Source organism: Tamandua tetradactyla, chromosome 5, assembly GCF_023851605.1.
Source record: "Tamandua tetradactyla isolate mTamTet1 chromosome 5, mTamTet1.pri, whole genome shotgun sequence".
NCBI lineage: Eukaryota > Metazoa > Chordata > Mammalia > Pilosa > Myrmecophagidae > Tamandua > Tamandua tetradactyla.
This window is the reverse complement of record NC_135331.1, coordinates 100385154-100525421: the sequence shown is the minus strand read 5'-3', so window position 1 is coordinate 100525421 and position 140268 is coordinate 100385154. Positions and strand designations below refer to the sequence as shown.

Below are 140268 nucleotides of genomic sequence, written 5' to 3'. Positions count from 1 at the left end.
TTATTGCCCTCTTCACTTTTATAGTCTTAGTGCTTTTGTTACCAATTTCGTTATATGCTAAAGATGCCAATCCTTTGCATGTTGCAAATGCTGTAGCCTTTTCACCAATTCATTGACTCCTTTGAATTTTACTTTTTTTAACATATAGTTTTTTGTTTTGTATGAACCAACATATCCATCTTCCCTATTGAGATTTATTCCATCCCCTTTAAGCCTAGAAAATCCTCCCTCCTCTAGAAAATTGGTACATTGTCATTGTGTGTATGTGTGTGTGTGCAGTTTAATTTTTCTGTCCACATTAATTATATGTCAGGAATTAGTGTTGGTGTATGGTAGAAGATATGCATCTGAATTATTTTTTCCCTTACTTAAGCTTTTTGTTTTGAAATAATTTCAAACTTACAGAACAGTTGTAAAAATAATACAAAACCCATACAGAGAACTTCGACATACACCCCAAACCCAGATTCATCAATTTCAGTATTTTGCAACATTTGTCTTATCATTCTATCTATCCGTTTGTCTATTTCCTAAACATTTGAGAGTAGAATGTACACATCATGCTTCTTGAAAACAATACTTCCATGTACTTCAAGGATATTCACTTACGTAACCACCTTAAGAATAGTTATCATGTTTAGGAACTTTAAATGCATATAGTTTACAGTCTGTATTCCATTTTTTTCATGTCCCAAAAACATCCCTTTGAGCTTTTTCTCTTCCACTATTAGATCTAGTCCAGTATCACTTACTGCACTTAATTGTCATTGACTCTTTAGTTGCTCTTTTATTTTTATTGTGGAAACATACATACGAAATAACTTTTCCCATCTTAACCCCTCCCAAGCACACCAGTCAATGGCACTGTTTACCTTCACGGTGCTGTGCTGCCCTCCTCGCCATCCATTGCCAAAACTGTCCAATTACCCCAAACAGAAACCCTGCACCCATTAGTATTAACTCCAGCCTTCCAGTTCTGTACTTTCTGTTTCTGAGAGTTTGCATATTCTAGCTATTTCATATAAGTGGAACCATACACCTTCTGTCCTTATTTCACCTTTTTGTTGTTGTTGTTGTTAAAATGCTAATCAATTATCCCAGGATTATTTACTGAACAATCCTTCCTGTTCCCATTATATGTGACACCGCCTTTATTACATGTTAATTTATTGTAAAGGGGCGGGTTTATTTCTTCCTGGCTCCCTGATCTCTTTACTCTCGTGCCAATCCCACCCTGATTCTGTCTGGATGGTTACTGTAATAATCACACTGTTGCGCTCTAATGACTTCCTGAGGGAACCCGCGGGGCCAGGGGCTGCGCTGCCATCCGGTTTCCCGCAGGGCCGCCTGGAGGGCTCGGGCGCCACGTGTTCCCAGGCCCAGCCGCGCCCAGGTGGGCGCAGAGTCACGGTGGGTTCCCGCCGGGAGGGGGAGGGAGGGAGGCAGGTGTCCCTAACGACTCTCCCGTCTTCCAGCCTGGGGCGGGGGTGGGGTGGGGGGGTGGGGAACGGGGGGGAGGGGTGGTGCTGGCCCGGGCTCAGTTATCACATTACTGATGGGGGCTTGGGGGGAAGCCTTCTGTCCTGCTTCTTGTTTCAAGACCTTCCCAGGACCCGAAGACAGATGTCCCAGCACCAGCTGCCTGAGCTGCCTTTCCATTTGCCCCTCCCAGCTCCGGGCCCAGGCGTCCTCCGCTACAGCTCTGCCTGGACGCTTTCCTTGCCTGCACCTCAAGTGAGTTCCCTCCTTCCAGGAGCCCTGGGAAACTCCTCTGACCTCACACTCTGAGGCCCTGCTCTTGCCTGGGGACGCAGGAGCCTTCCAACTCCTCTGACACATTGGCCTTAGGCAGGCCGAGCACATTCCTTTTTCTGAGCTCCTCACTCACCAGGGAACGTTGCCATTTGCTGACGGCTCCTGTAAGCCAGGCCCAGTTCACAGACCCCTCGTCTAATCTTCCCAACAACACCATGAAGTGTTGTCATACCTTATAAAGCTGAAGAAACTGGTGCTCAGCAAAACTAAGTGATAATGGGGTAGAGGCTCTAGCAGGCAAGTAGTGGAACTGGGAGTTCATTTCAGAGATTAAATAAATATGAGTGCCCACTTCAGTGCCTGCAGCATAGGTAGTGAGTGCTAGGTCTACATTATCCCTTTCCCTCCCTTTTTTCTTTTCATATGTACAGGGAGAACACCAGGGGCTTGGTCAAGCTGAGATGAATCACACAGACTATGCAAAAGAAAGTTAAGAAAAGGTAGCAGCCCTTACTAGAGAGGATTGCTGATACTACCCAATAACTACCAATAGAAAATCTAGCATATCCAATTAAGAGAGTTTAACTAGAGAGGCCACTGAGTATGTGTGTTGTGTGTACTGTACTAAAATATCAAGTAGAATTCTCTTCCATTAATACTAGTGGGACACCCATTCTGTTTATCAAATAAAAAATCTATAGGGGGTACAAGGGTCGTTCAGTGGTAGAATTCTTGCTTGCCATGTGGGAGACCTGGGTTCTTATTCCCAGTCCATGCACTTCCCAAAGAGCAAACAAACAAGCAAAACAAACAAACAAACAAAAACAAGCAAAAATTCAACAAATGGTGCTGCAATAATGGGATACTCACATAATGAAAATAATGAAATATGACCCTACCATACAGCATATAAAAAAAACAAAAAACAAAACAAACATCTACAACATTAGTTATCATGAAAAATTAAATCATCTAAATATTCAACGATAAAGAAATAGCTAAATAAACCATTACGTCTTTAAACGTCCATCCATCCTTTCATTCAATAACGTTTATGGGTCCCTGTATTTTATGCCAGGAACTGGGTTGGGGATAAAAAGACAAATAAGAGATGCTCCCAGCAATTTAGGAGGGAGCTCGCTTGTAAACAGATAAGGGATGCAGAGTGTGACAGACGCTCAGACTGTCAGACTGATGTGTGGGTGGGGAGGGGTACAGCAGGACTCCTGGGGGAAGAAGTCAATTCTAGAATGGGGGTGGGGTCAGGAAAAGTGCCTTAGAAGATGATGCTTGAAGCAATTCTTGATTCTTTTGGAAGGACTTGTAATAACATTGGTTATTGACGTTAACAAAACAAGATTTTAAAATGTACATGTAGTATGATCAGAGCTGTGTAAGAACCTCTTGCATAGGAAAAGAAAATGAAAGGAAACACACCAACCTTTTGTCATAAACAGTATCTTTTTAAAGTGTACAAGTAATTCTGCCAAAGCCAAAGGTTTCCAGGATTCATGAAAATGCAAGAATGAGGGATGTTATCAGTCCTGATGACTGTGCTATTCAGTGGGAAAGGAGGAGGATACCTGCAGTCCTGAGGGGAACATGAGGGAAATCTCAGGTCAGGCTGAGCAGCCTCGGCTGGCCTAGGTTGGAGGCACTGTCCCTCACCCAGACCACAGTGGCTGAGACTACTTCTTGTCCCCAAATATCCTGTCCCCCTCTTATTTAGGAATAGGAGCCCTAAGTTTTAACCAGGCAAATGGCCACTTAGAATAGAGACTACATTTACCAGTGTCTCTGGAAGCCAGGGGTGGTCGTGTGACTCAGTTCTTGCCAAAGCTTGTGGGCAGATGCGTCATGTGTGACTTCCGGGAAGTGTCTATGAAGGAAATATGTATCTCTTTGCTATCACTGCCTAACCAATTACCCCCGAACTCAGTAGTTTAAAACAAGAAACATTTATTATCTGGGGGTTGAAAGTCTGGGAGCAGCTTAGCCAGGGAGTTCTGGCTCAGGGTTTCTCATGAAAGCATAGTCAAGATGTCATGGGGACTGCCCTTATCTGAAGGTCCTGGGGAGCTGAGGAGCTGCTTCCAAGATGGTGCCTGCGCATGGCTGTGGGCAGGAGGCCTCAGTTCCTCCTCCTGTGGCAACTGGCTTCCCACAGCGTGACTAAGCCAAGAGAGAGACCAAGAAGCAGTGTGTTGTCCTTTTATGACCGAACCTTGAACTTGGCACACTGTCACTTCTATTGTATTCTATTCTTTAGAAGTGAGTCCCTAAATCACAGGCAGGGGACTTACACTCTACCTCTTGAATAAAGAAGTATCAAAGAATTGACGGACATATTTTTTTTTTAATTTTTAATTTTTTAAAAAAATATAGCAACAAACACAAACATCTTAACTTATGTTCTGTTTTACATATATAATCAATAATTCACAATATCATCACATAATTGCGTATTCATCATCATCATCATTTCTTAGAACATTTACATCAATTCAGAAAAAGAAATTTAAAAACCACAGAAAAAAATCCATACATACCATGTCCCTTACCCCTCCCTTTCATTGATCACTAGCATTTCAATCAAAATTTATTTGAACATTTGTTCCTCCATTATTTATTTTTATTCCATATGTTCTACTTGTCTGTTGATAAGGTAGATAAAAGAAGCATCAGACACAAGGTTTTCACAATCACACAGTCACATTGTGAAAGCTCTATCATTATACTATCCTCTTCAAGAAACATGGCTACTTGGATAGCAAGGTGATATCTATTTAATGTGTAAAAATAACCTCCAGGATAACCTCTCAGACTCTGTTTGGAATCTCTCAGCCATTGACACTTTGTCTCATTTCACTCTTCCCCCTTTTGGTCGAGGAGGTTTTCTTAATCCCTTTATGCTGAGTCTCAGCTCGTTCTAGGGGTATTCTCAATCCCCTGATGCTGAGTCTCAGCTCATTCTAGGGTTTTTCTCAATCCCCTGATGCTGAATCTCAGCTCATTCTAGGATTTCTGTCTCAGTTGCCAGGAAAGTCCACACTCCTGGGAGTCATGTCCCAGGTAGACAGGGGTAGGGTGGTGAGTTTGCTTGTTGTGTTTGCTGGAGAGAGAGACCACATCTGAGCAACAAAAGAGGTTTTCTTGGGAGTGACTCTTAGAACTAATTTTAAGTCGGCTTGACCTATCCTTTGTGGGGTTAAGTTTCATATGAATAAACCCCAAGATTGGAGGCTCATCCTATTGCTTTGAGTGTCCCCACTGCTTGTGAGAATATCAAGAATTGAACTTGGGGAAGTTGAATTTTCCCACTTTCTCATCATTCCTCCAAGGGGACTTTGCAAATACTTTTTTATTCACTGTGATGAACATATTTTTTAATAAACTTTTTATTTTGGAATAATATCTACATATATTATTTGAATTAAAAAATTGTTGTGGGAATGTATATACAACATACCATTTCCCATTTTAGCCGCTTTGAAGTCTACAACTCAGCGGTGATCACATTCACAGTGCTGTGCTCCCACCACCACCCTCCATTACCAACTTTCTCCTACCTGACAGAAACCCTGTACCTTTTAAGCATTCACTCCCCGTTTCCCACCCCACCCTATGCCACCCTGGCACCATGTAATCTTCTTTCTGTCTCTATGAATGTGCATGTTCTAGCTATTTCATATAAGTGAGATCATACAATATTTGTATTTTTTCTGTCTGGCTTATTCTATTCAACAAAATCTTTTTAAGGTTAATTCATGGTGTAGCATGCATCAGAATTTCATTCCTTTTTACAGCTGGATACTATTCGGTTGTATGGATATACCACTTTTTTTTAACCATTCCTCTGTCGATGAACACCTGGGTTGCTTCCATCTTTGGGCCATTGTGAATAATGCTGCTATGAATATCTGAGTTTATTTGGATAAATTTGTAAGTGAACCTAGAACTCGGTGATGTATGTGTGTATACTAAGCCATGCACACACTTATTTATACTTGTTATATGTGTGTTTCTATACACATACACACACTCAAAGCTAAACATGAGTTCATACTGATACTCTGACTTTAATCCAATAATATCAGCGTTCATTTTAGCTTTCCTTTCTTAATTATCTGTAACTTCCCTTTTCAGCAGTGAGAAACCTGCCTGTTGTGGTTTATTTTGGACATATATGAACACAAAGTATGTGGACATATTTTTAAAGTACCACAAAGGGCACTTCTGCCTCACCCCCCCTTCTGCTGGCTGGAGTTTGGGTGTGATGTCTGGAGCTGCAGCAGCCACAAAAACCATAAAGTAGAACACATATGTTGAGAATGGTGGAGCAATACAATAGAAAGATCCTGGGACTCTGATGTTCACAAATCTACCACATCAACCTTGGGCTGCTTAATACTGAATTTTATTTGTATGAAAGAGAAAAAAATTTTATCTTATCTAAGCTGCTTTTATTTTGGGTTTTCTATTGTTCACTGCCAAACTAATCCTAACTAATATCTACTATATCTTTCAGGGCCTTAGCAGGAAAATGCATGGGTAATTTGAAGAGAGTTTAATAAGCAACTGTTTATAAAGGTGTGGGCAAGATACATAGAAACCACTTATACTGCCACCCCTATGTCTTGTTTATATGTTTTTGGTGATGGTTAAAGCACACACTGTATCATGTAACTGAACACCCTCACCTTGAAAAAGGGTAGTTTCCCAGCTATGCTGTAACTGAACAGGTCAATCCACCTTTCTATCAAGCCAGCTGCTTCTGGGTGAAGAGACACATAGGAAGACCAGTGAATTCCATGGGTGTGAGCTCATTTGTACATTTCTTTGACTATAAAATGTGGACCCAGGTGGGAGGTGGTATTATGAGGAAGGTTAGGGTGATGGGTTTAAGTCCATGAATGCTGGTTCTGACAAAAGTCTTCTAGACATAGAAGGTGAATTCACACCTGGAATATATGTCTATCCTTGTGAAGATAAGTATAGCCCCCTCCATGACGGGAGGGGCCCAATCAAAAGAATCTTTAACCAGGTGAGAATGGAGCCCAGTCAGATCCTCAGCGTTCGCCTCTGTTGAAGTAGGTGTGTCAGCACTGACCACAACCAGGACAGCCTTGGGGAGCAGACGACTATGTTATTGAGCCAAAGCATAGCCCCTATCCCTGCTGTCACTGCCATTGAGCAAGCTCTGGGGTGCTGGGGAAAGAGGCTGACCATTGCCCATGGGGCTATTATCGTGTTCATCTGGTTGCCATGTGCCCCTATGACTTATTGTGGGTTGCTGCATCCACCTTTCTTGGACCTTTAAGCATCACCACTTGACCTTTATGCCACCAGGATACCATTATTCTCACGAGATCAGGGACTCCAGCTCCTCTGTAGCAACCACCCCCCCACCACCACTGTCATCGCCAATGTACAGAGGACCATCGAAGATGCTGGGGCCCCTCACCAATGCATTTCTTACACCTTTGGTAAAGGGAGTGTTCTACAGACCTCCTTCAAATATGTGATTAGGGGTAGCCAAGCAAATTACCCATAACAGTTCCAAGCCAACATTCCCATCTCCCTAAGATTTTGGATTCTTTCTTCTACAGTATGCCAGGGAAGATCTGGCATTGCAACTTCATTAACTGTAAGCTCCCATTAAGCCCAGGCTTTAATTATCCAACCTAACAGACTATTACAGCCCTTCCCAGGGGCTCGAGCCAACACATTAAATCCCCAGTCCTGGATGAGCCCCTATGGCAATGAATTTGGCTAAACCAAGCTTTACATTCCATCTTACTTGGTCTGTTTCCCTTAGAACCACTCCCACACATGCTCCCGTGGCCCCTGCCAAGGTTTGGCAAGGCCTGTAACTCTTTCGGTCTAGACATCCTCCTTTCAAGCATGGGCCTTGTACTTCTTCATCTGGGCTCTGCTAGGATTGAACTCAAGATGGGCCTGGAGCCATGGAGGGACGGGAGAAAGTTCTGAGGGTGATTTTCTGAGAGGCGGTGCAAGGGGATGTTGTCTCCATAGACAAGAGAATTTCAGGTCAATTTGGAGGCTCTTGAGTGTCTGCCCAAATGTCTCCATTGCACCTCAGGGTCTCATTCCTTCCCCATCTATGCCCTTCAGCATAAGTGATCTAGGGCAAGAGGTGGGCATTTAATTACCATTCAGTAGTGTGCCGGCTTAAAAGGATTATATACCCTCGAAAAATCATGTTTTAATTCTAATCCGTTTTGTGGAGGCAGCCATATCTTTTAAGCCCTGTTCAACACTGTAGGTTGGGAACTTGATTAGATTATCTCCACATATATGATCTGTGACTCACCCAATTGTGGGAAGTAACCTTTGATTAAAGGGAGATGTGACTCTATCCATTCCAGGTGGGTCTTGATTTGTTTACTGTAATCCTTTAAATGAGGAAACATTTCAGAAAAAGCTTAAGAGCCATGAGAACCATGAGAGCCCATGCAGCCAGAGACCTTTGGAGATGAAGAAGGAAAATGCCCTGGGGGAACTTCATGAAACAAGAAGCCTATAGAGAAAGCTAGCAGATGTCACCATGTGCCTTTCCAGTTGATAGAGAAACCCTGAACATCATCGGTTTTCTTGAGTGAAGGTAACCTCTTGTTGGTGCCTTGATTTGGACATTTTTATAAACTTACTTTAATTGGAACATTTTCACCGCCTTAGAACTGTAAACTTGCAACTTAATAAATTCCCCCTGTTAAAAGCCATTCTGTTTCTGGTATGTCACAATCCGGCAGCTAGCAAAATAGGACAGGGAGCAACTCAGCAACCCTTACAATGAGACCCAGGAGTCAGTCCTTAGCCACACCTGCCCTGTGACTACACAAGATGGGGAACTCCTTGGAGTGCCATTAAAGCGTCCTGATATTTTACTTGCATTCTCCTTTAGACATTTATAAACTTCAATTCTCCTTTCACCTGTGTGTGTCCTCGTGGCCACCGGAAGAAGCCAAAGGTCTTCATAATCTTTATAATCACTCTTGTCACCATAGCAACGAAGAGCCACAGCCATTCCATCTTCCTGTCCTACCCCACCACTTCATCCTATTCACCCACAGCGATAATTTGAGTAATGGCAGTAGCTTTGCATGTCTCAGATTACCTGGATGCATTTCCTCCTGGCAAGGAAGCTTGCCTTGTGCTCCTTGGATTTATGACCAATCCAATCCCAGAGACCTGTTTTTATGGTCAGTTTCCTGGGACAAATCCTGTATTGGTGAGTCTGGGCCGGAAACAGATGACACACTTATGTTGGGTAATTTGAGAAGAGTTTAATTAAAAAGTATTTACATAAGTGTGGGCAGTGTGAAGGGGAACCCCAGAGGACTGTATAGTACTTGGGGCTAGTAAGAGTCCTGAAGAGAAGAGGTGGAGGGAAGTGACAGGACCTTAGAGCCAGAAACTTATTGTGGAGAGCACCCTACCAGCCAGCCAGTGTTGATCCCGCAGGGAGGGAGCCAGAGGAATAAATACCCTGTCCTCTTTCCTCCCCTTCCATCTGCTGGGCCTCCCCAATGGCAAAACACAAAAGTCAGAGAGCAAGGGCGCCCACTGTACTCCTCCTTAGAGGTCTGTGTCCCGGAGGCTGAGTGGACAGGGAGGAGAGAAGACGTGGAGGGCTGAGCAGAAAAGATCCAGAATATACATCCATCTGATAAGAACACAAATAACCAGCTTTGTTGAGCATCATTCATTATCCCATTAATCTGGGGGACACTCCTGTGAAGCAGGCACCATCATCACCCTTTTAACAGATGGAAATCTGAAGCACAGATAAGTCACACAGCTTGTAAGGACCAGAGGTGGGATGAGGTCCCAGGCACAATTTGGTTTTGGGTCAGTACAGGAGGCTGACAGGTGACCATGAGAGCAGCTCGCATGCTTGTGTGTGAACGTGTGTATACCTGTAAGATCAAACATGTCTACAAACCAGTATAATGCGTGGGCTCCTTGTTTCAGTTGGCACCTAACACTGTTATCATGCCAACTACCAATTATTTATAGAATGAATGATATGATATATGTATATAACATCTGAGGTAGTAATTCACTTCTGTGACTGTTTGCCTGCATAGGTCGTACATCCCTTATGGACAGGCATCTGCATGCTAAGCATTTAGCATTGTTCAAGGCATATGGTGGGCTGTCAATCAAGGCTTGAATTGAGTTGAATCCATCTTTTCTCCTTGAGTTTATAACGATTCCATCCATCAGTCATTTAACTAATTTCTGAGCACCACTGCTAGGTCTCTACAAGTGCTGGTCTAGGCACATTGAGGTACTAGATGAGTAAGATTCACAGTCTAATGAAGAAACATGGATACGGATTGTGGGATCTCAGAAGAAAAACAAATTCATTCTTATGGCAATGATGGAAGGAGTGGGCTCACTGAGAAGTCTTTGAGGGATGAATTGGGTTTCAATAAATGAGGGAGAGGGAAGGGCATTTCCGCTTGAGAAGGAATTTTTAAAAAGAATAAAATTGTGGATGAAAGATGTCTAATGAGTTGTAAATGCGCTTAGGGGCATTTGGAGCCTATCTGTAAACTCTGAGGTTGACAGAGCTTTACCGCTCCCATCACCAGAGCTTCACCACTCTCTTCCATTTCCTGCCATCTGACCCTATTCCTGTTTCTTTTTCTTTTTCTTTGCCTCCCACCTTTCTTCATGCAGGTCAACACTGTAGACAGGGCTCAAAAAGGCTGTCCACAGGGTATGGGCCTCTGGGCCCCCTCAAGAGGGAGACAGCCTGGTACAGGGAGAGAGCACTGGATTAGGAGCGAGGAGGTCGAGATTCAAACCCCAGGTCTGTCACTTCCTTTTCTGGGCTCGGGTTGTCACTCTGTTTACCACTCAGTATACGAGGGGATTGGACTCACTGGTGCTTGAGGTCCCTTCTGACAATCCCCAATTTCTAGGCTCACCCTGCCCATCTTATGGATTGTGCTGAGGAGAAAATCAAAGAATGTAAGAGAAGAAAAACGATGATGCTGGGAAGGCTCCCCATTTGCCAAACACACACACATACCTCATTCCCTAATTCTGAGCAAACCTGATCTGATCCTTATCGTGCCTGGCAGGACACCCAAGGTTGCCTTTGAGCCCCCAGAGATGCTTTCATCTTACAATGGGCTGATAAAGTGCAGAGAATCAGAGACCCCATATAGGACATTGGGAGGGGAACTGAGGACAAGAACAACTGAGAAAGAAAGTGAATATAATGGGTTAGGAAGAAATCCTTAGCAGAAGAACTGCAGGAGATTTCCCAGGAAACTGACCAAGGCCACAGAGGAAGAGATGAGTTCTTTCTTCATTCAGTGTGGTCAGTTTCCTCCACCATGGCTTCTCCAGCCTGCCTCCCTCAAACTCAGATTTTAATTTTGACCAGTTTCAAACCTTCATCTAGATTAATTTTTTTTAAAGATTTATTAATTCTTAACAATGTTGCCAATCTATTTTTTCCTCTCTTATCTTGTCACTTCACCCCTAAAAACTTCAGCCTATATCTTCTAAGAACAAGTCATTCTCCCACATAACCACAACACAATTACCACATAATGTTAAGGAAATCAACATTTGCTATATATTGTCATTTAATATACCGATCATATTCAAATTTTCCCAAGGGTAAAATATCCTTCATAGCTGATGTTTTCCCCATCCTAGTTTCAATCCAAGACCACTCATGGCATTTACTTGCCATCTCTCCTTTCCTCAGGTGTTAGGTGCCAATTGAAATAAGGAGCACCTCTTTTTTCTTTCTTTGTCTTCTATGATATTGACATCTGATAAGAGTTCAGGCCATTTTGCAAAATGTCCCTCACTTTTGTTTGTCTATTTCCTCAAGATTAGATTCAGGGTAAACATTTTTGGCAGGAATACTATGGAAAAGATGTGTCCTTCTCTGTGCATTACATCACAGGGCACATGATGTCACTTTGTCCCATTAATAGTAACTAACCTGATTACTTGATTAAGGTGGTGTTCACCAGATCAGCTAGCTTTTGATAATTTAGAAATCTGAGAATTATTGGCACATAGTAAGTTCTGGAGGTTCGAGGCCCTTTGCAGCTCGGGATCTGGAGGGCAGGACTGTTTCCTGCATGAACTTGGGATCCTGGATTCTGGCCACTCTGTTATTGATCTTTTGTGCACTTGCCCTGGCCTGTCTGAGCTGGACTAAAGCCTTCTGAGAGCATCATCCAGGTTGTTTTGTTTCTCTATTTCTGGCCCATGATCTTCAGCTGTCCCACACCTTATTTATATGCCTTCACCTTCTCCCGTCCTCCTTGGCAACACAATGAATAGGGTCAGGGTCAGATGGCAGGAAATGGGAGAAGATTGTCGAGGCTCTGAAGTGGTGTCACTCACTCATACCCAGTTCTCCTGAGACCCTGGGAAGAGCACCATGGTTATTTTCTGTAAGGTGCTGCGGAGCCAGGAATGGGGATTGTTCCCTTACTACGTGTCTATGCACACATATGTTCTTGTATACACTTATTTCTAAGTGTGCCTGAAAGTAGGCACTGTGCACGGTGCATACGCATGCGTGCAAACTTGGGTCTTTTTGCCTGCATCAGCTTGTCTGCTTGTATGTTCCATTCTGTTCAAGCCTTTAATTTTTGGCGCGTCTGCCTCATTTTCTTTTTTTTTTTTTTTTTTTTTTTTTGCATGGGCAGGCACCGGGAATAGAACTTAGGTCTTCGGTATGGCAGGCGAGAACTCTGCCTGCTGAGCCACCGTGGCCCGCCCTGCCTCATTTTCTTTTGAAGCACATTCCACGTCGGGGACTCGGGTAGGCTAAATTGTTTTCTACGTGGATACTGGTGTCGGTTCCCAAGAGCTTCCCCCTCTCTGGCTGGTATGGTCTATGACCTCCCCTTCATTTCCTCCAATCGTGGTTGCACCCATCCTACCCGGAAGTGTTTGCTTTCCTGTATTCCCGTCAGGCTTTGCGGCAGGACATGGAGCGGCTGGGTTGCGCGACTCCGTCGGGCTCGGTACCCAAAACCTCAGAGACTGGCCCTGCCACAGTGACCCTGGCGCAGCTTCTGCAGCTGGTCCAGCAGGGCCGTGAGCTCCCAGGCCTAGAGAAGCGTCTCATCACAGCGACCCATGGCGAGCCCACGGAGTCCCAGCTGCCGCGGAGACCTAAGCCCTGGGAGGCCGCGGGCTCAGTCGAGTCCCCCTCGCCGCAGCCCTAGACCCGTTGCCACAGACTTTAAGGGATCCTGGCCTGGCGGAGGCATCTACTGCACCTTTTAAGTGGCACAGAGTGGGTTCCTGAGGTTCGAGGTACCTTGCAGCTGGAGGGCGTGACCGTTTCCTGCATGAACCCGGGATCCTGGATGTTGGCAATTTGTTACTCATTTTTTGTACATTCGCCCAGGCCTGTGTCAGCTGGACTTGAGCCTTTTGAGAGCATCATCGAGATTGTTTTGCTTCTGTATTTCTGGACCATACTCCTTAGTAAAAAAGCTTTTTTAAAAAAATCCGGTTTCAGTGCTTATCTTATATGTAATTACAAAAAGTCTCAAAATTAATCCCCGATGCATCAATTTTTTTTTTGGTATTGTTCTGTTTTTCTCCCATTTAAAAAATGCTAGTTAACGACTAATAGGGGTCAGGGTTTGACCCACGGTGTAAAGTACTGCCCTAGGTCTAGCAATCCTTGCAGGAATGTCGGAGAATATCAGAATTTATCTCCTGGGTCAGTTTATTTTGGTGCTAGTGGAAAAATTAATTTTAGACTCAAGTAGTGTTTTGATTTTAGGCAACCATTCTCCAGATGGGCAGTTAGTAAGTTAGGTTTGATAAAACGACTCAAGAATGACTTCAAAGATATGTTAAGTGAAAAAGATGTAGAAGCGTGCACAGCCTATGCTTTAAATGTTCATATATGCATAGATTTTATCTGGAAAATTCCACAAGAAACTAAGACATGGGGAGAATAGACTATTTAAACCTAAGTATTTTCCCACATTAAGTACTATTTAAATTTACTGAAGTTCATAGATCATTCTAATATCCTTATTTTTAAAATAATATTTATTAGAGAAGTTGTAGTTTACAGAAAAATAATGCAGAAAATAAAGAGTTGACATATTAATACTTTGCATTAGGGTGGTACCTTTGCAAAAACAGATGAGAGAATATTATAATTGCACTATTAATTGTAGCCCATAATTTAATTAGGGTTCCCTGTTTGTGCTGTACTATCCTGTTTTTTTTATTGACATATATATCACCTAAAATTTCCCCTTTTAATCACACTCACCACCACATAATCATTAAGAAAAATAAAACAATATCATTAACAAAAAATTTACTTTTAAATACCCAAGCATTTAAAAAAGTCAACGAACAAAACCCCTAGAACCTGGGAACCAGGCAAGTTCGGCAGGGAACTACGGGCTTAGAGAAAAAGTTTCCATAACCTCCTTCCAGTCAGTCTCCTTAGTTAATAGGTAATGCGGCTCACCCTACCTGCTCTTGCTCCCTAAAACTAGGTTTTATGCTTTTGTTTTCCTTAACACCTAGAACATACCAGGTATAGACACTGAATGTCATGAACAACCTGTATTAGCACACATTAACATGCAAGTTTTATAATAGATGTAGCTTTTCTCAAAAAATGATAGTCCTGTAACTTGTTTAGGGATTGATCTATTATAGAATACTAAACTGCAGTACACAATTTTTTTAACTTCTTATCAATTCTAAGTTAAAAAATGTATTTTGCTTGATACTAACAACATGTGAGGTTGTTAGGCTAGATGTTATTAGCATTTTACAGGCAAGATAAAAACACTATTCCCATATTTAGTACAGGACAGATCTAGGACATAAACTTTTGGCTTCCATCCTTATAAGTGCTTCTTTTCATGGCTTTGTATACATCATTTTAAGGTAATCTGATTTTGTAATGCTTTACAGTATAAGTAACATCTACAACAAATCTATTCCTGGCATGTTAACTCTTGAGCCAATAAACCTAATTAACTACCTCACAACCTGGCACACCTGAAGGCACTGTTATACCTCTAACTCAATTTCACAGCTATGTTTGAGGGCCCCATGAGCCAAAGTTGCAGCAAAGCTCATCTTAAAGTACCAGGGAATACAATGGTCTTAATCTGGGCCTGGTGGGCCCTCAACAACAGTTTAGATGGAAAGTTAAGGAAACTGTGTGACCGGAGCACAGGGAAGGTCCATTTAGGGGTAAACGAACACAAGATGGATTAAACCTTATTTTCAGTTGTAATATCCCTAGGATCCCTGTAGCTGGTTTACATTATAATTACCAGCACGGCAGAGGGCATACTTCTGGAGTCCAGAATATGCAAGGAAAAGGCAAAAGCACAAAAAGGGTTCAACTAAATTAGCACCTAGGGCTTAAAAGGCAAAACAGTGCTAATTTCATTCATACCAAACCAAGAAAATGATTCTTTCCTTCATGATGCAAGTTTTATACAGATGGATGACCATGAAGGAAACAAGAAAATTCTACCCTGAAACCAGGGGAAACAAGTGGTGGGCATTTCCCATAACAATCCACCACGGTGTACTTACTATCAAACACCAGTGAGCTTAAAGTGAAAGAGCTATCTTTACAGCAGGACATGGAACCAGAGACTAGCAAGGGCAGGGCCTAGGGGACCAATCATGATACAACAGGAATTCCTCACATTAGGTGCACAGATCCCTAAGGATAAGGGTCTACAAACACCCTAAAATTCCAAGCAAAATTTTGAGTGGATTTGTTTTACTGGGGAAGGGGTCCTTACCCTCTCATAGATCAACAGGGTCTGTAATGCAATGGGTTAAAATCCTCAAGGAAAAAAACAATCCTCAAAGAAAAGACTAAGGCAGTGGGAGGCTAAGGGAAGGAAGTCACTAGACAACAACACTCTTGGAGCTAGCCCACTTAGAGCTCTCAAAGATGTTAGAGAGACTGGAACAGGCTTGCAGCAGAGACAACTAAGCATTTATTTTCATGTTCTTCTTAACTATATTTTAAGTTCTTCCAAAAAAGCTCCAAGGAATGAACGTCCGGATTCATGTATGCCCTGGCCTTGGTTCACTGTTGCAGGGTGTCAGGAGCCTGGTATACATGCTTGAGTATTCACCTACATTAAACCCCAGGACAATGTGACAGCGTAACTCCCTTCTCCATGGCAACTATGTGTCCTTTGTTCATTTCAGAAGAGGTAGTGGCCATGTGTAAAAATATGCAGGAACTTGCTCTCAGAACCAGGCTGTGATATGAGAGGTGCTTGCCATGCATATCACCCACTGTCTTTTGCCTGATCCTTCACCTTCAGTTTTTGAAAACAGAGCAGAAAACAATCTTCTATGAAGATACTTCACTACTCAGGAGATAGACAGAGGCCTCCAATGCAATGTGCTTTCAGAGATTCTGAGGAAGAAAAACACAACTACTTTAATAATATTCACTGCAATTTGCCACCTAAGAATAACAGCAACAGTATTGATAAAGAGTAATTTCAAAAGGCTTAAACTTTAAACTGCTGTCTACAAAATAGAGGATTGAGATCATCAAATCCTTTTTGAAATTAGTTTTTTTAATCACTCCTCCATTTCCGGTAAATGACCACCACAATACAGACTACTTATTTTGTTACTTGATATTTTCCAGTCTGTAACTCGTGGGATATACATAGCCCCATGTCCTAATCAGGAATTCACTGGTCCAAGCTCCTCTTCATCTATCAGACTTGCAAATACCCACTTTCTTTCTCTTCTCCCAGTACAAAGATTACTCTCAAATACTGGTGAATACAAAAAGAATTTTGAAGCAGCAAGGTACGGCTCCATCAGAAGCCAGTTCCAAAGGCAATTTTCAGCACAGCCTCACCTGGGTCTAGTTCAGCTGTCGGATGAGTTGATTAATGCTTTTGCCCCGATAACCAGGTGAGCCCATCTCCTTGAAAAAGCCCACTTTATTCTTGGTAGCATGTCGGGCCACTGAGAGGTGGAACGGGCACAAGAACTGAGAGATCCTCTGGAAATAGTTGCCCGGGAAGGCAATTTCATGAATGAGATCTTCCAAGCAAATGACACCAAACCTCCCTAGGAAACGTAAGTGCAGATTCCTTTATTCAACATTTATCCAACATATATTGAAGGCTGAACACTCTGGCATATACCTCAAGAAGAATATGACCTGGATCTCAGGGGTGTAAACCTTTCTGGCAACGGGAGTGTGCTGGTTTGAAAGGATGTATGTCCCCTAGAAAAGCCATGTTTTAATCTAAATCCCATTTTGTAAAGGCAGAATAATCCCTAATTCAATACTGTATGTTTGAAACTGTAATCAGATCATCTCCCTGGAGATGTGATTTAATCAAGAGTGGTTGTTAAACTGGATTAGGTGACGACATGTCTCCACCCATTTGGGTGGGTCTTGATAAGTTTCTGGAGTCCTATAAAAGAGGAAACATTTTGGAGAATGGAGGAGATTCGGAGAGAGCAGAGAATGCTGCAGCACCACAAGCACTTTGGAGATGAAGAAGGAAAACACCTCCCGGGGAGCTTCATCAAACAGGAAGCCAGGAGAAGAAGCTAGCGGATGACTGTGTTTGCCATGTGCCCTTCCACTTGAGAAACTATGAACTTTATTGGCCTTCTTGAACCAAGGTATCTTTCCCTGGATGCCTTAGATTGGACAATTCTATAGACTTGTTTCAATTGGGACATTTTCTCGGCCTTAGAACTGTAAACTAGCAACTTATTAAATTCCCCCTTTTAAAAGCCATTCTGTTTGTGGTATATTGCATTCCGGCAGCTAGCAAACTAGAACAGTGGGACAGAAATTCTAGAATAAGCTGGGACTCGGCATCAAGGGATTGGGAAAACCTTCTTGACCAAAAGGGGGAAGAGAGAAATGAGACAAAATAAAGTGTCAATGGCTGGGAGATTCAAGAGTTGAGAGGTTATCCTGGAAATTATTCTTACGCATTATATTGATATCACCTTTATAGATACCTTTACATAGATACTATTGGAGAGGCTGGAGGGAACTGCCTGAAAATGTAGAGCTGTGCTCCAGTAGCCATGTTTCTTGAGGATGACTGTATAATGATATAACTTTTGCAGTGTGACTGTGTGAATGCGAAACCTTGTGTCTGATGCTCCTTTTATCTACAGTATAGACAGATGAATAAAACATGGATTAAAAATAAATAATAGGGGGAACAAATGTTAAAATAAATTTAGTAGACTGAAATGCTAATGATCAACGAAAGGGAGTGGTAAGGGGTATAGAAAAAAAAATAGGGGAAACAAAGGCTAAAATATATTGGGTAGATGGAAATATTAGCAGTCAGTGAGAGGGAGGGGTAAGGTATGTATAAGTTTTTCCCTTTTTTCTTTTTCATTTTCTGAATTGATGACTGTTGTACTCACCCAGGTGCTCCTCAATTACTGTGTTGTCTGTCAATGGGATTTTCTTATTCTTGACCTTGGCTTGTCCACGTTTCAGGATAAGTTCCCGGACAGACTTTAGATTTGGAAATCTATGTGAGGCATAATAAAGTGCATCTTTAGCCAGCACACACACACATTACATTACACTGTCCACTCCATTTTGCATCCCAGTGGAGGAGGAAAGGCCACCTATTTCCTTACCAGGAAGGATGCTGCAATCACATTCCAGCTGGAATGCTTGGGAATATAAGACTGCAGGAGAATAAAGAACCAGAGGCCCTGGCTATGTGGTTGGGAGAAATTTTAAAAGCAGTTCAAGTTAACTGGTATCTTTTACTTTGCTTCCCAATAATTTATAGATATAAAAGTTCACAAGCAATAAAAGAAAAAATAAAATTTCCAGGCAAAAATAAAACATCCTTTGGCTTATACTTTAGGACTTTGGCCTTTCCTTAAGTGACCCTCTACTTGAGAAGGTGTAAGAATTGGAATTAAACCTAAATTTTGTTGGGTTTTAATGTCTGAGGAATACCACCACGCAGATGTATTTAGGCTTATCTGCTCGTCTGGAACTGTGCTTCTTATACAAGCACTGCTCCTAGCTCTGCCTCAAAGCTCTAAGAATTTCTCTCTGCTCTACCCATCTTACTCAGCCTTAGCCTACAATTAGACAAGCCCTGCCATCGTGCCATTCAGATAATTCTCATCTGCCCTGGCTCCACCTCTCCTTCTGTCTACCTAATGTTCAAAGGTTCACATGTCTACCAATTGATTTCTTGCAACTCTGGTTACAGCAAAACATTCCTTCTATAGTAACATGAAACTTGGAGAACAGCATCCTATACACCTTAATGTTCTCATTACCCTCATTTACAATCTAATGTGAATTCACACAGAGAACCTTACTCACCCCCAGGTCACATAAGGTTCCACTGTACGCAGCATTTTCAGGGTTGTGGGGGTCACTTTCACAAATACACCACTGAAAATCTTTCTCAAGCGAAGTCTTTCGATGGTCCTCCGCACCAGTAAACTTATCCCATTGATTCTGAAATGAGCGGCATCAGAGAAGTCAGGCTTTATCAAGTTTAGGTCAATCCAATAAGCATTTATGAAATGTGTGCCACGACAACAGGTATCCAGAGAGTAAGACACAGCCTGTGCCACCATTTCCATGTGATGTGGGGCAATGTTTTGGATGCTATAGGAATAGAGATGGTCCCTGAATTATGGGGGCAGGGGTATGCATGCTGAATCAAGGAAGCTGGACTGCTTCTATTGGCAGCAAAAGCTATAAAGATTTTAAGCAAAGGAGAAAGGATCAGATTTCTTTCTGATAATAACTGAGGGAAATGTATGAGACAGATCTGAGCGTGACACTGGAGGCAGGGAAATTTAGTTAGAAAATTAATTCAATGGTCTAGGAAAGAGATCATGAGCAGTGGTAGGAGGGCAAAAAGGACAGAGCTCATAAACATTTAAAACCCACAGGTGGCTGGTTAGGGTGACTGCAGAGGGGAAATAAGAGAAGGCACAGAGTTGTATTTGTGGAGAAAGGAGCACTAAATATGGAGCATAGCCAGGGCTGAGGAAAATGTATAGAGCATTAACCCATATTTAGTGTTACTTGTTTCAGTTCCTTGAAAGGTGCCTTGATTCTACCTCCTTGCCCTCCAGGATTTTTACATCTCTACTTGGAAAGTCTTCCCCCAACACTGTCCTGGCAAACTCCTTTCATGTCTTTCAGGCCTCAGTTTCAAGTTCCTGCTTTAGAGAGGATGTCTAATCATTGACTTCTCTGTACTCCCATTCAAAGAATCTTGCACTTACCCTCAAAGCACTTAGTTTATATGCATGCTTATTTGCATAATCAAACTGAAAGGCTCTTGAAGATACAAACTACGTGCCTTTTGCTCACACTTTAATCTTAGCACAATTCATCTTAGTGGCTTAGGGCCTCCCACCTCTTCCTCTCCTTAGAAAGGGGTCTAAATATAAACTGACTGTTTGCTCCAGCCCCACAGAATCAACACGACACCATTTCCCTACCTTTGGATGCGTATTACAAAGGCCAAGGAATGTTCATCTGGCATTTCCAAGCCATGAGGTTTCACTTCTAGACGTTTGAGGCGTATCTTGTCACGCTGCTGCCGCTGAGAATCAATTAAGAACGATTCCAATCGCTTAAACCTGAACTGTTTCCCTTTCCTCTGCTACAGAGAAGACAGACAGACAATCATCATTATTTGTACCTCCTTTTGTCAATAAATTCTAAACAAGGAATAATTACTGAGTTTACTCCCCCACTGTGTTCTGAAAAGAGGAGCAAACAAGCATCCTTTATTTCTACATAAAGAAAATGTGAGAAACCCAAGTAGAGGCGTTGTTGAGGAAACTCAAAAATTCCTGGGGAATTTCCTGAAAAATATATATTTTTCTCCAAAAACATTCTACAAATACAGGAAAATGCTTGGTACATTTAAAAAACAAACAAGTTTCCCGCTATGTATGCAAGCATATTTGGTCTCTCCTTTCACTTATTACAACTCAGCAAGAGCAGTCTTCACTCCACTTTTTCTGAAACAAACTCTACTCCAGCATTTTGCCCATAAGTGTTTGATAAACATTTGCTAAAAGAGGACAGGAACCATAAACCTGGCATAATCAAACTGATGAGGAAGGGGCTGAGTAGTGAATACCAAATCTCAGTTCAATGCATGCTGGATAAAACTTAATAAATACAAATTCTAATCCCTTTCTTCTGTTTTCCCATCATTACCTTCTTTTCCAAAAGTGCCTGCTTTGCCTGGGTGGCTTTGAGGGCCTGATAAGCCTTCCTCTTTTTCAGGAGATTTTCTGGAACCAAAGGGATTTTTTTTCTTGGCCTAATACAGAAAACTGACATCAGCATTACTTAGGAAAAGACTCTTCAATGGATTTCCCAATATTAAAGGCTAAACCTTCCCAGAAACCGGTTTCTGATTCTCTTCAAACTGGACCCTAACCCTCACTTGTGCTTGGGCAAGAGCCCACTGGCCACTGGGCCTCGGATACGTCAATGACACTTTTGCTGCCCCAGCCTTTATAATCGCTGGGCAAGCAAATCAGAGTCTAGTAAAATTTTGTGGAATTGGGGTAAGTGCAGACCCATCTGCAGGGTAAATACAGATCTGAAGTCAAGCCAGATGAACCTAAACGGTACTCTCCAGCCTAATGCCAGAAAGGAAATCCTCGCTTCTCAAAGTAACCTGAAATTGACCAGGGCTCCCTCTGCCCGCCTAATCCAGCTCTATGGCTCCACACTCCGGCCTCCCCGCCCTCTAGAAACTGGAGCCTCTTCTTCCCTTTACCTACAACCTACAAGTATCCTTATTTTTCACTACCGAGACCAAAACATTGCAGATGGCACCGGATACTTAACGCCCCACTCCAGATATTCAAAGTCTCAAACACCTACTCTTCCTCCGCCATCTTTCCGACGCTGCAGTTCCTCCTCGTGCGCACGCTCACTAAGTGAGACGAGAGGAAACGCTCTATATCTACTTAACCATAGAGACGTTTATTGTAGCTCAAGTGGAGGGCTCTCGCGGCTGGCGCCACTGAGCAACGGTGAACGACTGGAGACGCGGTCTTGGCATCATTGATCTTTCCTTCGCACCACTTTGCACCCCATCCCAGTTTTTTAGAGCCTACCTCATCTTCAAGATCCAGGCCTTTTCATTTAAACTATTTTCTCAAAATGCTGGCTGCTTGGCCGTAAACAATGAAATGCTTCCCATAATGCATCTGCGGCTTCCCCTGTAGAGTCGGCGCTGCTCGGCGGATTCCTGCTCTACTGCTCCACTCTAAATTGGAAGACCCGCGATCAGAGGAAAGCTTCGGTTCCAGCGGTAGAGAGCTCGACCTGTGACTTTTGCTCCCACGTGTAGCTGGAGGTGTTTGTGGACCGCTTAGAGTGGTAAAGAATGTAGCTGCGGATCTGTCTGCCCGCCTCGATCAGAAAGAGGTCCTTGAACAAGTTATGTACCTGGGTTTCCTTCCCCTCAAAATGGATATGGACAATGAACCTACGCCGGGGTTACCAGGATTACCTGAGATATTCTCCATAAAGCGCTTAGCACAGTGCCTGTCAGATAGCAAGCAGTAAACATGTTAATTACCGCTGGACCGAAAACTAGAAATGCTTCCTTGCCAGGGCAGAACCTTTCCTAATACTTCTCATTGCCTGGTATATGCTCTCCCAGTCTTCACAAAATCCTGAAAAACAACTCATGTCCAGTCTTTTCTGCAAACCTCCAGAGCAATGCTTCTCAAGCATTCTTGTGCTTAGGAGTCACGGAAAAATCTTATTAAAATGAAGATTCATTGTGGCGGGGTGGGGGCTAGGGCGGTTCTAAGGCACTGGAGACAGGGAGTATGGAGAGTTTTTCTTCATTTTAACATGCCTTGAAGTGATGCTGTAACTGAGAGATCAGGATTTAAGGGATGATTTTGATTGCTGAATTATTATATATTCCTTTTTACTTTCTGCTATTTTGGAGAAGAGGGAAGGAAATACCTGAAATCTCTAAATAGTAATCCAGCTACCTTGGTCTCTAATAATGATTGTGTAGCCCTTATCTTCTGCCTCTATGATTGTAAAAGCTTTGTGATTAACCTTCATTTGTACTCAGTTATCCAGTTTTTCAACTTTTGAGTCTTGTAATCATTAAAGACAGCCCCTAATGTTGATTAATGACCCAAGACCTTGGGTCAGCCCTGAAGTAACCAACCCCAAGTCCAAAGTTATCTTGATAACCAAGACTGGATCTTATCAAAGTGGGCCTGCCTGACATGTGCAGTAGCTTAGACTTCAACCTATAAGTCATCTATACCTCATTCCGCCATTTTCTTAATACGTTCTCTAAGCATGTAATTGATCTATGTATGCTCAATAATTAGATCACCTCATTTGGGGCCACTGTGCTCGTTAGCCTAAACCCTGCCCATCTTTTTCTCTAATAAAAGTATCAGAATTATTGCAGTTTGGGGAAACAGATTTTGGGCTGATAGGCCATCTGCTCTTCTAGTGGTAAATGCTTTCTCTCTTTGAAACCTGGTGTCTCAGGAATTGGTTGTTGAGTGCGTTGGGCAAAAGAATTCATGGCCTTTGTCTGGTAACAATGCAGAAGCTGCTGTTCTAGTCAATAAACTGCGTTTTGACTCAAACAAGGTTGTAGTCTCTTTCCTTTATCTGATTTCTCTTAACATATTTTTTGGGGGGGTGGTGGGGGTGGTGCATGGGCCGGGAATTGAACGCCCCCTCCATGTTAGGTAAGCATTCTACCACTAAACTGTCCCTGCACCCAGTAACATTATCTTGTCACAGCTTCCTCACCTTATTAGGAGAGAGCAGGAACTTTGTCTCCTTACTCATCACTGATCCTGATAGTCTAGCATGGGGCTTCTGAGTCTCTGCCCTGTTGACATTTTGGGCAGGTTAATTCTTTGTTGTAGAGGACTGTCCTGTGCATTGTATGACACTTAGCAGCATCTGTGGCACTCCCTTCCCTGCCTCCCTGTTGTAACAATCAAAAATGTCTCCAGACACTGCCAAATGTCGAGTATATATATATATATATATATATATATATATATATTTGCGTGTGTGTGTGTGTGTGTGTGTGTGTGTGTGTGTGTGTGGTGTGTGTGGGGCGGGGTGCTGGTGGTGCATAGCTTGGGAACTGAACCTGGGTCTCCCACATGGAAGGCGAACATTCTACCACTGACCCATAGCGTATTTTTTTATCCTAAGGGACTGGGGTGATGCCATTATATTTGCTGGTCAACATTATAGGCTTTATCCTGTACTGTTTGGTATATTGTTTCTCTGACCAGATTGGATACTCTCTGAGGGCAGGGAAGTTGTCTTATATGTATGTATCTTCTGCAGCACCTTTCACAGTAATGGACTTATTAATTATCTGAGTGGTGGGTTTGGCAGCTCAAGGCACCATATTGCTATGTAGTACATAATTAGTCCAAGCAGAAAGATAGCACGACACACCGAGCTTAAATAAATGTCAAAAGGCAAGACAATCTTCAGGGTCAAGGCGTGAATGAGGCTCATTATCACACTCTTTCAGCACCTCACCACTCACCACACACGTTTCTTTGTTAAGAGGCAAAAACAGAAGGTTCACAAAGTCTGAGACATCCGTTAAATGGTAAACAAGGAACAAGAATAAGTACTTTATAGCTTCCTCTGTCAATTGATAAAAGCTATGTTCTGTGGTAGTGATGGTATTCAAGGGGAGTAAAAATTTCCGAGGGTATTAGCAATGAACAAGGTTTTGGAGACCGGGATTCAGGAAATTGGTTGCTGTTTTCTGATGCCAGCAGATGGTGCTAGGGGAGTACTTATTCTCAGGATCAGCGCCATTGCTCCACAGACTAATCCAGAGATGAAAAGATAAGGTATTTTTCAACCAATAAATTGTTCACTGAATATGTGTCTACTGAATATTGACCATGTGCTGTAGCACTGAGCAAGAAACTGAATGAGATGGCCGTTTAAGGAATTTATGGTTTCAAAAATCTTAGTTTTTTCAGTCCGTCCTCATTGGCCTCTCTGTTCTCTTACTTCTTGGCCGCTTTAGTTGTCCATCATTAGGCAATGTTTAAATAAATTATGGAAGACTCTACAATTGTTAAAAAGTGAGATAGGTCTTCAAGTCCTGAAATCTCAGTGATAGGTCTTTTTCACTTTTTTTTGTCTGCTGATAGAATTCCATTGCCCTTGTGGTCTCCGTCTTATTGTGTACAATCTTGGATGGAGGGATTTCAAATCTAAACCTTGCCCTCCCGATAACGTAGGCTGTAGGGGTGGATTTCTGCATGATCTCAACTCCTCTTCCCTCCTTAGTGGAAGGGGGCATGAGACCCTAAACTTTTTTGTTTTTTAAATGTTGACCAAAGTGATGGTGGAAGAAATGCAGGTTTTGAGCAGGATTTTAAAAAACTTCCACCTACTAAGACCTCCTGGAGTTTCCTTGTTCCTTTCTCAAGCTTAGTTGGTTCTTCAATCTTCCCTTCAATCCTCATTCTCCCTAAAATTCCCATTTACATTGGCTAAAGAGAGTTGGTTTCTGTTGCTTGCAACCAAAGAATCCCAACTAATATTCCCAGACATTTAGTTCAGTTTGAAAAAGCAGGATACAGAGGAGGGTGTAAGAATAGTCCCAGGTTTCTTTGTTTGATTGCTTTTTTGTTTGTTTGTTTCTCCTATTGATGTATTTGTGTGTAAAAAATTTGGAAGAATGTACAAGAAAGTATTCATTGGGGTTATTTTTGGGAAAAGGAATAGGGCCTGGAATGGAATATTTTGTGGTATGCCCTTTATCACGTTAGTCTAAGAAAAAGCTCTCTAGGTAATTTGATTCTTGTGATTTACCTGTTAGAAACCACTTGATGTTTTTTAAGACCCCATTCTGGACTGATTTTGAAGTTCCTTGATTGACTCTGGGGTCCCTTTCCTAAGATATCTCAATAAGTTATTTCAGGATTGAGTGCACTTCTAGGCTTGGGATCCTACTCTTTTTAAGATAATTGAGCAGTATCTTCTTGTAAGGCAAAACTAACACAGAATTCTAATGGGGGCTTTGTCTGCAATTTCCCATTTGCCCCAAACCTCTTTCTCAGATTATAACCCTTCTTGCTGGTAACTTTGTTTTGTTTCATGCTTTCCTTGTTGCTTCCTCAGAGAGTGACAAAGGGTTATCTGGAAGAAAGTGGGAAAGAGATTAATCAGAGAGCAGTCAAATGAGCCTGGAATTGGGACGGACAGCATGGGCACCAGCTTTTGATTCTGACGAAAAATAAGGATAAGGGGGGCAAAAAGTGGGAAGAAAAATGGAAATAGGTAATGCGGAACATCCTTTTGAGGATCAAAGTAGACACAGGGAGGCTGGGGTAGAAGTACACAGTACACAGTAGATAAAATAAAAAGCAAAACAGAAAAATCCTGACTTCTGAATTATTTCAGGGATAATGGACCATTAGCTTCCTCTCCTCCCCCCCACCCCCATAACAACTTTCCTTTACAATTTAAGAAGTGGAAAGCCAGGACAATCTTCCTAATCTATAGGCAAGGAAGTCAGTTGAGATTGACAGTAATTTGCACAAAAATAATTGATTGTGTTAGAGAGGTGCTGGAACTAATTTACAGCCTTGAGTCAAAGGCATGTTCTCCTCACCCAATCACCCGGTTTTCCTTGACCTTCATATAAATGACTTTTTCTAAGATCTCGCTTTTGTGTTTTCAAATGCCAGATTCCAACACATGCCCAAGAAGAATACAGAGTGGACAGAGGTTCTTATAAAGACCTCTAGCCTGCAGCAACGTAGACACAGGCTGTTGATAATCTGGAATTCACTTTGAACTACCAATGCGCTCAGACCACTTGGTCATATACTGAACCAGATTTCTGCACATATTTAACTCCATGATCACAAAAATCCTTTTTCTTTATGCCTGCAGAAAGTGCAATACATTTTTCTTTCTCACCTTCAGTATCCCTCAAACATAACTCACAAAACTATATTAAGAACCAGGGAATGAAGTGAGGGGTAAGGGGTATGGTTATGTATAATCTTTTTTTTCTGTTATTGTTTTATTTCTTTTTCTAATTCGATGCAAATGTTCTAAGAAATGATAAATATGCAACTATGTGATATTAAGAATTACTGATTATATATGTAGAATGGAATGATATGTTAATATTTTTGTTTGTTGCTAATTTTTTAATAAATAAAAAGAAAACAATGATAACCTATCTCTAAAAAAAAAAAAAAAAAGACCCAGGGAATGGAAATATATATTGCTGCTTTCTACCAAGTGACAGTCTGAAAGAATTTTAGCATCCCAGCTTTGAAATGTAATGTAGTTATTTGTGTGCCTGTTTCCCTCTCTAGATTGTGATCTCACTGAGTAGAAATCATGCCTTAAGTGCCCGTATATGCCAAGTGTCTAGCACAAGTGCTTGTCAAACAGTAAGCTGCTCAGTGTTTGGGGGTCAATGCTCTGCACCTCCAGCTGGATACGCAAGTGATGCTACCTCTGCCATGGGGTGCCCTCGCAGGGCTGAAGCAGAGCTGGAGCGGAGCTGTTTGAGGACAGCACAGCTAGAGTCCTGCCTGAGCAACACTGTTTTAGTGTTCTTAAACTGAGGACTTGTGAAGGCTTCTTTCTCTTTCCTTCTCTTCCTCCCCAACAATTCCTTGGCTACTTTTTCCACATCAGGGAGTAGTAGGGCCCTTTTCCTGGACTATGGTGTCCCACACACAGGGCTGAGGTCCTATAAACCATCTGAAGAGAAGATGCCTGGTCTTTCCTCTGGGCGTGCCCCAGGGGAATACAAACACCCTGATCCTAACCAAGCCACCAAATGATCCTTCCTTCTTAACTCTTTATTCCTGGAGCACTTCCATTGTAAATGGCCTGAAGTGGGGGCACATTCAAGACACACATTTACCCTTAGCAAGAAAAGCTTGACATCAGGGTAATGCTGCAAATGATATTAAGGGGTACACCCACTGATAGAGTTACTCTAGCAGTAATTATTCTAACCTCTGGAAAGTTAATGCTAAAACAATTCCCTATTTATATATTGATTACTGTAGAATCTTGATTTCCTGACTGCTACTGCTTTAAGCGCAGAGGGAAGCAATTAAACCCTAAAGTAAGGAGTATAATGATCAATTGTAGGTCCAAAGAAACATTTTTAAGGGAGTTCTAAACTCTCACCCTCCGGAAACTTCTAGCAGTTTCCCTAAAAATCTAGGTAGAGTTATACTTGTGAAGGCAGCAACCCAGAGGGGTGTATGGGGCTGATTTTACAGATACGATTACAGAACTATGTCTCAGTAAAAGTAAGTCAAGTACATGAATCCAAACAGACACTTAGTTCCTGAATAATTCTTAAACATTTTCTTCTCTTTTCCCTTATCTTTTCCTTGTCCTTGCAGAAACAAACAAACAAACAAAACATAATGATTGATGAATATTTCCTGGAGATTGAGGCTCACTTACCTAGCTTTATAAATCACCTCTAGTTTCCTTCTTTTGCTAAGGACCTATGTGACAGGAGCAGGGATGGAGGCCAGAGATACACATAACTAAACTGTCTCATTCACCAACTCTGTTTAGTTTGTAATGGTCTGGAAAGGCAGATCAAATTCAAATCCTACCCCTTTATTGGTTAAGCTGATTTTTGGTAATGGCAAAATATATTTAAATAGAACTCCCACTGAATACTTACCCTTTCCCTCTGGGAAAAGTAGCCATTCCTATTTGCAAAATCAAGACAATCACAGTTGCACTTTTTCCCAAATCTTTGGCTGTATTGCAATGGTTGTTTCATTTTGTATTCTCCAACTAAACATTTCCTAACCATGGATTAACAATATAGTTACTGACTGGTTTCTTTTAACAGTATTTATCCAACATAACAAAATAAACTGCAATTTGTTATACTTTTTTTTACAAAACATTTTATAAATATTTTTACAAAATGTATACAAAGCAATTTCAAGTGAGACATACTATACAAATGAAGGTATTTAAGCAAATAAAGCCCACACCACACTGACAGTGAGTGACGCATCCTCTTTAAGTCAAGTCAGTCTGTAAGGCCTCCCTAATCTAACAAAGTCTACTAAATTCTTCAGAGCTAAAATATTTCTTTTTCGTAATTGCCAGTTTAAAATTTGCTTTATCTTTAGGCGGTACTTAAGGACACAGAAAATCAAATGCTTAATAACAAATCCACACTTTTCCACAACAACAGAAAAGAAAAAAAAGAAAGAAAAAAGAAAGTGATTTTTGTTACTGAGTACAAGTAGTCCTAAAGCTTAACTTTGACTAATGAACCTGAACAACTGAATGCTGGCCGTGCGAGGCTGAGCTCTCCTCCCCTTCACCTGAGGGGCTCGGCATGCGAGTTTTGACCCATGTGCACATAACCTAATCACAGGAGTAAAATACATTTCGTAATCTTCATTTGTCATTATCTAGAATCTTTCCTCCATAAAAAGTAAACTTACATACAAGGACACAAAAATTTACAAGTTTCATTTTGGTAAATTAGGCTCTCCATTTGCTAGACAAGTGCTAGGGCTTAAAAACCCTTTTAAGATGGTACATAGAAAAGCTAGGATCGGGGTAGCAGGGCAGAATAGGGAAGAATGAGGGGACAAATGTACATGAAGTTTATCTTGTCTCTTAAGAATTCCACTGATTTGTAGTAATTAATATAACTCATCAGCTGCCTAAATGAAGGCTTCCAGGTATAAAGTTCCACAATGAGAAGAATTTGATCAGTAGGGACCATCTTTAAGTCTCGCTAGAATTAGGGGAGCATGAGCCCAAAGAGGAGAAGAGCCTATGAAATCATGGTGGGAGATGGGGTCAGAGGTCAGGGCAGTTACCCCAGGGCTTCCCAAACAGAAAGTTCCAACTGGCGATACCAACTTATCCTTCTAGTCTGTTACAATACAAGAAAAGGGGGAAATCTGCAACTTGGACATTGGCACAAATAAGGAAAAAATGGATACCCTAAAATGGTCCAGATTTTCCAATTTCTATTGGCTGGAGGGAGGGAGAGAAGGTACTTTGCTTTTATAAAGACTGACTGTCTAAAAGGGTTTCTCTGTTTGGTGGGGCAGGGTGGCAGGGAGAGTATAGGACTTCTGTTGCTGTGTTTTTTTAAAAACCAGAAGCCTTCCTTTCCATTGTAGGGCAATCTGGAAAAGAAATGCCCAACATGACAATGGAGTCACCCCTATTCTGGAGACTGCTGGGAACAGATCCTGGCAACCCATTAGTGGAGGCCAGTGGGTGCACCTTTAAAGCCAGAAACATAAACAGAGAGAAAGAGAGAACATGTGTTGCACAGGAGGCTGAGTGTACACACACTGTAACCAAATGACCTCTGGATCTGAACAGCTAAGAGTCGTGCACACCCACGCATGCAAAATACCATTAGGCCACTGTCCCAATGATGGGTGATAACTGATGGTAGCAGTGACACTGAGAATAAAATAACAACAGAAATGGAATGACCTGGGCAGGTATGCAAGAAAGGAAAAGGGGGAAAGCTCCCTGAAAAGAAATATAAACAATAAAGTGATAACTCATTTTCACTAATGTGAACAGGAACCAAACATGAACCTTGGCAGGACATGTCCTTTGCCTCTCAAGTGGGAATCCCATGACGTAGATCTTTCCTTTCAGTGGTGGGTTGGCTGGTTAACTTTGGTTTTGTCAATATTTTGGTCATGAATGCTGCCAGGGGTGACTACTGTTCTTGAACAACAAGAAGCATAAACAAGGCCAAAGTCCCCTTAAGGTTTAACCTAAAAAAATTACAGCATAGTTTTCAAATGAAAGTGCTTTTGACTCTTGGCTATTTGTTGTGGGAGAGGGTGGGAAGAGAGGTTAAACGAAACAAAACCCAGCAACAAACAAAAACATATCACATCGTATGTTGACTATATCCAATTATAAAATGCAAAACTCTTGTTTTCTTCTTAAGAGTTAACATATATATGCGTTTACATATATACATATTATAATCCTCATGGTTCTAGCCCGGCTGGCCTCCCCTGTACACTGTGCCACTTACTAGTTTCCGTTTTCCTTTATTTAGCCTGGCAGAATTATGTCAAGTCATGCTGTTGCACTAAGAACAGAGCATTCCCTAGATCAAATTCACCACAGTTATGCTGAAAAGCATGAGGTTTTTTTTTCCTGGAACATCAGAAAAGCACTTGAATAATGAACAAGGAAGCCCTGCAAATGCCCTGCGTGTTCACTAGTGGCTTTTGACACCAGGAAGCAAGTCCAGCAGAGCAGCCAGCAACGTACTGCTCGGGGCTGGCTGAGGGGAGAGAACCACGTGGTCTCCCCCCCAAAAACACAAAAGCAAAACAAAACAAAACCCTAAATTTGGAGATGCAGTGGGATAGTCTTTAAAAAGTAGCTTCTATCAGTCCGGTTTGATTTTCTTTAGTAGGTCTATTTTCAAATGATTTATGATTGTCAGAATTTTGCCCAGGGCCAAATGTACTATGAGCTCATTGAGTTACAGTTTTCTGAAAAATAAAAGCAGATAAACAAACAAAAAAATGACCGTAAGCACTTTCATAGCACTTGAAATGTGTAGGGCCTATCAGACTGCTTTCTAACTAGGATTAATTTTATGAAGGATTTCCCTGTAACCACGACAAGTATTGCTCTTAAACAAAGAACAGGGTTGAGATTAGAAAGAATAACCTGTGATGAAAGACCAAGCAGGCTGGAGACAGGAGACCGTATCCACTTGCTTTTGCCAGGAGAAGATGTAACTTGTCCAGGGTGGGGGTCTGAGGGGGCGGGGGCGGGGGCTAGGACTGCTGCTATTAACACTCTAAGATACTATTTACAGCTGCTTCTAGGATGGAGTCTGTTTCTACAACGCCTTCGCTGTGGTCCGGGATGAACTTTTCCAGGCAGTTTTCCTGCGAAGCCATCGGAGAAAAGTTGGGGAAATCTAACTCAACAGGGCCGCTAACCGCAGGGTCACTCTGGGGCTGCCTCCCAGCCTTCTTGAGTTCCAAGATGTTTTTAAATGTTGTTTCTAAACTCTTACTGAGCTGGAGATCTGGCTGGGGCTCGCCGGACCCTTTCATGATGTCTGTGTGTAAAACTTCATTCTTTGGAGAATTCCTCAGAGTCTTGTCTTGGAAGGAATTGTTCCGCATCATCTCCAAGTGAGAATCTGCTAGGGTACTTGAGAGTTGGCTCTCAGGACCATAATCTGGTCTGCACGAGGTTTTCTGGTGACCGTCAGGGCCGGGGGCACACTCACTGGACTTCAGGGAATCTCTCCGGCTGCTTTTCCCTTCAGATGCGCTCTGGTATTGGACTAAGCCCACTTTGTCAAATTTCAGTGCTCTGCTGAGGCATTCAGTTTTTTTAGAAATGTTTCCTTCTGCAGAGACCACAATGTGATTAGGCACTAGATGAAGTTGGTCGTGATTCGTGGGTTCGGCCATCCCTGGCTTGGATCGGTCTCGGCTTTGCGCCTTGGCCGTGTGATGGAAAGAGCTGGTTGTTTTACTGCCGTGCTGGTCACTCCTGCCAAAGTGCGTCTCGTGAGTGGCTTTATCAAGTTTGAAGGAACAGCAGAAATCAGCCTGAAAACCATCTGGAATGGGAATTAAAAGGACATTAATGAATAAACACAAGAGCAAGGCCTATAAAATGCTAGTGGTAAATGAAAGCGAGGGGTAAGGGGTATGTATAATTTTTTTTTCTCTGTTATCGTTTTATTTCTTTTCAATTGTCTTTTTATTTCTTTTTCTAAATCAATGCAAATGCTCTAAGAAATGATGAATATGCAACTATGTGATGATATTAAGAATTACTGATTGTATGTGTAGAATGGAATGATATCTTAATATTTTGTTTGTTAATTTTTTTTAATTAATAAAAAAAGTTAAAAAAAAAAAAAAAAAGAGCAAGGCCTATACACTAGACCCCTCCAGTGGGTCAGGTGGGGAGGGAAAACCCACCACAGCCCCCCAACCAAGTCAGTCTGTTACACACAGGAGGCTGCAGAAACGCAGCACCGAGAGGCCATCCTACAAAAGAACCAAGGCTATCTCTCTCCAGCCAACACAACAAGCAAACTCACCACCCTCCCCCTGTCTACGTGGGACATGACTCCCACTGGTGTGAACCTTCCTGTCCCCTGTCTGAGGATTTGGGACAGAAATCCTAGAATGAGCTGAGACTCAGCATCAGCGGATTGAGAAAACCTTCTCGACCAAAAGGGGGAAGAGTGAAATGAGACAAAGTGTCAATGGCCGAGAGATTCCAAACAGAGTTGAGAGGTTATCCTGGAGGTTATTTTTACGCATTAAATAGATATCACTTTGTTATTCAAGATGTAATGGAGAGGCTGGAGGGAACTGCCTGAAAATGTAGAGCTGTATTCCAGTAGCCATGTTTCTTGAGGATGACTGAATAATGATACAGCTTTCACAATGTGACTGTGTGATTGTGAAAACCTTGTGTCTGATGCTCCTTTTATCTACCCTGTCAACAGACGAGTAGAACACATGGAATAAAAATAAATAATAAGGGGAACAAATGTTAAAATAAATTTAGTTTGAAATGCTAATGAAAGCAAGGGGTAAGGGGTATGGTATGTATAATCTTTTTTTTTTCTGTTTTTGTTTTATCTTTTTCTGTTGTCTTTTTATTTCTTTTTCTGAATTGATGCAAATGTTCTAAGATATGATGAATATGCAACTATGTGATGATATTGTGAATTACTGATTATATATGTGAATGTTATAGTTCATTTGTTAAATTTTTTTAAATTAATAAACAAATTAAAAAAAAAAGAACCAAGGCTAAGGAGCCATGGCTTCCAGAGGGTAACTTAAACCTCTTTGAAAAGGTTGCTACTCGATGACAAATGGGAAAACCAAAGGCGTGAAATGCTCCATTTAATCCTGATCGCTTGGTTTTATTTTGTTTTGTTTTTCAGAATTTTTTCCCTTAAATTATTATTTTTTTGTATGCTGTATGGTAGGAGTCACATTTCATTCTTTTTTCATGTGAATATCCCATTATTGTAGCACCATTTGTTGATTTTTTTTTTTAGTGCATGGGCCAGGAATCAAACCCGGGTCTCTCACTCTTGGTTTTATTTTTAATTAGTTTTTTATTTTTTTATTATTACTATCTGCTTTGAAACAGATAGTAATAATAGTCTGAAAGAGAAAGTATGTACTGGTATCAGTCTGGTTTCTTCCTTAGAGTGGAGAGCCCTGAAATGAAGCTACTTCTGTGTGGGTGACGGTACACCAGCCCCTTTAGACACAGGTGAGGGACCCTGGATTAACTAACTGCACTCTGCTGGGAGCACAAAATGAATTACCAACCCAAACCCAAGATGCTACCTGCTTTAAAGGACAGTGGGATAGGGAGGAACTGAGTCTGTGAACGTGAGGCCTTGAAGAAGAGCCAGAGGATGGCAGGAGACATATTTGTGAGGATTTAGGGGCTGAGGGTATAGGTGGAGGTAGGCAGACTACTGCTATCTGTTATGCAAGTTCAGAAAAAGTGTTAATTCTGGAAGTAATGAAAGTGAAATAGGGCTTTGACAACCTCTATAAAACAACAAAAAATACATTTAGAGTGAACACTGAATTTGTTCACCATGTCCCAAAACATGAGATCCAGTAGATGTATCTTTGCAATCTAAAAAGATTATTTCATCCTTCAAACACTGTGCAGGCCTTAGATAGAGGCGAATGAAGCACCATCCCTGCCCCTGTGGTGCTTATATCTAAGGAGGTTGGGACAAAGCAGGGGGTTTATCCTCAAGCCCAATTCACCAAAATGCAATAGGATGATCCGATTTGACATTCTAAGAAAAATGAACAGAAATATATTCTACATTATTCTCTCCCTTTTGGGAGAGACTTGAGGATCCTCCCATATACAGAGCATTTCCTTGAGACTCTACTTAGACTCACACAGCCTCTGTAAGGCTCATACGTTCTCCCTGGGGGCTTCCTGTGCTGTATCTAGCACAAGCAGAACCTTAATATGTAAGTAGAAGAAGATACATTAAAAGAATGACAGTAAAGCCACAAGAAAATATAGTACAAAAACAGAGGAATTAATTAGCTAAACTATCAAGTTAATGCATTAAAATCTTATCCTGTAAACTATAGCTACATTGTAAAAACTTTAGATGTATTAAATAAAAGAAAAAATAAGAATACAAAATCATTATCTTGCACATGATATATATATGATTATAAATATGTATAAATGATGTATGCAAGTGGGAACCAGGACTTGGGGGTAAAAAGCATTTCTTTTGTAGGATGGTGAAAGTACAAGTAAAATTCATTTTCAGTGAATTGTTATAATGTTAATTGGTTAAGAAAATTTTAGAAGCCAGAAAAAAATAAAGAGAACTCACTTTTTAAAAAAGAGGCAGAATGTGGCAAGAAATTGATAGGGTGAGAAAATGTACTTAAATGGGGCATTACAGTTTATTAGTTTGTGGACAGAGAATGTGTTTTACTGATTTTTCCCCCTAACATTCAATAATTTGCTGAAGTTTAACCCAGGAAGGCTTCTGACTTAAGTTAGTTCTCAAAAACTGGAGAATGGTTGAGAATTTTAGGTTTGCAATAGGGAACATAATCTCTTAACTGAATGTAAAATTTCTCAGAAAGAATAGACTTTCTGAGAGTATGTATACACTGATCTTAACCCTGGGTTTTTTTCCCCAGAGATGATGCTCTCCCTTCAGGTTTTGCACCCATAGGTCAGTCCGGACAGATCTCCTGAAAGTCCCGTGGATCTGGAACACAGCAGCTACACTCTCCAGCTTGTACTCTGAGGTTTCTTACCAGGGTCGACAAGTGCCAGGCGCTTGTCCCGGGAGAGAGAAGCTCTTTCTTCCTGGTTGAACATTCTATCAATCATCACCATCTCGGCAGAGGGATTGATCCGCTGAAAATGAGAGAGACCGGTTATTCCAAACGCCTTTTACCAAGTGAAGACATCTCAATATGTCTTTGGAACATATGAAGCAGTAAGAAGTGAGAGTTTGGTATCTTGGTTCTAGTCATTTCCCCTTTAGTCACATTTATCCTAGTCACGATGGTAATTTTTTTAATTGTACTTTTTTGAATGGGTAATTTACTCATTCAAAATTTAAAAGTAACTAAAGAATATGTGATAATAAGCCTCCCTGCTTTACCCAGCCCATACCTCCCCAGAGCCATTTGCATGTCTAGCAGTTTCTTAATATACTCTTCCAGAGATACTTCATGAATATGCAAGCATATACATACTTCCTTCTTTGTCTATTTTTGTACACAGATGGTAGCTATGTACAAACTGTTTTGTATCTTCCTTTTCCCTCTTCTATTTAACAATATATACTGGAAATCCTTTATTGGATGATCTTTTATTTATTTTTATTTTTTTATTTTTTCCTTTTGTGTCTGGTTTATTTCACTCAACATGATGGATGATCTTTTATTTTATAGTCTGCTATACTTTGTTCTTGTTTTTAATTAAGCATTTCCTTAAAAATAGTTTTACTGTACAGAATCAACCCTTAGATTGTATTTCGGAATTTTATTTAACACAAAAATTCATGGCAGGTAGCCCAAACACCCTAAAGAGTGGGATAGAAAGATCAAAGGTGATGGTGGAATTATACATAGAAGATAGGATTTAAAAAATGAATATGAATGCTGAATCATTAAATTTATATCTCTTTTAGTCTCCAGTTTTTAGAGCAGCTAGAAGTAAAAACCTAAAATTGCGGAACTGTAACCCATGTCAAACTCTGAAATATGTTCTACAATTAATTGTGGTGCTGTGCTTTGAAATCTATAGTTTTGTATATATGTTATTTTTCACAAAAAAAGAAGGAAAAAAGTCAATTGTGATGTTAGAAAAATACTTAAGCCTTCTAGCCTCCTGTATTCTGGAGCAGCTAGAAGGAAAATTATGAGAGGATCATATGGTAGCCCATGACAAACTCTGAGATCTGTCCTGTTACTACTTGTTGAAGAGTGCTTTGAAAACTATTGCTTTTTTATTTCATTGCTTTGTATGTATATTATACTATACAATAAAAAAGTTAAAAACAAAATTCATGGCAGGTATAAAAAAATCTGACCAGTAGTCCTTTCCTCACGAATGATAGAGATGGTCTTTTTTGATGTCTCAGAATTCTGTTTTAGAAATGGTTATTAATATTAGAACAACTATTACTTATAATTCTAAGGGAATATATATAAGTAAATACAAATACACATTTTTAGACTCTTATATATATGAAAAACTTAGTTCAACTAATCACTCAAAGATAGATTTTCAAAATTGATCTCAAATTGAAAATGACTTGTAAGGGACCACTTTACAGGTTAAAGCCTGTAATATTTTAGAACTTCTGAAATTTCACGAAAGATTTGGTCTTTCCATGATTTCCTAAGAGATCATACTCTTTTCTCCTTTTCTCTCTGGTGTTTCTTTTCTTTTTTGGCACACAGGCTGGGAGTTGAACATGGATCTCCTGTGTGACAGGCGGGTGTTATGCTGCTGAACCACCCATGCATCTTTTCTGAGCTTTTTTTTTTAAAATTTGTTTTGTATTATCAAACCAAAACAACATACAAACATGAACATTCTTAACATATAAACATTCCGAGTATGGTGTTCTGCTTAGCTTTTAATAGACCCTCAAGAAGAACTGCACCCTCTACATGAGACCTAAACCTTGATTTGGTGGGGAATTACTGACAAATCAAGTATAAAAGGTGTCATTCAACACAAACCCAAGTAAATAAAGAAATTTAGACAAGTGAAGGAAACCAACTTGTAAAATAACCTTATTTAGATAATCGAATGTCCTGGATGGAGCAGAAAATCACCAAGCATGTGAAGATCCAGGCAGAAATGGCCCAGCTAAATGACCAAATCAAAACACTGGAGGGGATACAGAATATGGATATTTATATTCAGAAAAAAAATAAAGAGTATCAAGAAGACACTAGAAGATCATAAAGAAGAATTCAAAAGATTAAATAGAAAAACAGCAGATTTCACAGAGATGGAAGATGCTGTAGACCAAATTAAAAATATACGAGAGACACACAACAGCACATATGAAGAGGCAGAAGAAAGAATAAGTGAAACTAGAACAGAGAACAATTGAACCCAAGTGTACAAAAGAACAAATGGCAAGAAAGATGGGAAAAATGGAACTGGATCTCAGGGAAATGATGGACAACAAAAGGTGCACAAATAAAAGAAGAATGATTCTTTTATTTGTTGTCCCAGAAGAGTAAAAGGCTGGAAATGTTATTTTTAGTTGAAGAGATAATCGAAGAAAACTTCTCAAACCTTATAAAATACATAAATATGCAAATCAAAGATGCCCAATGAACCTCAAATAGAATAATCCAAACAGACCCATTCCAAGACAATACTAATAAGACTGTCAAATATTGAAGAGAAGCAGAAAGTACTGAAAGCTGCAAGAGAAAAGCGATCTACTACATACAAGGGAAACCACGTAAGACTGAGTTTGGACTACTCAGCAGGCACCACAGAGGCAAGAGGGCAGTGGTATGATATATGTAAGATCCTGAATGAGAAAGATTTCCAGCAATGAATTCTTTATTCAGTCAAGTTATCCTTTAAGGTTGAGGGAAAGATTAAAATCTTCAAAGACAAACACAATCTGAGAGAACTAGTCAACAAGAAACCTGCCCTACAAGAAATATTAAAGGGAGTTTTGTTGGTTGAAAAAAAAAAGACAGGAGAGGGAGGTCTGGAGGCAGGCATAGAATTAAACAGTACCATAAGGGTAATTCACAGGATAAAAAGAGGGAGAGGGAAAAGAATATACAGATTTGACAAACAAAAAATAAAGGATAAGACAGTAGACTCAAGACCTGCTTTTTTCACAGTAATAACTTGAGAGTTTAATAGACTAAATGTACCAATTAAAAGATACACATTGGCAGAATGGATTAAAAAAATATGATCTATCTATATATGTTTACAAGAAATGCATCATAGACCCAAGGACAGAAACAGACTGAAAGTGAAAGGATGGAAAAAAGATGTTATATGCAGGTTATAATCAAAAGAAAGAAGGAGTAGCTATACTAATATAAGATAAAATAGACTTTAAATGTGAAGATGTCATAAGAGGCAAATAAGGACACTATATATTAATAAAAGGGACAATTCATTAAGAAGAAATAACAATCATAAATGCTTATGTTCCAAATCAAGGATCTCCAAATTACACGAGGCAAACATCAGCAAAACTGAAAGCAGTTACAGATGTTTCAATACTAATTTTGGGAGGCTTCAAAATATAACGTTCTTCCATAAACAACAACAGAGGATCACCAAGGAAACAGAGAACTTAAACAATGTGATAAATAAATTAGTTCTAATAGACACATATAGACTGTTACACCCCAAAACACCAGGATATACACTTTTCTCTAGTGCTCATGGAATGTTCTTCAGGTTAGATTGTATGCTGGGTCATAAAACAGGTCTTTATAAATTTAAAAAGATTGAAATTATCCAAAGTACTTTCTCTGACCACAAGGAATGAAGCTGTAAATTAATAATCACCAAAGAACTAGTACCTTTACAAATATATGAAGATTGAACAACACACTCTTACAAAGTCAGTGCGTCAAAGAAGAAATTGCTAGAGAAATTGGTAAATATCTGGAGATAAATGAAAATGAGAATACAACATATCAGAACTTATAGGATGTGGCAAAGGCAGTGCTGAGGGGAAACTGACTGCACTAAATGCCTATATTAAAAAAGAAGAGCGACTTCCGGAGCAGATGGCAGCTTAGTAGGACACGCAGGTCTTAGTTCCTCCTCCAAAACAGCTACCAAAGAAATAGAAACGGTACAGAACAGCTCCTAGAGCCACGACAGAGAGCAAAAAGACAGTGTACCCCATTCTGGAACGGCTGAACCAGCAGGGAGAATCCGCTGCGGTGAGATCACTGAGGGGCGCGCGATTCCCCGGGCTGGGGCGGCTGGCGGCCGGAGTCCCTCCCTCTCTCCTTCCCAGGCCAGCTGGAGCCCCCCACCACGTGCGGCCCCCCGGACTGGCTGGGAGAATTGGATTGGAAGTCCCCCAAGCCGCGGAGACCGGCGACCGGGGTCCCTTCCACACACATGGCTTCCCGGTCCGGCTGGGAACGTTGGATAGGCAATCCCCCAAGCCGTGGTGGTCGGCACCCTCCCGCCACGCTTGGCGTCCCGGGCCGGCTGGGAGATTTGGACCGGCACTCCCCCAAGCCGCGGAGGCCGGCGACCCTCCCCACGCATGGATTCCCGGGCCGGCTGGGAGATTCGGATCGGCACTCCCCCAAGCCGCTTCGGATGGCGACCCGCCCCCACAGCAAGAGTTTTCCAAAGTTAAAGGAGCCACAGCATCTTTTACTGGTGGGACCCACAGACAGACGAGCGCCACAAGCGCCACCTACTGGGCAGGATAAGAAAAACAGAACCCAGAGATTTAACAGAAAAATCTTTCAACCTGTTGGGTCCAACACCCAGGGAAATCTGACTAAATGCCCAGACGCCAGCAGAAGATAATGGATCATGCTCAGAAAATTGAGAATATGGCCCAGTCAAAGGAACAAACCAATAGTTCAAATGAGATACAGGAGCTGAGACAACTAATGCTGAATATACAAACAGAAATGGAAAACCTCTTCAAAAACCAAATCAATAAATTGAGGGAGGACATGAAGAAGACATGGGCTGAACAAAAAGAAGAAATAGAAAATCTGAAAAAACAAATCACAGAACTTATGGGAGTGAAGGACAAAGTAGAAAAGATGGAAAAAACAATGGAAACCTACAATGGTAGATTTAAAGAGACAGAAGCTAGAATTAGTGAACTGGAGGATGGAACATCTGAATTCCAAAAAGAAACAGAAACTATAGGGAAAAGAATGGAAAAATTTGGACAGGGGATCAGGGAACTGAATGACAATATGAAGCGCACAAATATAAGTGTTATGGGTGTCCCAGAAGGAGAAGAGAAGGGAAAAGGAGGAGAAAAACTAATGGAAGAAATTATCACTGAAAATTTCCCAACTCTTATGAAAGACCTAAAATTACAGATCCAAGAAGTGCAGCGCACCCCAAAGAGAATAGACCCAAATAGGCGTTCTCCAAGACACTTACTAGTTAGAATGTCAGAGGTCAAAGAGAAAGAGAGGATCTTGAAAGCAGCAAGAGAAAAACAATCCATCACATACAAGGGAAACCCAATAAGACTATGTGTAGATTTCCCAGCTGAAACCATGGAAGCTAGAAGACAGTGGGATAATATATTTAAATTACTAAAAGAGAAAAACTGCCAATCAAGACTTCTATATCCAGCAAAATTGTCCTTCAAAAATGAGGGAGAAATTAAAACATTTTCAGACAAAAAGTCACTGAGAGAATTTGTGACCAAGAGACCAGCTCTGCAAGAAATACTAAAGGGAGCACTAGAGTCAGATACGAAAAGACAGAAGAGAGAGGTATGGAGAAGAGTGTAGAAAGAAGGAAAATCAGATATGATATATATAATACAAAAGCCAAAATGGTAGAGGAAAATATAATCCGAACAGTAATAACACTAAATGTTAATGGATTGAATTCCCCAATCAAAAGATACACCCACAACAGCAGGATACACCTTTTTCTCAAGTGCTCATGGATCATTCTCAAAGATAGATCATATGCTGGGTCACAAAGCAAGTCTTAACAAATTTAAAAAGATTGAAATCATACACAACACTTTCTCAGATCATAAAGGAATGAAGTTGGAAATCAATAATAGGTGGAGTGCCAGAAAATTCACAAATACGTGGAGGCTCAACAACACACTCTTAAACAACGAATGGGTCAAGGAAGAAATTGCAAGAGAAATTAGTAAATATCTCCAGGCGAATGAAAACGAAAACACAACATATCAAAACTTATGGGATGCAGCAAAGGCAGTGCTAAGAGGGAAATTTATTGCCATAAATGCCTATATCAGAAAAGAAGAAAAGGCAAAAATTCAGGAATTAACTGTCCACTTGGAAGAACTGGAGAAAGAACAGCAAACTAATCCCAAAGCAAGCAAAAGGAAAGAAATAACAAAGATTAGAGCAGAAATAAATGAAATTGAGAACATGAAAACAACAGAGAAAATCAATAAGACCAGAAGTTGGTTCTATGAGAAAATCAATAAGATTGATGGGCCCTTAGCAAGATTGACAAAAAGAAGAAGAGAGAGGACGCAAATAAATAAGATCAGAAATGGAAGAGGAGACATAACCACTGACCTCACAGAAATAAAGGAGGTTATAACAGGATACTATGAACAACTTTACGCTAATAAATACAACAATTTAGATGAAATGGACGGGTTCCTGGAAAGGCATGAATAACCAACTTTGACTCAAGAAGAAATAGATGACCTCAACAAACCAATCACAAGTAAAGAAATTGAATCAGTCATTCAAAAGCTTCCTAAAAAGAAAAGTCCAGGACCAGACGGCTTCACATGTGAATTCTATCAAACATTCCAGAAAGAATTAGTACCAACTCTCCTCAAACTCTTCAAAAAAATCAAAGTGGAGGTAAAGCTACCTAATTCATTCTATGAAGCCAACATCACCCTCATACCAAAACCAGACAAAGATATTACAAAAAAAGAAAACTACAGACCAATCTCTCTAATGAATATAGATGCAAAAATCCTCAATAAAATTCTAGCAAATCGAATCCAACAACACATTAAAAGAATTATACACCATGACCAAGTAGGATTCATCCCAGGTATGCAAGGATGGTTCAGCATAAGAAAATCAATTAATGTAATACACCATATCAACAAATCAAAGCAGAAAAATCACATGATCATCTCAATTGATGCAGAGAAGGCATTTGACAAGATTCAACATCCTTTCCTGTTGAAAACACTTCAAAAGATAGGAATACAAGGGAACTTCCTTAAAATGACAGAGGGAATATATGAAAAACCCACAGCTAATATCATCCTCAATGGGGAAAAATTGAAAACTTTCCCCCTAAGATCAGGAACAAGACAAGGATGTCCATTATCACCACTATTATTCAACATTGTGTTGGAGGTTCTAGCCAGAGCAATTAGACAAGAAAAAGAAATACAAGGCATCAACATTGGAAAGGAAGAAGTAAAACTATCACTGTTTGGAGACGATATGATACTATACGTCGAAAACCTGGAAAAATCCACAACAAAACTACTAGAGCTAATAAATGAGTACAGCAAAGTAGCAGGTTACAAGATCAACATTCAAAAATCTGTAGCATTTCTATACACGAGCAATGAACAAGCTGAGGGGGAAATCAAGAAACGAATCCCATTTACAATTGCAACTAAAAGAATAAAATACCTAGGAATAAATTTAACTAAAGAGACAAAAAACCTGTATAAAGAAAACTACAAAAAACTGTTAAAAGAAATCACAGAAGACCTAAATAGATGGAAGGGCATACCGTGTTCATGGATTGGAAGACTAAATATAGTTAAGATGTCAATCCTACCTAAATTGATTTACAGATTCAATGCAATACCAATCAAAATCCCAACAACTTATTTTTCAGAAATAGAAAAACCAATAAGCAAATTTATCTGGAAGGGCAGGGTGTCCCGAATTGCTAAAAACATCTTGAGGAAAAAAAACGAAGCTGGAGGTCTCACGCTGCCGGACTTTAAGGCATATTATGAAGCCACAGTGGTCAAAACAGCATGGTATTGGCATAAAGATAGATATATCGACCAATGGAATCGAATAGAGTGCTCAGATATAGACCCTCTCATCTATGGACATTTGATCTTTGATAAGGCAGTCAAGCCAATTCACCTGGGACAGAACAGTCTCTTCAATAAATGGTGCCTAGAGAACTGGATATCCATATGCAAAAGAATGAAAGAGGATCCGTATCTCACACCCTATAACTCAAAAAGTTAACTCAAAATGGATCAAACATCTAAACATTAGGTCTAAGACCATAAAACAGTTAGAGGAAAATGTAGGGAGATATCTTATGAAACCTACAATTGGAGGCGGTTTTATGGACCTTAAACCTAAAGCAAGAGCACTGAAGAAGGAAATAAATAAATGGGAACTCCTCAAAATTAAACATTTTGTGCATCAAAGAACTTCATCAAGAAAGTAGAAAGACAGCCTACACAATGGGAATCAATATTTGGAAACGACATATCAGATAAAGGTCTAGTATCCAGAATTTATAAAGAGATTGTTCAACTCAACAACAAAAAGACAGCCAACCCAATTACAAAATGGGAAAAAGACTTGAACAGACACCTACCAGAAGAGGAAATACGGATGGCCAAGAGGCACATGAAGAGATGCTCAATGTCCCTGGCCATTAGAGAAATGCAAATCAAAACCACAATGAGATATCATCTCACACCCACCAGAATGGCCATTATCAACAAAACAGAAAATGACAAGTGCTGGAGAGGATGCGGAGAAAGAGGCACACTTATCCACTGTTGGTGGGAATGTCAAAGGGTGCAACCACTGTGGAAGGCAGTTTGGCGGTTCCTCAAAAAACTGAATACAGAATTGCCATACGACCCAGCAATACCATTGCTAGGTATCTACTCAAAGGACTTAGAGGCAGGGACACAAACGGACATTTGCACACCAATGTTTATAGCAGCGTTATTTACAATTGCAAAGAGATGGAAACAGCCAAAATGTCCATCAACAGACGAGTGGCTAAACAAACTGTGGTATATACATACGATGGAATATTATGCAGCTTTAAGACAGAATAAACTTATGAAGCATGTAATAACATGGATGGACCTAGAGAACATTATGCTGAGTGAGTCTAGCCAAAAACTAAAGGACAAATACTGTATGGTCCCACTGATGTGAACCGACATTCGAGAATAAACTTGGAATATGTCATTGGTAACAGAGACCAGCAGGAGTTAGAAACAGGGTAAGATAATGCGTAATTGGAGCTGAAGGGATACAGACTGTGCAACAGGACTTGATACAAAAACTCAAAAATGGACAGCACAATAATACCTAACAGTAATGTAATTATGTTAAAACACTGAATGAAGCTGCATCTGAGCTATAGTTTTTTGTTGTTGTTTGCTTGTTTGTTTGTGTCTTTTGTTTTTTTTTCTTTTTCCTTTTTTTAATATATATATTTTTATTTTTTATTATTATTATTATTTTTATTTTTTTCTCTATATTAACATTCTATATCTTTTTCTGTTGTTTTGCTAGTTCTTTTCCTAAATCGATGCAAATGTACTAAGAAATGATGATCATACATCTATGTGATGATATTAAGAATTACTGATTGCATATGTAGAATGGAATGATTTATAAATGTTGTGTTAATTTCTTTTTTTTTTAATTAATAAAAAAAAAAAGAAGAGTCAACAGAAATTGAGAACTGAACTGCTCATCTGAAGAAATTAGAGAAAAAACAGAAAACTAACTCCAAAGCAAATAAAAGAAGAGAAATAACAAAGATTAAAGCAGAAATAAATAAACTTGAGAACAACAAAAGCAATATAAAGAGTCAGTAAAACCAAAAGTTGGTTCTTTGAGAAAATCAATAAAATCAATGGACCCCTAGCTAGGCTGAGAAAGAAAAAAAGAGAGAGGATGCAAATAAACACAATCAGAAATGAGAGGGGGTTCATTACCATGGATCCTAAAGAAATGAAAAAACTCATAAGAGAATACTATAAATAACTATATGGCAACAAACTAGACAACTTAGATGAAATGGACTAATTTCTAGAAACATATGAACTATCTATATTGACTCAAGAAGAAATATAATTTCTCAACAAACCAAATACAAGTAAAGAGATTTAATCAATCTTCCTACAAAGAAAAGCCTAGGATCAGACAGCTTCACCGGGGAATTTAATTAAACATTTCAAAAACAACTAACACTAATCCTGCACAAACTCTTCTAAAAAATTGCAGTAAAAGGAATGCCACCTAACTCATTTTATGGAGCTAACATCACTCTAATAACCAAAACCGGATAAACATGCTACAAGGTAGGAGAACTACAGACCATCTATGAACACAGATGCAAAAATTCTGAATAAAATACTAGCAAATTGAATCTAATGACACATTAAAAGAATTATACAGCATGACTAATGGGGTTTATACCAGTGTGGTTCACCACAAGAAAAAGAAGAAAAAAATAATAAACGTAATACAGTACATTAACAAATCAAAAGGGAAAAAAATCACATGATCATATCAATTAAAAGTATTTGACAAAATTCAGCATCCTTTTCTGATAAAAATACTTCAAAAGTGAAGAATAGAAGGAAACTTCCTCAATATCATAAACGACATACATGAAAAACCCATAGCCAGCATCATACTTAATGGTGACAGATTCAAAGCATTCCCCCTAAGACTGGTGACAGGACAAGGATGCCCATTGTCACCATTTATTATTCAAAATTGTACTAGAAATCCTAGCTACAGCAATCAGGCAGGAGAAAGAAATAAAAGTCATCCAAATAGGAAGGAAGAAATAAAATTTTACAGATGACATGATTCTATACTTGGAAAACCCTGAGAGATCTAACGCAAAGCTACTGGAGCTAATAAATTCAGCAAAGTAGAGGAATACAGGATTAATGTACAATAATCAGTAATGTTTCTATACACAAGCAATGACCAATCTGAGGAGACAAGGGAAAAATTCCATTTGACAACAATGACCAAAAGAATCAGGTATCTAGGAATAAGCCTAACCAGGGACGTCAAGGACTTGTACACAGAAAACAATGAAACATTGCTAAGAGAAATTTAAAAATGACCTAAACAGGGCGGGCCACGGTGGCTCAGCAGGCAGGAATGCTTGCCTTCGATGCCAGAGGACCCAGGTTTGATTCCCGGTGCCTGCCCATGTAAAAAAAAAAAAGACCTAAACAGATTAAGGGCATTTCATGTTCAGGGATAGGAAGGTTAAATGTCATTAAGATGCCAATTCTACCCAAGGTGATTTATGATTCAGTGCAATACCAATCAAAATTACAATAACCTACTCTGAAGATTAGGAAAGGCTAATTATCAAATTTATACGGAAGGAAAAAAAGACCCTGAAGAGCTAAAGATATCCTAAAAAAGAAGAACAAAGTGGGAGGACTATCACTTCCTGAATTTAAAGCTTACTATAAAGCCATAGTAGTCAAAACGGCATGGCGCTCTCACGCCTCTGGTCAGAGGGCTGGAACGAGAAGATGGGGAAGACGTGTGGTTATCTGTTCAAGCTGCTGCTGATTGGTGACTTAGAGGTGCGCAGGACCCGCCTCCTGTCTGCTTCTCTGAGCATACCCTCAGCACCACCTTCATCTCCACTATAGGAACTTATTTTAAAATCAAAACAATAGTGTAAGATGGAAAGAAAATTAAGGTTCAGATATGGGACACAGCGGGTCAGGAAAGACTCTGAACAATTATGACAGTGAACTATAGAAGAACCATAGGAATTATGCTGGCCTATGACATCACATATGAAAAATCCTTTGACAATATTAAAAATTGGGTGATCCTGGGTGACAGTGTAATATGAATGTCAAAAGACAAGTATTAAAAGAAAGAGGCAAAAAGTAAGCAACTGAGTAGGATTAATTTCTTGGAGACAAGTGTAAAATCCAGTACAAATGTAGAAGAGGCATTTTTTTCACTTGCTTGAAATATAATGACAAAACTCGACAGAAAAATGAATGACAGCAAGTCATCAGGGGAGGAGGACCGGTACAAATAGCAGAAAATCAAGAAAGAAGACCAGTTTCTTTCACTGTTCACTCCTTTGGTGTACTCTGTCTAAGAGACTGCAGCACACCAAGAGGACCCTTTCCTGCTTCTCTGAAAGCACAGGTCACTCAGCCCACCCAGAATCACACTACCCAGCTGCTCCTGTGAGCACAACTCAACCTGGACCTCTCAATACAAAATACCAAGTAGATTCCAGCCTCTTGGCCTAGTAAAATAGGCTCCTTTTTCAAACATGGTTGCAGTAAAGTGGAGACACATGCAGGACTTAACTTTTTTCTTTGTTTTACTGTTTGTTGCAGATGCTGCTCTCTTTCTTTTTTTTGTAACTTCTTATTTGTATAGTATAACATATATACAAAGCAAAGAAATAAAAAAGCAATAGTTTTCAAAGCATTCTTTAACAAGTAGTTACAGGACAGATCCCAGAGTCTGTCATGGGCTACCATATGGCTGCTATCTTCCTTTTCACTTTGCACATCAATTTTAGTCTTTCCATGTTATAGCATAGTCTTAGACTTGTATTTGCATAGGTTTTGTCTTATTATATTCTAGACAAATTTCTGCATTTGGGGTATTAAATAGAATATAACATTTAAAGCAGAGGTTAATATACCGAAATAAAAGGACTTTTGGTCTGGTTCTTATGGTCAAATGTTACTACATTAAAAATAAGAATCATTAAATTCGATAAAATTTATTTTTAAAACTCATAAAAATGCCCATCTATTCATCAGAGGCCACAATTTCTTTATTTCTTCAGATTGCTTAGAGCTTTGCTTCATTCCTGACCTTTTGGCCACAGAGTATCTGGATAGCTGAAAAATCACTTTTTAAACTGATTACCTTGGCCTCATCTATAAAAACTGCATTTGGGAATCACCTTAATCTCACTTTTCTTGGGGTTTTGTATTTACTATTTTTTTCCATCTTCGATCAGTTGTAATTATTCAGTTATCTAAAACATAATGTATTTGGACGTTGCTACCTGTTTCTTATTGTGAACTTCTTGAGTTGGAATTTTTTTTTTTTTTTTTTTTTTTTTTTTTTTTTTTTATTTTTTTTTTTTTTTTAAAGGAAAGACAGAGAGAAGGAAGGAAGGATAGAAGGAAGGAAGAGAGGAAGAAAGGGAAACATCTTTTAAACATTTTCTTGTTTTTTTTATTGTATTTTGTTTCTCCGTTTTCGTTACATGGGCTGGGGCCGGGAATCGAACCGAGGTCCTCCGGCATAGCAGGCAAGCACTTTGCCCGCTGAGCCACCGCGGCCCGCCCACTTCTTGAGTTGGAATTTTTATAGGCAGAGAGATACACCATTTTAGGTTGTATCTCAGCATCTCATTGTAGTTCTTTCACTTCAAGATACTCAATATGTTTTTTCTTAGGTTCAGCTTTTAATTGATGGTTTGGTTGTAATAGTCAGTTCTTACCATAATCCCTGTTTGCAATGGTTAACAAGAGTTAGATTTAGATTTTAGTTTGCAGAAAGTGTACCCACAGGGAGAGAGATTAACTTGTTGAAATAGATTTCACAGAGATAGTTCTTGGTAATGGTGAAAATAACAAGTTTTGGTTTTGGTTTTACTGGGGGAGAGGGGTTATTTTAAAGAATAATTAGACCTAGTGTAGCCTCTAGGAAAAGTGTAGCCTTTTCACTAGAGAAAATTTTAGCAAGGTTTCAGTTTTAAAACCACTGTTGTTGAATATGTGGAACAGTTACATCTGTTCAGGTTTGTTGTTAAAGAACTTGGTCCAGTCATCTGGGCCAAACCCAACCAATAGCTTAGCTGCTTTTCTCACTGAACATTGGTACTAGCATAAGTTTTGTAGATAAAACCATCACAAAAGAAAATTAAAGGTATTTAGTGTTAATTTACGTGCCAAATTCAGACCATTATGTCATTGCTAATATTCTGGACTTCTGTTAATTGTTTTTCTTGGTATGCCTATTCTGCTTCACGAGGTTACCATTATGCTTGATCGTAAGATTCGAGAATTCTGCTTTGAATTAAGATATGTCATTTGAATGCTTGGACCAGTCAAACGTTCCTACTTGTTTGAAAATTTATGCACATTCTAGGGGTAGTAAATATATGAACTAATTTTTGATGGAGACGCTAAACTTAGTGTTGACACATTTCAGCCTTTTTTATTTTTTTGTAGTTATCTACAGGCTTAAAGGCAACTGTTGCTGTTCCAGTCTAATCAATAGTTCCCTGACTGAAAATTGGTTGTAAACAGCATTTTTGAATTAGATTTTTGAAAAATAAAAAAATGATTTGCTTGAAAAAAAAAGCAGAATGATACTTGCACACAGATAGAAATATTGACCAATGGAACTGAATTGAGAGTGCAGAGATAGATGACCAAATCTATGGACAACTGATCTTTGATAAGCCCCCAAATCCACTGAACTGGGACAGAATAGTCTTTTCAATAAATGGGCATGGGAGAATTGGATATCAATAGCCAAAAGAATGAAAGAGGACCCCTACCTTACACCCTATACAAAAATTAATTTAAAATGGATTAAAGACCTAAATGTAAGAGCCAGTACCATAAAACTTCTAGAAGAAAATGCAGGGAAACATCTTCAAGATCTAGTAATAGAAGGTAGCTTCTTAAACTTTATACCTAGAGCATAAGCAGTGAGAGAAAAAATAGACAAATGGGAACTCCTTAAGATCAAAAGCTTCTGTGCCTCAAAGGACTTTGTGAAAAAGGTGAAGAGGCAGCCAATTCAATGGGAGGAAATATTTGGAAACACATATTGGATACAAGTTTGGTATCCTGTGTATATAAAGAAATTATACAGCTCAACAACAAAAGAACAAACAACCCAATTAATAAAATGTGCAGAGTATGTGAATAGACACTTTAATGAAGAGTAAATACAGATGGCTAAAAAGCACATGAAGAGATGCTCCCTTAGCTATAAAGGAAATGGAAATCAAGACGACAATGAGATAACACCTCACACCCATAAGAATGGCTGCTATAAAAACAACAGAAAACTATAAATGTTGGAGAGGATGTGAAGAAATTGGAACACTGTTAGTGGGAATGTTTAATTGTGCAGCCACTGTGGAAAACAGTTTGGTGATTCCTCAGAAAATTAAACATTGAATTGCCCTCTGACCTGAAAATACCAATACTTAGTATATTCCCAGAAAAGCTGAAAGCAGTGACACAAACAGACATTTGCACACTGATGTTCATGGTGGCACTATTCACAATTGCTAAGAGATGGAAACAATCCAAGTGGCCATCAACAGATGAGCGGGTAAACAAAATATGGTGTATAATACAATGGAATATTATGTAGCAATAAGATGAAATGAGATCCTGAAGCACATGACAACATGGATTAACCTTAAGGACATAAAGCTAAGTGAAATAAATCAGACACAAAAGTACAGATACTATATGATTTTGCTGTTATGACTTTGGTAAAGGTAATCTCAGAGGTTACACTAGACTAGAGCAGACTTAACGGTACATAAAAGCTAGAGATGGAGGAAAGGTTATTCAATAAAGTTAAACCTAAATGCAAGAGAACAGATAGAAATGATGATAACTAATTAGTATTAGTTACAAGTAATTACCATATTGAAGGTGAATATGATTGAAAGGGAGATGTATAGTGCCATGTATTCCACTGATTAAATCTACAGTCATAAATAAAAATAAAAATTAAAAATTAAAAAGTATTGTAGATTCTCCTGAGGGACTAGAGAAAAACTATGGAAATACTAAATTTTCCTGCCTGGGAAAACCCCTGATACTCTCTCAAACATTAAAGACTCCCAAGAAAATATACCAAGCCCTTGATTTTGAGGCTTGCCCTTATGAAACTTATTTCTGTAGCAGAGAAGCTAGCATTGCCTATACTATGCCTGAGTTGCTTCCAGGCAACCTCTTTGGTTGCTCAGATGTGGCCTCTCTCTAAGCTCAACTCTGCAAGGAAAATTAATACTCTCCCCACTAAGTGGTTCATGACGTTTAGGGGTGAAAGTCTCCCTGACAATGTGGGGTGTGACTCCTTGGGTTGAGCTTGGTCCTGGTATAGTGGAATCTACAATGCCTTCTGTACAAAAAGGAGGAAAAGAAATGTAACAAAATAAGGTATCAGTAGCTAAGACAGCTCAACGGGAGTTGAAAGGCTATTCTGGAGGCTACTCTTTTTTTTTTTTTTAAATTTTTTTATTAATTAAAAAAAATTAACTAACACAACATTTAGAAATCATTCCGTTCTACATATGCAATCAGTAATTCTTAATATCATCACATAGGTGTATGGTCATCATTTCTCAGTACATATGCATCGATTTAGAGAAAGAAATAGCACGACAACAGAAAAAGAAATAAAGTGATAACACAGAGAGAAAACAAAACTAAAAATAAAAAGTACAAAAATATATAAGAGAAAAAAAAAACTATAGCTCAGATGCAGCTTCATTCAGCGTTCCAACATAATTACATTACAATTAGGCAGTATTGTGCTGACCATTTTTTTTTTTTTTTTTTTTTTTAGAAATCATACCATTCTACATATGCAATCAGTAATTCTTAACATCATCACATAGATGCATGATCATCGTTTCTTAGTACATTTGCATCGGTTTAGAAGAACTAGCAATATAACCGAAAAAGATATAGAATGTTGATATAGAGAAAAAAAATAAAAGTAATAATAATAAGAACAAAACAAACAAAACAAAACAAAACAAAAACCTATAGCTTGGATGCAGCTTCATTCGGTATTTTAACATGATTACTTTACAATTAGGTATTATTGTGTTGTCCATTTTTGAGTTTTTGTATCTAGTCCTATTGCACAGTCTGTATTCCATCAGCTCCAATTACCCATTATCTTACCCTGTTTCTAACTCCTGCTGAACTCTGTTACCTATGACATATTCCAAGTTTATTCTCGAGTGTCGATTACATCATTGGGACCATACAGTATTTGTCTTTTAGTTTTTGGCTAGACTCACTCAGCATAATGTTCTCTAGGTCCATCCATGTTATTACATGCTTCATAAGTTTATTCTGTCTTAAAGCTGCATAATATTCCATCGTATGTATATACCACAGTTTGTTTAGCCACTCGTCTGTTGATGGACATTTTGGCTGTTTCCATCTCTTTGCAATTGTAAATAACGCTACTATAAACATTGGTGTGCAAATGTCCGTTTGAGTTTTTGCCCTTAATTCCTTTGAGTAGATTCCCAGCAATGGTATTGCTGGGTCGTATGGCAATTCTATATTCAGCTTTTTGAGGAACCGCCAAACTGCCTTCCACAGTGGTTGCACCCTTTGACATTCCCACCAACAGTGGATAAGTGTGCCTCTTTCACCGCATCCTCTCCAGCACTTGTCATTTTCTGTTTTGTTGATAATGGCCATTCTGGTGGGTGTGAGATGATATCTCATTGTGGTTTTGATTTGCATTTCTCTAATGGCCAGGGACATTGAGCATCTCTTCATGTGTCTTTTGGCCATTTGTATTTCCTCCTCTGAGAGGTGTCTATTCAAGTCTTTTTCCCATTTTGTAATTGGGTTGGCTGTCTTTTTGTTGTTGAGTTGAACAATCTCATTATAAATTCTGGATACTAGACCTTTATCTGATATGTCGTTTCCAAATATTGATTCCCATTGTGTAGGCTGTCTTTCTACTTTCTTGATGAAGTTCTTTGATGCACAAAAGTGTTTAATTTTGAGGAGTTCCCATTTATTTATTTCCTTCTTCAGTGCTCTTGCTTTAGGTGTAAGGTCCATAAAACCGCCTCCAATTGTAAGATTCATAAGATATCTCCCTACATTTTCCTCTAACTGTTCTATGGTCTTAGACCTAATGTTTAGATCTTTGATCCATTTTGAGTTAACTTTTGTGTAGGGTGTGAGATATGGGTCTTCTTTCATTCTTTTGCATATGGATATCCAGTTCTCTAGGCACCATTTATTGAAGAGACTGTTCTGTCCCAGGTGAGTTGGCTTGACTGCCTTATCGAAGATCAAATGTCCATAGATGAGAGGGTCTATATCTGAGCACTCTATTCGATTCCATTGGTCGATATATCTATCTTTATGCCAATACCATGCTGTTTTGACCACTGTGGCTTCATAATATGCCTTAAAGTCAGACAGCGCGAGACCTCCAGCTTCGTTTTTTTTCCTCAAGATGTTTTTAGCAATTCGGGACACCCTGCCCTTCCAGATAAATTTGCTTATTGGTTTTTCTATTTCTGAAAAATAAGTTGTTGGGATTTTGATTGGTATTGCATTGAATCTGTAAATCAATTTAGGTAGGATTGACATCTTAACTATATTTAGTCTTCCAATCCATGAACACGGTATGCCCTTCCATCTGTTTAGGTCTTCTGTGATTTCTTTTAGCAGTTTTTTGTAGTTTTCTTTATATAGGTTTTTTGTCTCTTTAGTTAAATTTATTCCTAGGTATTTTATTCTTTTAGTTGCAATTGTAAATGGGATTCGTTTCTTGATTTCCCCCTCCGCTTGTTCATTGCTAGTGTATAGAAATGCTACAGATTTTTGAATGGAGGCTACTCTTATGTGAGCTTCAGTTAGATATTGCTAATAGCCATGGTTTGCCATACTCGAATTAATATCAGTCCTGTTAACTCAAAGAGACCTAGGGCTCTAACTGAGACTCTATAAAAGTTTCAGGTACTAAGTTTACTTTCCCGAAACCTATAACTTCCAGATGGTTCCTAGGCCAGATAAGTCCTGAAACCCAGCGAGGCCGGCCTCCCCAAGAATATCAACTAACTCCAACCCCTTATCCTATATTGTTGATACCCCTTTTCAACATTTTTTTTCATTTTTTTAAATGAAAAAGTCAGAATGGGCATAGCCCAAAGACCCCCCCACCTTTAGACTGGGAGTAGATTCAAAGGAGAAGGAGGAGTTATAACAGAGAAGATAGCATTTAACAAACAAATGTGACTGCTAAATCACTATAGTGATATTCCTTTTAACTTCCAGTGTTTTGGAACAGCTAGAAGGAAAAACCTGAAAACTCTGAAATCTGTTCTGTAACTACATGTTAAAATGTACTTTGAAAATTATTGCTTTTTTCTGTATACATGTTACATTTCGCAATAAAATTTAATAAATAAATTTAATAAATAAATTAAATTAAATAATTTAATAAAAAGCATTTAAAAATTAAGTGTGAAATTTAATTTTCATGGTATGCGAATTATTCAAACACAAAATAAAACAAAAAAAGTAATTTTAGCATCTGTCATCTCCTAGCCTTTTCAGATATTACTCTGTAAAACTTTCACTAGAGGTGCTGCCGTCCTCCCACATCTCTGCACTAGGGAGAGGCAGTGGACAGCTTTGACGTGTGGGCTGGGAAGTCAGAGGGTCTTGCTCCGTAAGTTATTCTGAAAACTTACCAGCTATATGATCGTGGGCAAGTTACTTAATCAAAACTCTACCTTCCTTATTTGTCCAACAGGAAAACAATGGTACTGATTAAATGTGATCAACTGTGTAGCATGTAGCAAACGGCTGCTGTTATTGGCACTATCAGACAAATACGTAGTTTCTCTACAAATGTAAATATCTGTGCCTTTTAAATTGTGTTCTCGAATATAATCTCCTGAACTTTTCTCTTTGTAAACTGTGGATTTTTAGAAAACAAATATGCTTCGTAGCACAAATTTTACCATGGCATCTTCTAGGAGCAGACATCTGTATTTGTTAAGCATCGCTTGGGTCCTTTTAAGGAGCTGAGTGGCAACTGTTTCAAATTCATTGTCCACTTTAAAAAAAAGAGAGAAAAATATTAATAAATTACCTACCAGGTTCTTTATTTACTAGGACTAAAATGCATTACTCTTTCAAAGGTGATCACAAGCTCCATTATTCAAATTTGGTTTATCTGTGGCAATTTCATCTTAGATTAGCTTTTCTGTGGTTAAGAACCATGCTACTGCACTGCTTTCCCTCACTGTCCACTGGTATGTAGTCACAGGAAACCTCATCTTAATATTAGCCTATTCTAATTTTAATTAGGAAGCAAAAAAAAAAAAAAAGAAAATCATAAAACCATCATCTATAAAAGAGAACTATATAATATACAGATCAGTAACAAACATCAATGAATAGAGAACGATCTGCTAGTTTGGAGGATCTAAGCCTCCACTTCCATCTAGTTGGATAAAAAATTAAACAGTTGACAAAATGAAGTTCAACTGTCCGGGCTGGGGTGGGCCAGTTTCATGTAAAAACATGAATGTATTTGGGACACTTTGCAGATGACAGTCCTGTGGCTCTGTCCTTGGTCTGTTGGTCCCTCACATTTTCTAATTCACTCCTCCCCTAATTCAATGCTGGATCTTGACTCTGCTCCCTGGACCTCCCAGGGGAGCAAACAGAGGAATGCAGAGACCACTGTACTCTGATATCAGAGACCCTGGCTAGGGCGAACAAGACTGGGGACAACTGAGGAAGGGATTAAAGCAGCAGAGGGTAACAAATGGAGTCAGGGTTTGGGAGTGGTGGTGGGAGGGGAGCAGATCAAGCTTCACAGCTGGAGAGGCAGCAGGTAAGTGTGAGAACAAGCTGCATGCAAGGTTGGGGTAAGAGGCCCTACCTAGCACACCCTGACCTTTTTCTCAGATTCCTGAAACATGGCACCACTCTATGTTTACAATAGTTGAATGACTCATTTTGGAAACTCAGGGAATTCTTTGGGGGCTAAAACAGCTACATATTCATAAAGCTGATGGTAATAATGAAGGGTGCACACTCTGTCTGAAAGTAAAGACTGTGCCCCAATAGCTGTGAAGAGTACCTAGTTCAGCGCCATCCCATTTGCAGCCAGCAGAACAAACAATGCTTTGGATTTATTGACCCCAAATTTGTTGGTAAAATAACATTTTACATTTCAGTATAAATTTCACAGAATGTTACGGATAATAAGTTGCAACTCTAAACATGGGCTGGGAAATTGAGAAAATTAGGTACAAATTAGGTCTGTGATTAAAACTATAACCTGGCTATCATGTGGGGTTATGTGGCTCTCTCTTGCTCATCTGTGGGGACATACAGGACTATGTCTGATGTCAAAGTGGCGCTCACAGGCTGTAACCCGTTTACCTTTCCGCAAGTCCTCTTCAGTGGGCATGGCGCCCTGGCACACATGGTAGGACAGCAGTCTCTGCACTGCATCACTTAGTGAGCGGAACTGACTTTTATCGGGTGTCACAGCATGGGCTTGGTCCCTCTGTAATTGCTGGAGAATGCTTTAAAAGAGAAATTTCCAATGTCAATGCCATGGTGGTTATTAACACACAAAGGAAACAAGACACAGGAGCGTTATTATTCATAGTGCAGCAGCTCTCAAGAGGAGATTTTCCTTCAGTTGCATGTTTTGGATGTCATCATCGGTGGCTCTAGGGCCTGGGCCAACCATCTTCACAAGGAACTCAAACTATGACGCTGGCTTCAAAAACACAGGGTTCCCACCAACCATCCATGACCTTGGCAATGCCTGAGCACTGGTGAGCTAAGCCCATGTGAATATTTCTGCTCTGAACATAGGAGTTTATCAAGTCATACCTCTCCTCAGAGACTCTTAGGCCAATCCTCTGGTTGTAATCATGTTAAAAAGACAAAGAACTGTTCTCCTTAAGAACAAAAAGAGTAAACAGTTGACTCAAACTCTATCTGATCTATTTATAAGTCCTAATGAAAACAAACTAGGAAGAGATTTTCAAAGTGCATTTTTAAAAAAGGGTTAAATACTCATAACCTTATTCTTATGGTCTATTATAGTTATTGAAGATTAGGATCTAACGAGATGTTCAAAATTAGTTTGTCATTTCCAAAGGTAACTCACAAGGCTCCTTTAGTTAGCTGTTTCGTAGCAGGCCTCTTCTGTCCTCCTGTATGACTATCCACCTAAAGACAAAACGTACCTCTTATTATTTCTTCTTATAGAAAAAAATAAGCAGAATACATGCTCACTTATAGGCCATTACGGTTCAGATGTTTTCAACTACATATCAAGAGCATAGTCTCAGGTTGTAGAATTTGCCATGGACCCCACAGAGCAAAACTGTAGTGTATAAAGATTATAGACAGTACTGTTGCTTCCTTAGAAAGTCTTAGTTTGTACCTTAAAGCTGACTCCTAACTACTTGTACAAATACATCATTATATTTTTGAAGAAATATATTTGTGGATAACAACTCCACAAACATCTGAAAAGTCAGTAGATACTACTAATCCCGTGTCTCAGTAGTGAATAAGGGAGCAAGCATGTGTGAGGGTCTGTTATTTAGAGTGACTGTAATCTAGTAGGGCATTTATCTTAATGTCAAGAGACAAACACGCTTTATATCAGAACTGTGAGAAATGAACTAAATCCTTCACTGCATGTTCCAGGCAGGCCCAGACTAGAACAAGTTTCATTAAAATATTAATTGGCAAGTTTGGTGGAGAAGAAAGTAAGACGATAGTAAGCTGAAAACAAATGTTTTTTTTCTTTCCCTTTTTGGACCAGTGGTTTGAAATGCGTTGTGGGTTTATAAGCCAAAGTTGGGTCAAAAACCATAAGGACTGTCTACTTCATATCCCCCTGGTTGCCACTGCAGAAGCAAAACACAAACACAAACACAAACAAAACAAACAAAAACAAACCTTTCAGTGTAGCCAAGAAAAGCAGAGACACTTTTGATATGATAATGAGCAATATCACTCAACAGTAAACTACATTTGTGAGTGCCTAATACATGCTGTGCCAGCTGCTGGTATATTATTAATTCATGAGTAAATGATAGCATTGTAAATATGTCAGAAAAAGAATAGACTCATTTCACCCACTAAACATTAATGTGACAAGATCTGGCCCACTGGGAAGGTCCTCAGTGACCACACTTTCAACTCTTGGATGCCCTGTGGACACCCAGGGCAACTGGGTTGGCTGTGCACATAATGCTCAAAGCATCCGCCGTGCAGATGACACAGCTACATTTTTATTCAGTTGTGCAAAACAGCAAGAAGAAGCTATTCAAATGGTCTTCTACCTGTATAGCTGGCTGGCCAGGAGATGATCCAACTATTTTTTCCTGTTGTGGTTGTGTGGTTCCTAAGGATGCCGATATAACTTTGCTTCCAGAGTCCTGCCCTATGAGAATTAATACATAAAACAATGTTCAACAGAAACAGCAAATCAAGTTCATCACACAACCCTCAGGGCCCAATGCATACAGATTATTAAACATTCTGAAAGTGGTTTATCATGGATGCTTGGTATGAGGAAGGAGGGCAGGGATATGCATTTATCTATAAGATCTAGAGACACTGGTAAGGATTATTAAAGCCTATTTAGGTAATAAATGAATAAATAGGTAATACATAAAAAAAAACAAATAAAAGCTCTAAATGCTATGGTTTCGGATTATCTGTAGCCCTCATGCCAGTAATCCACCAAAATACTCACAATTTAAGGAAAGGGAGGATCGAAGAGGAAACTAACTAGGAATATTCAAGCTTTTGTCTTTTCTATAACTTATTGAAGAGACAAGTGCTCAAAAGCCTTGGAACAAACGGGAGGAAAGCCAACAATACTTTCAGTCTCAGGGAATTCCAAATACATAGACATAAAGCAGCTTAAGGATAATTACAAGTTGTCATATAATACTGGATTTTTTTTTTTTGTCTAAGAATCACATTTTCTCCCAAACAATTCAATGCATCATAATTTAATCATAAGTGTTTTTTTTTTTCTCTCTTGGTAGTATATAAAATGATGATACATCTTATAATTGAAAGTGCCTTAGAGTTGATGCAACACTGTATATCATTTGTATGGAGAGGATACAGAAAAAGAGGAACCATGGGCAGGGAGATGAAGCCACAAAGATTTCCTCCAAAATGAGGCCGGAGAAAAGCATGGCGCCTGGGGACCGGGAGGCAGGGGCAGGCTGGGGAGGGCTTCCTACAAAAACTCCATACCTGGCAGTGCGGTGCTCAGGAGACCCGGGATCTGGGTTTGCCTCAGGCCATCTGCAGTCCTGGAAGCTGAAATGGGGGACGTCTGATTTAAACTTTTTTTCTGAGTCTGTGAAAAATATTAGCAAGGTGGAAAAATTAATTTCATGACAGAGAAAGTTTAATAGATCACTTAAGATGCCAACCAAGCATTTGAACGCTTACCTAGCATTACCTTAAGGTTGGATTACAAAACAAACAAGACAATAAAAGTTTTAAAACATTATTCTTGTATCATATCAAGAGAATTGCAAAGTGCATCCTTTAAATATGTAGTTTTTTTCCTTAATGCCTTAATTTTAACTTGGTTTATAAAACTTACTGTGCAAACATAGGCTTTACAATGATTATATGGATACTTTATTTAAATATGCTATGTTGTTAAGCTAAGTAAGATATCTGTTGTTGGTTCTGAGTATATTGTTTATTTTCTTAAATAAAGATATGTAATAAATAAAAATAAAATAAATAAATCTATAGGCACACTGAATTTTCTTGATGCTTTTCAGTAGGGGTGCTGAGTTGATATAAAATGTTTTCTTGCCCTGGGACTGCTATGTACAGGATGCTCAGATGCTAAGATTGATGCTGGGAACTTCCAACCCTGGTAATTCTATCCCTGGAAACTTTATATATGTACCTTCAAGGATTATGATACTGAATTTTATTTCCTACACTGGGTCTGCACAGAATCTGAGAGCCTGGTCAGGGCCTAACCCCAAATCTCTACTGTTGATGCTCATTGTTTTGACGTGTAGTTGATCTCAAGAACTTTGCATCCCTGCTATCTGGTACGTTTCTAATTTGTGTCATGTCACCATCAGTTAGTATGTAACAGGGAAATAATCTCAGCCTGAACAAAATATAATTGGAAAAAAGTAATCTGATATTCAAACTATAAAAAGCTTCTTTTCTATAAATAAGAAGGACAAACTGGATGCTGTTTAAGAACTAACGACTTCTTTTTAGCTGTAAAAAAGCAAATCTGTTATCTCTATAATGCATTTTAAGTAAGAATATAAATTATGTTTAAATTTTAATTCTTTATGCTCTTATTACTTCACAGTGCAGTAATTTTTTTTTTGAATATTAACCAGTTTCAGGACCTTTAATATGGACACACATTACTCAGAAGAACAATTTTAAGTGAAACATGCATGCCTTTCTCCCAGACTTTTACACTTTAAAAGTGCTTCAAAAATCTTCAAGGGCGAGAAGATGGCGCCTTAGTAAGACGCGCGGGTCTTAGTTCCTCCTCCAGAACAGCAACTAAAGAAACAGAAACAATACAAAACAGCTCCCGGAGCCACGACAGAGACCAAAAAGACAGCGTACCCCATTCTGGAACGGCTGAACAGGCAGGGAGAATCCGCTGCGGTGAGATACCCAAGGGGCGCGTGTTTTCCCGGCCGGGGCGGCTGGCGACTGGGGTCCCCTCCACGCACGTGGCTCCCCGGTCTGACTGGGAACGTAGGATAGCGGGGCCCTCCCGCCACGCTTGGCGTCTCGGGCCAGCTGGGCAATTTGGACCGGCACTTCCCCAAGCCATGGCGGCCGGCGACCCCCCCCCCCCCCACGCACGGTTTCCCGGGCCGACTGCGAGATTCGGATTGGCAAGTTAAAGGAGCCACAGCATCTTTTACTGGTGGGACCTGCAGACAGATGAGCGCCACGAGCGCCACCTACTGGGCAGGAAAAGAAAAACAGAGCCCAGAGATTTCACAGAAAAATCTTTCAACCTGCTGGGTCCCACACCCAGGGAAATCTGATCAAATGCCCAGACACCAGCAGAAAATAATGGATGATGCTCGGAAAATTGAAGATATGGCCCAGTCAAAGGAACAAACCAATAGTTCAAATGAGATACAGGAGCTGAGACAACTAATGCTGAATATACGAAACAGAAATGGAAAAACTCTTCAAAAACCAAATCAATAAACTGAGGGAGGACATGAAGAAGACATGGGCTGAACAAAAAGAAGAAATAGAAAATCTGAAAAAACAAATCACAGAACTTATGGGAGTGAAGGACAAAGAAGAAAAAATGGAAAAAACAATGGATACCTACAATGGTAGATCTAAAGAGACAGAAGCTACAATTAGTGAACTGGAGGATGGAACATCTGAATTCCAAAAAGAAACAGAAACTATAGGGAAAAGAATGGAAAAACTTGAGCAGGGGATCAGGGAACTGAATGACAATATGAAGCGCACAAATATACGTGTTGTGGGTGTCCCAGAAGGAGAAGAGAAGGGAAAAGGAGGAGAAAAACTAATGGAAGAAATTATCACTGAAAATTTCCCAACTCTTATGAAAGACCTAAAATTACAGATCCAAGAAGTGCAGCGCACCCCAAAGAGAATAGACCCAAATAGGCGTTCTCCAAGACACTTACTAGTTAGAATGTCAGAGGTCAAAGAGAAAGAGAGGATCTTGAAAGCAGCAAGAGAAAAACAATCTGTCACATACAAGGGAAACCCAATAAGACTATGTGTAGATTTCTCAGCAGAAACCATGGAAGCTAGAAGACAGTGGGATGATATATTTAAATTACTAAAAGAGAAAAACTGCCAACCAAGACTCCTATATCCAGCAAAATTGTCCTTCAAAAATGAAGGAGAAATTAAAACATTTATAGACAAAAAGTCACTGAGAGAATTTGTGACCAAGAGACCAGCTCTGCAAGAAATACTAAAGGGAGCACTAGAGTCAGATACGAAAAGACAGAAGAGAGAGGTATGGAGTAAAGTGTAGAAAGAAGGAAAATCAGATATGATATATATAATACAAAAGCCAAAATGGTAGAGGAAAATATTATCCAAACAGTAATAACACTAAAAGTTAATGGACTGAATATCCCAATCAAAAGACATAGACTGGCAGAATGGATTACGACCCAGCAATACCACTGCTAGGTATCTACTCAAAGGACTTAAGGGCAAAGACACAGACGGACATTTGCACACCAGTGTTTATAGCAGCATTATCTACAATTGCAAAGAGATGGAAACAGCCAAAATGTCCATCAACAGACGAGTGGCTAAACAAACTGTGGCGTATACCTATGATGGAATATTATACAGCTTTAAGACAGACTAAACTTATGAAGCATGTAATAACATGGATGGACCTAGAGAACATTATGCTGAGTGAGTCTAGCCAAAAACTAAAGGACAAATACTGTATGGTCCCACTGATGTGAACCGACATTCAAGAATCAGCTTGGAATATATCATTGGTAACAGAGGCCAGCAGGAGTTAGAAACAGGGTAAGATAATGGGTAATTGGAGCTGAAGGGATACAGACTGTGCAACAGGACTAGATACAAAAACTCAAAAATGGACAGCACAATAATACCTAAGTGTAATGTAACTATGTTGGAACACTGAATGAAGCTGCACCTGAAATATAGTTTTTTGTTTGTTTGTTTGTTTGTATCTTTTGTTTTTGTTTTTTTCTTTTTCCTTTTTATATATATATATATTTTTATTAGTATTATTATTTTAATTCTCTTCTCTATATTAACATTCTATATCTTTTTCTGCTGTTTTGCTAGTTCTTTTCCTAAATCGATGCAAATGTACTAAGAAACGATGATCATACATCTATGTGATGATACTAAGAATTACTGAGTGCATGTGTAGAATGGAATGATTTCTAAATGTTGTGTTAATTTCTTTTCTTTTTTTGGTTAATAAAAAAAAAATTAAAAAAAAAAATCTTCAAGGGCTGAGATCCAGGTCTTAGGAGCCCAAGGCACCCACTGTGAACAGTTATTCAGACTTGTTTCCTGTATTTAGTTTTGCAGGTGCCCCTCTGTGTTTCAACACTTTCCTCACTTCTCTCTTATGACATCACAATGTACTACGGCTGTTTATTTGGAAACTGCTACACTTAGGAGACAATTGTCTCTTATTTGTTGTCACCACACGGTGCTTGCTACCCTGTGAAGGCATTCTTATTTTCTGATTGAACGTTCACTGGATATCATTCTAAGCAGCACTAGAAGATCCTTTATTTTTTGTGTGATTATTTTTAGCCACAAAACTCAGTTATCTTGTAACACTTCGGATGGCATTTTAGAAAATAAGAAATGGATTTCTTTCTTTCTACACAGTGCAGTAATTTTAAATGTTTTTTTCTTTCAGTTTTCTATTTTTTGTACCATCAGTGGATTGTCCTAAATGTATTCTACTTCACAATACAAAGGATTAAAAAACAAACATAATAATCTAACATCTAATGTCAAATCATGAACATTTATCACACTGGATGATACTTTAAAAAATACTATAGGGCGGGCCGCGGTGGCTCAGCGGGCAAAGTGCTTGCCTGCTACGCCGGAGGACCTCGGTTCGATTCCCGGCCCCAGCCCATGTAACGAAAACGGAGAAACAAAATACAATAAAACAAGAAAATGTTTAAAAGATGTTTCCCTTTCTTCCTCTCTTCCTTCCTTCTATCCTTCCTTCCTTCTCTCTGTCTTTCCTTTAAAAAAAAAAAAAAAAAAAAAAATACTATAATCTCCCCAAACAAGGTAACTGTCTTGGAGGGGCTGCCTCTTATTTGAGGGTGCCTTGGTTAAGTGTTTTAAAGCCTTGACTGCCAATGTAGTGCTAAATGTTGGCTCCTGTGCTGGTCTGAATCTGTGGAGTACCCCAGAAAAGCCGTGTCCTTTAATCCTCATTGAATACTGCTGGGTGGGAATTTTTTGATTATCCATGGAACTGTGACTCACCCACCCAAAAGTTCTGATTAGATGGTTCCCATTAAAGGTGGGGTTGCTTACTGGAGCCCTTTAAGAGGGAACCATTTTGGAAAGAGCAGAAAGAGCCCACACTGCTAGAGACCTTTGGAGATGAAGAAGGAAAATGCCTCTGAGGGAGCTTCATGAAAGAAGCCTGGAGAGAAAGTGAGCAGACGTCACCATGTTTGCCAAGTACCCTTCCAGTTTAGAGAGAAACTCTGAACAACATCGGCCTTCTTGAACCAAGGTATCTTTTCCCGGATGCCTTAGATTGGACATTTCTATAGCCTTGTTTTAATTTGGACATTTTCACAGCCTTAGAACTGTAAACTAGCAACTTAATAAATTCCCCTTTTTAAAACCATTCCATTTCTGGTATATCACATTCTGGCAGCTTGCAAACTAGAATAGCTCCAGTATGTTTTAATCCTCTAACTACTGCCCAAAGGGCCTGCTTGTATCCCTCAGCAGAGATAGAGAATCCCTCTGGGATTCATTTAACTGGAGACCAAAATGATTATTTCAAATTGCTATACTATAGGGTGGAAGTTGGGGGGTAGGTTGGGTAGGACAATGGTGGCTTTAGAATCAGAATCCACTGTGGAACTTGGTCTGGCCCCTATATTGGAAACTCCTGGAGGCAGCATGTGTAAGTTTGGAAAGCTCTGCTGTTTAGGGACTACTCAATAAGAGTTCCCTGGTGAGCTGGTCGCTCCCAGTCCTCTTATTTTCTCTCTTGCTGCTTGTGCCTTAGGTAAAGTTTAAGAAGCTATTACTAGATCTTGAAGATATTTCCCTACATTTTCTTCTAGAAGTTTTATGGTACTGGCTCTTACATTTAGGTCTTTAATCCGTTTTAAATTAATTTTTTAAAATTTATTTATTAATTAATTTAAAAATTTAACAACAAACAAACAAAAACATTAGCATATGATCATTCCATTCTACATATATAATCAGTAATTCACAATATCATCACATAGTTGCATATTCATCATTTCTTAGAACATTTGCATTAATTCAGAAAAAGAAATAAAAAGACAATAGAAAAAGAAATAAAACAAACACAGAAAAGAAAAAAAAAGATTATACTTACCATACCCCTTACCCCTCCCTTTCATTGACCACCAGCATTTCAAACTAAATTTATTTTAACATTTGTTCTCCCTATTATTTATTTTTATTCCATATGTTCTACTCATCTGTTGACAAGGTAGATAAAAGGAGCATCAGACACAAGGTTTTCACAATCACACAGTCACACTGTGAAAGCTATATCATTGTTCAATCATCATCAAGAAACATGGCTACTGGAACACGGCTCTACTCTTTCAGGCAGTTCCCTAGCCTCTCCATTTCCTCTTGGATAACAAGGTGTTATCTACTCAATGCGTAAGAATAACCTCCAGGATAACCTCTCAACTCTGTTTGGAATCTCTCAGCCACTGACACTTTTGTCTCATTTCACTCTTCCCCCTTTTGGTCGAGAAGGTTTTCTCAATCCCTTGATACCGGGCCTCAGCTCATTCTAGGATTTCTGTCCCATGTTGCCAGGAAGGTCCACACCCCTGGGAGTCATGTCCCACGTAGACAGGAGGAGGGTGGTGAGTTTGCTTGTTGTGTTGGCTGGAGAGAGAGGCCACATCTGAGCAACAAAGCAGGTTCTCTTGGGGGTGATTCTTAGTTCTAATTTTAAGTAGGCTTGACCCATCCTTTGTGGGATTAAGTTTCATATGAACAAACCCCAAGACTGGGGGCTCAGCCTATAGCTTTGGTTGTCCCCACTGCTTGTGAGAATATCAAGAATTCAACTTGGGGACGTTGAATTTCTCTCCGTTCTCACCATTCCCCATAGGGGACTTTGCAAATACTTTTCCACTCACTGATTAAATCACTCTGGGATTCAATGGGGCATCACTCTGGCAAACCAACAAAATCTCATGTCCTACCCAAGATTCCAAGTACTTATGTTGTTCATCCAAGCTATCTACATAAGTTATATTAGGAAATGCACTAATCAAAATATAAATTTTGTACCAAATAAACATTTTTTGCTTTAGTCTCACATATAAGGTGAAATTTTAAAATATTAATTACCATCTATTTTCAGCACCCTGCAGTAATGACATTCCTTTGTTCTTCCTCATGCAAAAACATTAAATTAATTTTTGTATAGGATGTAAGGTAGGGGTCCTCTTTCATTCTTTTGGCTATATTGATAATCAATTCTCCCATGTCCATTTATTGAAAAGACTATTCTGTCCCAGTTCAGTGGATTTGAGGGCCTTATCAAAGATCAATTGTCCACAGATTTGGTTATCTATCTCTGCACTCTCAATTCAATTCCATTGGTCACTATTTCTATCTGCAGGACCTCTGGCTGGCTCACTGCAGTTTCCCTAGCACTAGAACAGGGCCAGGCACCAGAGAGAGCACACAGTAAATAGCTGTTGAATAAAAATAGTGAATGGTCATTTATATAAAATGACCATATTTTTATATTTAGAGACAGAAATATAATAGTGGCTATGTAGGCTATGCAGGGATGGGGAAGGTTAGAGGGATTGAGTGGTGACTGCTGAAGGGTGTGGGGCTTTTCTTCTTGGAGTAATGAAAAGGTTCTAACATTGATTATGGTGATGACACACTGTGAATATACTAATAGCCACTGATTGTACATTTTTGATGGATTGTATGGTATGTGAATATATCTCAATAAAACTATTTTAAAAAATAAAAAAGAAGAAAAATAATGAATGAGTTCCACTGCAGCATTAGTCATAGGGACCTTTTCTTCCTCCTTGTTTCAAACCGTGTCTCCCATCCCCAGGAGCCACCAATTTCCTCCTATTCCCTGCAAACTTAGGTTGCCCAACTGATGACATTTTCCAGAAATATAATTTATCACTGTCTTGTTGCATTTTTTTCACTGTCCTGCTTTAAATGAACTCTTAAGAGAAGATTTGTTCTTGAAATATACTTTTTTCCCTAAGAATAGAAGCTATTTAGGGCTATTTTGTTGAGAATCTGGCTCCATGAACTCTAACAATATTAACTCTTTAGAATCCCTGAATTATCTTGACACCATGTGAATATATAGAAAACCTCAATGAACCAGATAATACGTAATATATCAGCGTCCCCCCTCTGCAGTATACTTTGAAAGAAGCCAGTTATATGCTAGCAACAGGCATTTGATGAGTGGAGGAAATCATTTGGGGTTTTCCTGCCCACAGCCTCCTTTGGAAACTGCTGCACTGCCACAGAAATGGGCCAGAGGCCAGCAAGGTTGGAAAACACAGCATCTGTGAGCTAAAATCTAGAGAAGGAACACCTTTTTTTTCCCACCCAAAAGTTCCAAGCCTGCCAGCAGAGTGGTTTATCTATCCAGAGGGATGCCTTTTTCTATTTTGGCCCTGAGGAGTGTTTTCCCCTAACTTGTACAAAGGTCCCATGTAGACCCACTGAGACCCTGGATGGCCACTTCCTCATACTGCCCTAGACCCTGCTCCCCTGGCCATGGCCCAGCACCTAACATACTGGGCTGTGGCTATGGCTTATCTGTCTGTCTCTCGCCCTGCAATAGGCTGTTAACTTGGGACTTAGCCTGAGGCTGGCACAGGCCAAATACTATTGAATGAATGAATCAATGAAGGAAACCATTAGCACAATATACACAAACAAAAAATGTAATAGGCAGAAAAAAAGGAGATTACCAGAAGATCTTGGGGAAAAAACATCATTCCTCTAGAGGTCTGGGGTGGGGGTCTCTGAAGGAAGGGAAGAATTTAGACATGTTGGAAAGGCCATTCACTGACTCTCCATCAGAAAAGATCTGAGGCTCATAGGGATCTGACCTGTTCAGGGGCAGGAGGGGATCAGCCTGGCTAAAGCGGAGGGTCTCTTCTGGAGGATTCTGATTGCCGGGTCAGGGGTTCATTCTTTATCCTGTAGGAATGGAAAGCTCCTCAGTGATTCTATTGGGGTCACCATGCAAATATTATTTTAGGAAGCTTAATCTAGTGGAAATCTGCCTTTAGGAAGAGGCTGAGAGCAGACTAGTCACTTTCACAATTGTTAACTTGTCTTAATTAAGAGATGTGAGGATTGGAATGGGCCTTGGAAGTCATCCAGCTCAGTGGTTCTCTATCCTGGCTGTACTTTAGAATCACTTGAGGTGCTTTTGAAAAATGTTGATGCCTTAGCTTTTTCTCCAGACTGTTTAAGTTAGAATTGAGGCGGGGGGGGGGGGGGGCGACCCTTGCATCCATACTTTTTAAAAGCTCCCTATGTGAGTCTGTTGCATGGCTAAGGTTCCTCATCTTAAGGAAAACCAGGGCTCAGAAAGTTGAAGATTTGAGCCTGAGGTCACATATCAGTCAAAGCAGGGCCTAAACTTAGGTCTGACTCCTGATCCAACTCATTTTTTCCCCCATTATACTGCAGCCCCTCACAAAATCGAGGAAAGGAGAGAAAACGGGAAGGAGTACGGTACAGAAAACTAGGTAAAGTCCGCCTGCAGGAGCAGCGTGACCATGCCCTGAGCCTCTATCCTCCTCGACTGTGAAACGTGGGCAATAGCCCTACATGCAGCCCTGAGGTGAGGATGAGAAATAATGTGTACAGGCCCTGGCCCTGAACCTGCTGTTAATAATATTTATTATTTTCAGTTCTATTGGAAAGGATGGCTATAAGTCGCATTTTCAAAGGAGAATTTATAGGGTTTGGTAGTTTATTAAAGGTATACAAGGAAAGGGAAAAAAACAGGAACATTCAGACGTTGAAGTCTGGGTGTGTGAAAACACAGCTGCTCCACAGCAGGGTAGGCAGGCGGGGCTAGTAGGGGACAGGGGATTCAGGAGGGGCGGGGCTAGGGAATATAGAGCATTTGGTCGTGTCATTGGCGGAATTCTGTACCCAAAGCACAATTAGGCACTGCAGGTGCCAGATACCATCTTAGTCTCTCTCATGGAATTTAAAGCCTCAGAGGATTTGTTTCGATAGAGACTTAAGTTCATAGGGCTCCATGGAAAAATGGTGGATTCTGGGTGTAAAGCAAGTTGATCATAAGGCAAGCCTCGCATATCTTTTGTGGCAAAGCAAGGAAGTTCTCCAAGAAGGTGGGTAGGTATAAAATGTAAGCCTGCTTGAATAGGCCTCCAATGATCAAATTTAGGACAGTCTGAGCATCAAAAACAAATAAGTAAATAAAAAATAAAATAATGAAAGCAATAGATTATAACACATTAAATATAAAAAGAATCTATGCTGTTTTAGAGTTACAAAATAAAATATTACACATGAACGAATGTGTCTAGATTAGATGCAAAATAATACTGGACGGGGGAAAGTAGGTGGGACAAGGAAGAAACAAGAGCAGCTAAGATGTGATAAGAGCTGAGGCTGGTGATAGGTACAGAGGGGCTCATTTTGCTATTTTATCTACTTTTGTTTATATTTAAAATTCTCCATAACAAAAAGTTTAAATGAATGCAAAAATCCTTTTTTTAAAAAAGTTCCATGAGTTCCTAGAGTTAAAAAAAAAAGGGGGAAGGAGAAGAAGAGAAAGTTCTTTTTAAAATAATGTGAAAAGGATAATACAATCAGAAAATCACCATTTTGCAACCACCAATGCAAAGCTCAGGTGATAATCACCAACAGAGTCTCAAATCGCAGGATAAGAGGCTGAGGAACAGGACAGTCACAAGGGCTCAAGGAATCATCCCAGAGATCATTTCCTCTTTACAAAGGAAAAAGGTATCTTTTAAAGTGAGAAAGTGGGGGGGGTGCCACCTTAACGAAGTAATCACACTCAGCATACTAATGTTGGGAAAAAGTAATGTTAGTTCCGTGCCACAAATGTTTGTCTTGAATCTTATCTGAGCAAACAGACATATCCCAATTGAGGGACACTCTACAAGACAAATGAAACCAGTGTTCTTTGATTGGATTCCAGAATTGAAGACCGGTATAATATTTGAGAGGCTACTCTGGAGGTCACTCTTACACAAGCTTCAGTTAGACATGGCTACCTGTCATAACTTGCGAAACCCCAACCAAAACCATTCCAGCCAATCCTAAAGAACACCTAGGGCAATACATAAGATTCTACAAAGTTTCCATGCACTAGGATAACTTTCCAGAAACTTACAACCTCCTGATGGGTCCCTGGACCAGATAAGCCCTGAAACCTAGAGGGCCCAGCCTCTTCAGAACCTCAGCTAGTTCCATCTCCCTACACCATGTTATTGACAGCCCCTTCCAACATGAAAAAGTTAGAATGGCCATAGCCCAAATACCCCTTAAGAGTGGGAGAAAGATCAAAGGTGACGGTGGAGTTATATGAGAAGGAAGGGTTTGACAAATGAGTATGAGTGCTGAATCATTATATTGTTATGCCTTTCAGTCTCCAGTATCTTAGAGCAGCTAGAAGTAAAAACCTAAAATTGTGGAATTGTAACCCATACCAAACTCCGAAATCTGTTCTACTAATTGTTGTGCTGTGCTTTGAAATGTATTGCTTTTTTGTATATATATTATTTTTCACAAGAAAGAAAGAAAAAGTCAATTGTGATGATAAGAAATATTTATTCCTTCTAGCCTCCAATGTTCTGGAGCAGCTAGAAGGAAAAATCTGAGAGGATGGTATGGCAGCCCACGACAAACTCTGGGATCTGTCCTGCCACTACTTGTTGAAGAGTGCTTTGAAAACTATTGCTTTTTTCTTTCTTTGCTTTGTATATAAGTTATATTATACCAAAATAATAATAATAATAAAAACAACAACAGTGTAATTCCAGTGAGATAACTGGTAAAATTTGATACAACTTTATTGCATCAATGTTAAAGTTCTTGGGTGTGATAATGATATTGTGGTTGTAGAGAAGAATGCTGTTGTTCTTAGGAGACACATGCTGAAGTACTTAGGAGTAAGAGGTCATCATGTCTGCAACTTATTACTTTCAAATGGTTAAGAAAAAAAGCATATATGTATGTATGCATGTTTAATTGTATGGGCACAGAGAGGAACAGGGACTCACATAAGATAAGGCAAATGTTGCAAAACAAATGATTTGTGAATCTAGGTTAATGGATTTTCTGTACCCTTTTAACTTTTTTGTGGATTTTAAACTTTTCATAATACAAAAAGTGAGGTGGGACTTAGGTTCATTGGTAAGAAGATGGTTATATTGGGTGCCTGCTGGCAACTGGGTGGCTGAGGGACAGGAAGAGAAGGGAAACTTCACTGTGGTACATACCTTTCTGTACCTTTTGAATTTTGAACCAGGTAAATGAAAATAAATAAAATTTGCATTTTAATTTAGTCCTCTCTATATTAACCCTTTATAGTGTCAAAACTTACTGAATTAAATCTCCCCAAAAACAAACACTGAAGCCTCTGATAATGGTTCTCGAATTGATTGTTGTGGTGAATGCACAACTTTGTGATTATTCCAAGAACCAATGATTGTACACTTTGGATGGATTGTCTAGTGTGAATGAAATTATTAAAAGAAGAATCTATGAGTTCGGACAGATATAAACAAATAAGGAAATAAATAAATGGGGAGAAGGAAAGCTTCTTAGGGTAAAACGCCAGTAACAAAAGCAGAATAATGATGGAATTTGGAAACTCTATTGGCAACCATCATAGTAAAACTGATCTAGTGAGGGATTATCATTGGAAGCTTGAACTAGTGTGGGCAAACTGGTTGAGAAACTGGATATATACATATTTGAATAATCAGAAACTAGATATTCACAATACTTTCCAAAAGATACCTATTAATGATAAAAGGAAATACAGTAACTTTATAGTAGAGAAACCTGGCAGGCACCATCTTAAGCAAGTGATCAAAATTCTCATCACCAGTAATGGGACAAATTCACGTGGTAAGCTCTAAGAAGGATACATCACTTCTGCCACAATCCTGCCAAAAATGAATGATCTGAATCTAATCATGAGGAACCATCAGACAAAACCAAATTAAGAGACATTCTACAAAATGATTGGTTTGTATTCTTCAAAAATATTAAGTTCTTGAAAGACAAAGAAAAGCGGAGGAGCTGATCCAGATTTAAAGAACACAGAGGAGGGATGACAACGAAATGAGACAGTGATCCTGGACCATAAAAAAAAAAAAAAAAAAAAAAAAAAACCACAATTTTTTTTCTCTTGCTCTAAGGGAACTGATTAAATCTGAATAAGATCTATAGTTTATAGTATTATCACAATGTAATTATATAGGGAAATGTCCCTGTTTTTAGGAAATACAAACTGAAGTCTAAAGTATTTAGGGACCAATGGGCATCATGCCTGCAATTTACTCTCAAAAATTGTGTGTGCATGAACTATAAAGCAAATGTGATAAAAAGTAAACATTCAGGGAATGTTGGTGAAGGGTATGCGGGAATTCTTTGTACTATTCTTGCAATTTCAACTTTTTTTTAAGTCTAGCAAAAAGCACAAAAAGCCTTTGATACTAAAAATGATATAGTAAACCTTCTTAATCATAAGTGATTTTTGCCTGTTTCCTTAAGATACTTAGTAGAATTACTAAACCAAAGGTATACACTTTTTAAAAGATATCTAAGGCATGGAAAAGTTGTTGAATATTGCATGTGAAGGAGAAAGGCAGTGGGAATGGAGGAGCAAGGAGGGTAGACCATAGGGGTGGAAGTGGGGATATGGAAAGGGTTCCCCATGAGAAGGGGAAGAAGAGATATGACTACAGAGCATGCTCAGAATATGGAGTCCAAGGCTTAACAGATGGGAATGGTAACTGAAGCTGAAGACCCCTGAAGCACTTCATATGGCCTTACCGATTGCCCACAGTAATTTATCTGCACAACAGCATACGAAGAGCAAGCTCAGGTGGTTGGTCAAATGACAGAGGCCCTGGATCCCTCCCTCTATACACCTTCTTCTGCTGCAGGCCAGTTATCCGTTGTTGAGTCATAATAGGTGCCTCTGGTTGGCACCCAAGGGGCAGCCATGACTCCCTGTTCTCTCTTACATTAACCCTTTACAACCACCCAGTCCATGGTCACATGACCTAGTAGCTTGCTAAATGACGTAGGTAATTTAAGATAAGCTTTCATTTTAAATGCCCATACTACATTTCATCAAGAATGTATGTTAACATTGGCTTTTACTGAGGATTTGCCATTTGTCAGGGACTACTGAAGTGTTTCATGTGGATTATCTCATTTAATCCTCTGAATAACGCATGAGGTAGGTAGTATTACATTCCCTATTTCACTGATGATGAAAATTAAGCCTAGAGAGCTAAGCTAACTTGCTAATGCCATAAAGCCTAGATTCAAATCCTGGAGTCTGACTGCAGAGCCTCCACTCTAAAACTCTGTGCAAATTGGATAAAAAAATTTTAATTAAAAACAAAAACAGGCACTCAATCATAAATTGAAAGTTTTAAGTTAATAAATCGAGAGTCTAGAATGAAAGTTATATTCTATTAGATATGCATTACATTTTCCCATTCTGTAACCACCCAAACATTTATTTGATAAAGGAGGCATTACCTGACAGAAGAATTGTGGCTGAGTTCCTGCTCCAGGGGTGGTACTGAAGGTGCTGGTAGATTTGGAAGAAGAAACTGGAAGACGATGAGACACACTGACTGGTACTGGAGTCCTGTTTGGCTGGGTCAACTGATCTCCGGTAAAATTTGATCCCGATGTACCAGATTGAACCGCAGATCCAAGACTAGGATGGGCAGTGCTGGAGGAGCTGACGTTAGGGAACCGACTAGGTCCTGACATGCTTGTCACCGAGGGCATGGTGGCGAAGCCAGGTCTTCCTTGGGAGACACTGCTCTGTCCGGGCGACAGGTGCAGTACGGTTGGTGAAGCCTGCTGCAAGGGCATCTGTCCACCAACAATCTGAGGAGAAGCATGATTGACTATCACTGGGCTTCCAGAGGCAGCGAATGTCTGCCCAGACACGAGCTGGATAGCGGTGTTCTGGCTGTTAAGCATCTGTCCAGAATATGGTTGGTTGGTCCTGAGCATGTTAGAAGAGTTTCTGTTCAACATGACATGCTCTGAGGCTACTTGGCCAGAAATGAGAGAGGGTTGAGTCTGAAGAAGTTGCCCATTTATAGTCTGGACGTGGTGTACCGAGTTGGAACTGACGGAAAGGCTTGTAGGTATGAGGAACTGACTTTGAGGTGCATGAGGCTGGCCCATGGGCGAATGAATAACGATACTACCCCCAGCGCTGCTCACAGACTGGGAGGTGACTGGTTTTCTTGGGTTCTGTTGATTTACAATGTTCACAGACATGTGAGGACCAACTACTGAACCCTGGGGTGAGCCTGCAGAGGCAAAAGAGATCCCTTGTTGTACATGGTGCTGCTGTATTCCCAAATTGTTCACATTGTATGTGTTCTGCTGACCCATCTGGATAGGCTTTGGCTGGATATTAATTGGGACTTTATTTGAATTTGGTGCAAGACCCCTTTGTATGATGATGTTATGTACAGGTAAGGATGTTTGAAAATTTGTGCTGTTAAATGGAACGGTAACAGGCTGTGCTACTGGACTGGAACTGGAATTCCCAAACAAGGAGTTGCCATTAGGAGTCTGTCTATGAACCAGAAGCCCTCCACTCACATTTGATGGGGCTTGTTGCCCACTGCCCTTTAGTATGATTTGAGATCCATCTAGATTATTAATAGTCATCATGGAAGGCTGATTACTAAATGACCCAATTAACTGTATTTGACCAGAACCACTAATCTGACTGTTATTAGACAAATGCTGGCTGGGAACACTGATCCCCACATGTTGCATAAAGCCATGTTGCACACCCACTGTATTGCTTGCAAATGATGTTCCAACAGGCACGTGAGTCACCCCTATAGGCTGCAGCGTCTGACCTGAGTAATTAGAAACATTAGAAGCCTGAGTAAAGGATGCTGATGAAGAAGGATGAAGCTGAGCTTGTGCAAATTGTTGGCTTGAAGCTATACTGGCATCCAAATATGCCTCTTCTGCCAATGTCTGTTCAGTGATATTGGCCTCCTGCAAGGATTTCTGAAGAATGTCAAAAGGTTGGTCCTCACTGAGATCAGGAAGAGAAGAAGACTCAAGTTCATCTTCAAGAAACTGAAGGCTACTTGAAAGTGGCAGTCCATCACTGGGTCCTTCTCCAAGCTGGTTGCTTACACCTTTGAGGGATGATTTAGGATCAGCATTCTAAATAAACAGATTTAAAGAAAAGCATCTTTGAGAGAAATTCTTAAAAAAAAAATTAACCCCACTTTTGAATAGAATAAAGCAAAACAGTGTGCTCTTCAGACACAATTCTCAAAACTGTCCAGCTTATTCTAATATTTACGAGCTTGGTAATGATATCTAACATTACCTCTGTAAGTATATTCATTCATTGACCTGGTAAACTATTTTATAAGGAACTGATAAATATCACAAACATACTGATTGAGAAACTGGCACAGAATCTTTTTTCAAAATTGTTCCCTAAGACTTGAGTGAGTTTCAGTTCAGGTTGTGTGTCCAGGAGACAGCCATATCCACTCCTTTGTACCACAGGAGTCTGAATGAGTTTGAGGAGCTCTCCGTGTTGTTCTATTCGAGGTCCAGAAGATATCCCAGATACCTTCTCAGAACTGGACTAGACTGGTCAACCTCTGGTAACAGAAAAGGAGGACGACCACTAGTTCACCCTCAGGCAAGACTAATCCAGATAAAAACAAGCTTCTTACATAAATGAGTAAATGGCCATTTAATTTCTTAGGGTGTAATCAGCTTATCAATTTGCTTAAAAAGCCACTGTATTCTATACAAAAGCAAAAGCCAATCAACATTTACCCGAGCAACATTTGCGTGCTAATTTCTGTCCTTAAGAAATCCTTAAAGATTAAGAAGTAGGTTTTCCAACAAGAGACAATACAGGCATATGAAGAGAAGTGAACATGGTCAATGATAAAAAAGTAGATCGATTAAGAATACTTCAAAGACTAGTCCCAATCAAGGCTGCAAGGGGACTAGTGTGGTCTGAGTTAGGTGCCCATCATCTTACAACCTGAGGAGTCCATTGAAAGGAAGTGGGAAAAGCAACCAAACCAAGAGGGATCATTTTTTGCAGAGAAATAAGGCGGTGATAATGAATATCTGCTGAGCGGTGATAGTTTAATGGTTTTACAGTACACAATTAACAGACTAGAGGCTTAAGTACTTACATTTTTTTGAGAAGTTCTAATTATTTTCACTATACCTGACATGGATGCATTACAAGTTCCCAATAAATACAGATTGAATGACATCGTCTGAAAAGTTAGAACTAAGATTTGTGTGGAAGTTGGGGAGCTGGTAAATAAAATCATTAATGTTGAGAGACAGGTTAAATAAACATCTGCTTTTTGAACTTTATGGCATCATGTGTAGTTATAATTCCATCTGAATGAATTTCAGAAATAATATTCATCCACAAGCCTTACAGGAAAGTCTATGTTGTGACTAAAGCTATGCCTAGTATGGAGAGGTATCTTGAATGATATGATCTGATACACCTCACACACACTCAAATATATGAAAGAGTTATACGGTCCCAAGAACTTCCTGAATACTATCTCATCTACAGATGAACAAAATAAAAATCCATGATGATGATGATAAGTTAACATTTTTTGAGCACTTATGTTCCAAGCAATTTCCATAGATTAATCAGTTAATCTTAACTACCCTAATGAAGTAGTTCCATTATTATCCTGGTTTCACAAATGAGGAAATTGAGCCTTACAGAGATTGACACAGCCAAGGTCCACAGCTAGTAAGCAGGAGAGCTAGGATTCAAACTCAGGCAGTCTGACTCCAGTCTCTCATCCCTGATGGTGCAAGGCAGTTGAAAAGATTACAGTAACCTAAGGCTTACACACAATAAAATTGGGGGTGGGGAGCAGGCAGAAGACTTCCCTGCCCTCAGTTTAGGTTGTTTGTCTAAATGTTCCTAGAACTTATGAGTATGGGCTCCACAACTGGCAGCCCAGGTTAGAATCTGCAACTCATGGCTGTGTGTAACCTTGGGCAAGTAACTTAATCTCTCTATGCTTTAATTTTCTTATCCACAAAATATGGAATATAACAGGAGTTACTGTGACGTTTAAATGATGTTAATATATGTTAAGCACTGAATGTCAAGTACATACTATATGCTCAAAAAAAAGTTAGCTATTATCTTTTTCTTTAGTTTAAGATGAAAATGGGTTGCAGCGGTGGTGCAGTGGCAGAGCTCTCGCCTGCCATGCCAGGGACCCGGGTTCGACTCCTGGTGCCTGCCCATGTATAAAAAAGAAACATGAAGAAAAAAAAAAAACCCACAGAGATAAGATGAAAATGATAGTAAGTGACTACAATTAAGGGCAATTTATTTAAAGCTTATGAAACAAGGTTCGGAGTATCCTAATAGGACTTTCTCAGGTAATTTGTGAGATATTTGGAAAAGAAAATTGAAAACCCAGAAAGATGGCAAAGTAAATCTCATATTAGCATATATATATATATATATATATATATATATATATATATATATATATATATATATATATATATATATATTTTTTTTTTTTTGCATGGGCAGGCACCAATATTAGCTTATCTTAATTGGCTAAGTTAAAAGTAGAAAAGATCAACATAGTTCAATAGTTTTTTTCCTTCCATATTAATGACAAAAGACAAGGATTCTCACACAACGCATCAATGAGAGGGAAGCATCTGATCATTACATTCAGTTTCCAATACTCACACTGGAGTTGGCGAAAATTGAATTTGAGTTGGCTGCAGAGTATCCTGCATTAGTCAAGTCATCACTGCTCTGCAAAGGTACAAATTCAATAGAGTGGTTACTATAACGGTAAAGAAGAAACAGATTTATATCTGTGATGTTCTTAGTCTTACTTACAGATTTATTACCAGGCCCATGTAGAAAATAGTTCAATGCTTGTGGGTCTCTAGAAGACAAAAACAAGAACAAAAGAGAGAAAAGAACAAGTAAGTATAGTACCTACATTTAGGATTAATTTTACTAGAGTAAAAAGGAAATAATACTTAAAAAAAAAGACATGTTTATTAGCATATGTAAAAATATTAGCATATTAGTAAAATCCTCTCCCTATTTTTTCCATTTTGAAACAGCTTTATTATCTTTTTATCTTCTTTTGGTTTTGATGTTCCTTTTCCTATATTATCATTCATTTCTGCCTCGGGATTTGCGAGAAAACAAATTTAACATAGGATTACTGAGCTATGAGCCCTGTGTTAATCCATGTCTCTTTGTCTCCCTACTATATCTATAGTGACTGAATTTTTATTTCAAAACCTACCAGGTTTTAATATGCTTATTAGATTGTTTTAGTACAACATATTTGATTTAATCTGATTTTAAAATGAACATCTTACCCAATAAGATCAAGGAGACACGAGTCATCATCATCATCCATGACAACTACAAAGAAAAATTGGAAAGCACTGTTTTAGCAAAGCAGATTAAAGCCAATGGCATCGATGCACTTTCTGCTTTTTAGATAAACAGTAGTGTAATTTATGTGAGTTTTCTTCCTCTACTTGCTTATTATCTAAGTGATTTTAAAAAAGAAAATTATGGTCATTTGAGAGAGAAAATATACAACTTAAATTGTTTTTTTATTGGAGAACCCCCCGACCCCAACAAACGTAACTTACAAGTGAAAAAAAGAATCAGGACAAATCAAAGAGAGTTGGCAGCAATTAGTCCCATACCCAGATTTCCTAGTGGAACTACAAACCATGAACAGCAATTTCCTCAAAATGACTAATGAGGGGGGTGGGGGTGGGGTGGGGTGGGGTGGCTGGGTTGTGTTTTAGAAAGGCCCTCGTAGAGACAGAGGTCTTTTAATTTTGTGATGGGATGTTTCTAAACATGATGAGCAATCTAAAGAGATTCCTTGCCATGTTTTGGCTGCCAGCAGGAAAACCGAAAAGCCAGTCCTCCACATTTTGGAAGAGAAGAGGCAGCACAGCCCAAGCAGTGCTGCTACAGGTCCTGTCCTTTAGGCACCGGGCGCCCCCCTTTGCAGCAATGCCGCCAACTCAATTCCAAACGCTCTATATCCCAACACTAGAATCTTTAAAGAAGAAAAACATCAACCAAAAATCTGCCCCAGCTCTGAGCCTGAGCTGCCTCTCTCCCCTGCCATCAAGAGCATCAAGCTTGGCCAGCTCAGTTATTGTGCTTTAGCTGAAACGGCAACAAATGCACACATTCTAAGGGCAGTTCTCCCCCTTTTCTCCTCCCTCCCCCCGAGATCCGGTCAACTTACACTAGCGATCCGACACCTGGCAACACTGCTTCACAACCATTTCGAGCCATGCGTGGAATAATTTACATCACGGAATGCCAGGGCCAAGGGTTCTGGAGCAGTTGGAAAGGGCAGTTGTGAACGGCAGTTGGACAGAGGAATGAAATCCTGAAGAGATGCCCAGAAGAGGGACACGCCCGAAGAAGGCAGAAGGGCTCGTTTCTACTAAACATTTTTTACTGTGTTAAAAACTGCCACCTCCTCTCCAGTTCCCCCAAATTTCCCATTCTGTCAGTAACAAGGCCAAACAAGTATTAAAATTCATTCTTGCCACATGGAAGGAAGAGTCTGGAAGGGGTAAGTATCCTCCCCCCACCCCCCATGTGGGACCTTCCCTTTTTTGGGGGGTGAATTAGTTTAGTTGCTGAACGATCTGGGAGATCACAATCCATTTGTGCAGAACCTCAGGGGAGGGGAGGGGAGAGGGTAGAAAGGAGAAAGAATGAGTTATCCAAAGGTACCATCCGTGACTACAACTGAGGAAGGGGCAACTAGCTAAGTGAAAGCTGCTTTTTAGGAGTCAGACTTGGAATGACTTCGCGGCCAGCTAGCATGACTAACATAACATGACCTTTGAGGACTGAAAACGGACAGGAAAGAAAAACAGGGGAAAAAAAACTGTGAAGAACGTCCTTAAACCCTGATAATATTTAATGTGGTAGAATTATACCAGCCATAGCTCATTATGAGACCATGGGCTTATCTCCCAGATATCAAAATCACCTGGGATAACTTGGCCATTTCTGAAGCATAGTTTAGCCTAACTGTTATTATTTCTTTACTCCAACATGAACATTTACTGGAGTTCCCAGTGTATTCTTTGTAGATTCATTTTTTAAAGTCTCTGGAGCAAACGAATTGAAAAAAAATGAGAGCAAAAAATAGCCTACACCAAACAAAAATGGTTTTCCCAAACCAAAAATGGTTTGCCCCTTTTCCTAGTTCCTCTATGTGATGAGATACCCTAGTAGTTAACAAGCAACCCAGTCACCCCGCTGAGGTGTCACCATCACTGGGACTTCCAAGCACAGAGAACATTTGCTACCCTAGAGTTCAAAGTGACAAGCTCCTCCTTGAGTAGCCCATGTAAGATAACTACTCTATAATGCAGTATGGAATGAAAAGCCATCCTGCATCCTCCCCTACCAAACCCTGCAGGCAGCTCTGACACTCAACTAGAAAGATTGCTCCTCAGAAGTCTTCAGGAGCCCCTGCTTTCCATTCTTTAGCTGAGGGCACCGGGAGACCTACCGGTCAGGCCTCTCCTCCAGCCCCCGGCGGGTAGAACTCCACCAGGCTTTATGGCCAGGGGCACCCTCAGAATTCTACTTTTTAAAGGGCCACATTCTTTTTTGACTTTTAAACAGTTTCAAATTAAAAAGGATGACCCTTATCCTTTTACCTCCAGCTTTAAACAGTGCCAAAATGCAGTCATAATAGAACGTAATCCAGGACTGGCTATCCCCCAGGATCCCACATGACCCATCAAAGTAAAATTTAAATAATTCACTGCGACCCAGAAATGGGATGACAACCTGAGGATCAGAAACTAATGACTCAAGAGTGAAGATTTTAAATTTCCTTGGAAAGACTCTCCCTTTACTTTTGGGCTATTTTTCACTAAAATAACGGCCTTGGAACTACTAGACAGGCTGCTGAAACCCAGTGAACTGGATAAGGCTTGTGGAAGATGAGTCCCATTTTAAGGGACTAGGTCAGAGTGGGGTTAAGCACTATTTCTTGGCCCAACACGCTTGAGCAAGTCACACTCCCCTCAGTAACAGCAGTTCACACCAGCAGGGTCATCATGGAGGGAAGGGGCCTGCGGCACTTAGAAAATTCTGATAGGGGCCCCAAGAGTTGAGAAACCATGGCCCTGAATACCTGCCTACCACACCTAAAATAATTAAACCTTAAACTTTATTTTTTTTCTTAACTGAGTCAACACCTTGAATAATAATTTTAATCAGGATGACAGTATACAAATTGCATTTCATATCAGTGGGAGAAAGATTATCCATACGGAGAAAGGAAGGTGGATCCATACCTCACATCTTACACAAAAATAAATTCTAGATGCATCTAAGCATTAAGTAGGAAAAAACCCAGAACCTTTAAGTACTGAAATAGCACATGGGAGAATTTTTTTTGTAATCCTGGAGAGGGTAAAGTCTAAGTGTTACAAAACACAGAATACATAAAAGGGAATATTGACAAATTCAACTACATAAAATGCAACAATTTTGCATGACAAGAGAAAAACACATGATAAAGTCAAAGACTAAAAAACACAATAAAATCCATAAATATAAAAAATATTTCCAACTCATATCACAAAGGACTTTTCTCCCTAATACGTAAAGAACTCCTGCAAATAAGAAAAGAAAGAAATCAGCCATCCTGCAGAAAATCAGTCAAAGGGTATGAATGACCAGTTCATACAGAAAGGAAAGGCAAGTAGTCCTTGAAAATTTAAAAATGATCACCACATTTATTATTAAAAATTAAACTAAAAATATAAATAAGATTTAATTTAATTATAAATAGTTACATAAATATAAGTTAAAATTACAATGAGGTACTATTGTCAGCTTGGCAAAGATATAAAAGTTTGATCAAGGAGGGGGAAACAAACTTATATATTGATGGTGAGAATGTAAATTTGTATAACATGTAAAGTGGGTACTTACCGATATCCTTCAAAATTTTCAATGCACAAACCACTTTATCTAGCAATTCTATTCCCAGGTCTTTATCCTGCAGATAACTCTGCACATGTGTGAAACAATATGTGTATAGGAATATTCAGTGCAGCATTGTTAGTTTTAGCAAAAGATTATAAAGATCTAGATGTCAATGGGTACACGGTTTCTTTTTGGAGTAATGAAAATGTTCTGGAATTAGTAAGTGATGGTTGCACAACCTTGTGACTATCCTAAAAATGTCCGAATTGTATACTTTAAAAGGGTGAATTTTACAGCACATAAATTATATCTCAATAATTTTTTTTAACTCTAGAAATGTATATAAGAGACTAGATAAACACATAATGGTCTATTCACCTAGTGGAATGCTAGGCAGCCATTAGAAATAATGAGGCAGTTTTTATATATTTATGGCCAATGAGAAAAGTAAGGTGCAAAACACTGTACATTATACTTCCATTTGTGGGGGGGGGGGGAGAATTTATACATCTGTTTGTATAACAGTTAAGTTTTTTTCCCTCTTAACTCTTTGCCTGAAAGGATACACAAATAATCAACAACACTGGTTGCTCCTGGGAGGGTAACTGGGTGGCTGGGGAAGACAGGAAGGTATACTCTTCACCTATACACCTTTTGTACTTTGTAAATTTCAAGCTGCATGCATGTATGACCAATTCCAAAACATAAATATGATTAATAAAACAAGGAGATGAAGGAGCCAGGGAGACCCTTGAAACACAAGAACCTTAAGTTAGGCTCAATTTAGTTAAGTCAACCAGGTACCACATACTCAGAAACATTTTAAAGCAGTCTTAGTGGACCCTGAGAACAATCTATATCAGCAGTCTTAAAAGAAACGCCTTAAACACAGTTTGATTTTCATTAAGACCACAGAGATGCCAAAGACCTCCAAATCAGAGATACGATGGAAGAGGAAAGACTATTTTTAATTTTTTTTCACATAGGGTGGGTGGGTGGGGGAATTAAGGCCTCTTAAAGAAGTCATAAAACAGGATTTCATGCACACTGAAATCTGGTAAGTGTTTGCTTTCCCAAATGTTTTTCTTTCCTGGCTTATCTACTTCTCTGCTCATTTGCTTCTTCCAAAAACACAGACTTGGGAAGATGGTGACTAATTTAGCTGAAACTTCAAAAGACTACCAAGAATCAAAATAACAGGTTATCTTTCCAAAGTATGAAAAGTAGCTGAACTTTGCTTTATTAATATTAATTTGGTCTAGCATTAGAACATGCTATGATTTCTCAATCACTTACAAATAAATTTACCTCTTAGAAGTTCTGAGGTTGGCAGAGAGATAATTGTGAGACTTCATGTAAGCAGTCACAAATCATGGAATCATGTTTGCTTTGCCTGGGCTGCTGCAGGTATAATGAGCTGCAGTCAGTTTTATTTTTACCCACATATTTACCTTTTCCAGTGTTCTTCATTCCTATGAGAAGATGCAGATTTCCATCTACTATAGTTCTCCTTCTTTATGAAGGATTTCCTTTAATATTTCTTATAGTATGTGTTTGCTGGTGATGAATTCTTTCGGCTTTTGTATGTCTGAAAAAGTATTTTTCCTTCATTTATGAAATAAATTTTCTCTTGGCGTATAATTCTAGATTGACCATTTATTTCTTTCAGTTCTTTGAAGGTACACTGTTTCTCCCTTGTGTTATTTCTAGAAATCTACTGTCACTCTTAAGTTTATTCCTTATCATTATGTCTTTTTCCTCTGGTTGCTTTTTTTCTTTTTTTTAAAATTTTTTTTATTAATTAAAAAAAATTGCAGGAAAGAAACACAAACATTCTTAATATGTGATCATTCCATTCTACATATATAATCAGTAATTCACAATATCATCACATAGTTGCATATTCATCATCATGATCATTTCTTAGAACATTTGCATTAATTCAGAAAAAGAAACATAAAGACAACAGAAAAATAAAACGAAAACAGGAAAAAAAACATACACACCATACCCTTACTCCTCCCTTTCATTGATCACTAGCATTTCAAACTAAATTTATTTTAACATTTGTTCCCCCTATTATTTATTTTTATTCCGTATGTTCTACTTGTCTGTTGACAAGGTAGATAAAAGGAGCATCAGACACAAGGTTTTCACAATCACACAGTCACATTGTGAAAGCTATATCATTATTCAGTCATCATCAAGAAACATGGCTACTGGAACACGGCTCTACATTTTCAGGCAGTTCCCTCCAGTCTCTTCACTACATCTTGACTAACAAGGTGATGTCTACTCAGTGCATAAGAATAACCTCCAGGATAACCTCTCGACTCTGTATCTCTCAGCCATTGACACTTTATTTTGTCTCATTTTCCTCTTTCTCCTTTTGGTCGAAAAGGTTTTCTCAATCCCTTGATGCTGAGTCTCAGCTCATTCAAGGGATTTTCTCAATCTGCCAATGCTGAGTCTCAGTTCATTCTAGGATTTCTGTCCCACGTTGCCAGGAAGGTCCACACCCCTGGGAGTCATGTCCCACATGGGGGAGGGTGGTGAGTTTGCTTGTTGTGTTGGCTGGAGAGAGAGGCCACATCTGAGCAACAAAGGAGGTTCTCTTGGGGGTGACCCTTAGGCCTAATTTTAAGTAGGCTTTACCTATCCATTGTGGGGTTAAGTTTCATATGAACAACCCCCAAGACTGGGGGCTCAGCCTATAGCTTTGGTTGTCCACACTGCTTTTGAGAATATCAAGAATTCAACATGGGGACGTTGAATTTTCCCCGTTCTCACCATTCCCCAAAGGGGATTTTGCAAATACTTATCTGCTCACTGATCAAATCACTCTGGGATTCATCGGGGCATCACTCTGGACAAACTAAACAAAATCTCATGTCCTACCCGAGGTTCCATGTACTTATGTTGTTCAACCAAGCTATCTACATAAGTTATATTAGGAAATATGCTAGTCAAAAAATAAACACTTTTTTCTTTAGTCTCACATATAAGGTGAAATTTTAAAATACTAATTACCATCTATTTTCAGCACCCTCCAGTAAAGACATTTCTTTGTTCTTCCTCATGCAAAAACATTTTTAAAATTTCTACATTTAGTCACTGTCATTATACACTCTAGGCAATCCTAGATTATACCATCTCAATCTTTATCGTCTTTCTTTCTGATTTCATTTGTGCCCCCTGCCATCCTCCCTCTATCATTCTCACATTCAGCTTCATTCAGTGTTTTAACATAATTGTATTACAGTTAGGTAGTATTGTGCTGTCCACTTCTGAGATTTTACATTCAGTCCTGTTGCACAATCTGTTTCCCTTCAGCTCCAATTACCCAATATCTTACCCTATTTCTTTTTTTTTAAACTTTTTTTATTAATTAAAAAAATTAACAAACAAAACATTTAGATATCATTCCATTCTACATATACAATCAGTAATTCTTAATATCATCACATAGCTGCATATTCATCATTTCTTAGTACATTTAGAAATCGATTTAGAAATCGATTTAGAAAAAGAAATAAAAAGACAACAGAAAAAGAAATAAAATAATAGAGAAAAAAAAGACTATACATACCATACCCCTTACCCCTCACTTTCATTTACCACTAGCATTTCAAACTGAATTTATTTTAACATTTGTTCCCCCTATTATTTATTTTTATTCTATATGTTCTACTCTTCTGTTGATATAGTAGCTAAAAGGAGCATCAGACATAAGGTTTTCACATTCACAGAGTCTCATTGTGAAAGCTATATCATTGTTCAATCATCATCAAGAAACATGGCTACTGGAACACAGCACTACATTTTCAGGCAATTCCCTCCAGCCTCTCCACTACATCTTGAACAACAAGGTGATATCTACTTAATGCGTAAGAATAACCTCCAGGATAACCTCTCGACTCTGTTTGGAATCTCTCAGCCATTGACACTTGGCCTCATTTTACTCTGCCCCCTTTTGGTCCAGAAGTTTCTCTCAATCCCTTGATGTTAATTCTCAGCTCATTCTAGGGTTTTTCTCAGTCCCTTGATGCTGAGTCTCAGCTCATTCCAGGATCTCTGTCCCATGTTGCCAGGAAGGTCCACACCCCTGGGAGTCATGTCCCACACAGAGAGGGGGAGGGTGATGAGACTGCTCATCGTGTTGGCTGGAGAGAGAGGCCACATCTGAGCAACAAGAGGCTCTCTTGGGGGTGACTCTTAGGCCTAAATTTTAAGTAGACTTGACCTATCCTTTGTGGGGTTAAGTTTCATGTGAACAAACCCCAAGCCTGGAGGCTCAGCCTATAGCTTTGTTTGTGCACACTGCTTGTGAGAATATCAAGAATTCAACTTGGGGAAGTTGAATTTCTCCCCACTCTCACCATTCCCCGAAGGGGGCTTGCAAATACTTTTCTAGTCACTGATCAAATCATTCTGGGATTCATCAGGGGATCACTCTGGACAAACCAACAAAATCTCATGTGCTATCTGAGATTCCAAGTACTTATGACATTCAATCAAACTATCTACATGAGTTATATTAGGAAATGCTCTAGTCAAAATCTAAATTTTGTAACAAATAAACATTTTTTTGCTTTAGTCTCACACATAAGGTGACATTTTAAAGTATTAGTTATCATCTATTTTCAGCACCCTGCAATAATGACATTCCTTTGTTTTCCTCATGCAAAAACTTTTAAAATTTGTACATTGTACATTTCACTATTATTATACACTCTAGGCATTCCTAGATTATACCATCTCGATCTTTAACATCTATCTCTTTCTGATTTCATTTATGTCCCCAGCCCTCCTCCCTCTATCATTCTCACATGCAGCTTCATTCAGTGTTTTAACATAATTACATTACAGTTAGGTAGTATTGTGCTGCCCATTTCTGAGTTTTTGTATCCAGTCCTGTTGCACAGTCTGTATCCCTTCAGCTCCAATTATCCACTATCTTACCCTATTTCTATCTCCTGAAGGTCTCTGTTACCAATGAAATTCTCCAAGTTTATTCAGTAATGTCAGTTCATATCAGTGAGATCATACAGTATTTGTCCTTTTGTTTCTGGCTAATCTCACTCAGCATAATGTCCTTAAGGTCCATCCATGTTGTAACATACTTCATAACTTTATTCTGTCTTACAGCTGCATAATATTCCATCGTATGTATATACCACAGTTTGTTTAGCCACCCGTCTCTTGATGGACATTTTGGCTGTTTCCATCTCTTGGAAATTGTAAATAATGCTGCTATAAACATTGGTATGCAAATGTCCATTTGTGTCCTTGCCCTCATGTTCTTTGAGTAGAGACAGCATATAGATGGGTCCCATTCCCTAATCCATTCTGCCAGTCCATGTCCCCTGATTGGGAAGCTTAATCCATCAACATCAGTGTTATTACTGCCTGGCCAGTACCCTCCTCTACCATTTTGCCTTTTGGTTTTTGTATGTCCTTCTAATTTTCCTTCTTTTTAACCTTTGCTCATGGTCTTCCCTTCTACACTCTTCTCCACACCTCTCTATTCTGCCTTCGTATCTGTCTCTAGTGCTCCCTTTAGTATTTCTTGCAGAGCTAGTCTCTTAGTCACGAATTCTCTCAGTCATTTTTTGTCTGAAAATGTTTTAATTTTTCCCTTATTTTTTGAAGGACAATTTTGCTGGATATAGAATTCTTGGTTGGCAGTTTTTCTTTTAATAATTTAAATATATCATCCCACTGTCTTCTCGCCTCCATGGTTTCTGTTGAGAAATCTATGCATAGTCTTATTGGGCTTCCCTTGTATGTGATGGATTGCTTTTCTCTCGCTGCTTTCAAGATTCTCTCTTTCTCTTTGACCTCTGACATTCTGAGTAGTAAATGTCTTGGAGTATGTCTATTTGAATCTATTCTCTTTGGGGTACGCTGCATTTCTTGGATCTGTAATTTTAAGTCCTTCATAAGAGTTGAGAAATTTTCAGTGATAATTTCCTCCATTAGTTTTTCTCCTCCTTTTCCCTTCTCTTCTCCTTCTGGGACACCCACAACACATATATTCATTCGCTTCATATTGTCCTTCAATTCCCTGAGTCCCTGCTCATATCTTTCCAATTTTCCCCTATATTTTCTTTTGCCTGATGGATTTCAGATGTTCTATCCTCCAGTTCACTAATCCTATGTTCTGGCTCTTGAAATCTACCATTGTAGGTTTCCATAGTTTTTTTCATCTCTTCTACTGTGCCTTTCATTTCCATAAGTTCTGTGATTTGTTTTTTCAGACTTTCAATTTCTTCTTTTTGTTCATTCCTTGCCTTCTTTATATCGTCCCTCAATTCATTGATTTGGTTTTTGATGAGGTTTTCCATGTCTGTTCGTATATTCTGAATTAATTGTTTCAGCTCCTGTATGTCATTTGAATTGTTGGTTTGTTCCTTTGACTGGGCCATATCTTCAATTTTCCTAGTGTGATTTGTTATTTTTTCCTGGTGTCTAGGCATTTAATTACCTTAATTAGTTTATTCTGGGGATTGCTTTCACTTCTTTTACCTAGGGTTTTCTTGCTGGATGAATTTGTTGTCTATCTGTTCTTTGACATTCAGTTCAGCTTTTTCTGGACCTCTAGCTTAGGTTTTGCTTAACATAGGAGAATTTTTCAGTTCTTGTGTTCTTGTTTCTTGCCCTGGTTGTATGGTGCCTTTTCCCCCTCACCCTGAGGAGGGACTACGTAGGTATTATAGACCCCAGCTGGATTTTCCCAGACCAAACTGGGAAAAAATCCTGATATGGATTTTCCTCATATCAGGAGGAAAGAGTCACCTGTGTTGGTTTTCCCTGAGGGTGAGACCCAGCAGGTTGACAGACTTTCCTATGAAGTCTCTGGGCTCTGTTTTTCTTATCCTGCCCAGTATGTGGTGCTTGTCTGCCTGCAGGTCCCACTAGCATAAGATGATACGGTACCTTTAACTTTGGCTGGGGGCGTGGTGGAGACAGAGGAGAGGCTGTAGGCTGGTTTTATTGGCTTCAATTTACCCAGCCCTGGTGTCTGAATTCCTTGAGAGAGGGATTCCATCTGAGTTGAGCTTCACCCCTCCCGTGGGGAAGGCACAGGTTCCAGACAAGCCGGTGTGTCCGGTCACTGACGTGGCCCCAGGAGCTGTTCTGTATTGTTTCTGGTTATATACTAGTTTTTCTGGAGGGTGAACTAAAACACGCACATTGCTAAGCCGCCATCTTGGCCCGGAAGTCTCTGGCTGCTTTAAAGATTTTTCTCCTTACCAATGATTTTAAGCAACTTAATTATGATAATGGCATAATTTTCTTCATGCTTTATGTATTTGGGTTTACTAAACTACTAGGATCTGGAGGTTTATTTTCTTCAAATTTAGAAAATTCTTGGTCATTACTTCTTCAAATATTTTCCTGCTCCTCCCCCTCCTTTTGGGACTCCAATTACAAATCTATAGGCTGGCTTACGTTGTCCCACAGCTCACTGATGGTCTATGTTTCATTTTCATTCTTTTTATCCCTCTGGAATAGTTTCTATTGCTGTCTTAGAGCACATTAGGTCTTTTCCTTTGCATTGTCAAATCTTCTGTTAATCTCATCCACTGTATTTTTATTTTCAGACATTGTAGTTTTCTTTAGTTCTCTAGATCAATTTGGGTCTTTTTTATATCTTCCACATCTTTATCTAATAGACTCAATCTTTCCTCTACCTTCTTGAACTTGTGCAAAATAGTGATAACTTTTTAAGCCCTTGCTATTAACTCTACTATCTGAGTCATTTCTGAGTTTGTTTTTATTGATTTTTTCTTCCTTATTATTATGGGCGGTATTTTCCTGCTGCTTTGCAGGCTTAGTAATTTTTGTTTGTTAATTTTATGTTATTGGGTGCTAGATAATTTTATAGCTCTGTCGATATTTTTGAGCTTTGTCTAGGACACAATTAAGTTACTTGAAAGCAGTTTGATCGTTTTGAGGCTTGCTTTTAAGCTTCATTAACTTTGAGTCTTAGGGCTAATTTAGCCTTCTACTGAGACAAAACCTTTCTGAGCACTTCACCTGATGTCCCATGAGTTACCAGGATTTTTGCACTTCGACAGGTAGGAACATCAACTGTTCTCTGCCCAGTATGAGTTTCAAACATCATTTTTCTAGACTTTTCGAGTGGTTCTCTCCCAGAACCTGGGTAGTTTACTCACATATTTGTACTAACCAGTCATCAGCTGAAGACTCAAGGAGGACCCTGTGCAGACCTCCAGAGCTCTCTCTCCGGGCAGCTCTCTCCTCTCTGGTACTCTTCCCTGTGTACCAGAGGCTGCAGCTGCCTTCACTTCCCAACTATATCAAGTCAACTCAGGAAGACCACCAGACTCCACCTGCATTCTCCCTCTCTGCACAATGGCGTGGAAACTCTCCAGAGCTGGCCAGGACAACTGGTATGGCTTATCTATTTGTTTTTCTTCTCTCAGGAAGAAACTTTGCATGATATCCAAATTCTAAAAACTATTGTTTCATAGATTTTGTCTGGTTTTTAATTTTCTTTCTAGGCAGAAAGGTAAATCTAGTCCCTACTGCTCCATCTTGGCCTGTAGTCACTTTTTTTTTTTCGCATGGGCAGGCACTGGGAATCCAACCCGGGTCTCTGGCATGGCAGGGCAAGAACTCTGCCACTGAGCCATAGTTGCCAGCTCTGTAGTCACTTTTAAGGTTTGGAATATCAAATGAAGTATGACATAAAATATAATAAGAAATGTAAGGACCTTAATATTTTCGTAGGCTTGTAAAAGCAAGGTCGGAAAGTGATTTATTTTGTGTAAATAAACAATTTTCCAATGAGTGTCATGATCACATTTATGCCATAGTCACTTACCCATGGCATGCAATTGTTCATATCAATTAGAATATGAAGTATTCTTATCTTATTCCTTTTACTATATTGTAATTGTTATGCTGTTAAGTTTTGTAAGTGCAAGACTATATGAAACCTTCTGGCATGGTTCCTGCTTTTAAAGAACTTTCTTGTAGAAGAGAGAAATGTAACATTTCACTACAATGCAATATAAGAAGTGCTAAAGTTTTGGGCCAGGGTTCCCAAAGCTTCTTCAGGTGAAGTCACTGGGCTTTTTGTGAAATGAAATGACATTATGCTAGAAGCTTTTCAAAATTATACCCATTTGCAATAAAAAGAAGCTGTCAAACTCAACATGATTGCCTCTAAGCCTTTCATTTATTATTCAACCAAGGATGACTGTTTGCTTTGTCACCAGCTAGAGCCTCCTAGCAGAAAACAAGGGAAAGTGAAAAAAAAAAAAAAAAAAGGAAAATATAGAGGGAAAAAACATAGGAATAAAAAATTTGCTCAAAGTGGGGAAAGAAAACCGTTACTGAATGTAGGCAGCATAAGCTGGTTCATCTCAATAGAATTTGAAGGCCATTAGCTGCTTTAAATTTTACTTGGAATGAGGTGAGGTAAAAATAAAACTAAATATATCCAGTAAGCAAAACTGTGCATAACACGGGGAATAAGCACGACTGACTCTGAGGGGGCTGGGGAGAAAGCCTGGGCTTGACAGAGGCTAGGGACGCATGGGGAAGAACACTGAATTTGGAAGTCAAAGGACATGTTTTGGATTTTTTTTTTGTATGCTACATGGCGGGAGTCACATTTCATTCTTTTTCCATGTGAGTATTCCGTTATTGCAGCACCATTTGTTGAATTTATTTTTTTGGATGGGTCGGGCAGAAGTGCAACTAGTTCCATTCCCCTATCCCATATTATTGACAGCCCCTTCCAACATGAAAAAGGTAGAATGGGCATAGCCCAAATATCCCTAAACAGTGAGACAGAAAGATCAAAGGTGATGGTGGGGTTATACACAGAAGGTAGGGTTTAACAAACGAATATGATTGCTGAATCATTAAATTGGTATTTGTTTTAGTCTCCAGTATCTCAGAGTAGCTAGAATTAAAAACCTAAAATTGGGGGAAACTGTAATCCGTACCAAACTCTGAAATCTGTTCTATAGCTAATTATTGTGCTGTGCTTTGAAATTTATAGCTTTTTTGTACATATGGTATTTTTCACAAAAAAGAAAAAAAGTCGATTGTGATGCTAAAAAAAATCCTTATTCCTTCTAGCCTCCTATATTCTGGGGCAGCTAGTAGGAAAAACCTGAGATGATGGTATGGTAGCCCATGACAAACTCTGGGATCTGTCCTGTAGCTACTTGTTGAAGAGTGCCTCAAAAATAATTGCTTTTTTCTTTCTTCGTTTTGTATATATGCTATATCATATGATTAAAAAAAGTAAAAAAAAAAAAAAAAATGCTATGAGAATTGATTAGAAAGTAATTATTTCTCCCAACTTAAAAAGTATTACCAGAGCTCTGTAGACATACACTCCAGGCTCAGAGTCTCCCCATAAGAAAGAATTCAGGATTGAAAAAGCCAGTAGTACAAGCAGTGAAAAGCTAGTACACACTAGAGAAATGAGCATGGGCATGCTCAAGAGAGAGACACACTATGTTTGGGTTTTTATATGCTGGCTTGCTGCTATGCTTTAGGCTAAGGCTAGGGGTGGAAAGTCTCCATTTCCCCCTTCTTACTGAACTCCACCTTTTTTTAAGTTAATTTTTAAATTTTTTAAAAAAGATATGACAAGAAAGAAACACAAACATTCTTAACATATGATCATTCCGTTCTACATATATAATCAGTAATTCACAATATCATCACATAGTTGCATCATGATCATTCCTTAGAACATTTGCATCAATTCCGAAAAAGAAATAAAGACAACAGAAAAAAAATTCATACATACCACAACCCTTACCCCTCCCTTTCATTCATTGATTAGCATTTCAATCTAAGTTTATTTTAACATTTGTTCCCTGTATTATTCATTTTTATTCCATATGTTTTACTCATCTGTTTATAAGGTAGACAAAAGGAGCATCAGACACAAGTGAATCCCACCCTTTTCCCACCATCTGGTTATCTCAGTCATTTCTGCTGGAGTTTGATGCTGACTTGAACCTTAGTGCACTGCATTTGGACTGACTTATACCCCCAGCCCAGGGTGACCTACTTTGGCCTGCCTTATATTTACTCAACATAAACATTAAATAATTCAGTTAAAGTCTCCAAATCTTTAACATAGTAATTATTTTGAGAATTGGTTCATTAAAAGACTCAGAAGTAAAATTCCAAGGTGAAGAATTTTCTAGGGGCCATGTATGGCTTTTTATAAGATATTAACACTAGACCTTAAAGAAAAAACCAAAAAATTCTACAATGTAGGAAAAAAACATGCCCCACCAAAAGCAGTTTTATAATTTCTTTATTGTGTTTTCTATGAGCTCAAGGGCATTTTAATGAACACAGAAAATTATAGAAATTATGGAAAAATGATTCAAAGAGATGCTACTATCCTGATTACTACTGAATATTAAAGCAAAATGAAACTGAAACTGTAATAATTCACAATACTTCGGTATGTAGAATATGTATTCAAAAGATGAGCCAACTTTCTTCAATTACAATACTAAATTTCAATGGAAGAACTTTTGCATTACAATTCTAAATAAAAGCTGAATTTCTGTTTTAATCATTGATGGCCACATTTACTTTTTTCCACTAAAAATAATCCACGTTCTAGAGAATCCACTCCCTCAAACAAGCTGACTTCAGCAGCAGGAGGGAGCAATGGCAACACTGAACTAATTAGCCAGCTATAAAGATGCACTTGGCTATGTATTAACCAATAACGTGTTAGCAAAATTTTCAGAATAGGAATTAAAAACTAGAAGAGCCAAAAGTAAGTCCTATTTGCATTCTCTCCATAAAAACAAGCTACCTGAATAATAAACAGAAACTGCTCTAACACTTTTTGAATTCTAGTTTCATTCAGAAAACTATGCTACTTTATTAAATGAAATGAAGGTTTATCTAAGTCATTTGTTTTCTTCCTAATGTAAAGAGAATGAATTTATGTTAGAGAATACTTTAAATGCAGTAAAAACAATAATCTACCAACCTGGCTTTTCTATTTTAAAAAACAATGGACATTGTTGTAAGATGTCAGTTACAAATAGTATAAAGGGGGGAAATTGATGTTTTCATTGCTATCCCACAGTTAAAAAACTCACTAAATACAATGTGGTAATAATTAAGCTATTAAAATAAACATTGCCTCTCCATTACATCTTGTTATTCAGGATGTAATGGAGAGGCTGGAGGGAACTGCCTGAAAATGTAGAGCTGTGTTCCAGTAGCTGTGTTTCTTGAGGATGACTGTATAACGATACAGCTTTCACAATGTGACTGTGTGATTGTGAAAACCTTGTGTCTGATGCTCCTTTTATCTACCTTGTCAACAAAGGAGTAGAACATATGGAATAAAAATAAATAATAGGGGGAACAAATGCTAAAATAAATTTAGTTTGAAATGCTAGTGATCAATGAAAGCGAGGGGTAAGGGGTATGGTAGGTATAATCTTTTTTTTTTTTCTTACCTGTGTTCATTTTATTTCTTTTTCTGAATTAATGCAAATGATCTAAGAAATGATGAATACGCAACTAAGTGATGATATTGTGAATTACTGATTACGTATGTTGTTTTATTTTGTTTATTTCTTTTAATTAATAATAAATTTTAAAAAATAAATAAACATTGCCCAAATTTTCTCTACGTTTGCTCAAATGTAATAGGGCAACATCACTCAGTGTTAGTGTAGTTTTTATTTTCCCCATGTATGAAACTGCTTCAAAAAAAGAAATACTTTGAAATGGCAGTAGTTGTAAGCTAAATACATTTTCTAGTATTATGGAGAATCTCATTGCTCTCTCTCAAAGAGTAACATTCAAAATATTTTGGTTTTATGGTATGTTCCAAGAAAAACAAACCCTATAAAAATGACTTAACATTATTAACAAAGAAAATTCCATTTTACAAAGTCAATGGATTTCCTTTTAAAAAGCAGACTGAAAAGAAAGACATGTAAACAAAATCAAATTTTAAGGAGGAGAACTTGAGGGACATTTTTTCAAGCTTAAAAATAAGAAAGAATATGGACAAATATATGTAGCTTATTACTCCAAGCAAGATTTCATGATCAGTTTCTACAAAGATTTTAAAGAAGCTTAATTAATCTCATTCCTCTAAACTCCCTTTAAGAGACATAAGCACATCTAATATGAAATCTTTTCCAAATGCTTAAGAAATGCCAAATGAACGAATTAATATTTGCAGCTATTTCTATCAGAAGACCATAGGAGCAAGTTTGAATATAACTAACTGTACATCTTTTTTTTTTTTAAGATAAATAGGCTTTTTTTTCTTCCTGCATGGGCAGGCACCGGGAATTGAACCCGGGTCTCCAGCATGGCAGGCGAGAACTCTGCCTGCTGAGCCACCATGGCCCACCCCTGCACATCTTTAATAAAAAAATCTATTTCAGGAAAAGTATTCTCTTCCTCCAAGCCGGCAGCTTCAGGAGGTAGATGCTTATTGAAGGGAGAAGAGGGACACTTGCTCCATAAGTTAGAATCGGCCCCAACAAGTAATAGGTGAGAGAGGGTAAGGCAGATTGCCTTTACAATCTACTGATAGGCACAAAATACAGCTGTAGTAAGAAAACAGTCTAATGAAGGAAGGTTCTTAACCATGTTTGTGCCTTTCGTAAGTCTGATGAAGTCTATGGATCTCTTCTCAGAAGATTTATTTTATTGAAATATAGATATTAAACATTATTAAAATGTAATATGGTTATACATGATTCTTCCTCACAGCATTAAAATAAGATTTAGAAGTGGGTCTAGTAATATCATTTGGAAGATGGTAATCTTTCAAGATATCTCCAAATGCATTGTGATATAAAAGTTATGTCTACTAGTGACAAAGTCCCAGGTACTGTTAGTACTATTACAGTTTGTGGCCTTCATTCACAGATTTAGGAAATGATACACTTCAGATTGAGTCTTGTAAAAATAATAGTGCAATTGTTTTCATATCCAAGTTCATGGACTGACCTCCACTCCTTCCCAAATTCTATCTGCAGCCTACAGGGCCCAGGTGAACGCTCACACCGTCAGAGCCCAGAACAGCTCTTCAACGTGTGAAGTGAATAAACTCAATCCAGTAATAAACATAATGGGACTCTGAACATCTGATTTTAATTTGAAGGATCTTTTTATAAACACTGAGCACACAATGGTCATTTGTACACATTATTTTAAAAAAAATTTTTAAATTTTTTAAAAGCAGTTTTATTAGATATGTTCACATACCATATAATTCATCCAAAGTGTACAATCAGTGGCTGTTACTATAATCACAGAGTTGTGTATTCATAACCACAATCAATTTTACAACATTTTCATTACTTCCAAAAAGAAAAACCCTATGCCCCATAGTTGTCATCTCTCAATCCTTCTGTCTTTTCCCTGCCCTTCATACTCACTAATCTAATTCTGTCTCTATACATTTATTAATATTTACTTTTTATATAAATGGAATCATATACTATACAGTATTCTATGTCTGGTTCCTTTCACTCAGCATAATGTTCTTTTAATCAACACATAGTTGTATATTCATCATCACGATCATTTCTTAGACCATTTGTATATTTTGATGTACTTTTAAAATAAATTTTTTATTTTGAGTAATTACAATCTTACAGGCACTTGTTTCAAAGTGATACAAAACCCACACAGAGAACGTCAACATAGCCCCCACCCAGACACCCAAGTCCACCAACTTTTAACATTCTGCCACATCCATCCATCCATCCTTCCATCCTTCCATCCACCCACCACCTACTTATCTATCCATCCACCTACCTACACATCCATTCACCCATTCATTTATTTTCTAAACATTTGAGAGTATGTTGTATATATCATGCTCTTTGAACACTCAACATTTCCACGTACTTTTCCTGTGAACAAGGACATTCACTTATATAACAACCTTAAGTACAATTATCAAGTTTGAGAAATTTAACATTGATATAAAGCATATAGTCTATATACCACTTTTTTGTTCAACTGTCCCAGTAATGTCCTTTGGGGTCTTTTCTCCTCTATAATTGGACGCAGTCCAGGATAATGTACTGCACTTAGTTATTGCCACTTTGTTTTCCCGCACCCTTTTTAAAAATATAGCATGAACTGTCCCATCTCAACCACTCCCCAACACACAATTCACAATTCACATTCACAGTGTGGTGCTAGCTCACCACCGTCCACTAACAGAACTTTCCTATCACCTCAAACAGGACCCTTGTGCCCATTCTGCATTCACCCCTCCTCACAACCTGCACTCTGTTTCTATCTCTGTGAATTTGCATAGTCTAGTCATTTCGTATAAATGGAATGATATAATATCTGTTCTTTTGTGAATGACCTATTTCACTTATCATGATGTCTTCAACAGGTGCACTCTTTCGCAGTGCACAGACACTGAGGCGCTGCCAGACGCACTGGATGGCAGCAGAAGCTGTTGATTTCAACAATGCAGAAAGTACACTCTTCAGTAACACCAATGTTGTCAGAGAATTCCCTGAGTAGGAAAGATCAAGTAAGCTAATTTCCTATAAGCTTAATAGGGAGCAATATAAATACATTTTACAATTTGGAACGCCTGAGATTGAAATGGAAAAGACTATCACAATTCTTAACCTTGGACCAGAGCTAAGTACGAAGGTGAATTTCCCCTGATAAACATGCAACAGTCTTTTCTGAAAAGTATGGTCAAATTCACATCGTGATTTTACCAAACAGCTAAAGTGGAAAATATTCACAAAAATTATATTTTTTTCCAACTTGTATATGAATATTTGGGATTCAATAGGCATCCAAATTAAAGCCTTTCAAAAATACTCACTTCTGGGCTATTATGCTATAGATTAGAGAATCTCATGGAAGAGTTATGAAAATAAAAATAAAAATTTCTGTTCAAAGGACAACTCTGTCAGTTTTTATGTAAAACCACATCATTCTGAGGATGACAGTCGCATGCTAGAATTGAATGGTATATATACAGAGGAAACTGTATAACATTTAGGACACAGTCCCATCTTCTGAAAGATTTGTGTCTACACCATAACTTAGGAGAGAGATGACATTTTTCATTTCATGTGACTATATCACTTCTGGATCATTTAAAATAGGATAGACTGATAGTAGGTAAGAGTGGTAATAGAACTAAGCGATACCATTCTTTTTGACAAATTAGCTTCTTTTACTTCGTTGTGTCTTCGGAGCCTTCTCTAAAGAACACCTTATTTCCCCTCTCTAAATATTCAGCTTCTTAGATATTGTTACTAACTGACATACCAAGGTACACAAGGTGATAAAAATTATAATAGCAGCTAACATTTACTGTCTTCCTCCACCAGGCACTTCATGGTTCTGATCCTTCTAACACAATCCTGTGAGGCACAAATTATCTCTATTTTTAGAGAACGGAAGATACTTGCCCACCACTGCATTGTTTGTAAACAGTGAGACAGAAGTTTGAATTCAAGTCTTTAATTCCCAAGCCCATGCTCTTGGCACTACATTGCCAAAAAAAGCTGCTTCTTTTCATCTCTATGGAAGGAAAATAATGATTTCTGTAAACTTTTCTCATCCCAAAAGATTACTGAAATCTTAATGCACTTTCTCCAACAGCAAAAGAAAAAAAGAAAAGCACTATTCCATCAATTAAAATTCTAAAATTTTAAATCAATTTTATATAGGGTACTTTCACTGGCAAAAATGAAGCATATTATTTTATATCTGTTATTATAAAAAGGCATGTATACATTGGAAGAAATACTTATGAGCACTGGCTTGTAGAAAGGAGCTTTCGGAATACTGTGGCTGAAAGTGGCATTTCACAGTTTTTTCAGTTAGGACTACATTGGGGAAAGGAGTCCTTTAAACAAAAAAGGATGGCAGAGTTATTATTATGAAATAACTTTGGGAAATGTTATATATTACATATACTTCCTGGTAATTCACAATGCATATTAGAACTCCTGCAGTTAAAGAAATAATTCTCAATGTTTTCTATATTTACTTTGCCACAGAACCCTCCTTCTCCCCCCCTATTTCACTAGCAACATCTATTAAATCTCAGCACTTGAGCAGTGTATCTGTCCAACAGAAATATAATGTGAGCCACAAATGAGAGCCACAAAAAATTTCTAGTAGCCGAATTAAAAGAAAGTTTTAAAGTGTATTTTAATATATTTATTAAATTATTAATATATTTTATTTAGTCCAGTATATTCAAAGCATTATCATGTCAACATGTAACCAATATAAAATTAAGATATTTTACATTTTTTTCATACAAAGCCTTGAAAATCTGATGTATCTAAGTTATAGCACCTCTCAATTTGGACTAGCTATATTTCAAGTGCTAATGACCACAGGGGGCGAGCAGCCACCCTATTGGATAGCACATGTTTAGAGATGGCTATAGGACTTAGCTGAGGAAGAACACTGGTCTACAGGTTAATTTTCCCTCCTGGTATCCCTTATGGCTATCCATAAGGTAGAACTCTTCATCAAGACTTAAGAAGAACAGTTGAAGAGGTATAAACAGCAGTCACCCCATTTCCTTATATAAGGTTTTCATAGGTTTTGTTTGTAGGATTTTTAAAAAACTTTTTATTTTGAAATAATTTCAAACTTACAGGACTGTTAACAAAACTAATATAAATCCAATAAGGAGACTTCCAATATACCCCTCAATCAGATTTACAACTTCTAACATTTAGCCACATTTATCTATCTGCCTGCCTGCCCATCTATATTTATCTATATCTACTAAATATTTGAGATTAGGTTGCATGCATCATACTCCCTGAACATGTAATACTTTCATGTATATTTCCTAAGAACAAGGATATTCACTTATGTAACCATATTAATTATAAAGTTCAAGAAATTAAACACTGATACAAAGCATAGAATCTAAACTCCATTTTTTTCAATTGTCCCAATAACGCCCTTTTGGTCTTCTTTCCCCTCCATTATTAGATCCAGTCTAGGTCATATATGGCATTTAATTGTCATTGTCTCTTTAGACTCTCCCCTTTTCTTAATTGTGGAAACATATACAACACAAAATTTCCCATTTCAACCACTCCTAAGCACACAATTTAATGGCACTGGTCATTGTACTATGTTGTACTACCCTCACTGCCATCCATTACCACAACTTTCCTATTACTTCAAACAGAAACCCTGCACCTAATATATATTAACTCCCCATTCGCTTCCCCCCACCCTTGTCCCCTGGTAATCGGTACTCTATGTTTTATAAATTTCCATATTAGTGTTATTAAATAAGGGGAATCACATTATCTGCCCCTCTGTGTTTGACATTTCACTCAACGTGATGTCTTCAAGGTACATTCGTGTAGAATGTATTAGAAGGTCTTTCCTTTTTTAAGTCCAAATCATATTTCATTATATCCAATTATCTGCTGATGGACATTTGGGTTGGTTCCACTTTTTGACTGCTGAGAATATGCTGCTATGAACACTGTGAGTATAAATATCTGTTCGAGTCCCTGCTTTCAATTCTTTTCGGTATATATATACTTAGAAGTAGGATTGCTGAGTCATATCATGGTTCTATGTTTAACTTTTGGAGGAACTGCCAGATTGTTTTTCACAGTGGCAGAACCATTTTACGTGCCCACCAAGAATGTATGAGGGATCCTATTTCTCCATATCCTTCATAGCACTTGTGATTGCCGATTTTGAAATAATTGCAGTTTTAGGTAACTCACTGTGGTTTTGATTGCCATTTTCCTAATGGCTAAAGAGGTTGAGCATATTTTCATGTGCTTATTGGCCATTAACATACCATCTTAAGAGAAATGTCCACTCAAGACCTTTGCCCATATTTTTTTTTGGTTTTATGCAATTTTATTGAGATATATTCACATACAATGTAATCATTCAAAGTATAAAATCAGTGGTTTTTGTATTTATTTTCTTACTCATCCATAACTGGATAAAAGGGAATGTCAGTACCAAGGTTCTAAGAATCACATGGTCACACCATAAAAGTTACATAGTTATACAATCATCTTCAAAAATCAAGTCTACTGGATTACGGTTTAACCACTTCATGCATTTCCTTCTAGCTTTTCTATTTTTAAAAATATTTTATTGCGAAATCTCCACACATACACAGTCCAACCATATTATACTATTAATGTGTACCCCTAAAAGGTTCTACAGACTTTTCTAAAGACTTTTTTCCATTGGGACATTTTCTCGGCCTTAGAACTGTAAACTAGCAACTCATTAAAATTCCCCATTATAAAAGCCATTCCATTTCTGGTATATAGCATTCTGGCAGCTAGCAAACTAGAACAGATTTTGGTACCAGAGAGTGGGGTGCTACTGCGGTTTGCAGATACCAAACATGTTGGAACGGCTTTTTAAATGGATAAAGGGAAGATTCTGGAAGAGTTGTGAGAAGCTTGATAGAGAAGGCCTAGAATGCTTTGAAGAGACTGTTGGTAGTAATGTGGACTCTAAAGATACTTCTGATAAGGCCTCAGACAGAAATGAGGCACGTGTTATTGCAAACTGGAAGGAAGGTGATCCGTGTTTTAAAATCGCAGATAATCTGACAAAATTGACTAGTGGATTTGGCTGGAAAGCAGATTTTAAAAGCCACAAACTTGGATATTTTGCAGAAGAGATCTCCAAATTAAATGTGTAGCCTGGTTTTTCCTCGCAGCATATAGTGAAATGTGACAGGAGAGAGATAAGCTGAGAACTGAACTCTCAGGTACAAGGAAAGTAAAAATTGATGTTCGGGAAAATTCTGGGTTTCCAAGAGGGGAAACCCCAAAGAATGGTGCCCCATGTGAAGATTTAGCCAAATGTGAAACCAGTCAGCCATTTCAGAGAAAGCCAGGATAGGACATGGAATTATCCAGGAAGGATTTGTGGAAACTCCTTGTGTCTGATGGACATGATCCAAGGCTACTGCATAGAAAGCTAATGAGAGTGCTGTGGGACCTGTATAAACAGAGTCGCTGCCAGTCTAGACTGGGGGGGTTCAGAGAAGGGACACATTGGAGGAAAACTAACTTCAGAGGCAAAATCATGGAGGCTGGGGTCTGAAGTCAAGAAGCCTCAGGCCAGGAGAGCGGACCCACAGAAGCCCATGGATAGGCTGAGTTTGTCCCAAAGGCAGAGGATGGGCCTTCCACCTCATTGCAGTGGAACAGTCATGCATGCCGCCTCAGGCCTTGGAGAAGGTGAAGCACATTCCTTGTGGTTTGGGAAGAGCCTGGTTGCCACCACATGGAGGGGATGAGCGTGTACCCTGGAGTTGGCAGAGAGTCCACGTGCAGCCCAGATCCTTGGAGAGGGTGGGGCCAAGAAAAGGGTGGTCGCCTCAATATCCCCCAAGGTTATATTTGGAGAGCGGCAGGCCTCTGTGTAGGCCCTTGGAAAGGGTGGGACAGACACTTTCAGAATCCCCAAAGATAAATGACTCTCAGACTTTGAAACCTTATGGACTTTGCCCTGCGGATTTTTGAGACTGTATGGGCCCAGTGACCTGTCTTCCTTCCTCCCTATGGAAATGCATATATGTATCCCACAACTGTTTCTCCTTTGTATGTTGGCAGCAAATAACTTGTTATAAGTTTTCAAAAGTCCAGAGAGAGAGGAGAATTTGCCTGAGCACAGACTACACTTGTAACTAACTTTGATGAGACTTTGTACTGGTTTTAACTTTATATAGTATTTGTAATGTTATTGAAATGGTTTAAGGTTCTCTGATATTGTCATGGAATGAATGTATTTTGTATATGGGGAAAACATGTCTTTTTTAGGGTCCAGAGGGTGGAATGTGCTGGTTTGAAATGATGTGCCCTAGAAAAGCCATGTTTTAATCCTAATCCCATTTTATAAAGGCAGCCATTTCTTCTAATCCCTATTCAGCATTGTATGTTTGAAACTGTAATTAGATCATCTCCCTGGATATGTGATTTGATCAAGAGTGGTTGTTAAACTGGATTAGCTGGAGGCATGTCTCCACCCATTTGAGTTGGTCTTGATTAGTTTCTGAAGTCCTATAAAAGAGGAAACATTTTGGAGAATGAGAGAGATTCAGAGAGAGGAGATAATGCTACAGCACCCGAAGCAGAGAGTCCATTAGTTCCTTTGGAGATGAAGAAAGAAAACGCCTCCCAGGGAGCTTCATGAAACAGAAAGCCAGGAGAGAAAGCTAGCAGATGATGTCGTGTTCGCCTAGTGCCTTTCCAAATGAGAGAGAAACCCTGACCGTGTTTGCTATACGCCATCTCACTTGAGAGAGAAACCCTGAACTTCATCAGCCTTCCTGAACCAAGATATCTTTCCCTGGATGCCTTTGATTAGATATTTCTATAGATTTGTTTTCATTGGGACATTTTCTCAGCCTTAGAACTGCAAACTAGCAACTCATTAGATTTCTAGCTTTATTGCATTGCGGTCTGAGAAGATACTTTGTTTGATTTCAATATTTTAAAATTTATTAAAATATTTAAACATTTGATTTGTGGACTAACATATGGTCTGTCCTGGAAAATGTTCCATGTACACTTAAGAAGGTGTGTTCTGCTGCTGGTGGGTGAAGTGTTCCACATATGTCCTTTAGGTCTAATTTGTTAATACTTTGGTTCAAGTCCTCTTATTTCCTTATTGCATTTAAAGATTTAACACCAATCCTTCTCAAACTTCCAAAAAATAAAAGTGGAGAGATTACTTCCTAACTCATCTTATGAGGCCAGCATTACCCTGATACCAAAGTCAGATAAAGACAACACAAGAAAAAACAATTACAGACCAATAGCTCTTATGAATTCAGAACCAAAACTCCAACAAAATACTGGTAAACTAAATACAACAGTATATTAACCATGACCAAATAGAATTTGACTTATTCCAGGAATGCAAGGATGGTTCAATACAAGAAAATCCATCAATAAAATATACCACATTAACAGAACCTAAGGGGGAAAGCCCACACGATCATTTCAATTGATGCAGAAAATGTATTTAACAAAATCCAATATCCTTTCATGATAAAAACACTTAGAAATCAGAGAATAGAAGGGAACTTCATCAACATAATAAAAGGTAATTAATGAAAACCCTAAAATAAATATCATGCTCAATGGTGAAATATGCTCATGAAAATTTTCCTCCAAAATATAGGAAGAAGACAAATATGCCTGCTGTGATGACTATAATTCAACATTGTGCTGGAGGTTCCTGCAAGAACAGTCAGGCAAGAGACAGAAATAAAAGGTGTCCAAACTAGAAAGAAAGAAATCGAATTACTCCTATTGACAGAAAACATGATCCTATGTACAGAAAATTCCAAAGAATCTATAAGATAGCTACTAGAAATAATAAATATATTCAGTGAACTGCAGGATAAAAGATAAACATGCTAAAGTCAGATGGGTTTCTGTACCCCAGGAATGGACAATCTGAAAAGGAAACCAAGAAAACAATTCCATTTGTAATAGCATCTAGAAGAATAAAGTACCTAGGAATAAATGTAACCAAGGGGGTCAAAGACTTGTGTACTGAAAACCACAAAACATTGCTGAAAGATACTAATGACCCAAATAAATAGAAAGACATTCTGTGTTCATGAGTTGGAAGATTTAACATTGTTAAGAGGTCAATATTGCCAAAAGTGATTGAGAAATTCAATGCAATCCCTATAAAAATTCCAGCAGTCTTTTTTGCAGAAATGAGAAAACTTATCCTCAAATTCATATGGGATTGCAAGGGACCCCATCTGGCAAAGCTAATCCTGAAAAAGAACAAAGTTGGAGGACTTACACTTCCTTATTTCAAAACTTACTACAAAGCTACAGTAATTTAAACTTAGGCCACTGTGGTACTGGCCTAAGGAAAGATATAAACAAATGGAATAGTATTGAGAATCTAGAGATAAATCCACACATTTATGGCCACTTGAAGTTCATTCAACAGGGAAAGAAGAACCTCTTCAGCAAATGGTGCTCGGATAAGTGGAAATCCACATGCAAAAGAATGAATGTATACCCAAACCTCTCACTATATACAAATATTAACTAAACATGGATCAGGACCTAAATATAACAGCTAATACTATAAAATTCTTAGAAGAAAATAGGGAAGTATCTTTAGGACTTTATGTTAGGCAATGGACTCTCGGACTTTAAACCAAAAGCATGAGATGAGCAACAAAAGAAAAAAAGGAATAAATTGGACTTCACCAAAATAAAAAACTTTGTGCAAAGGACACCCACTGTGGAAAACAGTTTGATAGTTCCTCAGAAAGTTAAACACAGAATTAGTATATAACCGGGCAATTCCACCTAAAAAAACTGAAAGCAGGGACTCGGACAGATACTTGTACACCAACACTGAGTGTGCATTATAATCACTTGGAGAATGTGTTCAAACTTAGACTCCTGGGCCTCGCCACTGAATTATTGCTCCAATAGTCTGGGACAGGCCTGAAAATATGCATTTCTAAGAAGTGGCCATGTGGGCTGATGCTGCTGATATAGAGCCCACATTTTGAGAAAACACTGGCCTAGAGGAAGTCTTTGTTGCCTTGTTTATAAAAATGGAGATTTTAAAATAATAAGCCTGTGAGAGAGCCTGATAAGGAGCACTCAGGATCAGCTGTGGTTTCCTTTTTATTTGTTTGCTTGTGTATTTATTCATTCTTAATTGTGGTAAAATATACATAACATAAAATTATTTTAAGTGGACAATTTTGACATCAAGTACAATGGCAAGACTGTGTAACTTATACCCCTCTCAATTTCCACACTATTTTCATCATCCCAAACCAAAGCTCATACTCAGCAATAACTCACCATTTCCCCCTTCACCCACCCCTGCTAACCACTATTCTGCTCTCTGTCTCTATGAATTGTTTTCTTCTAAGTATTTCATATCAGAGAAATCATAAAACATTCGTCCTTTTTTGTCTGGTTTATTTCACTCAACATGATGTTGTCAAGGTTCATCCATATTGTAGCACGTGCCAGCATTTCACTTCTTTTAACAGCTCAATAATATCCCATTGTATAGGCAGACATCATTTTGTTTATCCGTTCATCTGTTGATGGACACTTAGGTTGCTTCCACCTTTTGGCTATTGTGAATAATCCCAAAATGACCATTCATGTACAAGTATCTGCCTGAGTCCCTGCTTTCCATTCTTTTGGGTATATACCTAGGACAGGAATTGCCAGGATACAAGGTGAGTCTATGTTTAACTTTCTGAAGAGCCAACAAATTGTTTCCATAGCAACTGCACCATTTTACATTCATACAGACAATGTATGAGGGTTCCATTTCTCTATATCCTAACCAAAACTTGTTACTTTCAGTTTTTAAAATAATAGCCATCCTCATGGGTATGAAGTGATATCTCATTGTAGTTCTAATTTGCATTTATTTGGTGCTAATGACGTTAAGCATATTTTCATATACTTATCAGCCATGTGAATATCTTCTCAGGAGAGATGTCTATTTATTTATTTATTTATTTATTTATTTAACATGGGTAGGCACCAGGAATCAAACCCAGGTCCCCTGGCATAGCAGGCAAGCATTCTTGCCTGCTGAGCCACCATGGCCCGAGATGTCTATTCAGATCCTGCCCTATTTTAAAATTGTGTTTTAAATCTATTTCTCATTGCTGAGTTATAGCAGTTCTTTATATCTACTAGAGCAGTTTATACATATTAAACCCTTATCAAATATAGGGTTTCCAAATATTTTCTCCCATTCTATATAGATTGTTTTCCCATTTTCTTGATGATGATTTTTGATGCACAAAAGTTTTTCATCTTGATGAAATCCATTTATACTTTTTTTTTGTTATGCTTTTGGTACAAAATCTAAAAACTCATTACAACTACCCATTACTGTCTCTTTTTATGTATTTAATTGCTCTTTGTCATGTATACATGATGAATCCCTTCTTTTTCTCTGTATTTTAAAATTATTTTCTTAGTGGCTATCTTTGTAATTACAATTAACTTCTTAAGCTAAAACAACCTAGATTAACTAGCCCCGACCTATTTTCAGTAGTGTACAAATTCCTGTCTTTCTCCTTCCTTTTTCCTCTTTATATACTTAATCTCATATTACAAGTTTATACATTGTATGGCCATTAACATCGATTTTAAATGTTAATTTACACATTTGCTTGTTAAGTCATATAGAGGAAAAAAGCATAACAAACCCAAAATACAAGATTTTATATTTACCCATGTAGTTACTTTTACCAGTGTTCTTCATTTCTTATGACTTCAAGTTACTGTCTAGTATCCTTTTTTTATTACCCATATTTTAATGTAATTTGCAAGTTTACATAATTTAATTTTTAATAATGGCTGTTTAACAAGTAGCTCACAAAATTCCCGAAAATTTAGTAGTCAACACTTGCAAGCCAGTATCAGCTGACTCTTACACAGCACATAAATAATTATGACAAGCTATAGAGATATTAATGGTATTTAGTATGGGAAATATTAATATATATCATAATAGTTACTAAATTAAAGGTTCATATTTTTCTCTTTATAATCAAGTTGGGCTCCAACAGCATACCTCATATTTGTTACATTAGCATACTCACATAACGCCTACAAACATCAGGGACTCTTCATCTCTTTAATGTTGCTGTCATTCAACATTTTTGAAGCCTCGGATTCCATTTATATTCATGGCGAATCTTTCTTGAGTAAGCTCCCTGATGGATAATGAAAGTTGAACTGTCACAGAAGATTCCCCATATTCATTATATTCATAAGGATTTGCTCCTGTAAGAGGTCTCTGATGTCCAAATCTTAAATCCATATAGAAGGACTTCCCACAAATACTGCATTCATATGGCTCCATTTCCAAATGAGTTCTCTGAGATATAGTGTACTTTAAATTTGGGATGAAGGCTCTTCCACATTCATTATATTTTGAGAGAGTTGCTCCTATCTGAGATCTCTTATTTTCAAAACAGGCTGCCTCCTCATGGAAGCCTTTCCCATTTTCATTATACTCAAAAGACTGGTCAAAAATGGGCTGTGTGAGAACCTTGCTATGATTGAGGACATTTCTTTTGTGATTATATTTGTAAGATTTCTCTCCAGTAGGAATTTTCTCATGTCTAATATTGAGGAGCAATTTCTGACATATTTTAAACTCATCAGGCTTCTTTCCTGAATAGTTCTTCTTACTTATAATTAAGTCGGAAATATTTCTCAAACTCATTTCACACGAATCACATATTTTATAGGAAATATTTCTTGAAGGAACAGGGTCAGTGCCCAGATTGAAAGCTTTCTCTACTCTATTACCACTCTCTATACTTAATGTTTTGTTGTTGGTGAATACAAGTTGCCAAAAATGTTCGTCTTGATTTTCCTGGTTGTTTTCTATCAGGTCATTAACCTTCCAGTCTTCTGGGTAGCGGTGGCTTGGGAAAACTTCCTCTAATATCCAGGGCTCTTCTCTTGCTCTATCTTGAAAATCACTTCTGGCTTAGTAACACAATAACCTACTGAGATGAGATGGCTGTAATTTTCCAGGATGACATCTCTGTATAGGATCTTCTGAGCAGGGTCCAGTAGATACCACTCTTCCTGGGTGAAGTTCACACATACATCCTTGAATGACACTTGTTCCTTATAAAATATCTTGTACAAACTGAGTTTCCACTGAGGGCCTGGAACTCTCCTAGTTGTTGGGAATACTGGGATTTCCTCATTTTCTGTTATTCCTGAAGAAGGTAGAGACATCGGTCTGCAACTCCAATACACGCCGAGCTTAGACATGACACTTTTCACTGAGTGTATGTAAACATTTGTTTCTTATTGATTTATTACCAATTTAGGTTCTGGGGAAGCGGCGGAGGGAGAATGAGGGGCATGCGGGTGTTTCGGCAGGGGCGACAACAGACCCTTCTCAGGTGCGGCCGGTGAGCCTTCCGTTCACCGGACCAGGCCCGCACAAACTCTCCAAAGAGGTGGGGCCTGTCTCCTGGTACCCCCTCAGCTGCAGCTCACCTCTCTTCTTAAACTCGTCCCAGACCTCCGACCGCCACCCAGCTTCCGATGGCTTCAGCGTACTGTGTCATGACCGCCGCTCCCACGCCGCGTGGGCCCGGAGGCCTGGGACTGTCTCCCCTCTAGTATCCTTTTATTTCAGCCTGAAAGCATTAGCATTCCTTATAGGGTACATCTTCTGATAATAAATTCTTTCAGCTTTTGTGTATCCGTATGTGTCTTAACTTCTTCATTTTTGAAGGATAATTTGCTGTATATAGAAATCTTGGTTGACATTTTTTTTCCTTTAAGGACTTTAAATACACCATCCCACTGTCTTCTGGTCTACATGGCTTCTAATGAGAAACCCACTATTATTATTATTGGGGAATGTCTTATTTTTGACAAGTTGTTTCTCTCTTGCCACTTTCAAAATTCTGTCTTTGGATTTTTGACAAATTTGCTATAATATGTCTTGATTTAGATCTCTTTGAGTTTATCCTGCTCGGAGTTCATTTAGCACCCAGATGTGTATATCATGCCATCAGGCTGGGGCGTTTTCAGCCATTGTTTCTTGACGTTTTCTTTCCCTTTCTCTCTGGTGCTTCTGGGACTCCAATGATGCCTTTATTGGTATGTTTGATAATGTCCCCCAGGTCCCCCAGGCTCTGTTCATTTTACATTATTTTTCTTTCCGCTCCTCCCAGTGCATATTTCCAAATGTCTTGTCAAAATTCGCTAGTTCTTTCTTCTGTCTATTCAAATCTGTTGTTGAATATAATGAGTTTTTTCATTTCAATTACTATACTTTGCAGCTTCAGAATTTGGTTCTTTATAATTTTCAGTACTATTTTTTTTTTGCATGGGTGGCACTGGGAATCAAACCCAGGTCTCTGGCATGGCAGGCGAGAATTCTGCCACTGAGTCACTGTTGCAATGCCCTTCAATCCTTAATTTTGTTCAGACATTTTCCTACTTTTCTTTAGTTCTTTGGAGTTATTTATTTATTTATTTATTAGCTCATTGAACATATTTAATAGTTGATTTAAAGTCAATGTAGGAGCTTCCTCAGCAATGGTTTCTGACAAGTTTTTTTTTCCCGTGAATGAGACATACCTTTCTGTTCTTTCTGTGTTTCTAAATTTTTGTTAAGAACTGGAATTCTGAGCATGATGCTTTTATGACTGGAAAACTAGTTTTCCCCACTTATCTGGGATTGCTAGATTTTTGTTGTTGTTGCTGTTGTTGTTGATGGCTGGAGGTGTCAATTTGTGACTTTTCCACAATTTTTTTTTTTTTGCTCCCTATTGGAGGAAATGGAAAGAGAAAAGAGAGAAAAAAATAGATAAGGCTTCTTTAAAGCTCCTCTGCCTTTTTTTCCAAGGTGGGTTGGAAGAATGGTTGCCCTCAGATCAGGACCTCTCCCCACTAATGATCTGAAACAGCTAATCCAAAGCATTATCAGACCATATACTCCCAAATTTTGGAAGACTAGGTCCTTTTAGCACCACGGCACCAGGAGCCCAGGCTGCAGCCCCCATTGCCACCTGCCCTGTGGTTGAGGCTGGGGGTGGGGTCGTAGTCACTGCATGAAGGGTGTAATTCATCAGTATTTACCACAATTTACCAGTTCTTCCCTGGACATTACACAGTGTTTCACTAAACTTGTTGATTTAGCTAATTCAATAGTTGTTTTGGCGGAGGGACTGATTCCTGGAGCTTCCTATTCTGCCATCTTCCCAAAACCTTCCCTCCCTCTCTCCATCATTTTTGAAGGTGAATTTTGCTAGATACAGAATTCTTGGTTGGCAATTTTTTGCTATCATTTCCCTTGTATGTTGCTTCTCTCTCTTTCAACTTTAAGAATTCTCTCCATCTTTGTCATTCAAAAGTTTGAATATAATATGGCACAGTGTGGGTCTATTTGGGTTTATCTTGTTTGGCTTTTGTTTAACATCTTGAATGTGTATATTCTTATCTTTCATTAAATTTGGGAAGTTTTTAGCCATTATTTCTTTGAATATCGTCTCTTCCCCTTTCTTTCTTCTCTTTCTGAGACTCCCACAATGTAAATATTGATGGTATGCTTGATGGTATCCTACAGTTCTTCAGATTCTGTTCACTTTTCTTCATTCTTTCCTATTCCTGCTCCTCAGACTAGATCATTTCAATTGTGTTATCTTCAAGTTCACTGATTCTTTCTTCTGCCAACTGTTGGAGTTTTAAATTTATGTTACTGTAGTTTTCAGCTCTGCTTGGTTCCTTTTCACAATTTTCATCTCTCTACTAAAAATCTCTTCTTTACTTATTTGTCTTTCCTTTACTCTTTGAGCATTATGAGAACCTTTCTTTTTTTTTTTTCGCATGGGCAGGCACCAGGAATCAAACCTGGGTCTCCGGCATGGCAGGCAAGAAGAGCTCTGCCTGCTGAGCCACTGTGGCCTGCCTGAGAACCATTTTTTAAAAGTCTTTGTCTGGAATGTTCCAGGTCTGTTCCTTCTCACTGACTGTTTCTAATACTTTAGTGTTCTTGCCTGGGCTAATGTTTCCAGCTTCTTTTGTATGTTTTTCATCTTTTATTGACACCTGGATATTTTGATATTTTAATGTTATCTCTGGATTAGATTATATCTGTTCCTTAAGTTGTATCCAGCTAGTGTTATGACAGAGCTTTCCTTAAATGCAAGGAGCTAACCAAAAAAAAGGAAAATAAGAAAATATCTTTCCCAATCTTTGCAGATTGACATGTGTGAGTGCTCTCCTTCAGAGTTTACCCATACAATGAGTTTAGAGAATAGCTTCAGACGAAAACATAGGGGCCTCTCTGGTCCGTTTTGGGCATGTCTCTTGTCTAGGGCATGTAAGTTTGGCCCAAGGAATTCTCCTGTTTACACAGATACAAATGTCCCCTCTTCCCTAGGAAATTGTTTTCTGTTCTGGGCCCTGTACTGTATGTCCTACAGCCATCAGTCCCTTGTCCCAGGCAGCCATTTGATTGCTCTCCCATAGTATTCTGGAGGAGTACTCTGTATGTCTCCTACTACACGCAGGGAAAACTCAGGGACAGTGAGTTCCTCAGGCCACTGCCAGGCAGATTGGCCCAGACATATATGCTCCCAGTATGTGCACAAGGTTTAATCTGCTCCTTCCAGAACCAGGACCAGAACCAGGACCAGAACCAGGACCAGCAATCCACATTGGGAGCCAACCAGTGAAATTCTACCATTTTTATGATCTCTTTTTCTTGATTTGGTGCTCACCCTCTTACTGCAGTCTCCTAACTGTTTTCTGGAGAATTGAGAAATATTTTCATGCTAGTTCTTGCTGGTTGTTTAATTCTTAAGTGTGTAGATAAAGCCCCAAGCTTCTCATTCCACTATCTTGATCAGGGTGGGTCTCCAACGTACATACTTTAAAAAAAAAAATTTTAGATTATTTCTTTCTTTTCTTTTTTTTTAATGCAAGTGAGAAAAACATATTAAAGGAAAATAAAGTACAGCTCGAGGGGTGAGTGTGGACGTGCTCAAGGAAAAGATGTGCTTAGACAGCTTTGTAACAGTTGCAGATCTTTTTAGTCATTTTGGCCATGGTACATTAGTAATTCTTCCTTAAGTCTCATTGAGGAAGGCAATATAAAGACCCTGGATGACTTAAAATGAATTCTTAAAAATTTAACCTTGAAACTTAACATGCAATGTAAATGAAAAAAGGATATACAGTAATATATTAGTACTCATAATATACAAAAAGTATTAATAAGTAATCTCTGGTATGCACTAAGATTTTTTTACTTGGCATAACATTTATTTACAATTCTAATAAGTTAAGTTCCCCATTCTCCTTTTTTCAAACAACATTGTTAGCCACAAATGTCACTTTCCTTTGTATTATTATTTTTAGACAATTGCTTTCAAATTATTTTATTTGTATCATATATGTTGTAACAAAGTATATTATAAAAATATCACATGACATATAAGGTCAAACATACATATGACATTTAGGGAGTGAACAGTACAAGGAAACAAGCAAAATAGTTCTAAAATTTGAAACTTAAAAAGCCATCTTTAGATCTTTGGATAAAAGCAGAGAAAAAAGAAACTGGATTTTCATGGAGCTCTCCAATCCTATAAGATTCTCACAGAGCTGGAAAATCAGAATGCAAACAGGAAGTAAGAATAAACCAACCTATTTCTACAAATATTTCTTTGTACGTCTAGGACACATCAGAGTTTTTTTTTTTTTTTTTTTAAGTTGCAATACGGTAGTATTTATTTATTTATTTATTTATTTATACATACATACATACATACATACATACATACATACATGGGCAAGCACCAGAAATCGAACCTGGGTCCTCCGGGTCCTCTGGCATGGCAGGCAAGCATTCTTGCCTGCTGAGCCACCGTGGCCTGCCTGCACTCATTTATTTTTAAATCCAGGAAAAAAATATTTCCAAATCAAAACCACACAATATAAAATGACTTTTATTATTAACCAATTGGAAAAAAATACGACTTTTTTGTGTGTCTATACATGAAGTTTCTTCTAAATTTGAAACATTTATGTTTTTGAAAATCTACTATTCTACTTCCCAGTTTAAAAAATTAAAATTTGCTCTGAAAAACACCTTTTTTTGCCAAACACAAATATACGATTTTAAATTTAACCTCTCATAATGGCATCTAGGTTTCTCTAGTCCTACTAAAGATTACTGAGAAATGATTCCTGCAAACAATAAATTATATACTACTCTAGTTGTTTTATATTCATAAAACTATCTTTCATGTATGCTGCACTAAAATTAAGCTTACTCAACTGCTATGGCATTCTTTTTTTAATTCAGAGGAAATGTTTAGGGCTGAAATATTATTGCAAAAAATCCCCTAAAAATCTACTGATAGGAAGATCTAAGAGACATCATGTTGAGTGAAATAAGCCAGACACAAAAGGACAACTATTATATGATCTAGCAGATATGAAATAATTAGAATAAGCAAACTTGAAGTCAGAATCTAGAATAAAGGTTACCAGAGGATGGGATGGTTTACAGAATTAGGGAGTTAAATTTTAAAATGTACAGAATTCCTATCTGGGACGATGGAAAAGTTTGGGTTATATGGACGGTGGTGATGCTAGCACAACATTGTCAATGTAATTAACAGCATTGAATTATAGATTTGAATGTGGTTAAAGGGGGAGATTTTAGGTTGAATATCTGTTACTAGAATAAAAATTTTCAAATCCATAGAACTGTATAATACAGTGAACTCTAAATTAAACCATGGAGTTATTTAAAAGTATAATTACAAAAAGGTACTTTTATCAATTGTGACAAATGCAGAATACCAATGCAAGGTGGTAATAACAGGGTGGTATATGGGAATCCTGTATTTTATGCATGATTGTTCTGTAAATCCACAACTTCTCTAATAAAAAATATAAAAGGAATAGAACATCCCCCCAAATGTCCACTGTTAAGAAGCTGACCTAACACTGCAAAGTATTTTCTAATGACTGCTGAATACTAATTCTGAAATAAGAACCAAATAACCAAATAAACAGGCTGAAATATCTACTTAAAAAAAATTACTATAAAAGAAGTCACATCTGGGCGGGCCATGGGAGCGCAGCAGGTAGAGTTTTCACCTGCCATGCTGGAGACCCGGGTTTAACTCCCAGTGCCTGCCCATGCAAAAAAAAAAAAAAAGTCACATCTGAAATAAATTGCAATTAACTTATTTTTTTCTTTTGCAATTAACTCTTAAAGATCGTCGAGTCTAATACACACAACCATAGTCTCAATATTTAGCCTATATAACCAATTTGAAAATTCTCTCCCATATTACACTTACCCCAAGATTTTTAAATTCTTCATCTCCCCACATTAGTCTTACCACTAAAAAACCATGAGAATGGTTGGTTCTCATATTTGGTGAGAAGGAAATCTCAGCACTTAAAAAAAATATTTTTTATTGATACAAATTACATATTCACATACCATGTGATCATCCAAAGTGTACAATCAATGGTTCAAAATATCATCATATAGTTGCATATTTATAATCACAATCAATTTTTTTGTGAAAAACAATGTATACAAAATGTATACATGTAAAATGTATACAAAAAAGCAATACATTTCAAAGCACATCACAACAATTAGTTGTAAAATAGATTTCAGAGTTTGGAATGGGTTACAATTCCACAATTTTAGGTTTTACTTCTAGCTGCTCTAAGATATCGTAGACTAAAAGAAATGTCAATTTAATGATTCAGCAATCATACTCATTTGTTAAACCCTACCTTCTCTGTGTAACTTCACCATCACCTTTGATCTTTCTCCCACTCTTCAGAGGTATTTGGGCTATGCCCATTCTAACTTTCTCATGTTGGAAGGGGCTGTCAGTAATACAGGACAGGCAGATGGAACTAGTTGAAGTTCTGGAGAGGCTGGCCCCTCTGCATTTCAAGACTTATCTGGTCCAGGGAACCATTGGAGTCAGCAGTCAGGTGTTTGCAGCCTGCCTGAAGAACCTATGCACTAGGTTAGTAAGTAACACGATGCTCAAGGGCTGTGGGTCAGCACTAGCAATTAAGAATCTATGGTTGGACTAGGCTGAACGTAAACATTTGGAAATGGACAGAGGTGATGGTAGCACGTTATTGTGAGAATAATTAACAGTGCGGAATGTGGTAGAAAGGGGAAGTTTAGTGTCATGTTATGTCACCAGAAGGAAAGTTGGAGGTTAAAATAGAGGGATGGATAGCACAGTAAATCTTGTTGTGGACAATGTCTGTGATTAATTGTACAAATATTTAAAAATTCTTTCTGGAACTAGAACAAATGTATGACATTATTACAAGGAATTAATAATAGATGGATATATGGGGAAAAATGCACCTATTGCAAACTATCGACTATAGTTAATAGTGACATTTTAATATCCTTTCATTAACAGTTAACAAATGTCCCACACCAATACTATGGGTCAGTGGGTGGTGGTGGTGGTGGGGGATAAGAGGTATGGGAGGATTGAGGATTTGGGCTTTATTTTTTATTTTTATTTCCTTTCTGTATGTTCCAAAATTGATCATACGGATGTATGCACAACTACGTGATGAAATTGTGAGCCAGTGATTGTATACTTCAGAAGGTTGGTATGGTGTGCAAGTGTATCCCAATAAAACTGCCTTAAAAAAAACCAACTACAGTTAGAACTTTCCTCATGTTTTACTACAGTTCGGAAAGAAGGAAAAATAATTCCTTTGACATGTTATTTTATTGGCCACAACTTAGTAAATATGCCTTACAATTGTCTTACAGTATAGCCTCTTTAAAACAAATTACACTTTGTATAAATACTCTTTCCCCAAATCTGTACCATAATTACTGTACTTGTACTGACAATACTCCAAGTGAGGGAACAACTTGAGTTACACCATATAATGTTTAATTAGGGCCCTAAGTGCTCTCTCTTATCCAATTACGACTTTTTAAATTAAAAGATAACTCATAATCCCTGATTGCTAACAAATACCAAGCTAAATTGGTCTCCATTTTGGATTTACCAAACTATGGAAATAAAAACTGAATTATCTGCAAAAGGAGCAAAATAATTGCTTTGACCTGAGATTTGAGCACCAATATAAGATTTTACTGGCCACAATTTTTTTATTTATCAATACAGACTGCTTTTTCCTATTTCTTCTATTGAAACCAAAGGTCACTGAATTTTAAGACCTCAAAATGTCTAGCTATAAGGCAGTCATCTGTAGATCACGTTTACACATGGATGTAATATCAATGGCAAAATATATGATACATGAATCCACACTATATACTCAAATCCTTGCTCTGCTCCCTTAGTAATATAATCTTGGGCAAGTTACTTATCCTAAGTCTCAGTTTCATTTCTATAAATCAGAGGTAAAACCTACCCTATAGGGCCTTTTGTGAGGACATAACATATTTAAAACATTCATCAAGTCCTGAAAAGATTTAAAAGTTTAACAAATACTATTTTTCATTTTCTTCCTTGTGAAAACGTTTCAGTTGCAGGCCAGGACACATTTAATTCCCAATGATACAAGGAAGCATTCTAGATTTTGGATGAATAAGCCATTTCTAGAAAGGCATTAGCTTTCATGCCTCATTCCCTCAAATTCTCACATTCTAGATTTTTATTTCAGGTAAAATAAATGTGTTTAGTGTATTTGCAAGCTAGAGAGCCAAAGAACCCACAAAACAGAAAATGTTCAATTCCACAGCTTTATTTAAAAAGTATAATTAAGCAAACCATAACTTTATCAACTAAAGTTGACTAGGATTAATGGTAACCTGGGTATAGAAAGATCTGGTACTGTGAGGTCTCAGGATCTTTTCCTGAACAGAAGGGCAAATGAGACAGAGAAAAATAATGAGATGAAAGCCCCTTGCAGCTCCTCACCAGGTCCTCTTTCTTCTACTGTCCCACACAACACAGGCCGAGAGCTCTGAAACGCTCTTCAACTCCACTACTAACGGGCAAGCCACCACCAAAAGAGCCACCACATATAGGGCTTCAACTCCATTTAGCAAGGTACTACTGATAGTTTCCATGGTTGAGCTTTCCTTTAATATTCACATCCAGCTCCCCCACTCCTTCACTCATTGCTACCCTCCACCTTTCTATCAGCCCCTCACTCATTGCATTTTCTTCTCCTACAGCACATTAGTCAGAGAGACCCATGCTATACAAATGGATTTCGTACATTGTATAATTCATATTGCCTCATCCAACTAAGTAGCATTTCTTTTACTGATTTCCCCCCTCACATCTGATTCTCTCCTTAAACCTAAAGCCTTCTGCTCCTGCATCTGACAATCTTACTTTCTTTTCAGTGAAGACCGTAGTAGACATCTAGGTTGAATTCCATCATCCACCCAATTCTCTAATTTCATTTACTGTTACTTATTCTGTAGTCAATTTAGAGAATGGAGGAACCTCAAGAAAAAGTGAATGACAGACTCAAAAAGAAAATAAAGTAGGAGAAAATAAAATGGAGTTAAGGGGGAATGCTCTATACTTCATTTGGTATTGTTTAAATCTTCAAAAAAGTAAAGATTTTCCTGGCAATCATGTCTCTCCACCCCACTCCCATCCCTATAATCTGATTTCTTCTGATTAGAATCTCAAATGTTAACAATAGTCACATCCAATGGTTTTTATATTCCTTTTTTTTCATAGACCCCTGAAAATAGTATAAGACAGTACTCATTCCTGAACTTATTGCAAAAATTTGTTTTCTTTCTGGTTCTCATCAGTCTACTCTACCTTGGTTTTCTAAGTATTTAGACAGTAAATATTTACGGAGCGCCCAGATTGTTTTAAATACTATGCGAAAGGTTAGATTAAGTAAATCAGTGAACAGGAAAACAAATAATATTATACTCCAATCCTGAATCTCTCAGGTAGAATTAGGAGTTATTGATGATTATTATATCCACTAAAGTTAGAGACTAAAAAAGAGAATTCTTTCTCTTTTGCTTCAATAATTTGAGATCTCATTTCTAAAAACAATTTCCTTCCAAATACAGTACTGTGCAAATAACATTTGTACCTGCCAGAAAGGCCACTGCTACTTAAAATATGAACTCATTTTTAACCAATGATTAATGGTTAATTAAATTCATGGCTCCTCCATGTTTCTTGAAGATGATTGTATGATATAGCTTTCACAATGTTACTGTGTGATTGTGAAAACCTTGTCTCATGCTCCTTTTATCTACCTTGTCAACAGACCAGTAGAACACATGGAATAAAAATAAATAATAGGGGGAACAAATGTTAAAATAAATTTAGTTTGAAGTGCTAGTGATCAATGAAAGGGAGGGGTAAAGGGTATGGTATGCATAATTTTTTTTTCTGTTTTCATTTTATTTATATTTCTGAATAGATGCAAATGTTCCAAGAAATGATCAAGACGATGAATATGCAACTATGTGATATTGTGAATTACTGATTATATATGTAGAACGGAATGATCAAAATAGGAATGTTTGCGTTTGTTTGGTATTTAAAAAAATAAAATTTTAAATTAAAAAAAAAAATTCATGGCTCCCACCCACATCATCTTCTCTTGCCTTCCTACCCAGCTAATATTCCAACGTTCAACATTATAACCACCCCCTTACAACTATACTTAATTCCCTGTTGCTCTCTTCCTGTCATACCTGTGGAGCATAACTTCAATCTTGGTTGAACCAATAACCTGCATGCTTTTAGCCTCCGTTGCAACAGCTGAACGCTGCTGGGGGAAAACTATACAGCTATCTCAGTGGATCGGTTTCACTTTGAATTCATGATGCAAACCTCAGTGAGGCATTCAATATTGCCCAGCAATCCTATCTTCTTTCCAAACAAGTTCACACTCCTGCTGTCCAAGGTGAAGTGTCCTTCTCTCCTCAAACCACCTACTTTTCTTCCATCCTTTAAGTTGCCAAGCCTTGCCTTAGACTTAAGTGAGTAAACAAAAGCCATTAGAAGGTAAAGCCCTTATATTCTACCTCCGATTCATTAACTTCCATGCATTTTAACCCAGTTTTGCCTTTTTTCCTAACACACTGCAAATCTTTTTCCCACTAAAGGCAAATCCTCTTCTGTGCTTTGGGTTCCTTCTCTCTGTCTCAAGAATTTTCCTTTGGTAGTTTTATCTTTCCTCTGCAATAGTCTCTCCCTCTTGACTAGATATTCTCATTAGCCTATGAAAATGCTCTTTTATCTTCCATCATTAAAAAACCTCTTCCTTGACCCCATCTGTCCCTCCAAGCATTGCTGAGCCATTTCTCTACTACCTTACTGTAAAACGTTGCCAACAAGCTATCTATAGTCATCTCACTTTCCATTCTTTCTTCAACACATTCCAATCTGGTTTCCATTCCCCTATGCCACTAAAACTACTTGATTCCTCAAGGTTGCAAATCCAAATGTACATTTCCTTATCATCAATTGACTTCTCACCAGCACTGACAGAGGTGACCATTCCTTCTTTCTTAAAAAAGATAAAACACTCCCTCTCCCCCTATTAAAGGTGGGCCTTCTCCATCTCTTTTGTCAGCTTCTCCTAAGTGTTTTAAGGCCTGATCTTGAGCCCTCTATGATCACAACTCCGTGAGTTCAATGACATGTCATCTGTATGCCAATGATTCTCAAAATTTATGTCCAGTCTGGACCACTCCTCTCAGCTCAACATGCATATTCACTGGCTACTTGACTCTCCACTTGAATTTCTCACAAATATTTTAAAAATGTAACAGGTTCCACACAGAACTCATTATCTACCCCTCCTGACCTGTCCCCTTTTCTAGCGTTTCTCAAGTAGCAAATGGCATCACCAACCACCCAAGGCTTAGGGCCAGAAACCTGAAGGAAATCTGGGTCCTTCCTCCCCTCGACCTCCAGTTCATTAAGCAACTCCTTCTCACTGAACCTCCTAACTATATCTGAACCCAGTCGTCTACTCTTCTCCATCTCCACTCTGCTGTACTGGCTTAAGCTCCTATCAACCTAGGGATGGCTATTGCCATTACCTAACTGCTTTCTCTCACTCAGACCACATAACAGCCAGAGAGATCTTTAAAAACAAAAACCTATCATTGCCTCAATTAAACCCTTCAATAGATTATCATTGCTATTAGAATAAAATCCAGACTCCCCTGACCCCACTCCTACAGCCTAATAGAAGAGGCCTTGCAGGATCTCTCCAGATTGATCTGTTCATCAGCTCCAACCCCTTGATCACAGGAACCTTTTCTCTGTTCTAACACTTGCTCCCTCCTGGGCCCTCCAGGTGTTTTGCACTTGGTCTCAGCCCTGGAATGTTTCCCCAGTTTTTCACTTGACCAGCACAAGTTCATGTTTCAAGTCTCAGCTGAAATATCACATCTTCAAAGAGACTATTCTCAACCCTTACTAGATAAAATAGTTATATTCCTATACTTTTAGATACCCCAGTTTATTAACATCTTATAACTTATTTTAATTTGTAATTACCTTGCTTTTTAATGTTTGCTCATTTTACCCACTATATTGTAAATTCCATAGGGAAGGGATCTCTCCTGCCTTGCATTCCACTAAAGGCTACTTTAAAACAAAGAAATGATTCTCCCCTTTAAGCAGGTTTATTTTAGATTTCCCTTCATTTCAACTTTATTGGATTTTACTCAAAGAATATATTTTGGCATTTAGCATGAAAAACAAGTAGAGAAAAAACAGTTAAAGGGACAGTTAAAGTCAACCACTCCATCTGACCAGTGGTCTAGATTGGATAGAGATGGTCCATAGCTGTTTAATAGATGCTCCTTAAAAAAAAGGTTCCAAATTTGAAAGGAGAAATTAGGACATATACAAAGTATAATTTTGATTCTGCACCAAACAAAATCCAAGTTTTCAGCCATCTCTCGTAGCAATTACTAAATCTAACAATGATTTGGGAGGAATAAAGAAGGGGGAATACAAAATAAGTAAAATAACATGGTCCTTGCCCTTGACAAGTTGATGATTTCATCACTGACTCTTTCATTTTGGTCAGGTTAGTTATTCATCAACTGCTCTAGATGCTTCTTCCTGACTTGTGTCTTTATCCATAATCAGGTCTCATGTTTAGAACAACTTCCCCATCCTGCTTTCCAAAACCCCAAAGATACCTCCACCATGCAAAATCTAGGCAAAGACCCTTTCTTCTAAAGACTTATTTCAGGGTCTTTTCTACCATATTCCTAATATCTGTTATCAATACTGAATTCGTTTCAATTTTCACTATGTAATTCAACTAAACTACACGGTCCAGCTACTAGAAGCCTATATGTTACATAACATCTCACTAGACTGAGACGCTATACTTTCAAATATATGAATATTTTAAAGTCTCAGGATACCTAAGCCCACTTTCTGTAAGAAAAGTTTCATGAATTTGATAAATTGCAACTAGGAGGGGAAAAATAAGAACAATAAAACTGCAAAAATTCAAATGATATGGACACGGAATGTCTGTTAAGAATGTTTGTATGTTAAGATTCATCAGCAAAAATATTTAGAAAAATAAGTTGGGGTGGGCGATGGTGACCCAACAGGCAAAGTTCTTGCCTGTCATGTGGGAGACCTGGGTTCAATTCCCAGTGCCTGCCCATGCCACTCCATCCCCCCCAAAAAAGGTTAAAAAAAAAACACAACAAAGACATGGCATGCAAGTCTCATGTTTCAATAGAGAGAGAGAGAGAGAGAGAGAGAGAGAGAGAGAGAGAGAGAGAGAGAGAGAGAGAGAAGCAGCACAGTGCATATAGTGATATTCCAAAGGCTTATCTGTCACACTTGAATCACCGGGAGAGCTTTGGAATAGCATAGACTCCTAGATCTTCAGATTTTGGAGGGTAAGCCAGAATTTCTATGTTGGAGGGGGTTAGAGGCATCAAGAAGCTGAAGTCAAAGGCTTAAAACTAAAATTGCTTAATATATTAAGACAGAGGATCCCAAAAGGAAGAATGAAGGAAGAGTCGATGAGATGAATCCAAGTTTAAAACATCTCCCCAGGGGATTCTGATGCGGTCAGAATTAGGTCAGCCACCAGGACATGGCTTTTCAGAGCCAACGCCAAGTCTGCCACTTAAAAGCACAAGGGTTCGCACAATTAGTACATCTTGATGGGCATTAGTTTCTTTCCTGGCAAACAGATAATAAAATAAATGTCACAAGGTTGGCGTGACAATTAAATGTAAATTATATAAAGGACCAAGTACAATTCTTGGCATATATCAGCATGGTAGGTCTCAGTCAAGCGTCTAAAATATCCACTTAGAAATACAAGGACACTCCTAGTCGTGCTACTTTAATTTATCCATCCATGTGAAAGTAACTATCCATTTTACAGCTCTGTGGGACTCCTAGGAAGAGTAAAGCTTTACGTTATTGTTTTTTCCTTTCCAGAATCTTTTCAGTAACAATTTAAAACAAAGTTAAAACACAAGCAGACACGTGCACACTCACAGTCACGCAATACCCTCTAATCTAGAGCTACTACAGGACAGATACTTATATTGATACTTTTAAGGAAACACTTTAACCAAGGAATCAAAGAACTGAGAAGTCTTACATTGATGAGTAAGAGATGACCCAGAACTGTGAATTTTTTTTTTTTTTTAAGGAAAAAAGCCCTCGGAGTACTTTTAATGTGAGTCTGGTTCCTCAGAGAATTCTACGAAAACTTTAATTTACTAAAAATTGAGTAAGAAATATGAAAGTCAACAAGGAGGTTTCAAATCACTGGAACCCATCACCTTCGCAAAATCTAACAACTAAATAAATGTCTCAATTCGATAAAATTATTAAGAATTCAATTTAGAAAAGCAATATAGCAAAATTAATTTCTTACATTACTTTTCCTCTCCAGGTTGTTTTACAATACAACCAACTAAATAAGACTAACATAGGATAACAATAGAGAACCACAATACTAGAAGGCAGGAAAATCGAGTCTTTTTGCAATTTTGTAGATGGCCTACTCTCAACAATAACTGGAAATAGATGAAGGGAACAAATAGGTCCAGGAAATAGGAGAGATGACCGGAACCCGTCACCTGCAGCTTTCACTGGGAGAACCAGGTCACGGAGGGAACCTTTCAACCCTGAAGCCCGACCCCCAGCCCACTTCTTGAGAAAGAAATAAGTGGGACCGGGTCCCCTCTCGCTCCGAGCAGGCGGAGAGGCCTTTTGGGTCTGGGGGCGTTAGGGGAGGAGAAAGCTTGGTGGCGTCCAGCCCGGTTTCCAGAATTCAGCATCCCGGGTGTGGCTCCCCGTCGCCCCAGACGTCGCGGCAGCCGGGCCGGCGAAGGCTCCACGGAGAGCGCCGCCCGCGCCGCGAGGAAAGATGGCGTCCGCGGAGCAACTGCGCCACCAGCCCTGGCGGCGGGCCAGGCCCGGCGCCATCTTAGCGCCTTCCAGCCGCCCCCCCACCCGAGAGATCCCGCGTTCAAGGCGACTCGGGGGGCGCCAATCGAGTCGAGCCCGCACGCTCTCTTCCACAAAAAGTGCCATCACAGCCTCTCCTCTCTCCGGACCCGCCGGGCGGGCGACGCTGGCCCCGCAGGAGGCGGCCAGCACGGGCCGCGGCTCCTCGGCGCGGCGCGGGGGCTCGTCCGGGCCGGGCCGCGGCTCCTCGGCGGTGCTTCTGGGCCCGACGGCGAGGCGCGGGGGCAGGTGCGCGCCGCGAGCTCGGGGCCGGGGCCCAGGGAGGGCGGAGGGCCCCGAACTCTCCGGGCCGCGGCCGCTCGCAGAGGCAGCGGGAAGGAGGAAGCCAGGAGGAAAAACAGCCCTGTCCCCGCCGCCGCCCTCCCCACCTTCCCCCTCCCCCTCCCGGGACGCGGGGTCCATTTTGCCGAGAAGAAAGAAAATGCGATTCACACCCAAGAGCTTCCGAGAGAGAAAAGAAACGAGGGGGGTGGGGAGGAGAAAGAGGGGAGGAGATTGGAAAAGCTTATTTTTCTTCCTCGCCCGCCGTCACTCCTCGCCCTCCCTGCCCCCTGCTCGCGGCCCCACCGCGCCGTCCTCCCCTCGCCGAGCCCCGCTCCCTCCTTCCCGGCTCCCGGCAACTTGGGGGGGGGGGGGCGGAAAACACTCACACTCGCGCACAACTAATTTTAAACCGGCTCAATCAATGAGTCATTAAAAGGCTTCCCTCCCCTCCCATCCCCACCACCAACTGCCACGCCACCCCCCCCTTCCCAGGCTCTCTCTCTCCCCGCTCCAGAAATTTGCATCCGCGGGAAAAAAAAAAAAAAAAAAGGGCCGGGCCCCCACCCCGCCGCGGCGCCCCCGGCCCGGCCCAGCCGCCCCCGGCCCGCCCGCGCCTCCGCCCGCGACACTGAACTTGGTCTTCCCGGGGCCCCGGCGGCGCTGGGAGAGGCGTAAACACTCGATTCCCCTTTTCTCCATGTCCATTAAACATCCACCCACCACCACCATCACCCACCCACAACCCACCTCCCCCCCCCCCCAAAAAAAAAAACACAGCCTTAGCCAATAGCTCTCTGGGCTGAAACCTAATATCCTGGTTTTGGCAACTCGGTGTTTAATTTGCTCCTCTTCTTTTCTGTCTGTCTGGAGCTAGATATCCGGCCCCCCCTCCCTCGCTTTTCCCCTCCCCGAAGGAAAGAGGCAGAGGAAGGAGGTTGTGTGTGTTTCTTTTTTTTTTTTTTCTCCTTGAAATTTTTATCACAAAATTATAATACACTCAAAGGGAAACTCACCGTCATGAAAAAGCAGTGCCTTGTCAACGGGGTTTCTGCGCCATCGCACCAGGGGCGGCGGCGGCGGCGGCGGGCGCGGGGCGCGGGGCGCGGGCGCGGGAGCTCCCGGCCGAGCGGCGCCGGCCACACGCGCTCCGCTCTCTCTCCCGCTCACCCCCGCGCCGGGCGGCGGGCGCCCGCTCCCCGCGCCCGCCCGGCCTTCATGCTCTGTTCCCGGGCAGACTGCTCGCTTGCTCGTCTACCTCCAAACTTCGGTTCTCGCCTAGCAAAAAATGTGGAGATTAGGATTTTTTTTTAATTAAAGAATTTTTTTTTTTTTTTGCAAAAATCAAGCTCCAACGCTATTAATTCCTGTTTCCTTCGGGATTTTTCTTTTTGGAAACTTTAGAAATGCCTTTGTTTTCTTTTATTCAAAAAACAGGTTTATTTGGCTTCCCCCACCCCCACCCCCCTTTTAAATTAGGACCTACAGAATGCGTGCTAATTCTCCGCAGGCGCCCTATACAGATACACACTCCAGCTTTAACTTGTCACGGAGGAGGGGAGGTTAAAGACAAAAACAACATTTGTTTAGAACTCTATTTAGTGCAAGTCTCAGTAAATACTTTTTTGCATATGCAATTTTTTAAAACTAAGCTATCACTTAATTTAGTTATTTGGCAAATATCAGATTCATCCTAACTTTTAAATGTACTAAGCTTTCCTTTGCAACATTCACTTTTTCCAATTCAAAATGCTGTGAAACCTTATCTGTGAAATCTGTATGTCAACATTTAAAAAAAAACACTTTAGTGCGGGAGATGAAGGTGAGAATCTGAGCAAGTCATTTTCAAAACCTTCCCATTCCTACTCCCTTCTCTTTAAATAGGTATCCCTTCTCACCACACTTATGGAATTTTCATGACCTAATCCCCATTCTTAAAAGGGAACCACCCAACCTTTTAACACTTTTTAGTCCAAGCATATTACCACCTGTTTTTAATCTTAAATGTCAAATCGTTGAGACTTTACCATAAACCCTCCAGCACCCAGAGCATTTAAATTTTAGTTATGATAGCACAGAGCGGGAGTGTGTGCCTTTGTAGTCTAGGTTACTTACACTTGTTTTTTCTATAAATGATCACGAAAATATTGTGACGGGTTATGTGGTTGTATTTTATTTTAAATAATCATCAAGGATAGGTAAAATATGAATTGTACAAGCATGTGATTCAGATTTTTTTAAATGCATATGTAAGCCCCAGAAATGTTCTAAAATTATTTAAAATTAATTTTTAACGCATTTATCAATGGGGTCCTGATGATAAACAGTGTTCAAAATCACATCCACCTGATATTTGGTGAACTGTAAATAAAATTATCTCTAGATTTTAATTATTTAATGAAATTAGTGTTCAGTTTCTATAAACCCTTAGAATTAAAGAATTTAATAGCAGTGAACTTTGCTTGCTCACATAAGGATACTGTAACTACACTATTTACACTGGCAAGAGGCAAGTAAAAAATATGTCAAGGTTGATATACATTGTTGTCATAATCAAGATAGATGATCTTTTTAAAAACATTATATCGTGTTCTAGTAACTGCCACTCTGGCATTCATAATGTATGCTTTGTATTTAAAATGTGCCTTAAAAATACATTCAGTGATTTAGTATCACATATTATCATGGAGGTGTTTTCTCAGAAGATCATGTGCTTCAGATTCAGCCCAGGCCTTCCTGGAACAGTAGTCTTGGCATAAATTTGCATATTTTTCCACACTTGACAGTTGGATCAGCCAGTTTTCTAATTGGCTTAGGGAATTTTTAAACATGTTTTAAAGTGCATTTGGATTGGCTGGAATTTAATTATAATACCCATTTCGAAGAATTATGTTTCAAAAGAGTCCATAGATTATTCATTGCAATTAGGAGCCACCATGCAAGTTTTACAGCTGTTGCTCCATAGCTCCAATGAATTATTAATGGATTTCTGAAAGATATCTACCCAAGTTGGATGAAACCCCAAAGAAGCAGGAAATGTTAGACTTCAAAAGATGGCCTAACAAAACTGAATTTATATACTAATAAAGAGTATAGGGCATTGCGAGCTTTTTAAAGAATGCCCAAATATGAGGGCCTACTAAGTGCCCCTAGGCATTATGCTAGATAGTTACATACATTATTGTATGAACCTTCACCAAACCCATAGAATAAGGTTAATTATTCTGAGTTCTCAGATGAAGTTCTCAATGGTTTTAATAATTTGCTTGGGGTCATCAGCCTAATAAGGGCTGGTGGGGGAACCCAGGTCCGTTTGACTCCAAAAATCACTTTCTGTCAAGCCCGAAAAGGATCTTGGGAACAAATAGTCTTTGCTGTTTCAATGTAAGCCTTAGTGTTCAGTGGTGTGTCATAAGCAGAATGGACAACCCTCTAATTAGCAAAGACCTACTTTGAGAATGCCAGTTGCAAATCTAGTTTTAAATTTTGTGCGGGTTGCAGAACACTGGAAACAGCAGGGTCACGTGTAGGGATCTCAGATTTGCCAGGCACCACGAAAATTGAAATCATTTAATATGACAAAGACAAACTTTTAATTTTTCTCCATGTGATTGAAAAAACAACATTTTAAATAAGGGATATGCCTTTGTACATAAAATTTAAAATTATAGCTATATAAACCATACTTTGGTATCTGATCATATGATTAGGATACTTTTAAAAGAGGAACGCTCTTAATATGATTTTACCGCATGCAAATGACTTCAATTGCATTGCCTACAGTTTAATTATTTACAATAAAATGGTCACTCCTATAATTCCCAGGAATGACCTAAAAAGAAGGGCAATTGGACACAGGGTAAAAAAAGAGAGAGGATGTTCTAGCACATGTTTGGGCCTCCAAACAAACAGGTCCAACATCTGAAAAACAAAAGTGTAAGTTTTTTTTTTCTCCCTCCAGATTTTCCCCTTTGGTTGGTTGGCTATTTTCTGAAGGAGCGGATGCAAATGCTGGAGAGTGAGTGGTGACATGCATGACCAGATGTGTCCAGATTACAGAAATAAAATACCCCACATGCATTAGTAAGTGCTCTATGGAATGTTTGTGATATAAGATTTTTAAATATTCTCAATGTCTATAAATAAGGTGAATATCTTAATTTATACCTCTAGAAGTACTTATATTCTGGGGTTTTAGGCAATGGCTCGCAGACCGACCTGGGTTCAAATTCAACATTCACCAGGTGTGTGACATTGGGGTAAATCACTTCACCCCTCACAGCCTCAACTTCCTCATCTGTAAGACAGAGATTAATTATAGTACCCACCACTGAGGTTTATTTTAAGGATTCAGGAACTAGTGCATGTAAAATGTTTCGCATGGTGCCTGAAACATAATGAAAGTTCAATACATTTAGCTAATATTATATATATTGCCTTATTTCAGTTATCTGTCAAGTGGAACCATGTGAAACTTTCCCACATGACTTCCTGATGGCAATCTCTTATGATTCAAGCTAATGTAACTCTTACATTCCCCCCTGGGTAGGAAGCTCCAGGAGGGCAACAAGTCACTTTCTCCAGCTTCATATTCCCTAAAGGCCCATAAGAATACTTTGTATATAATTAGCTCAGGATCAGTACTTATGGGATAAAGGAAAAACAGCCCAGTTCACTAAAGTGAATACAAAAATTCTTGTATTTCTATAACAATACAAGAAATGAGTATATCCCTATTTAAAGAGCCAAATAGTAAGAGTAAAGTAAGGCTCCCTGAATCATATAAAATCATGGTCTAGTCGATTGCAGGCAGTTGTGGCCTAATGGGTTAGCGTTCTCTCTCTAAGGCAGTCAAGTCTGTATCAATGCCACTTTTCAACGACATGAACTTGGCCAATTTTTTGAACTTCTCTAACCTCAGTTTCCTCATCTGTAAAATGGAGACAACAATACATACATCTCATAGGTTGGTGGGGGGAGAGTTAAATGAGATTAGGAATATAAAGTCTTTGATTTAGTGCTTGGCATATATAGTGAACATTCAACAATAGTTACTATTATTAGAACAGTGTGGAATTGTTTTCAAAGCCATTGATTGGAGTGATTACAAATGTTCTCAATACTTTGCCTACATTATGATTTTGTTTGCTATATGAATATAAACACTCTATCTTAGTAGACACTAAGGCTATTCCAGTCATGACATATTTCAAGCTGGTTATTTTCCTTGACAGACGTTTTAAAAATTCTGAACTCCTACAAGCTTCCAGTACAAGTTAATAATTAGCAGAGCTGTTGAAAAAAGAAAAAGAAAGAGGCATTCAGCACTCCCACTGCCTCCCTGTTTCACACACATAGCCTGTTTGCCCACAGAGTGTGTGAGGGGAGGGTACCCAGTGGGTTAGGAGGTACCACATGCTGCCAGAAGGCATGGCCAGGATGTGCCATTGACCAGCTCCGCCAGAACTCCTAACCTTTCCTAAACGGAGCATTCCTTCCCCTCTATGATACCCAGGACACGGGGCTGGATTGTTGAGGAAACAGAAGAGAGGGCACGTGGTCAGGCTGAAAGGTTCTATAGAGCACTCTGGGAATTTGGTGAGAAACTCAGCTTCTATGGTAGGATACTTGAGTAAAGGGGCTTGCTCAATAAATGACAGGGTGCTTCCTGAAAACAAAACTGCTAAAGGGTAAGGGCAAGTAAAGAAGAAACTACCCTGAAAGATGACTTGTAAACACAATCTGAAGACAAGGAAATGACTAGGTACTAAGCAGCACTGAGATATCCTGAGCATCAAAGGGGGATGGGCGTGGGACTCAAAACTGGTGGAAAAAGACACTGGGTAAGCTCCATGAGTATTTCGATCACTGAAGAGTCATATTCGTATTTGAGGGCAGGAAGGTTAATCAGGTATTTTTATTTTATTTTTTTTATTATTAATCAGGTATTTTCAGAGCCCAGACCATATAACTCTCTCTTTCCTAAATCTTCTAACTAGTTCCATTCCTAGTACCCTAATACTGTGAAGATGACACTCTGAGCAAAAGTACAAGTATTCTTGTACCCCTCACTGTAAATCAGACCAATCAAATAGCAATCAGGTGCACTTCTCAGGCCCTAACATGGTGAGTTTGGTTAACCTGAGTCAGGCTTAAGACCACCAGGAGGCTGCTTAGAGAGTGGAGGGACAGAGTAAACGACATGGGTGCCGTGGAGGGATAGTTCACATGGGGCATGGTGGAAATCTGACGAGTTATTCCTGCCCCATCACAGGCAGGCATCAAAACTTAAGTAATTGTCTTCCCTTATGAATTTGCTTTCTTTCTAGTCTCTGTGTTCATAGCACCCGCCTTTCTCCTAGTCCCACTCCCTGGACATTATAGGATAGTCTATGAATCCTCCTCATTCAATCTTATCTCCCCCAACCCATGGAACCCATCTCCAAATTCTTCCAAATCCAGCCCCTTTTCCTTCTGCACTCTCCCAACTGCCTGCACCTAAATTTAGGGCCTTATCTTTTGCTTGTCTTCCTTGTTTTACCTCCCTCCAGTCAGTCTTCTATCTACACTACTACAAAAATCCTTTTCTAAGACCCAGAGCAGGCTGTGTTACACTCCCATCATCACCTCACTGCCTGGAGATGCTTATTAAAAATCAATTCCCGGGTGCACGGGTGGTTCAATGGTAGAATGCTCACCTTCCATGCAGGAGACCCAGGTTCGATTCCTGGACCATGCACGCTGCCCCCCCCCCACCCCCCACCCCCCAAAAAATCAATGCCCAAAGCCATAGCTATAGGATCAGAATTTCTGGAGAGAGTTGAAGCCCCAATACGTGTAGTTTCAAGTGGTTCATTAATTAGCTCCACCTGCCTCCCCAGCCTTGACTCCAGCAGCTCCTCTCTCAGGACCCTGCCATCCATTCACAGGGGAAGCCCTGTGCCAAAACAAAGGTTGGTATGTTTTTTGCATATTTCCCTCAGCGTGGAATGCCCTTGCTCTGAGGAAATTCCATCCTTCTCCAAGGCCCAACTCAAATGTCACCTCCTCTGGGAAGGCTTCTTTCATTCCCTAGATCAGTATCTTTCAAACATCTTTGCCTGAGACTCAATTCCAAAAAGTACATTTTACATTGGGATGCAACAGATACGTAAGTATCTATAAGTGAAACAAAGTCTTTGGGAAAAAGATATTTACTCTGGCTATGGAGGAAGCAACTTGATATAATCCATTTTATTCTAGTTTGTTAGAAAAAAAAAATGCTGTTACCACCTTGAAAATGGTTTCCTGATCCACTAACAGAGGCAACGCCCATCTGAAAAAACGCTGCTCTAAAGGGAGTAAATGACTCTTTCCTCTAAACTCCCAGAGTACCTGTTGCATACCTTCTGATACACATCTCTGTCATTCCATTCATCACTCTCTATGGTAATCACCTGTTTACAGTCTGTCTTCACTCCCCACCCAAATACACACACACCACACCAAGTCTGCATATCTTTTAGTTGCACAGCTGTTGACAAATGCAGAAATGAGATTTTAAGAGGGAATACTTTAATTGCTTTTGCTTGTGTGTTAATATTTTGTCCCCTTTGTTTTGGTCACGGCACACAGCACAGTCTATCAACAATTCCCAAGAGACTCAGCCTAAGAATCCTATTAGCTTCAACCCTTAAATTATTAGCAATTTCAAAAACAGCCATTGTATTTCTGTATAATTTAACCCAAGGTGTAAATTCTCCCTTTCAAAAACAATAGCCACACTCAGAACCAACTATAAAATGTTTTGTTGGGTCCCTAGCTTGCTAAGATAGTGCAAATGTGGGCAAACAAATCTCTTACTTAGATACTTCGAAGCAAATATTCAAAAACCTCAAAACCCTCCTTCTGTACCACTTCAGAAAGGAAACCCCAGACAGGGCGAGTATACAGATATAGAGGCATCTCTATCTGTGAGGCCTAAAGCTTCATTTCTCACGAGGCTGTCCCCATCAACACAAAAAAATGAGAAAGGTAGTTAAAACCAAAGGAAACCAAAAAAAAAAAAGGAAAACCATACAGTATTTGTCCTTAAGTTTTTGGCTAGAAACAAATACTGTATGGTCCCACTGATGTGAACCGACATTCGAGAATAAACTTGGAATATGTCATTGGTAACAGAGTCCAGCAGGAGTTAGAAACAGGGTAAGATAATGGGTAATTGGAGCTGAAGGGATACAGACTGTGCAACAGGACTAGATACAAAAACTCAAAAATGGACAGCACAATAATACCTAATTGTAAAGTAATCATGTTAAAACACTGAATGAAGCTGCATCTGAGCTATAGGTTTTTTTTTGTCTGTCTGTTTGTCTTTTTTTCTTTTTCCTTTTTTTACTATTATTATTATTTTTATTTTTTTCTGTATATTAACATTCTATATCTTTTTCTGTTGTTTTGCTAGTTCTTTTCCTAAATCAATGGAAATGTACTAAGAAATGATGATCATGCATCTATGTGATGATGTTAAGAATTACTGATTGCATATGTAGAATGGAATGATTTCTAAATGTTGTGTTAATTTCTTTTTTTTCTTTAATTAATAAAAAAAAATGGGAAAAAAAAAAAAACCTATTGAGAAAAATAAAACACCAAACATAAGGAACAGAAAATTCAACAATAAATTATTAAACTTAAAAACCCTCCTAAAAAAAAAAAAAGTGATTCGAAGTTCCTATGGGCGACTGAGGCTGTGCCAGCGACAGGGGTCAGAGTCTAATTCGCTGTATTTGGTTAGTGCTTGACGGGTGTCAAAACTTCCCCATTCATCACCTCATTCAAACCATACAGCAGTCCTGAGGCCATAGAGCACCACCGTTCCCACCTGACAGATGAGAAAACGAGGCTCAGAAAGACTAGGTTTGTGAGACTTGTGCAAGATGGGGGGGGGGGGAGGCTACTCATTTGCCAAATCAGGAACTTGGGCGCAGGCGTCCTGACCCTCACTCCCTGCTCCCCCAGCGCACTTACCCTCGCGCCTGCCCACGCTGACCCAGCTGTGATTTCCCACTTGTTTTCTACTGCGCACTTGACGTGCATTTCTCTTTGAATCCTTATGTGTTCTATCATTAGCCCCCAATTTACAGATGTAACTTGCATGATTTATGAGTAGTGACACTGGAATTTGAACCCGGGTCTGTCTGACCCAAAAATCCACTAAAACCTCCTGCTTCCTTCTAGCGTCATCAGCAACCACTTGTTGAGCAGGGCTTGCCCTAAGCCGGGCAGTCTGTTAGCTCCTGGGGATGCAGGGTCCCAGCCCGCAGACTGAATCCACTCGAGGGAAGCCCAGGAGGAAGGCGCCCCTGCTGTGTGCCACAGGAAACCCCCCAAGGCTGTCATCCCCATTTCACAGATGAGGCAGCAGGGCCTTAGAGGGGTGAATTAACTTGCTTGAGGCCACAAGACAATAAGTGAGAGATCAGAGATTCACACCCAGGCCATTTTCTATACCTGCTGCTTTCTCATATTTCTCAGCACCAATTTTTCTGAGCCAAAATGTTGCAGAACATGTGGGAACACTCTCGGGAGTCATCTCTTCTGAACTCTGGAGCCAGCCACCCCCATCCTACATCCCAGACTCCTACCAGGCGAGCCCTCATCATCCACACAAGACCCTTTCCCTTGCCATCGCCAAGTTAGGTTTTTCTCCCCTGGGATGCCCCAGAAAATGAGGTCAGGTTGTTTTGCATCCTCAGGACCCAGCTATTGTCAAAAGCCAAACAAGCATCCCGTGACCTTCTTCTATCTGCACCCTCGCTGCCCCCACGAGGCACAAGGAAATGCCAGTGTAGGACACCAAATATGGGGCCAGGGCTATGGAGGGCTTTTGCTAGCTGAGCTTTGGTGTCCCCTGAGCCAAGCAAGGCTGTTCCCTGGGCACACCTTCTGTTCCAGGTATCCTCATGAAGTCCCTCATCCTCATCCTTGTGGCTGCCTCCTCCTACCAAAAAAAAAAAAAAAAAGGAAAACCAGAGCATGTAAAATGAACTGCAGTCGTGAAGTCTGGTGGCAAATTCCAGTCCAGACCGCACCTGGAGTGGAAGTGCCAGCGTAAGCGCCTAAGCGCGATGGCCAGGAGGGAAGGGATCCTTTTTCATAGCATGTGGCTCCAGCAACAGGAAACCTGCCTGCAACACCTCCCAATTCAGCACAGCGCTCATTTGCAGCATTATTTGTGTGAGCCTAATTTGCTCAATGTCCTTGTAAATGTTATTTGGGAGATTCAATAAAAATGTATCATAGGCTTGAGGGAGACAAAGCTGGAAGAGGAGGGACCAGGCTGTCACAAAATGTCAACGAAATGCTCTGGGAGCCAGGAAGAAGGAGGAAAAATTCTCCTCATTCAAGGAAAAGGACAAGGGCCAAGATGTCTTTACAGCTGGGTTTTAAAGGATGAGCAAGAGTTCTCCAAATAATATGGGGAAGGAGATGAAAGAGTTCCAGGTATGTGGGGGAGTCAACTATAAATGAGAAGAAACTGTGGACAGGTGGATGGTGAGGGGCTTTGCATATCATGGTGGGGAGTCTGGAGGACCCTTTAGAGTGCTACTTTCCACACCTCAGGTCACAAAGCAAAAGGCTATAAAAGTCAAGAAACTGTGATTAGTTTTTATGAAAAAGGAAATATCCTTGAATAGAAAATATCAGAATACATGGCAGTGTGTGAACTCTTGTGAAATATGTTTCAGGTATAAATGTGTTTATGTATGGATGTGCTGGTTTGCAATGTAAAATGCCTTTCTTACTTTGGTGATGATCAAAACACTTTTTGGAAAAAAAAAGAACAAGTGAGGAACTGAGTGAGCTTGGAAGCAGATCACCTCCCAGGCCAGCCTTCTGAGAATTGTACCCGAGGGGACAGCCTGAACCACCCAACTAAGCTGTTTCTGGATTCCTGACCCACATAACTGTGACATAAAAATGCTTATTGTTTTAAGCTGTTAACTTTTGGGGTACTTTGTTATACAGTAATAGATTACTTATATACTGAGTTATTCATGAAGTCTAGAAGAGTTGGAAAATTCCAGTACACTAGTTACTCATCATTTACTGCCATTATTCTTTTTTTTTCTCAAATAATCTGAAACATCACATTTATAGCCTGACTAGATTTGGGAAAGGCACCTGACTCACCCTGGACCTATCAGATCTTCTCCTCTGGGTATCAGTACTTGAGGCAGATAGACAAGTCAGCTGTGGGGACTATAAGACTGGAAAGACTCAGGGGTCAAGGCCACCATTTTGGAGCAGTTATAACGGGCCAGTGTGTCAGGGAGAAGAAAGCATGGAAGGAGTGGTAAGGGAGGATAAAGTGTCTGATATTCCAAGCTCCATGAGGCCTGGATGCCTTTCCTGCATTTAGCTTGAAAGATTCCCCTTCCTTATAATTATTCCTGTTTTACCTGCTTTGAGTGAGTTTTCCTTTTGTGCAATCAAAAGATCAATAAACTAGCTAGCTTCTCTCCAGTGCAGACCGGGGGAGCAGCTTCTCCTGGCACACCAGTCCCCATATCTCTCCAGAAGAGAATAACAACTCAGCAGAGATGAAGCTCTATTATTATTGCTAGGCAAAAACTGCTATAGAGTAAAAGGTCCTTTCATCCAACTCCTTTTGCCTTAACTTCATTTCCACCGAGTAACCTTTTGATTATTAATGTACTTCAATTTTAAAAGTGATGTTCTGACCAGTTGACCCAATCATTCCTGTGGTTGGGTAGCTTCATGCCATTATAAATTCACAGATTAGCTTTTGAGTATAAATCATTCTTGAGTAACCTCCATTTCATTTCTGCTGCCCCCGGTCAAACCCTGTCATTTATCCAACAAACCACTGCAACAGCCTTCCGATGGCACTTCTTCCCCTGCCAACCTCTCTACCTTCCTCTTTCTAAAACACAAATCTGCTGCTTCAGTCCCTGCTCATAACCCTCTGATGGACCTCCAGTGCTTTCGGAATGACGTCTAAGCTTCATCTCCCACCTCACCTCCCAACCACCTTCTCCACTCTGACCACCTGGCTTTATGCCAAGTTCCCCAAACACAACCTGCATTTCCCCAGCTCTGCCCCTGTTCTTCCCACTACAAGGGGTTCCTTTCCTCTGGGGGCCTTCCCTGTCCACTTTTCCTTCCCTTCTCTCTCCGCTCCTCCCCCCCACCTTCTTCCTTTGTGCTTCCATGGAACATCCTCCCCTTCTTTATAACACATACTGCAGTCTGCTTTGACATATAATTAGTTGTCTTCATGTTTATCCCTGGAACATGAGTCTTGCAAGGACACAAGAACTCTGCTCTGATCATCGACCACTGCATCCTGCCTTCACATGTTAAGCTAACATTTATTGAGCCTTTTCGGTATCAAGGTACTGCGCTAGTGGTGGAGGTAGCAAGCACTCACCACATGAATGGAATATAGTCTGTTGGGGTAGAAAGGACAAGCTCCCTGGACCAAACGCTGTTCCTTGTGAGATGCCCACCTAGATTGTGTTTGCAGAGCTGAGAGGCCAGAGGTGGCCTCAGGGTAACATCCACAGTATGGCAGTGAAGGAATCTCAGCCTGACTTTTTTTCTTTTTTCAACAAAAAAAATGAGGTACAATTCCTCATTTTGTGACAAAGGGCAAACTGTAACATGCTTCTCCCCATTTCCTCCCTTCTCTGCAATGATGACTCAGAGGCACATCACAGAATGCCAGGTTTAGATCAACAGATAAAAAATGGGGGAGGATGAACTCCTCCACGGTTATCTCAGTTTGTGCATTTTAGAAGACATGTGGGTCAATCCACAAATGACTTCTGTAGCTCTCTCAAAAGAGTCAGCGCTTACATGGGAAGATACAAGCAGAATCTTGTCCGGAATTGTCTACTGACAATTTCTGTCCTGCTCCCAACCCCCACTGCCCACCAAAGTTGTAGTAAGGACCTCGCTCTGGACAAATCTGAGACAGACAACAGCGAATCCTAAAAAGCTCAGCCATTCAGATAATATCAGACTACTTTACAAAATCGTTTCTAAAACAACTGATAGGCCAGAACTGGCATTAATGAGCAAAACCCAACCAAGCAAACAAAACCACCACATACACCATGTACATTTTCTTCTTTCTTTTAAACAAACACAGTGATTTCTATACATTAAGCTTCTATCTTCCAGGGACTATAATAAATCAATACTGCCTCAAATCAGTGCTCAACCCACAGCTTTTACAAAAAGCACGCTGCACAGACCCTGACACCCCCTAGAACTTCCTACTGGGAGCCTCAGGGATTGCCAGCTGGTGTAACACAGGAATCCCTGCGGGGCTAAAAACATTCCTCACAAATGGAAAGGTACATTCCATTTGGGGTTTTGCACCTTTGCCAAGAGCCTGCCCTCCTGGGCACAACTTCACATCACACGTTTCATTTGAGCTTCATCTTTCTTGTCTTGGTCATTCCTTCAGATAGAAACAAACTGTTTATGACTTTAAGGGCGCTGTGCCTGAGACAGAGAACAGAAAACAATAGGACACTGTGTTGAAATGCAGATTCAGGGCTGGGGGCACGGCTCCCTCACTAACTGAATGACTTGTCTTCTTACCCACCAGCCTCTTAGGATGCCACTCAAATTCGTGGCTCAGCAAATTTCAAATTACTACATGTCATGGACCATTGGGAGCCTTTCCAGAGATTAAACTCACAACTGTCAGAGCCACAAGCACCTTATACTGTAGCCCCTGTTACACATTTACATTCTTAAATTTTAGGTGCCACTCTTCCCCGATCCAAACCAGTGGCTTTCAGTTTTTATAAGCAAACTTTTACTATTCTTACAAATGCGAAAGGAGGGAAAAGTATCTGCAGCATAAATAGGTTCCCTTAGACAAGACCTTTTACAGGTATTGGCTTAGCATCCATGTTTCCTTATTGCTATCATGTCATTATGAGATCTTTTTTTTTTTTTTTTTGCACGGGCAGGCTCTGGGAATCGAACCCAGGTCTCCGGCTTGGCAGGGGAGAACTCTGCCACCGAGCCACTGTTGCACTGCCCTATGAGATGTTTTTGAGATGTCTTTCAACAAGTACTTTTGAACACCATAATGTGCAAAACATCATTTACAGGACTGTTTTTCATGTTTCTTTTTTTTTTACCATAGCCTATAATAAATACATTTTATCTCACAAGCTATATGTAATAATATGTAATATTTACGTACGTATGCAACACAATGCTCTCTGACATTTTATATTCTATTTTACTTCTTTTGTCCTCTGTTTAAATGCAGCTCACCGTCTATCAGGTGGACTTCATGACCCTCATGGGTTGGAACCTGCAGTTTGAAAAACACTAGTTTATAGTATTTCACAGAACAGTGGCATCTCATAGCAAATAGTGAAAATCTACCAAAAGAAGAGAATCTTAAATCTTCCAGGAAGAAAAGTTGAAGAGGGTTTTTTTTTCCTTCTTATTTAACTTTCACCTACCAGGACACTTAAAAAGCATTTGGTCTCACGCCTTCCATGCAGGAGACCCAGGTTCGATTCCAGACCATGCATACTGCCTCCCCCCTCCCCCACAAAAAAGCATTTGATTTCAATGAATGAGCGAAAGTCTTTAAACTCCCTCAAAACCTTGTAGATTCCTCTTATACTGAAGAAGCAAGAAACTGAGGCAAAAGTAGTAATCTATCCCAAATCTACATTAAAAAAAGAAAAAAACAAAAAACCTACATCTGTTTGGAAATTAGAATTTGGCTATTTGTATCTTTTACTGAATCTCAAAATTGCTGTTGCTTCAAATGATTACCCAATGAGTGACATGCCCAGGGGATCCTGCTGTCACTCAGGTTCTTGGATGGTTTTTGCTGACCACGTCTGATTCTCCGTGTGGCCTGTCGGCTCATGGCTCATTGTACACCTGCCCTGCCGGGCAACAGAAGATGAAAATGTCTCAAAGAGTTTACAGGCTGGCAGGGAAGTGAGGCCAATGTTTGGGGCTCCATCAATAAGAATTTCATTACATACTAGGATTCTAGAGTGCCTGGGCTCAGTGTTGGTATTTCATCTATTCATTCAATACATATTGAGAACCTTTTACACCTAGCATGATGCTGTACGCTGGGAATATGGGGTATAAAAAAATAATAGACACAGGGTGGGCAATGGTGGCTCAGTGGCAGAGCTCTCGCCTGCCATGCCAGAGACCCAGGTTTGATTCCCGGTGCCTGCCCGTTTAATAAAAAAAATTAAAAATAATAGACACAACCACAGCCCTCACAGAGCTTACAAATAAAAGTTTGGTATTTGTGAAGACATTGCATATTCCATTAATACATGTTATGTAACATACAACTGTTTTACACTCCCTTATCTGTGAAGAGA

The 140268-nt window shown here is 39.2% G+C and overlaps 2 protein-coding genes, 1 long non-coding RNA gene and 2 pseudogenes across 6 annotated transcripts; 2 read left to right on the top strand and 3 right to left on the bottom strand.

The window, feature by feature from the left end:
* Positions 1–15761: 15761 nt before the first annotated feature.
* On the bottom strand, positions 15762–21827 carry RPL7L1 (ribosomal protein L7 like 1). Of its 2 annotated transcripts, none has more exons than XM_077161827.1 (7): positions 21698–21827; positions 21020–21125; positions 20290–20453; positions 19151–19288; positions 18220–18329; positions 16670–16884; positions 15762–16210 (listed from the first exon to the last, which is right to left on the bottom strand). In XM_077161827.1, exons 1-6 carry the CDS (start codon positions 21709–21711, stop codon positions 16676–16678), a joined length of 741 nt encoding a protein of 246 aa, XP_077017942.1. In that variant the 5' UTR covers positions 21712–21827; the 3' UTR covers positions 15762–16210; positions 16670–16675. The 2 variants fall into 2 exon arrangements, with proteins under 2 accessions (XP_077017942.1, XP_077017943.1); XM_077161828.1 differs by having other exon boundaries at positions 21624–21718.
* A 2519-nt stretch (positions 21828–24346) lies between these two features.
* BICRAL (BICRA like chromatin remodeling complex associated protein) lies at positions 24347–125965 on the bottom strand. Of its 3 annotated transcripts, XR_013176124.1 has the most exons (13): positions 125887–125965; positions 78918–78963; positions 78421–78469; positions 78265–78333; positions 74022–75698; positions 59694–59799; positions 58763–58863; positions 57574–57635; positions 56832–56977; positions 55397–55491; positions 35701–35803; positions 31553–32465; positions 24347–25999 (listed from the first exon to the last, which is right to left on the bottom strand). XR_013176124.1 is itself a non-coding variant. In XM_077161824.1 (12 exons), exons 2-12 carry the CDS (start codon positions 78956–78958, stop codon positions 31678–31680), a joined length of 3237 nt encoding a protein of 1078 aa, XP_077017939.1. In that variant the 5' UTR covers positions 78959–78963; positions 125887–125965; the 3' UTR covers positions 28576–31677. The 3 variants fall into 3 exon arrangements, 2 of the variants coding, with proteins under 2 accessions (XP_077017939.1, XP_077017940.1); XM_077161824.1 differs by lacking the exon at positions 24347–25999 and having other exon boundaries at positions 28576–32465; XM_077161825.1 differs by lacking the exons at positions 24347–25999; positions 125887–125965 and adding an exon at positions 79817–82064 and having other exon boundaries at positions 28576–32465.
* LOC143682234 (ras-related protein Rab-8B pseudogene) lies at positions 47060–47909 on the top strand (annotated as a pseudogene).
* LOC143684661 (uncharacterized) lies at positions 73442–128955 on the top strand. The gene is made up of 4 exons (XR_013176125.1): positions 73442–73713; positions 78194–78341; positions 79802–80152; positions 128832–128955. It is a non-coding gene; the product is annotated as an uncharacterized LOC143684661 (long non-coding RNA).
* Positions 97302–112759, bottom strand: LOC143684660 (zinc finger protein 248 pseudogene; annotated as a pseudogene).
* Positions 128956–140268: the final 11313 nt, after the last annotated feature.

Excerpts from the sequence above, each read along its gene's own strand:
- BICRAL (XM_077161824.1), bottom strand. The coding sequence starts at position 78,958 with ATGGATGATGATGATGACTCGTGTCTCCTTGATCTTATTGG. Across the intron at positions 59,800-74,021 it reads AGCCACAATTCTTCTGTCAG|ACTCAGAAAAAAAGTTTAAA; the intron begins GTAATGCCTCCT and ends TATTTTTCACAG. Across the intron at positions 35,804-55,396 it reads TGCTCCTAGAAGATGCCATG|CGGATCAATCCCTCTGCCGA; the intron begins GTAAAATTTGTG and ends TCTCATTTTCAG.
- RPL7L1 (XM_077161827.1), bottom strand. Across the intron at positions 19,289-20,289 it reads TTTGTAATACGCATCCAAAG|AATCAATGGGATAAGTTTAC; the intron begins GTAGGGAAATGG and ends CGCTCATTTCAG. Across the intron at positions 18,330-19,150 it reads GAACCTTATGTGACCTGGGG|ATTTCCAAATCTAAAGTCTG; the intron begins GTGAGTAAGGTT and ends TGCCTCACATAG.